General features: G+C 42.2%; 1 long non-coding RNA gene across 5 annotated transcripts; it reads right to left on the minus strand.

Annotated features, from left to right (window-relative positions):
• Positions 1-11,032: 11,032 nt before the first annotated feature.
• Positions 11,033-73,036, minus strand: LOC120401697. 5 transcript variants are annotated; one of them, XR_005596655.1, is made up of 7 exons: positions 73,006-73,036; positions 71,937-72,118; positions 70,975-71,114; positions 68,736-68,820; positions 33,244-33,334; positions 12,478-12,578; positions 11,033-12,130 (listed from the first exon to the last, which is right to left on the minus strand). It is a non-coding gene; the product is annotated as an uncharacterized LOC120401697 (long non-coding RNA). The 5 variants fall into 5 exon arrangements; XR_005596656.1 differs by lacking the exons at positions 11,033-12,130; positions 12,478-12,578; positions 33,244-33,334 and adding exons at positions 40,804-40,984; positions 42,012-42,188; positions 43,573-43,772; XR_005596658.1 differs by lacking the exons at positions 11,033-12,130; positions 12,478-12,578 and adding an exon at positions 26,541-26,770.
• Positions 73,037-144,179: the final 71,143 nt, after the last annotated feature.

A 144,179-nucleotide genomic window follows, 5' to 3' on the forward strand; every position in this document is an offset into this window, starting at 1 on the left:
TGGGCACAGCATGGTGCCAGGAGAGGCAGGGAGCCTGTCTTAATCCCACTGTGCCACTGACCAGGAGCTGCCCGAGATGAGCCTGCGCCCCAGCCCTGAGACCCCCAAAACACAGCGCCCCCTTCTGCACCCCAAACCTGTCATCCCCTGCCCCAGCCCAGAGCCCCCTCCCACATCCTGAACCCCTCATTTCTGGTCCCACCCCAAAGCCTGGGCCCCCAGTTAGAATCCTCACCCCCTCCTGTACCCCAGCCACCTGCCCCAGCCCAGTGAAAGTGAGTGAGGGTGGAGGAGGAGAGCGAGTCAACAGGGGTGGTGTGGGAATATAATGAGCAGGGGCAAGCTAGGGTGTTTGGTTTTGTGCAATTAGAAAGTTGGCAACTCTATCTCCATGTCCTGCTTTCAGCCAGCCAGTCCTCCAGTTGAACAAATCTATAACCTTCCCTAATTTAGAATCACACAGTGAGCATATCCCTAATCTAGTTCTCATGCTGTTTGAGCTTCAGGAGTTTAAAGTAGATGGATGAGGCTCAGGAACCATTCAGATAGTATACGTCTGACACCAGGTGAACACTGCAGTTTGTTCCTAGTTCCCTATTGTATACACCCAGTGGGTAGAAGGTAAAGTTCTGAACATTAACTCAGAACTGCTGGACTTTTTACATTTAAATCCATATTTAGACTCTGAAATAAAAGGGGCCTGACAATTTAAGAGACACTAAAGGTTGAAAATGTTGGTCTCAACCTTAAGGCTGCATTAACAGAGGGGTTTTGCATTTAACAATGAGCATAGTTTCTCTTCATATCAAATAATGTCATTAGAACAAATAACATGCTGCACAACATATTAGAATAGTTACAGTGAAGCAATACTACTTATGGAGAAGACATTTTAACTTCTGCTTTTCAAGCGTGCAAGAATACACCATATGCCAAATCTGTGGCCTGATCCTCAGTAGGAACTGAACATGCTCAGCCCTTCTCAGGATCAGGACTCAAAACTGCAGTAACTCGTGACAATGCACTGTCCTAAATATTTTAACCCCAGAGGAAGTTAAGCATGCTGTCAATCAGCAGTATCACTGGAAATAGGCTCCAAATGAGTGATATGCATTTGCTGTGCAGAAGACATGAATGTGGACATAATTTCCTTGGCTACAGATAAAGGCTGAGTTTTTCACACAGCTGAGAGTCTCATTTCTAGCGTTCTTTGGAACCAATCTATAATGTAGCATAGTGTTGGTTTCAGCTGATTCACCTAACTTCCACCTTCCTTTAAAGAAACTAGCCAAGAGAAGCAGTTTCTTCAGTTAAACACTCTCACACAAATATGCACCACTCTTCACACATTTGTGGGAATTATACTAATCAAAGTAATATTTTCTAGAGAGTTAATGTATAATAGTTAATTAAGATTGGAATTCTCTGAAAAAAACAACAACATACATTTTCTGTAGGAACAAACTACTACAGATTGTTTCCATTGTCAGAGAATACCAGTATGATAAATATCATAGGCATTTTCCTTATATGCTAGCCATGTTAAAGTTCTGAGCAAGCTTCAAATGTATTTCACAACAACTAATAACAGATAAAGAAAATAATTAAACTGCATAAAAAAATCTCTTTGTTGTAAAGTCATCTCAACTAAGATGACTACACAGTTTTTGTATACAACCTTTAAGCTATAAATGCCAAAAATACTGCTGTTTTTATAAAGCTAGTAGTGCATCATCAGCTTGAATTTTTGCAATGCAAAGAACAGTTGGCAAGAGATAACAGGTGTACACTGGTTTCACTTTTTTTTTAATTTATTAAAATCTCTGGGTACCAATTAACCTTGCTCAATATTTATTATTGTTTCATCTGCCAGTAAAGAGGAACTGCAAGCACTACAATAAATGAATTGAAAGATAGTTTTTTACAAAACCTACAGCAAAACCAGACTGTGATCCCACTTCATGCTGCTTCATAAATATTTTCCAGTTACTCAAATATTCTTCAATTAATCTTTGCAATGCTCCTACGGCAATGGTGCATTAAAGACATTATTTTTCTCTTTTGAGCAGGGGAACGAAACACCTGTTACAAAAGCTGTGCTTGGTCAAGGCAATGCCACTTTCTATAATAATGTCAGTGAACAGGTCCCAAACTTCAAATGCAGATCTTAAAAAGAGTGTTATTAAAAAACTCACACATTTTTATAGACAGTCTAGATCTACCACGACTGTGGCTCTGTATCCTCATTTCACTTTACTGGAACAAAGAAGTTTGCACTTTACCCTAAGCGTCTTAAACTTCATGCAAGTAACAATTTTTCACATTTAAAAACCTGCCAGTCCTAGACCTGCTTGCCATGCCTGGGTAGGCAGATCAGTACTAAAGAACAAGTTTTATTCTGATCCCAGATGAGTTCAGTAGCACAGCTGGCTGAAGACAGTTAATTGCTCTTCATGATGATTAGAATGTTGTTAAGGTTTTCTCAGAGGGAGAGAAAGAGAACAGGCATGTGGTTATGAAAGGTCATGGTAGAAACAAGATATAGCAGACACAACGTAGTGTTATATTGACAAATGTTTATCATAAGAAAACACACTGAATGTTAAAACCTGCCCACTGAGAAGTTTTCTAGCTGATTATACTGTAATACAATTTCATTAAGTAGATCTATATGCTGAGTCCTTTGTAACTAGTAAATTGATAGGGTTTTCTATTCACAGTAGTTCACATGTTTTAAAGAAGCAACATAAATATGTTTAGACGTGGCAGAATTCAATTTTATATAATTTCAACAGATAAGAGGTAGAAAAGAAAAAAACCCTTAATAATTTGCTTTGAAAGATGAATGAATTATTTTTCTAAACTATGTAGACTCCATAATAGGAAATCACAGGCTAGAAACATGGTTGTACGTTATTACTGTTTTATTCTACACTGCTCTTAGTTAATTTCACACACACAATTGAACAATAGATTCCTCTTTAATAACTTTATAAAACTGATATATTCTGAATTAGATATTTCCCCATTTTGCTGCCATATAGACAGGTAAAGGGATTTATAATTCTGTTTATATAGTTTCTCACATGTTCTACATAAATTTTCAAGGTCCAGATACAGTAAACAGTCCAATATAAACATTGCAAAATGACATTCCAATAGCCTGGCTGATGTATACAGAATAGCTGGAGTTCATTTACAAAATAGCTGGCATGCAAGGGCTTAATAGAAACATAAAAATTAAAGAAGGAAGAGGCCTATTTTAATGAATCATGTATTGTAGAGGGTCAAAGAGTTAAAGCAGGCACGCAAACGAAACTACTAGACTTATTTGCATAGTTTGGACATCCTATCCATCAAGCAGTGGCTCAGTGCTGACGAACCATAATTTATTTTCTTGATACTTGTGATCAGTCACACATATCTCTCTCTTTATCCAAGATCTTACGTGTACCCATCGCCATGGAATCTAATGCAATAATATATGTCAAGATGTTAATTGGTGTTAAAATGAAAGAAAAAGGGGAATATGGAAGGAGAGTGACTGTTAATGTTCAAATAAAAAACATAAGAACCATTAACTCATACACCTAAAATAATTAAAATCAAACATTTTTCTCCGTTTGAATGCTACAGTTAAATTCAAACTTACACAGGAAGGTTTTATTTTGGAACAAATATAGTCTCACTTAATCCTCCTAGTATAAACAAAAAGATAAGAACTTCTCAATAACAAAATGTTTCAACTCTCTTCTGCCAAGATTTTCCTGACTAAATGGAAAGAAATTTAAGATCAGCCTCTCAAGAAACTGTCCATTTCAGTCAGAACGTAAATATTCCCCTTTTAAGTGTTCTTAACACTGTTCTTTTTGTCTCAAGGTTTGTATATTTAGTGAACTTGTTTTATCAAAATTACACAGGGATCCTTCCCTTATCCTGATCAGGACCTTTTGATTCAGGGAGAGTAGTTTCCACCTTATATCATCTCTAGATTTCCCTTGATGGTCTTTGGTAATTTTTGGAAGGTTTGGGGCTCCTTTTGCATATTCCTGCAAGATAACTGGAGCAACTTGACCAACTTGGAGGCTAATCACAACATTTTCAAACTTGCTTGCCTCACATTATGTACCTAAAAAAAAAAAAAGGCCTGTTGATGGTGGGAGTTTGTGTCCTCAACTCCTCTGAAAAGCCAAGTCACTTATTTATTTTATTTAACTTGAGGCAGCCAAGTTTGAACATTTTGGCCTATGACCCTCAAGGCAGGCTAGACCAGAGAGGAGAATGTTCCAGAAAGGAGATAAAAGCCAGAAGTATAATCTTTCTAGATCTTGCTTAGAGGCCGAAGTGGTGTATTTATTGATTGATATCTAATCTATTTCTCTAATAAATGGTTATACCTCAGTTAAAGTGCATGTAACAAATTCAATCTCTAATTCTGCCAGATATTCTAGATACATAGTGCACTGGGATTTCGAAAGAGTTTCTTGACAACAAGAGTGTCTAGTGGTGGCTCTAGCTTGCTTTAGCTGTATATGTGCTCATTAATTAAAGACACTTTTGAAAGTGTCCCTCAGTTCTCTGCTGTGGCTGTTGGGCTGTTCAGTGAAATGGAATTGACATCACTAATACCCCTGGGTTGCTTATAACCCTCGCTGTAATATGCATTACATTGCCTAGGGAGCTGGAGTAGCTCTCCTGAATGGATCCATCATTTGGAAGAACTAGTCTGTTAAATTAACAGGTCTAAATGGCCCACAGACTTGAGAAGAAGGTAGAGTGGTTTAGCCTTATTTTGTTTTCTCTGCTGGACCTTAGTGACAGGACCAGAAATGAGAATGCTGTCACATGCTGGGGTGGAGGACCAACCACAAAACAACTATAATAATAAATAAATAAATAAATAAATAAATAATAATAATAATCATAACGTGTCCTGCAGATGCTGTAGCCAGGCATTGTCATTGTTTATAATTGGCACAGTTCAAGGAAATGCTAGATTTCATCAATACATAGTTTAAAAGTTAATATTAAGAGAAAAACAACAGTGATGCTACTATTGCCTACAAAACAATCATTTTTCTATTTTTCTAGCTGTTACCTTGAAAAGCCAATTGCATAGGTTCTAACAATTCTAACTAGGTCAGATTAATCACTGAGGTATCTATGGGCATGTTTACAGTATATTTGGGAGTGAGCCTACCAGCCTGCTAACAATATGCGTTAGCTCTGCTCAATTTAGAGCACTAAAAATAGCAGTGTGGACATTGCATCATGAGCCAAGCAGCTCAGGACAGATGCCCGAGCGTGGACCCAGGGAGATGGGCAGGGTTGTACTCCGGTGGCTAGCTGTTGTTCATGCCTCAATGTCCATACTGCTATTTTTAGCACGCTAGCTCGAGCAGAGCTAGCACATGTTGGTCCACCCAGGCTACGAGGCATGATCCCAATGTATTCATACTCGATGAGGTCAGTGCAGTTGCCCCAGAGATAAATTTGTCTTGGGGTCTCTCTCATATTTACCAAACATAGAATTAGTATGTGGAAATTCTCCATGAGAATTGTGTGAAACTTTCATTACAAAACAGAAAACCACAGGAAGTTCAGCTTTTGAGTTTTGTTATGGACTTGAAATGTGGCCCAGCTTCATTAAAACCTTGCAATGTTTTTGAGTAAGCCTCTTTGTGAAGTTTTGTAGGATTTTGACATTAAACCAGGCAATGGTTTATGGTTTCAGCTGAGCTATGAGTTGCATTTGAACCCCGAACTCAGAGTGAAATGCCAAGTGCTGTAAACACATCAAAAATAAAAACTCGTAGAATCACCAGTGAATCAGAACTATAAGAATCTCAACCATTTTAATCCTAGTAATACTGATCTCTTGCCAAATAACAAAATAAAGAGTCAGATTCCAGTTCTCTTGGTCACACTGAATACTACTCAAGAATTAGGATAGCAAATTAGAGTCTTTAAACAGAAGAACTTGGAATCAGAAGAACTTGGAATGCTCATTTTAAAAACTCTCTGTATTATGTCATAAACGTAAAAGAAGTCCTTAGGATATTGGATCCATTTTGTATTAGGCACTGTCCATGATAAGACTCTGTAATATGTCTAGTGGATTTTTAGACTTCTCACACAGACCATTCAACTCTGCTAGTCTGACTGAGTCATCTGACAGATTAACAAATCTTGTTTAAAAAAAAGGAGTTGCAAGTATGAATTTCCTGACCCACCAATAAGATCTATTGTGCTGCTGACAGAGGCTAACATCCTCAGTGTAGTATCAAGGGCAGTACATAGAGATGAAAGATATATATATTGTGTTATGCTAGTAATAGCTTGGGCCCATCCTGTATCTTTAGGAAGGTTCCTCATTTGAGTGTCAGCTTATTGCTCTCTAGGGATCTAGCATCTTACCCTTTCTTTTGTGCTGGTGACTGTATGTATATGCTTCTCCTTTGGAAAGGAATCAATATAAGGCTGGCAGACAGCATTTGTTACAGTGAAGAGCATCCTTTGGGAGTTTTTTGGTGTAGTCCTCATTCTTCTGTTTTAGCAAAATAGGTATGGAGTGGGTTTAAGTTGGCTGAATCCTCCTAGTGCATACGTACTCTATTGTGTTTATGTCTGCTGTGGACTTATCCTCCAGAGGCAGCAGCTAAGCTAAATGTGAGCCAAACACTGTGCCTGATGCATTTTCTCTTCTCTACCCTAGAGCCAACTAGATGACTCAGGAGACCTGTATAAGTAAACCTTACATGCTGTATATGCCCTTGGCAGGGATGTACAACTCTTAAGGGGACTAACTCAACCAAAACAGAATCCATCCACATATTTTCCTTTAAGAAAGTGTGTAGTCAACTGCAGCTGCAGTGTATTAGATCAGGGTTTAAATGTCACCCACTTAGAAATTCTGCTACTTAAGAAAAGGTATGTAATCAGTAAAGGAGTGGGCACACTGTGTTTTACTTATAGCAAGCCATCTCTGACATGCCAAACAGCATGCACAAAGAAAATATTTTGCAATTATCAAATTATCTCTGTTCAAGGACCATACGTGAATGCAAGGCTCAGTGGCATGGGAGGCCTGTGTCCTCAGCCCCGAGGTTCTTGCACAGAGCTCTGTCCACATGCCCAGCCATGAAAATCACAGGATGTTTTCAGACCATTGTGACAGCTCCTCCCACAGGCACCAAAAGGGCTAATAGGATCCTTGGATGCATAAACAGAGGAATCTCGGGTAGGAGTAGAGAGGTTATTTTACTTCTGTATTTGGCACTGATGTAACTGCTGCTAGAACACACTGTCCAGTTCAGGTGTCCACAATTCAAGAAGGAAGTTTATAAATCGGAGAGGTCTCAAAGAAGAGCCACAAGAATGGTTAAAGGATTAGAAAAAGTCTTATAGTGACAGACTCAAGAAGCTCAAGATATTTAGCTTAACAAAGAGAAGGTTAAGGGGTGACTTGATTACAGACTGGAAATCAGCTATAAACTTTTAACAGTCAGAGCAATTAACAATTTACTAAGGTTGTGGTGGATTCTCCATCACTGGAAAATTTTAAATCAAGATGGGATGGTTTTTCTAAAAGAATTGCTCTAGGAATTATTTTGGGAGAGTTCTATAGCCTGTGTTACACAGGAGGTCAGACTAGATGATCACAATTGGCACTGGAATCTATGAATGTATGTATAGATGTCAGGGAAACAATGGCCATCTTGCTGACTTCAGCCCCATTGACAGTAATAGGAGATGATGGCCATTTTGACTAAGGGAAGATTTGTAAGTTGTCAGCCTTTCAACCGATTTTCATGAAGACAGGTAAAAAAAACCCCACCCCCAAGTCACTAGAATCGCAATAAAATAATGAGAGTTGGCAATACTGGTAGCTTGCTGTAGGTACTCTGGATTTGTTGCAGAGTAACAGAACAAATACTACATATGTGCAACAAATGAGTTGCCATAATTTTGAATTTCCTGAGATTTCATTTAAAAATCTCAACCATAACATTAAATTAGCAAAGGTGTTTTAGCATCGATCTGTATTACTATTCAATTAGAGGGTCACACACTTGATTTCTATTGTAGGCTGAGTCCACGGCACAATACCAGGTATTTGTTGCATCCTGCCATTTCCTGCCAACCCTCAACACACACATACAAACTCTGTGTGCCACCTTCACATCCCTCTCTATTTCAGGGACTCCCTGTACCATCCTCCACCCCTTCCTTCATGTCAGGGATACTGTGTGTCCCCTTTTCCACCTACCCAACACCAGTCCTCTTCATTCTTCCCCCATTCCAGAGGCTCTGTGTGCCCCTTCATTTCCTCCTTGTCCCCATTTCCCCTCTACTACATGCCAGGGGCTCTGTATTACTCACATGCCCCCCTTCCCCATACCATTGTTCCCCTTTTTAGCCCGTGCCAGGGGATCTGTGTGCTCCCCCCATTTCTCCATTTCCATCCGTGCCTCTTCTCCCCATACCAGGGTACCACATTCTCCCACCATAGCAGGGGTTCTGTGTTCCCCCCATTTCTTCCTTCCTCGCCATGACAGGGGCCCTGTGTGTCCTTCATGCCCACCTTCCCCCCCCACACACACACACCAGGGTTCTCCATTCTTCCCCGTGCCAGAGATTCTGTGTGCCATCTCTTTCTCTTCATGCCAGGGTCCCCCATTTATCCCCCTTCCATGCCACAGGCTGTGTATGTGCCCTCATTGCCTCCTTCCTCTCATACCAGTGTACCTTGATCTCCTCCCCTCTCCTTCTCCTCCCCCCCAACCCACCATTTTAATTTATTTTCTTTCTACCTAGAAGAAAAGTCATTCAGTGTGTCAACACTTCTAAACTGTACTGGGAGGATCAGCAGAGCTGAGATGGGGATTATTATTACACTTTAAGGTGTTAATGACTGTCATCAGACAGTGCTGTGGAGCTGAGTGTAAGACTTCTCTTCACTTGGCCAACAATACATGAAAAATGAACATGTACGGCCTGACCCATCCAAAATTCCTGCTGAGGTCAATGAGACATTTGAGTACACAAGGAAGCAATATCAGTTCTATTCACTGCATGCTGCAAAGATATATATTCCAAACAGTCTAATAAATTGCTCAGATTCCAGAAATAATAAATACACATTTGTGCATTTATCTGGCACAGAAAACTGGAAAAACTCAGACCCAGTCCTGCACTCCTGACTCATGAAAATGGGATTTCCATGGGAGTCAAGAGTGCAAGACAGGCCTCAATTCTTACCCCAAGATGTAATGTTTTAAATATGTACTGACTAATAGACATGAAGTTTCTTGGTGTTCCTTTCCAACCTCACTTATTCATAGCAACCCATTAAATGTTTACCTACCATTCAGCCAGGGCCACTATCCAACACTGCATTTTAAACAGATTTTCAGCACCTCCAGTTTAAACCTCATTTTCAGTCTTTGAAAATAATTGTTTCCTTTCTATGTAGAACAAGTTGATTAACATTAAGCCATTCCTGAACTCAATAAAAATCAATGGCCCAATCAAGTGTGCAATCGTCAGAGCAACTCTCTAGAGATCTTCACCATCCGCTATGTACTGCTGTAAGTGCACGACAAAGAGTAAAAGATGCAGTATAAAGGAAACTCGCAAACTAAAATAACAAAGTCCCCCAAACACACATTCTACTACAAGATGTCCAGCTTGTTGCTAGCAACTGAACTAAATGTTTCCTGAAGTTGTCCAATTCTATGATTAATCTTGAGTGCCAATGAAATGCAGTTTTGAATTAAAATACCCATTGTTTATCAGATTAAAGAACCAGGATAAATAGTTAAGTAAATATGTTCCCCACCATCTGCCCCTTATTTGTCATACTGTGGGTGTAATTTGATAACCTCGGTAATGATGAACTTGTTGACGGATAACAAAAAGACTAGACTTGTGTGAATAATTACATCATCCTTGAATCAGGGAATACATTTCTGCTTTCCCCATAATTTATAGATCTCAGAAATGCACAAAGCTGGTCCAAAAACCTTTCATCAAACACATCTATGTGTAACCGCAAAACACACCTTTGACAAAGTACAAGTGCTGCAAATCCCTTCCAGAAAGTGTTTTTAATAGGAGCTGAAAGGGATGGCTGATGAGAGATGTAGTGAAAGACATCTAAGTTTTGGCAAGCATTCAAAAGACAAACAGAATGGAAGTGCAGTAGCCAGTCAATGACTTCATACTGAAAAGACAAAAGCCGGAGGTCACAAAGTCTTCCCAAAGTAGGATTTTTATCTTAAATTATTAAGGGCCTTAAGTCCTGAGAGCTGTTGCTAATTTTATTTGGACAACCAACATTGTAGTTTTGCTTCTGCCCAGTACAAATGGAAAAACAGCCTGAGCAATGAATAGAAGTGGGTGAAAAGGTTTGTTTCCCCACTCCTCAAGATTTCAATTTTTTCCCCATTCAGAACTGGGATAAAACTAAGAACTTTTGAATTTTTTAGTGAAAAAACTAGTGAGAGAGACCCATCCCAGAACAGTGTTCTGATTAGGGCAACAAGCTATTGGCAGGAGACCCAGCTTCAAGTTGCTGCTGGGGGATGTGTCTCACTCTCTCTCTTTCTTGTTTTGAACAGAGATGATATTTTTCTCTTTAATTTTGAGCAAAGATTTTATCCTGGATGTGGGAAACCTTCTCAACAAAAGTTTAGTGAAAACCGATATATTCCCATGAAAAGTTTGTTTTGACAAATTGGCATTTTCCGATGAAAAGCTGTTTTGTCAAAAAAAAATTCCTAACTAGCTCTAGTGATGAACCATTTGATTGGGCAGGTACCGAGTTGCACAAAATCACTGGGTAGCATGGCCACCAACACATAGGATAGCAGTTAAATATTACATCCAACATGTTAAAGACTGCTTGGAGTTTCATCAAGTTTGCATCATCTGTATTCAAAACTGCCATAGCATGAAAGAAAATAAACCAAAAAACATGAAAAAGGAGATCAAATGAAGACTAAAAAGCTTATTAACTGTGATGTGGACTTTCACATTCTGGGTCCAGACCAACCTTTGCCAAAACAATTGACATATTTATGCTCATACAAGTGTAGCACATACTCATCATATGCTAGGAAATAACATGGTAATACATAACCAGACTAGCCATAGTTACAATTTTTTTCTAATGTTCAATTAGTTTCCTTGAAGTACCACAAGTGTTAACAGGTGTTCAGACTACAGGCTATCATGCAGGTAATTCAGCATTAGTTTTTGTTAACTAACCATCCCTCCTTAGACATAACCCACTGTTTACTCATATCAAGAGAGAGTAGTAAGTAGTTCATCCTCATTGTTAAATTACTTAATCACACTCAAGAGGTGTATTTAAGTTAAAGTGGCAGCTCCAGTGGTCTGGATAATTTTCCAGATTCATCTCTTTAAAAAGACACAAAGGATTTTATATTTCCACTGGGAAAAGGTGTTTTTATTTAGGGAGCTTTAAATAAATAACTAAAGGCTAGATCCAGCTCATAACAAGGGGCAGTTGCATAGCTGCTGTCCAGGAGCAGGCAAATGAAGGAATTGTGACTTCCTCCCAGCTTGCTGTAGAGAGGAACTAATCTGCTACTGGTCTATAGGAGCAGGAAGTTACTTCCTCCACTATATTGGCTCAGCTGCAGTGGCCTATGCGATATATAAAAATAGAATTTTTGGTCTGTCTTTTGAATGTTGAACTCCCCTCACCCATCCCCAGTGTTTGTGTGACAATTAGTGTTGCCCATTCTCCCACAATTGCTGGGAAAGGTGATTGTGGCCCCCACTGCAGGAGCTCTCATCCCCACATCTACCTGATCCTGGCCCAGAAATTAATTCTGCCACAACCTCTAAATCAGTCCTGTTCCCATATCAGTTCTGCCCACCATCACTTCAGCCCTCCTCAGCCACTGTCAGTTCAGTCCCCCAGCCACACCTCTGATCCTCCTTCTTCACCCGCACTTCCAGGCTGAGGGGCAGCTCCAGGGGTCTTCACTCCCCCACTTCCCTGCTGCAGAGAGGGCAAGGGGAAGAGGGAGAAGAGAAACCTGAGCAGCTGGGGTATTTCTGCTGCTTCCTCCGCTCCTGTGAGAATGGCTTTGGGTTGCTGAAGGGAGGAAGAAAGGGAGAGAATTTCCCACACTGCAACTCTGATTGATGTCTCTGCTCAAAGAGGTGGGCAAGTAGCCAATCATAGAGGGCTTTCCCCATAGGCAGGGCTCATTTTCAGTAGAAGACTGGAGCTTCTCGTGTCACCTCAAGACTTGCCTCCAGCCTGGCCATAATTTCATCACTTGTGAAAAAAATCACAAGAGTTGGCAATATTGTCCTAACCAGCCACCTGCATGGGGGGGCTGCTCACCCCACAGAGCCTGCTGTTCCTCCATTGCTGTGTCCTGTAGTGTGAGTAGCTCACACAGAAGAGCCAGGGGACCGCTGATAACTATTACTCACCTGCACAGACAGGTAGGTTCTAAACCTGATTCCTAGTCCATCGAGTGTGTGTCTTCAGAATATGATAGTCCATTACACCGGAGGCAAGAATCCACCCCTGCCTGTAACACAGAAATTCAAGAAGTCACTTGACCCCAACAAAAGTGAAGTCAGGAGGAGGGATTCTAATTTCACAATTTGGTAGTAGCTTTGGAGGAGGTGAGAATATGTTATTATAGCAGTGCCTAAGGGACAGCCAAGAGTTGGGCCCCATTGTGCTGGGCATTGTACATGCATGGAAGAAAAGCTGTTTGGGGTGGGAACATCTAATCATTTAAATAGACAAGGCAGGCAGGTGGGGTGAGTGGGATGAAGGAGAGGTATAACACTAAAGCAGCATGATCGGTGTGATAGCAGCAAACATCATATTGTGCCATGACTTTTCTTCCTTTGTGTGTGTGTGCGGGGGGGTGGACAGTATGCTTAGCAAGGGATAAGTTAAATGGAAAGAAACACTAAGGGAAAGAGGGTGAGAAGGAAAGAGGAGGGGAGAAGAGGGGGAGTTGTGGAGTGAAGATAAGGTGAAGAGACTGTGAAGGAGGGGAAAGTTTGGCGCAAACAGCCAATCAACACAGGGCAGAGAAAGTCCAGTCAAAACTGTAGAAAGTTCTCTGAATGTCCTAAGGTCCCTGCTTTGGCTGCTTCTCGTATCAACTGGAGTGTAGGGATAACTCCTCTCATGGTAACGTGGAATTACCTGGGCCCTAGTGCCCTCATAGTTTGGGGGAGGATAGCTCTGGGTCCAAAGAGTTCTGGGGGGTGGCCCTGCCTTGGCCCCAATTTACCCTTACCCCCAGCATATTGACAAAGTTTTCCAGTATGTCAGGGAGACTTGTGTGTACAATTTAAAATCTCCCAATTTCCAATTTAATAGTGTTGTCTCCTGCATAAAAACAACAAAAAACATCCATTTATACCAAATAAAAAGATTCAACTACACTACCCAGAATCATCAGCACAGGCTGTGGAGGTGGGGGCTATGGCCTGACCACTTTTTGGCTAGGCCAAACCTGAGTGATGCTGTGACCCCAAGCATCGGGCTGCAACACCACTCACTCAGTTTGGAAGGAGGAGGGTGAAAGGGCCCATGGGTCTGAAGTGTGGACCTAAGAGGGGAAGAGGAGGATCGAGGGGGGTGGGGGCAGGGAAGAGGAATACAGATAGGTTTAAGTAGCAAAATTAAGTGCCACTACAAAGCTCACTGAAATTAATTTGAAAAGATTGGTCAGTATGTCCCCTAGTGCAGCAGTCCCACCTTTGGCTGCTTTTGCTCCTACTGTTAGTCAGGAAGTCAGGAGAGAGAGCTGGGGGAAAGAATAAGGAGTCTCTCCCAACAGTCCGTGAAAGGCCTGACTAGAATGGCAGCCCCTATGCTCATGGCTCTGTGTCCCACTAAGTACTGGACAGCAGAGCTGGCAGGTCATGCAATGGGGAGCATGCTGTGCCCTGTAAAGGACTGTAGCATTACTTACTTTGCCCTGTTGAACCACAGAGCTCTCTGAGGTGCAGTGCCACTAGGGCACTCCCTAAGAGTGTGAAGGATGCAATTCTGCACAGTCAGGTACAGTTAAGCTCCTTAAGACTAAAGCAAAAAGAGTCATTACCACTTTTTGACCTGAGTGGCAAGTCAAAGTTCAGAGCTGTGTGGATTGTTCCAGTCTGGACGAGAAATTGACAATGGACTCTGGTACCACTGATGCAATCTGGTTTATTTACAAAGAATGTACGAAGTCCTGTTTCTCTGAACAGAGGAGGAACCACTGATTAGGACATTGCTTCCTTACTCACAGCATCAAATGCTTTCAGCCAGCAGTCTGACCTCAAACTTCTCTCTCATCTTTTCAAAGGGGCACACACCATACCTCCAGGCTGGGTCTGCTTGGCTTTCTTTCTGCTTCTCTCTGTGCTTCAGTCTGTTTCTCTCCTTGTTCTGTGTCTCCAGCTTGTGCTATGTTTCTCTCTTATGCACACACACAGACCAAAATTATCCCACCAATCAAAACTCCCTCTCTCTTCTTCTCTTATGTCTTTCTATTCTATGCAAAACACAGGACCTACATCACTGCCTTCCACCTTTGCCAGTCTCCTGCTGCAGCTTAGCTACTTCCCATGTCATTTTGATAACTTGCAATGCTGCTTCTATCATGCATTTCCATTATCCTTGGTCAATCTCTTGCCCTTTGGGTTCCAGTCCAACACCTGTTTTGTTATGTTATTTGGATCTTTCCTCCATGTATGTCCTAATCATCTCTATTTTTGTTCCATAGTTTCCTGTCCTATCAGTTTTTGTTTCTTCCTCCTCCAGAGATCTTTGTCTGTGATTTTTTTATCTGTCCATCTGATACTGAGAGTTTGTCTGAGGCAGCTATTTAAAAAAACTTGGAGTTTAGATAGTAAAGTCTTAATAAGTCTCCAAGTTTCAGCACCTTAAAGTAAGAGTGACCTTACAAAGGTGTTAAATATTCAAACTTTGGTTTGGAGGGAGACATTTCTGTTTCTGCAGATCAGCTGTAGCGTTACAAAGGCAAGTCTGGCTTTGACTATTCTGTGTTTAGTGTCTTCATCTGTTCCACCTGTTGTATTTGCAATGCTGCCAAGATATGTGAAATATTGGACCTCTTCTACATCAGTCCCAGAAAGTGTTATTGGTGTTTCTTGTTTGTGGTGATTCTCATAGTTTTAGTTTTCTTGATGTTTATTTGCAGCCCCACTAATTGTGCATAAGCCTAGAGATCATTTGTTTTGGCTTGCATGTCTTTATGGGTATGGGAGAGCAAGCTGATGTCATCTGCTAAGTCCTGGTTCCATAACTTCTGTGAGAAAATCCATTGTATGCTGCTGAATTGTTCTGTGGTCCTTCTCATTACCAAATCTACTACCAGTAGAATGATCCTGGGTGACACAACACATCTTGAGGTTCATAGTAACCTCCAATGGTATAGTCAGTTCACTGTTATGTATTACTTGGTATGTCATTATCATAGAAGCTCTGAATGATGTTTGCACATTTCTGAACATGTGGAAAAAGGGGTCACATAGTGAAGCTGCCAAAGAAAGGTGACCTCAGTGTCAGTGTAAAAATTGGAGGGACGTTCAATTTGTTGCCTATTCCAAGTAAGGTATTTACCTATCTTTTACCCATCTTATTCTAGAGAGAATAAAGAAAGTGGTGGACTCACAGTTACAAGAAGAGCAAGCAGGGTTCAGACAGGAGAAATCATGTATAGATCAAATAGTAATCCTATATATTGTCATAGAACTGTTGATCAAATGGCACTCATCACATTATATGAATTTTATAGATTTCCAAAAAGCCTTTGATACACTGAATAAAACAGTTTTATGGAAGTTGCTATGCCAGTATGGAATTACTAAACCCTGCATTTTAAAGCCCTTGAGACACGTGACTCAGCTTCCCAGCTTGTGCCTCTTTTGGGGTGCTACTGTTACTGGTTCAGCTACCTAGTTACAATGGCTTCTTTACATTTATCTTGAATGTAAGGCAGTGACCATGCCTGACCCACAGCAGCAGGGTCTAACCTAACCCACAACAGGCTCCATTGCTACTCAGATCATCTTGCCTGCTAATGGAAGGTTTTTCCATTTTTTGGAGTGTGGGGGTGGGGAAGCTTCCTCTTGCCAAAGAACAGGATGTTACCGGCTTCATTCAGAATGAAATATGTTTGCTCCTGGCAGGGTTTAAAACTCAACAAGAGGCCAGCAGAGATGGTTTCTAAACCCATTAGAAACACCTGTCAGCTGGGAGGGGGTGGAGGAGAGGGTGTTAAGTATTGTGACAAAGTTTCTTCTCTGCCTTGGTGGGTCCTTCACTTACAGGCAGATTTGCTTGCCTCAAAGATTCACGGCAGCCCTCAGTTTGGCCACTTTTGCTAGTGGCTCAAACCTGCTGTTCACTCAGCTAACCTCATCACTGGCCAGCATGGGAGAAATGGAGAACAATCCCCGCAGTCTCTGTGTCCCACCTAGTGGGTCGGGGACAGTCCAGATCCCTTTCCAATTTAGACCTTCCCTTCTGGTGTTTCTCACAGACTAGGTCAACTCCTCCTGTGTCCAATCAGGGGATGGGGGGAACCCAGGCCCACCCTCTACACCGGATTCCAGCCCAGGGCCCTGTGGATAGCAGCTGTGTACAATGTTCTCTGTATCAACTTTGTGACAGCAACAACTCCCTGGACTACTTCCCCATGGCCTTCCCCAGCACCTTCTTTATCTTCACGGCAGGATCTTCCTCCTGAAGCCTGATCACGCTTGAACTCTTCACTCCTCCAGCCGCACCCCTTCTCACTCCCTGCTCCTTGCACACACACCCTTACTAACTGATGGGAGGTCCTTTTTAAACCAGGTGTCCTGATTAGCCTGCCTGCCATAATTGATTCTAGAAAGTTCTTAATTGGTTCCAGGTGTATTGATTAGCTTGCCTGTCTTAATTGGTTCTAGCAGGTTCCTGATTGCTCTAGGGCAGCCCCTGCACTGGTCACTCAGGGAACAGAAAATTGTTCATCCGGTGACTAGTATATTTGCCTTCGATCAGACTCCTGTACCCCACTGGCCTGGGTCTGTCACAGTTGGTAATGGACAAATAACTGCAAAATAACCCCTATTTTATAATGAGGCAATATGATTTTTCCAGTGACATTTTTGTATATTGTATTCACTAAATTTAGTCCATGAAGAAAGAAATGTATCTCAGTAGTCAATGTGTGCTGTTACCGTACTCACACAGCCCTTACTGAACAAGTACAGCCATATTTACAGTTAGCTTAAACTGTTCTTCCTAGAACTACACCATATATCTCTGCTAACCTACATTGAGAGATAGGATTATATATATAAAAACAAATTCCAAAAGCTTCACTTCTCCAATTTCTTCTTCTTGAGACCAGGACAGTTAATGACCCTCTTACTTTTCAGTTCCACTGAGACTATATTTTGCTTTCTTCAGTTTAAAGCATTGAAAAAGAGGGAAGCCAGATTTACCTACTCTGTGAATATGACATCTTCCTTTTCACTCTAATTACTGCTAGCCAGAAAATGTCTGTTACTTTTTTTTAATTTTTGCTACTCTTTCCTTAGCACTTAAAGATTTACATATTGCAGTAGCTTATATTGCTCAAAGAAGTGAATGTGCTATAGGGCATTAGGAAATGTATTCCCATATAGCTAAGAATTTATTTGTTTGTTTGGAATAAAAGCACTTCTACCACTAGACTTATGAAAGCACTTCTACAAACTAGAAAGCACACAGTAGCTTCCCTTAAGTAAGAGATATGCCTTTAACAGGGTGGCCTGATGGGATAGCTTTAGGCAATAAAAGCCCATCCAGCTTAAATCTCTGGAGTTCTTAGCTTAATAGGACAGCTGTGCTTTGGCATTGAAGTTTAGCATTCCATGCTTGTAACTGTTGGGACAGAGATGAACTAAACCACATTCGATATGAGATAGGTTTCTTTGATAAGTTATCTTTGTTAGAAAAACTTCAAATCTAATCTCAGGACTCCTTTCCTAGCCAAGGTACTCAACACTAGCTGTCTCAGATTAATAACTATTAAACTCTTCTAATAATTTCATTTTTCATAAAATTGAGAGGCTTGTGATTACTAATTTTCTATGATATATACCCCTCTGTAGGGATGAGTAACTACTGCTGTTTGTATAATTCTGCCAAGTTACACTACATACCAGAGGCCCCAATCTTCCATCAGACTCCACAAGCACCAATTTCTTAGTGCCAGAGGTCACGGTCAGGACTGGAGTCCCATTGTGCTCAGCACTATACAAACTTCAGTATATCATTTTAATATAAAAATGTGATTTTAAATGGACAGTATCTCTTGAAATTTGCAATATATTTAACTATACAAGGCTTTATCCAATACACAGGTTTCAAAGTAACAAATGAAAGCTACAGAAGTACTAATTTTGCCTTTTTTATTAGAAATTTGATTAATTGTTTAACCAGAGGCCAACAGTCTTTAAACATATAGGGCCCAATTCTCTGCTGACTTACAGCCTATGTAGTCATTTACACCTGTGCAAACTAAGACCCCCGAACCTGCAAACACTTATGAATGTGAGTAACTTTATACATGCAAGTAGTTCCACTGAGCTTAATAAAAGGTAATAGTGTTCCTTAAGCATTGTTTGGGCACTATGTGCACAATGGGTGCACAATATAAAATTCTGTGTTTTACACTCCGTGCATACTAATGTCACAACATTTTGGAGGTCACAGGCATAGAGGGTAATGGGAAGTCCACACTGCAGATGGAAATATTCAAGTTCAAGAGACAATACTGTTTGTGGAGGAAGCGATTCAGGGATCTGGTGAAAAAAAATCAAGTGGAACTAAGATGAATTCTAAAAATCTATGCATGTCAGGCACAATGGCCTTTATCCAGTAGTAAAACTCTTCATATCCTTCACATTCCATTTCTCAAATAATCCTAAATAATTATCTACATTAGTTTTGATTTCCACATTCTATTCTATTTCCTTCTGCCCAAAAAGATCCAACAGCAGGTTGAGGGTAGAAAATTGTATGTAATGGTAGTGACTAGAGGAAATAAAGTCTGGTCTCTTAGCAACATTCCTGTGTCACACCTTTCCTTCCCTTTATTATCAGGCATATAATGGAACAAAGTTTCCCTATATATTCATGTCTATTATAGCATGAGTATTTGGGAAAACCTGATTGAATTATACATCTGGCCTGGCCTGGTGACCTATTCTCTCCCTTAGCCTAACCTTGTACTTTATTAAAAATATAAAAATAAACAAAATTTTGAAAATTCAGCGGTAAACACAAAACTGAATCAGTTTAATGAAGTGGGAGTAATCTGTGTCTTCTAGTCACATGAAGAAAACAGGAAAAGTGCAGTCTGACCCATACTTTCCAGTGTGAAATGTCCACAATAGTGTTAATTTGTAATTGTCCAATTACAGTATTTATGACTGAATATTATCAGAGATTGCCATCATGGAATTTGCCAAATAGTCAATTTTAGTAAAAAATCTTTGATATGACTAGTTAGAAAACAACATGAACTATCCAACTGCATTATATGGTCAAACAAATGTCTGTCTAGTATCTATAGCAGCTGCTATCTGAAAAACTGAAAGGAATTTATAACCAATCTTACAATGCCTTTTAAGGGATATAAGTATTAATATCCCCATTATTGAGAAGGGAGAACTCAGAGAAAGAGAAAGTAAGTATACCTCTACCCCGATATAATGTGATCCTCGGGACAAAAAATCTCACCGCATTATAGGTGAGACCGCATTATATCGAACTTGCTTTGCCCCCCCCGTTCTTTGTTCCCAGACCGCCCCCTCCAGAGACCTCTGTCACTAATCACCCCCAGGACCCTACCCTCCCTTCTCCCTGTCCCCTGACTGCTCCAACCCCTATCCACTCACCTGCGGCAGGAAGTGTAGCGACACGGCCCCAGCCATGTCACTGGAGGGGAGGGGGAGGGGTTGGGGAAAGGTCCCACACTCACCTGCGGTGGGAAGCGGAGCGCTGCGGCTGGGAGCTGGCGGAGTGGAGCAGGCTGGGGCCGGGCTGCTCCGCTTCCCACTGCCAATGAGCGTGGGGAGGTTAGCGAAAGGATGCCCTCCGCACTCACCGGCGGCAGGAAGCGGAGCGATGCAGCCCCAGCCCACTCCGCTTTCCTTGCCCCAGCCCCAACCCCAGACGTCTCGCTGTGGGAGGGGTATTGGGGGGTTGGGGAAAGATCCTGCACTCACCTGTGGCGGGAAGCGGAGCACTGCAGCTGGGAGCTGGCGGAGTGGAGAGGGCTGGGGACAGGCTGCTCCGCTTCCGCCGCTGCCAGTGAGTGCGGGGCAGATCCTTTCCCTCAAGCCTCCTTCCCCAAGCGACACAGCTGGGGCCAGGGTGAGGGAAGCGGAGCGGGCTGCTCCCGGCCCCCTGCTAATCCCGCGGGCCACTCTGGAACTCTGGTGCCCCCAAAATTGCCCCCCACAGCTCCTGCCTCCTAGACCCTGGGTGGGGGGAGCCCCTGACTGCCCCTGAGAGCCTCTGCTCCTTATCCAACCCCTCGGCCCCGGATTGGCCCTGCATCCTTAACACACTGCTCAGAGCAGCATGTCAGAGCTTTACCGCATTATATGCGAACCCATGTTATATCGGGTCGCGTTATATCAGGGTAGAGGTATAACTTGCCCAAGATCATACTGAAAGGTTGTTAGAAGCAAGAGCACATAACTCCTGCCTTCAGTCTGTGCAATAATAAAACCACAAGGTCATCCTTCCCAGGCTCAGAATGGGTTTATACAGGGGTGCTGGAATGATTTGTATAGTGGGGGTACTGAGAGCCATTGAAGAATCAAACTGTAAACCCTGTATATAATGGAAACCACTTCCAGCCAGGAGGTGCAGCAGCACCCCCAGCACCTATAGGGTTTATGGGGGGAACAGGAAATTATCCAAAAACTTGGTTTTAAGTTGAATTTTGTGATCCATAAATGTCTTGCCTTTTGTGCTTTAGAACAATTTACTATCACTGCTAACCTGCCTTCATAGTAGTGATCGGCTATATACTGTGTTGCTCTTGTAGTGAGGTGGCGTGGCTCCCCTCCACCCCGGAGGAGGAAGAGCCCCGCCGGAGGCCAGAGTGGGCGGAGCTAGGGAGCTCTGAGCCTGCCCCTTAAAGGGTCAGGCGGCAACCCGGAACTATAAAGGCCGGCCCTCAGAGCTCAGTAGGAGGCTGGCCGCCGGAGAGAGCAGACGTCCCTAGGGGAGCTCGAGACTGGGAAGCTCCTGCGGCCCAAGGCAGCCGCCCAGACTGGCCAGAGCTACCCCGCGCCCGCTACTCGGAGGAGCTGCCGGGGCTACCCCACGCCCACTACTCAGAGTTGCTGCCGGAGCTACCCTGCACCAGCTACCCAGAGGAGTTGCCGGACCTGCCAACCAGCCCCGGCGACGAACCCATGCTCCTGGACCCTGCAGAGGCCGACGTCAGGACCCAGGTAGGGCCCGAGTACGGACGTAGCCCAGGGGCAGCCGACCCCAGTCTGGCTGCAGCATTACCGGAGCCTATGTCAGTGTGTTGCGGCCAGGATCCCCACTGACTAAGCAGCAGGTTGTCAGCCGCTGCTAGGGCCCGGGCTGGGACGCAGTGGAGTGGGAGGGCCTGCATCCCCCCCTTGCCACCCCATTCCTGGGTGGCAGACCCCCCCCCTCCCTGGCCTGAGGAGGCCGAAGCCTGTTACTGTTGCTCAGCCCTGCCTGAGGGCCTGAGCACTCTGTCTCAGTGTTTGCTGCCCTGCCCTGACCTAGCTGTTGTTACAGCTCAGCCCTGCCTGAGGGCCTGAGCCTCCTGACCCAGCAGTTGTTGCCTCGCCGGAGCAGGGGCCAGACGTAACCACAGTGCAGCCGACTACCGCAAGGGACACTGAGGGAGACCCCTGGCCGGACTATTTCTCTGGACCCATCGGTGTGTAGTGAGCCGGCGTGGCTCCCCTCCACCCCGGAGAGGGTTGAGCCCCGGTGAACTCGTGTACACTCTTTATTTTGGGAAAGCCACTTCTGGATCTGTGCATTTCAGCTACTTAACATATTTCAGGAGGCTCTCCTAAAACTTGCTGTCTTTCACATTTGGGACTGTGCAGATGTGTCTAGCCCTCACATGTACCAAGTAAGGCGGGCCAAGGGGAAGGCAGGTGATATGATGATTGAGGGAGAGAAGAGAGGGTATCCCTAGTTCTTTTCAGCAATGGTCTTACTTCCTCCATTCCAGTATGATGAAGGCAGGAGACTGCCCCCAAATCAATGTTCAGTGAAGGAGAGGCCTCTCTCAGCAAAACCTGACTTTATATACTAGGGTGACCAGGTGTCCAGTTTTTGACACCCAGTCGAAAAGGGACCCTGGCGTCTCTGGTCAGCACTGCCGACCAGGCCATTAAAAGTCCAGTCAGTTGTGCTGCAGCAGGCTAGTCCCTAGCTGTCCTGGCTGGCACTACACTGTGCCCCTGAAGTGGCCAGCAAGTCTGGCTCCTAGGTGTGGGGGGCCACAAGGCTCCGCACACTGCCCGGGCCCCAAGCACCGGCTCCACCCTCCCATTGGCCAGAAACCGGCCAATGAGAGCTGGGGGAAGTGGTGCCTGTGGGCGAGAGTGGTGTGTGGAGCCTGCCTTAGCCCCCCTGCTGTGCTAGTGACCCGGGAGCCACCAGAGGTAAGACCAGGTCCCAACCCTAAGCCCCAACCTCCTACCCCAGCCCCGAATCCCCCACCCCAAACCAGGAGCACCCTCCTGCACATCAAACCCCTCATCCCTGGCTCCACCTCCAACCACACACCCCCAGCCCAGAGTCCTCACCCCCCTGTACCTAACCCCCTGCTCCAGCCCACAGTCCCCACCCACATCCTGAACCCCTCATCTCTGACTCCACTCCAGTGACGTCACCTTGTCCTGCATCCCAATCCCCTGCCTCAAACCACAGCTGCCTCCTGCACTCCGAATCCCTCGACCCCAGCCTGGAGCCCCCCCAGTGCCCCAAACCCCTCATGCCAGGCCCCACCCCAGAGCCAGCACCACCAGCCCAGAATCCTCACCCCCTCCCACACCACAATCCCCTGCCTCAACCCGCAGCCCTGTCCCACACTCCAAATCTCTCAGCCCCACCCCCAGCCTGGAGCCCCCTTCTGCACCCCAAACGCCGCATCTCCAGCCTCATCCTAGAGCCCGCACCCCCATTTAGAGCTCTCATCCTTTCCCGCACCCCAACCTCCTGCTCCAGCCCAGTGAAAGTGAGTGAGGGTGGGGTAGAGAGAGCCATGGAGGGACAGGGAATGTAGTGAGCAGGGCCTTGGGGAAGGGGCGGGGTTATAGTGTTCGGTTCTGTGCGACTAGAAAGTTGGTAACCCTAACTCCAGGTAAGTATTTCTCCCCCCCAACAAGCAGAGCACCTGTTCTGTCTGTCTTCCTTCTTGGGAGTTACTTCAGCTCTAGAAATTCCTGCCATGGAGGTAAAACTCCATGGTATTTATTCTTTTAATTTGTACACAGTACCTTTCAATGCCTATCTGAACATGCATGCATGCACACAAACACTTTAATACACATTAAATTAGAGCTGGTCAGAATGATTTTGTTGAAAATGTTGGAAAATGTCATTTTGACAAAACTGAAATATTTTGCAAAATTGTATCAATCAGGGTAAAATTTAATTTTGCAAAAATATGTTCTGGCAATGTTGAAACTTCCCATTTTGACATTTTTCAGAATGAAAAGTTTTGCTGTTTCATTTTGAAAAGACTTTTTGTTTAGAAATTCACTGTATTTTACATAAAACTGTTATTTATTTTTTTTAAAAAAGTTAAAATAGAAACCCAAAACATTTTGATTGACAGGACATAAATTTTTTTTGAGGAATTTAATTTCAAAATGTTGGCTTTTTGGCCCTATTCAGGATGAATTTTTCTGTTAATATGAAAATTTTTCAAGATGGAAAGTCTCTTTTCCGGCCAACTCCGCATCCAATAATCAGATTACCAGAACCTGGCTTTCAAACCCTTACACACAGTATAAGGTAGTCTCCCACACACATTTAGTAGTATGAGTGCTCTCCAGCATGAATGCAGAGTCAGGCCTATAATATTAAAAAGATACTGAACGAACTTCCTACTGCTTACCAGGACTCTCAATCACACTTCAATTATGTCTGCACTACCAGTGCTTTACCAGTCTGACAATACTATACCAGCAAAGCATTCCTAGTGTGGATGCAGCTACATTGGCAAAGCTGTGTTTTGTACCAGTGTAATAAAACAATGGCCCATGAGCAAAAATGGTCTACCAGTAAAAGCGCAGCTTTGCAATTAGCTGCATCTACAGTAGGGACGTCTGCCAGCGCAGCAGTGTTGGTCACGGATCAGACCTCTTCACATCTCTGACTCATAGCTATGCTGGCAGAAGTCTGTACTGTAGATATGGCCTTCCTCTAGGCTGCCAGGCGATCCTATGGTTTCTGTTAATTTAAAAACATTTTAAAAGCATTATGTCTGCTGCATTCCATTTCCTTTCTTCTTCCCATTTAATTTGCTAGTTCAAAATAGGTTGCTATAAAATTATACTACTTGTATGTTTTGTAATGATCTCCTCTCAGGTAATGAAAAGTAGGGGTAAGCTCTGTCAAGTGAGTCATAAGATAATGCCAAGCAATTCTCTCCCTGAACACAATTGCTGAATCCAAGAGCAGGTACAGATGAACTATTAAGAGGATTATTTTTTTAATAGATGTGAAGAGAGAATCTTAGATTGTATTTCTACCCCTCCCAAGCTCCTACCTCTCATGCCATATTGGAAGAGGCTGTTAATCAGGACTCTTCTTAGGCTGAACTGGAGTGTTGCTTAAGCAATTTATCGTGTCCTTTGGGGAAAAGGATGCACTTTTCATGATTTATCATTTTTAAAAAGGGTCATTTAAGATTTGCAATAAATGTAACAATTATTTAGGGTGGTAATAATTCTCTTCAATCTGATGTTAATGCAATCAACCATTTATTGAATTGATAAATGTCTAGGCTGTTAACTGGTAAACAGGTAATTAAGTGTCTAACTATGTGGTCACAGAAACTAAAGGATATGGCACTTTTTTCCCCTGTAAAGTGCCTGTAGATTGGGATAATTCCACTTCTACATTCTTTACATTACAGGATAATATTCCTTTACCCTCCTCTAGTACCTTTAATCTGAGGACTTCAAAATCCTTTACAAACCATAATGCCTCAATCTTGCTGCAGTGGAAATCAATGGGAATTGTTAATTAATTAATTAAGAAAGCTGCATAGTCTGAAGCATACCTGCCATCCTCTAACCACGAAGCAGTAGATTGTAAAGGAGCACTCATTTCCATATAGTTGAACATATTCAGGCACAAGCCATTGGACACACTGATTTTTCCTAATTTAAGAATGGTATTGCAACAAAACCTCTTTAGAATTTTTCTTTCCTTACCTCAGAATCCTTTGTAACTATAGCCTGCTAAACTAAAGTAAATTAATTAATAATAAATAAAATAATAATAATAATAAGGACTAGTCCTTAAAAAGAAAGAGAGGATTTAAAAATGTGCCTTTATTCCTTTTTATTTCATCCTTTTCTGCAACCATTTCTCACAATGGGCATAACAAATTATTTTGTTTTCATGGATGAGATCTGCGTTGCACAATCATAGAATATCAGGATTGGAAGGGACCTTAGGAGGTCATCTAGTCCACTTAGTGATCTGGGGCAAAAATCAGTACTTGGTCCTGCTAGTGAAGGCAGGGGGCTGGACTCGATGACCTCTCAAGGTCCCTTCCAGTTCTAGGAGATAGGTATATCTCCAATTAAAAAACAAAACAAAACAAAAAAAAACCCACACCTCTGCTTAAAGCAGGACCAATCCCCATACAGAGTTTTGCCCCAAATGGCCCCCCTCAAGGGCTAAACTCACAACCCTGGGTTTAGCAGCCCAATGCTCAAACCACTAAGCTATCCCTCCCTCGATGATGGGAATAGGTCCACAGTTGTGACTTCATCATAAAGGTCCAACCTGCCAGTTAGAATGTGGGTGTGAATAATCAGTATCCCCAGTAATAACTATTATATAGCAGTGTAAACTGTGGTGCAAAGAGGTTTAGGCACAAATTTTCATATGTGGCCTTTATTTCTGAGTACTTCAATTCCTGGGCGCCCAACTTTAGACTCCCAGGGCTTGCTTATTGGAAGTTCAGAGCACCCAGAAGTCCATCTGATGTCAATGGGAGTTGTTGTCTGATGCTTAGCATCTCTGAAAGCCAATATCTTAGTGGTAAATATGAGCACCTAAAACCTGAGGTACCAAAATTACTTCCCAAAATTTGGACCTTGTGAGTGCACACTTTCCAATAAAATGTTGAGAGATATGCTCGAGTATTCCCTTAGCATGCCTCTCTGATTCCAAATTCTTAAATTAAAAAGTTCACAAAGAAATAGTTCAGTGTACTTCTGTCTTTTTTATTTGAGGGTCAAGTTTTAAACCTGAACCTCAATTTTACTGTTAACTTTTCAATTGATGCAGACACGGCAATAGGTGGGTTTCTTCTTGCTGTGTTGCCATTATTTGGTATCCCCTCATTCAGCACGTGTTTTCCATGTATTGTACTCCTGGCTCTTCCTTTATGGTAACCTCATCCATTTCAACAACTGGAAATAGCATTGACAAACACAACTGCTCATTATATCACTGTAGAAATGAAAGAAATATGCAATGTGTTATAAGTGTTATGTGAAAAGAAACCTACCTACATGAAGGAGTGTAATCCATTTCTAATTTGTGCTCCCAGAGGCCCAAGATATAAAAGACATGCATAATTTTCCTTTCACATGGTTTTTAAGACAGCCAGATTCTGCTATGCAACTATTTCATACATCGGCTGCCTCATTCAGGTAATGCACAGATTATTTCACATTATAGTGATAGGCTTGTGCTTATGTGCATTTAAGATAAGGCTCAGAACCTGCTCCAGCCTTCATTGAAGTCAATAGTAATCTTTGCATTGATTTTTATGAATATTGCATGAGGCCTATAGTTGGGCCAAATGCAGGACCCAATAAGTGGTAAGATCCTGTGTGACGAGTTCTTTCCTTACAGTGATTTGCTCACATAGCAGTATATTTTTACCATCACAAGGGAACTCTACCTTATTTGATATGCTGGCTTTGCTTCTGGAAGGTCCACACTAAAAGCATCAGCTGCAGGTGATACATCTAATATCACAGCCCTTCTTGGTATTCAAACCCAACATGGTCATTTTTAAATCCACACATTCACTATTGTTATTCTATGGGTCTTTACTTCTTCCACATATTTTAATTCTGGGCACCTTATTCTGGTTTTCAAGCAGAGAACATCCTTGTTAATTCCCTTGCTTGCAGAAACCTGGGTTAACTTACCAACTGTGAATAATATTATCTGCCAAATCATAAATGTTTGAATTCCACAGTACCAACTGATAATATTAAAGAACACTGCTCATCACAGAACCCTGGGCACGTTTTAGAATAAAATGTGCAAATCTGGAAATAGGGCAAATATCAAGCAGGTTTTATCCATAGTGCTCCATCAAGTAGTGTACTTTAACTGCTGGGGCTTTTGGAGTTTCAGCTGGATGTAAATAATATCACAGCTGAGCGCCAATAGATTTTTTTTAACAGCATAAAAAAATCTATTTTTTAAACTACAAGGAAACAGCAGTAATATATCCTCTTCCGCATTAATTTTTAACATGGGCAATGTGGGCCTGATTTTCATTTATACTAAAACCACTTTACACTGTTCTGGCATTGTAAAGGGTTCTTAAAGTGGGTGTAAGTGTAATTTGCCAGAGAAGTGTAAAGAAGCCCCAGACTACGTCTATACTTGTGGACCACAGGAGTTTGAATTGCGGAGCACACCAAAATGTTGTGATCTAACTTTCCTGAGTGGATGCTGCTGGCACAAACTGAAAAGCACCTAAGTTTGTGTTAATGTAGTCCTCTCAGCCAGGACTACATTAATGCAAACCATGTACCTTTAGTTCACACAGCTGCATCCACACAGTGCAGTTTAGAGCGCAACCCCGATAGTCTGCACTGCAACATAGGGAAGACAAGACCTTAGTGTAAGTGAGAATCAGGTCCTGTGTGTTTAAATGTCACATCCTAATTCCTGTCTCTTTGGACTCAAATATAGGCAAAGCCTTAGCTGTATGACACACATGACATGTATTTATGATGACATTTTCTAAAAGCAATTTCCATTCTGATGTCTTCTTTCACAGATTGTGTTATTAAAAAGTTAAGGGAAATGGAGAATCCAGACTCAAAATTAGATCTTTCACAGATGGAGCTATGAAGTTAATTGGGCCGTGTAATATGTTCAGAGATATAAAAATGTATATACCACTATTTTAACAGCAAGGAATTCCCCCATGCCAGAGGGATCCTAGTCTAACTGATTAGAGCAGCCGCAAGAGTAGTGCAAAGGGCCCATACTGAGGGCCAGAATCTGGGCCTCAGGGTGCAAGCCATGTCCCATTAAAGGGTTTGTCTACACAGCACCAGCAGTGCACATCAGGGGGTGTGATTTGTAGAGCACACTCATGTGTTTCTGTCTAACTTCCCCATGTTTAATCTGCTGGAATGCAGTAAAAGGTACCTAGTTTCCTAGTACCTAACATATTCCTCTTTGAAATGGGATTATGGTAGCATGACCTAGGCACCTTTTAGGGTATGTCTATGCTGCAAAAAACCAAAAACCTGCAGCAGCAAGTCTTTAGAGCCTGAGTCAGGCTCACAGGGCTCAAGCTACAGGGCTAAAAATAGCTATGTAGTTCCTGTGCCAGCTGAAGCTGGGGCTCTGAAACCCACCACCTTGCTGGATTTCAGAGCCTGAGCTCCAGCCCCAGCAGAAATGTCTACACTGCAATTTTTAGCCCTGTAGTGTCAGCCCTGCAAGTCCAAGTCAGTTGACCTGGGCTCTGAGACTTGCCACTGTGACTTTTTTTTATTGCAGTGTAGATGTATCCTTAGAGTATGCCAGCAGAGCTTCCACAGGGCAGTTATAGCAGAGCACATTAGAACATTAGTTTTGGGTCCGATTTTATTCAATCTATTTATTGCTGACCTGGGAACCAAGAGTAGGAGTGGGCTGATGAAGTTTGCGGATGACACCAAGTTGGGGGGTATTGTCAATTCGGAAGAGGATCGGGATATTCTCCAGGGAGATTTAGATGACCTTGTAAACTGGAGTATTAGTAACAGGATGAAATTCAATAGTGAGAAGTGTAAGGTTATGCATTTAGGGATGTCTAACAAGAACTTTAGTTATAAGCTGGGGACGCACCAGTTGGAAGTAACGGAGGAGGAGAAGGACCTAGGAGTCCTGGTTGATCGCAAGATGACTATGAGTAGGCAATGTGATGTGGCCGTTAAAAAAGCTAATGCGGTCTTGGGTTGCATTAGGCAAGGTATTTCTAGTAGGGATAAGGAGGTGCTAGTCCCGTTATATAAGGCGTTGGTGAGACCTCATTTGGAGTATTGTGTGCAGTTTTGGTCTCCCATGTTTAAGAAGGATGAATTCAAACTAGAACAGGTACAAAGAAGGGCCACTAGAATGATCCGACGAATGGAAGGCCTTTCGTATGAAAGGAGACTTGAGGAGCTCGGTTTGTTTTCCTTAACCAAAAGAAGGATAAGAGGAGATATGATTACACTCTTTAAATATATCAGAGGGATAAATACCAGGGAAGGAGAAGAATTATTTAAGCTCAGTGCTAATGTGTACACGAGGACGAACGGATATAAACGGTCAGTCAGGAAATTCAGGCTTGAAATTAGACGAAGGTTTCTAACCATCAGGGGAGTGCAATACTGGAACAGTCTACCGAGGGAAACAGTGGGGGCGAAGGACCTCCATGACTTTAAGATTAAGCTAGATAAGTTTATGGAGGGGATGGTATGATAGGATAAAGGGCTTAGTCAATAGGTCAATTATGTGCCTGGTATGATATAACCTTTTCCAGAGGGTTTGGCTGGAGAGTCTTGCCCGCATGCTCGGGGTTCAGCTGACCGCCATATTTGGGGTCGGGAAGGAATTTTCCTCCAGGGAAGATTGGCAATGGCCCTGGAGGTTTTTCGCCTTCCTCCGAAGCATGGGGCAGGGGTCACTTGCTAAGGAGTGGGTGGATCGGCTTATGTGGCCTGCATCTTGCAGGAGGTCAGACTAGATGATCATAATGGTCCCTTCTGATCTTGAATTCTATGATTCTATGATTCTATGAACACTCTACAACGCACACACCCCTGCTGAGCACTGCTGGCACCATATAGACAAGCCCAATGTCAACAGAAAGTTTTGCATTCAGTTCAGCAGCCACTGGATTGGGACTTGAGATGCTAAATACATCACTGTCCTTGAAGATATGACTCTGCTGAAAAATAGGTGCAATATTAGGAGCAAAGCATGCACTTAGATACCCTGGTGATGGGTAGCAGTATAAAATCCTATGACCGAAAAGTGCTTACATGTTTCCTGCTTATGGGTAAGAGAACCATAGACAAAGAGGTGACAAGGTTCAGCAAGTACTGTGTGAAGGGTTGCTTCACTTGGCTCCTGAAACCATGCGCTCGTCAATGCATTGGAACCACTAAGAGCTGATGTGATAGAAACTTTTGTTTCAACTCTGTGCTTCTGTTAGACTAGCTCTGTGCTTTGCTGTTTCTCTCCTGCTTTTGCTTTTGATAATTCTGTTCAAATGTACATCAGCAAGAACTACAGATAGGCAAATAAAAGTAAAATACGTAATTTATCAATCCCATGTCTGCTGTTTGTTCATTTTCTCTCCTAAATTCAACTTCTTCAATCAAATCTCCCCTGCTCGCCATCTCAGTACTATATTGAGTATTTCTGCATATTTATAATCTCAGCCATTTTTAGTCATAGCACATTCTTTTAGAGCTGCTCACACAACCATGTAGACTTGAACAGAGCTGCATTTCAGAGAATGACAAAATGCATCCTTTGTGAAACATACATGAGGAGCCAGATTTCAGGCCTTTATTCATGTCAATTATTTTTTAAAATCTGAGATAATCGTGTGAATTTGAGGGTAGCATTTGGTCTTCCCTGTTTTACTCCAGTTCCTCCTCTGATCCTCGCAACTGCTCCGTCTTGTTTGTGTCTGACTTACGCCTCCCAGGTCTCTGCCTCCATGTTATCTTCTGACAACCTAGTCACACTGAGTCATGCCCCCCAGCCTTGCATTGCATTCAAACCTGAGTCCAGGGCCAGCGGAAGTTTGAGGTGGGGGAAAGAGGATATTCATCATGCTTTTTGCAACCACAGTTAATCCCCTAAAAAGTTAATGCATCCAGAAGCAAGACAGGGCTTATTTTAACAATAGCATCAAGAGACTTGATATACTTGCAGGAAACAGGCAGTAAAGTGTTGGAGGCCATAGATCAATGATTTGTGCCCTGAAACTTTTAAAATAGCCATTAACGAGAGTCATCCCAGAAAGAAACCTGATGTGTATGCAATGGGCTAGGGAGGCAATGAGATAATAATATGCATAACTAAAGCCCCACTTAACTTGCGATATTGCAGAAATTGTGGATTGCACAATATTAGGCTTCCACTGCAATTTTCAGCCCTAGGCGGACGACAGTGGGAGTTCCCACTCTCAGCCCCACGTTCCTGCTCTCAGCCCCTGGGAGCCACCGCTCTGAGCCCCAACTGGCTGACACCGGGAGCCCCCACTCTCAGTCCCAGACAGCCGACAGTGTAAAATCGTGGAAAAGTAATAATGGACTTTATTACTACAAATAATTACTTTTCCACAGTTTTCCATGGATTGACCGCAGCTCAGCCACAATTTTTTGACAGTCACCCTACAATTCAAGTAGGGCCTTGTGCATAACTTTATTATGTTCCCCTTTCTCCTGCACCTCAGTTTACCTCTCTGCTGAAGCACAGGCCAAAGCTCTGTCTTCTCAGGACTGCTCAGAAAAAATATTAAACAGAGTTAAATCTCACAGCTATGACTGTGGGTGGTAATGAGTGCTGCCAGTCAGCCTCAGAGAGATGGTACCATACAATTTTCTTAGTGAACAAACATTTAACACACACACAAATATTTGAAACAGTATTTTGAATACTTTTGGGAACAATTTCTTAAATAATACTATTCAACAGTATTGATGTCCTTCATACAGACGCCCCCACTTTGTGGGATGCTTTGACAAAACAATCAAGCTTCTGTATTTCAGGGCACTGGGGCAAAGTGGTTCACCAGCAGGTGCACTGCCTTGTGGCTAAGAGTGGCATTGCAGGGTTTCATCCTCTAGTCCTGCTGACCAGTCAACTGGTGCTATCCTTTGGCCTTGTGACTTGGCCCTCTGGCTGGGTCTCCTTGGTCTCACCCTTTTCAGGATAAACAGGGTTTTCACCCAATAGCACCAGGCACAATAATATTTCTGGTCTCTTAAGTCTGGGTGTCTTCTGGTCAGTTCCTAGTGAGTCTGTAGGGGAACCCAGTTCCTCCATTTATCCCAGGTTCCAGCCCAGGGAGCCTTGTGGAAGTGGCTATCATCTGTTTGGGCAGACCTGTTACTTCTTCCCTGGGCTACTTTCTACAGTTTATCCACCTTTTCCACAGGGTACTCATATTCTTTGTAGAAATCTGCCCTGGCACCTTGTCCTTAGTCATAGTCCTCGAGTTTATGTAGGCACTCTCTACTAGAGGGGCCTCTGAACTCAACCGGGAGTGTTCCAGTAAGGAAGATCCTGAGTGCTGCAATCCAGCCTGGGAGAACAGAGAGGCTTCCACTTCCAGGGGACACAAGGAAAGCATGTGGTGGGCTCCATGTTGGTGGGGAGCTGTGATCCTGGTCTGGGGAGCTGAGGTTGCTTTGTGGCGCTCTGTCCAAGCCAGGAGCTGCTGCTAAACTGCTGCTAGAAAACCACAAGCTGCTGCGGAGAAACTGCTGGGGCTTTGACCAAGCAGGGAGCCACAGAGGCTATTGCTGGGCTTCATTGAGGCCAGGGCAGAAGCTGACTGAGGTTGGCATGCAGTGAAGGTGTGTGAGTAACCACCACATTTGTTGTTTGGTTATAACAACCCCCGTCTTCAGAGGGGATGTGAAGCTTGAAATTACCCCAAATTAGAATTTCTCTACCTCTTATTTCCTTGGCCGGACTGGACCAACAGAGTGCTGTTCCCAACCACAAGATCTTCAAGCACGCCCACACAAGCAAGTGTCTAGAAGTCTGAAATTCAGAGGCGTGCACATGCAGGGGTGAGATAAATGGTGCCAGTGTAAATATAAGTTGGTTAAGTTTCATTACTACTGTGAACTGTGTTTATTAATTGATTTAGTGAAGTACCCCCTGCTGATTTAAAGTGGTTACGACGTTTTAATTGATCTGAATGTTAGAGCATGTTTTTCTAAGTAGCTAAGTAAAGGTGTGTTAACTCTAATCTAAGAGTATTTTGGTTGTATATTGTTTATAATTGGTACTTTTGAGTTAAATCCCATGCATAGATTAGCTCTGATTTATTCCTGGAGTTCTCAAGGCATGCCAGTGAACGTGTACAGGGCCCAGCCAGGTGGAGGCACCACCAAGATTAATTTCTTTTGTAAGTAAAAGGACTGCAGCAGAGGGATGGATAGAGGATTCCCACCTATCCATTATCATCACTGGGCTAGTCAGGATCTCCTTTAATGTTGACAAGATCAGGTGCCTGGGCACACAGGTAAGCATTGACTGCTCCCAAGTAACCCAGGAAGGAAGGGAGGGGAGGGGTGGTGTTACAATAACAAAGGAACAGAAAGTAAAAAAAACATAAATAAGAAATAGCTCCAGCTTCCCTGCTATACCCAGATCCTCCAGCTACCTGTCCTATCACTCTTTGTCCACAGTCAACCTACAGTAGCTTGGTTCTTTGTGGTACTCCCTCCCTGGAAGCTCAGAGTGAGAGGTCTGTGTCTGTCCATCTCCCCAGGCTGGGTCCTTCTGAACTGGACTTCTCCTTTTGTAAGGCTCCTTCTCCAAGAATGGCTCTTCCCACAGAACAGAAATTCTTATTTGCTCTCAGCTCTGGTAAATAGTCAAATTTCTGCTCAGAACCTTCTTGCCCCAACATATGATCACACTGAACAAACTATCACTGCATTTATGTGAATTTTGGCACTAACATGGGTCATTTTCCCTAATTTAGCAAACATTTTTCTAATAGCAGGAGAACATGTGTACAATCAGTGATGTTATATACATATCAATAGTATCAGAGGGGTAGCCGTGTTAGTCTGGATCTGTAAAAGCAGCAAAGAATCCTGTGGCACCTTATAGACTAACAGACGTTTTGGAGCATGAGCTTTCATGGGTGAATACCCACTTCGTCGGATGCAAGTACCATATCAATAGTGCCCATGAATTGCTCAAGTTTTTTAAATTAATTTATATGCTCCATTTTACAATCATGCTCAAACTCCTGGTTTAGTATATTTCAAGGTGATATCATCAGTTCTTTAATGCATAAATTATTCAGCCCTTGGCTTGGATATTATCATGTTATCAGAAATATAGTATAACCAACCAGAAATGCACAGCCTAAAATATTTTAAAATTATTCATCTCTATCATGGAATAACCTGGAAAGGCTTTTCATAAAATGAGTTTCACCTAAATCAGCCTGTCAAGGGTATGGTTAGCAGAATCACAGAAAGGTTAGGTATGGCCACCCACTGTCCTGGAAATCTAGCAGATCATGGAGCTAACATGCAGAGGCCCAGCAATTCTGCATTACTCTGTCCATAATAATCAATAGGACCTTGAGGTCCAGTCTAGTGCATACAAATTTTGGGGGCACTGTTTTGTAGAGGTAGCTGGGGGAGTGAAGGAGCAGCAAAAACAATAGGAATTGTGCTGAGTGGAAGTCTGATGAGTGGATGGCCAAACTACATATATTTAGCAACACAGTATGTGTGGCTTCTGGCCATTATCAGGAGATGGCTGTGTCTAGAGAAGGAAAGGCATGCTATCTGGGTGGCAGCACAATGGTTGCAGAGCAAACCTTTGATCTGCGAGTTGTTCCTGATGTGTTGCATTAGTAGTGCATTAGCATTAAAGGGAAAAGAATACAGGGGATCACACATTTTAAGGCCTATGGGTAATTCTGAGGTAATGGTTTGTCCCTGTGTGAGAGGTGTGATGACCCAGACAAGAATCTGAAGGCAGATCTATGCTACAAATTTGCAGCTGTACCAATGCAGCTGCTCCACCGTAGCGCGTCTGGTGAAGATGCTCTAAGGCAGGGGTTCTCAAACTGGGGGTTGGGAGGTTATTACATGGGGGGTCGCGAGCTGTCAACCCCCACACCAGCCCCCACTTTGCATCCAGCATTTACAATGGTGTTAAATATATTAAAAGGTGTTTTTAATTTATAAGGGGGGGTCGCACTCAGAGGCTTGCTATGTGAAAGGGGTCATCAGTACAAAAGTTTGAGAATCACTGCTCTAAGCCAATGGGAGAGAGCTCTCCCGTAGGTTTAATAACTCCATCTCTACAAGAGGCAATGGGAGAAATTCTCCCACTTGACCACGCTGTCTGCACGGGGTGGGCGGGATAGGTTGATATAACTACATTGCTCGGGGTATGGATTTTTCACACTCCTGAACAAGTAAGTATGTAGTGTAGACCAAGCCTGAGAGAGCTAACACTGACTGGACTAATGTTAACTCAGGAATTTCCCTGCGGGTTAGTCAAGGCTTGATGCCATAGAGAGTAGGACTGGCCAGGAAACTGGAATTTCAATTCATGAAAAATTCACTGGTTTTGGAATTTGTTTTTGTTCTGCATCAGAATGGGGAAGAACAAAAAAGAGACACTCTCCCCCTGCCTTAAAATAGCCTTGTGGTTAAGTGGTGAGAGACCCACGTTCAAGTACCTGTTCCGCTTGAACCACGTGAGTGCTGTAAGCATAGGACTGTTGGCTATTTTGGAGTTTCTCTTGTTCTGACCAATAATTCCATTTTGGACTTTAGAAACTTTCCAGATGGAAGTTTAATCAAAACCAACTTTTCCCATGTAATGTGTCAGATTTGACAAATGTGGCACCAACAAAAATGAAAATGTTTTGTGGGAAAATTCCCAATCAGCTCTAACAGAAAGTACATGTCCCTGGGTTGCAAACATTTTCCCTGCCTACCCTCAGTTTCTTTACATCTGTCAAGTCCCCACTACTGCAGGGTTACTGAAGAGAAGCTTCCTGGTCCAGATGGGAGCAGGAAGGAAGCAAAGATACCGCTACTATTGTTCCCTTCTGTAACAGTTTATGCACCATTGGGCAGATGATGTCCCCCAATTACATAAAAAAATTACTGAAATGTAAGTTAAAATTGAGTCCTAGATACAATTGTTTAGACTGTTTACTGTGCAAGTAACAGTGACTTTGAGTGGTGCACACATTCCAGTTTGCCCAGGGCAGTAAAACCCCTCAAGACAGCCCTGTCAGGTATAATGCTGACATGCATTAATGGCCCAGTTACCAGTAGATAATATAATGCAATTAACAGATCTCATCACTTGAGGGAATGCAGAGCGTTACAAAATCTGGATACAAATGGCTTACTCTGTCATAATCAGTGCAAAATTCATACAGCTCACCACACATCAACTATTCTGAACTAACTGCACATACCAGCCTGCCTACTCTAGCCCTGTATTTCCTAAAATACTAACTGGAGTCAACAGAAGATTTACACCTGCAGTCTTAACACATGCAAAATGCTCATTGACTTCAACCTAATCTACACAAATATGTAAACCAGTGGCCAGAAGCTCCAGAGGAGAAAGAGCTCTCTACTTCCTCTATGGGTCAAAAGGGAAACGTGCTGCTGTAAAGATAAATTTACATACACTGCCTACCCACAAATCCTCTTGTGACACTTGGGGAGTCCCAATAACTGTACATGAACTTGGCTCCCAGAAAGACACAAAAAAGGGAAGTAGCCTTAGCTTGTGGTAAAGTGCTTATTTCAAAGCATCCAGGACTCTGCTTAAGCGTCATCTTGGCTCCCTTCCTATGAAGGTTGGGAAAAGCAATGCAGCCTGAAGACTGTGTGGTGAGAGGTTGATAGAGAGGGCAGCAGCAGAGTTGAATGGTCTCCGGTAAGGACCTGCTTACCCAGCACCTTCATAAAGTTGAATTAGTAATTGGGTTAAGTGGTGGTGTCTTTAGCCGGGGCCAGGCAAGCTGCTTCTTTGGGACTTGAGACAGAGCAGCAGAGAGACATTTGCACTACTACTGCTACTCACTGATTCAAATCGTGGGTGGGGGTTAGTACCTGGGTGAGGTGGTGTCGCCAAAGGACTATCACCTGTGGGACATTCTCACTGCTGGGGAGGGGGAAGGAAGTTAGACAAACTACTACCAAATTACTGTATGTGTGTGGGGGGGCAGGAGGGGTATTTTACTCTTTAGCTGCATATATATTATGTTGTTGTGATTTCCCCAACTTACAACTTTGTTCTCTTTTCCTCCCCTAAAAAAACATTTTCTTGTTTGTACACAGACTCAAAGTCCCTGCAAGTGAGAAAATTCTGTTGGGTAACAGCACCCAGGAAGAATGCATTTAGTTTCCCAGGCTTCTGGGTCATGGTGGTGGTGGGGGGCAGTTTAATTATTTTAGAAGAGGGACTGGAATCTGGTCTTTATTGCTGCCATTAACCACATGACAGAAGAGTTATACAAATAAAGGCAGAACGATTAGGCCCTAGCTTGGGGTTATCCAGGATTCCACCAGTTAACAACATATGAATAAAAACAAGACTTTCAGCACATCACTAATTAGCTGTCTTCATTAATTCAGCACACAAAAAGCTGGTTCCTCGGTAGGGTGAAGTCAAAAAAGGTTCTTCAAAATTAGCATTTTCTTCTCTGGGGATATTAGCAAAGAGCACCATAGTCTAAAATGAGACAGAGCTGATGTCTCCTGGCATTATTGTTACTTCTCGTGTGTCTTGTAATAGCATACACCTCTGAAATAATTGGTCAGTGTGCCTTCCTTTCACAATGGGAAGCACTAGATAGAGGTCCTGGGTAGGGATTATAAACATAAAGGCACAGATATGCTGGGGGATGTGGGCAACGTAAATATCAAAATAAGCAGATATGTCATTTACCAATATTTATGAAGTTCGGAGAGAATTCAAATCAGGGTGATATTAGACAGCATCTCTAAACAGATTGCTCTGGGTATCCAAAAGTTTCATAAAGCAATCCAGATGGCACTTGCCACAATCACCTCCACTGGTTGCAAATCTTGTCCCCACCACCATATTTCAAAGGCCCTGCAACAGATCAGAACCACTTTGGTTCAACAGTTCAGGGGAAGACAGATCCCAGGAGCATGCTCAGTGAGTATGCACCCACAATGCCCAGCTCTGAAGGCAGCCCCATGGCCAGGAGCAGGGTCGGATTAACTTTTTGTGGGCCCAGCGGCAAACATATTTGTGGGCCTCCACTGGGGAAATAGGGCATGTGATAGGGGGCGATCTGCAGAGTGAGGGGCTGGTTGGGGGCAACGAGATGCCGCGCAGCAGGAGTGGCCCCACTCAGCCCAGCACAAGGGCACTGTTTACAAACCCCAAACTGCTAGACGCACACTGGCCTGCCCAGCCCTGCTCTGTCAGCATGCCCCTTCCACACTGCCCCCCGCCCAGTGCCCTCCCCTTATGCCAGCACCCCCTCACCCAGAGTCTTCCCCCACAGACCCCTATGCCCAGCACCCCCTGCCTAGAGACCCCTCCCGCTGACCTCCCACCACAACTGCACAGCACCCTGCACACCATATCCCCTGCCCAGCTCCCCCACCCACAGATCCCCTACTGTCCAGCACCCCTTCACAGTCCCACTATCACAGCTGTACAGTGCCCCATATTCCTGAGGGAGTTCTGCACCAAATTCTGTGCATAATATTTTAAAATTCTGAATTTTTTTTATAATAAATAAATGTGGAAGCTCCACCATCGCAGTGGGGAACACAGGCCACTGGCTGCATGGAAGTGGGAAAATACCCTGCAGCCTCCCCCACCTCCCTGAGACAGGGACTTGGCAGTGAGGCTGAACCTGAACCTGAACCTGACCCTGACACAGAACAAGGGCAAGGCCTGCCCCAGAAACACCCCGGTGCCCTGCCCCTTTTGCGCCAGGCACACCAGATGTGGGCAGGGAGGCTCAGCCCGGTAGCAGGATCCAAGTGCAGAGGGACTTAGTGTGGGGGTATCCAGATGGGGGTAAGAGGATTCTGTGCAGGGCAGTCTGGGTGCAGGCAGCTCAGTGGAGGATCTGGATGCACAGGGAGGTGCCAGGTGCAGTGGCAATGGGAGTCTGCAGGGGGGACCAAGTGAGTGGTTAGAGCTCAGCGACAGGAGAGTCTGGGTGCAGGGGAGGTGGGGTTGTTGTACTTAAAGTACTGCACAGGATCTTTTCAGGGGGAGTAAGGCAAACGCCACATTTATTGGTAATACAGTCAAACCTCGCAATAACGCGCCCCGCCATAACACAAAATTGCATATAATGCGATGATAAGTTGGCTCCCCTTTAAGGCCTAATACCAGTGGTCCCCAATGCCATGGCGCCCACCGGGACATTGATGTGCCCCCACCTAGTGCCCAGCAGGGGAGAGAAGCTGCGGCCCCACGCCCACCAGGGACAGAGAACTTCAGGGATGTGGGCGCCGGTGCTCTCTGTCCCCGGCAGGCGCGGGGCCGCAGCTTCTCTCCGGCCTGCCAGGGACAGAGAGCACTGGTGCCTGCAGCCCCGGAGAAGCCAGAGAGAAGTTACCCTTTATTCCAGCTAAATGCATGTGAACTTTAAAACAATGTTAAAAACTAACATCAATCTACCAAATAAAGTTGTATTCTAAGATTGGACATCTACTGAAACATAGGTGTTACTTCTCTCTTCAAGGGAGTAATTCCAAACCACAGATACATGTTCTACCTGCACATGTCATAATAACAATAAGCAACTTTTCTAAGTGGTTAGAGAAAACCAGACACAGGATCACAAATAGCCTTTATACTGACAGATGAAATACAATAGATCCTCTTCTGATTCTGGTGGGTGCACAAATGCACGTGCGGTGATAGGAACCAAGAACAAACAACAGCAGAGTGCACTGTTGAAAAAGAATAGTCACCCAGCTTCATGATTTTTTTTAAAATCCCTAATACAACAATTATCATTAAGAGTGATTTTTCTACTACATAACTGACAAGTAAATTATCACGTCTGTACCCTCATGTTGAGTTACTGCTTTACCTTCACCAGTAAACAAAGACGGGGGGGAGGGGGAGATCCTACTTGCTGCTTTCAGCGACAAAGAAATTTCTTTCAAGGAACCAAGCTGTTTGTTCTTCCTTCTATACTATATTATTTTAAAAAAAAATCAGCTATAATTAGATAAAGTGGTAGCATAAAGCCGAAAGAGCTTTCTCTGGAAATCAGGGAAACCTTGTTTCATTTACTACTATGCCTTTGAATGTCATCTTCTGCCATTGCTTTCATTCCTACAGCCATCCTTAAAAATGTAAAAAGGCAAATTAATAATTAATAAAATAAAAGTGTTTATTCTGCTTTATTAAATGCTGAAGAGGTATAATGGGCAAACGGATAGAGTAGTGGGTCACAAATGTATAGATTCTGTAGATTCATTTAAATTCATCTCTACTTCCTTCCTTACTTCCTGGCATTTCACAGGAGAGAGAGAACCTAAATCTTTGATTTGTCCATCAGGGTTATTATATTATACAGTTGTCTGCAGAAATTAAATAAAAAATAGTGTGGGGTAAAGAAATAAAGACCTTATAGCTACTGCGGCTTTATCAGAGATGCATCACCAGCAAACATACCTGTGCAGAGAAGATAAGAGATAAAATGTTAAGTGCTTCTAACTTACATAGCAGTGTAAAGGCGATTTAAGGCCAAATTTTTAAAGGAGTTAGGCACCAAAATTTTGAAAATCCCACTAAACACAGTTCTGCATATTTACGTGCCTAAATAACTTTAAAAATCTGTCCCTTCGGTTCTTAAGTGCCATAGGGTATGTCTACACAGCAGCTGGACACCTGCGTCTGGCCCATGCCAACCAGCTTGGGTATGTGTTGCTTGGGCTGCCAGGTTATTTTATTGCTATGGAGAATCCCAAAGTGTGTGCTCCCACTGAAGCTTGGAAGTCTACACAGCAATGAAACAGCCCCATGAGCTCAAGTCAGCTGACACGGGCCAACTGCGGGATTTTATTTGTTTTGTAGACATACCTTAAGTCACCTTTGAAAATGGCAATTAGAAGCCACTTACGTGCTTTTGAATATTTTACCCTAGACCTATATGTGGAAAAGTTGCATAACCAGCAAAAGGGGTAGAAAATATCAAGTTCAATGGGATTTATTAAATGAAATAATGTTCACTTTTGTTTTCAATTCTGTATGCTTTCCCCATAAGAAACCATAAAGTTTTATTTTTTGCAGCAATTATGAATATTTGCACAATACAAATGCAAGAAATGTTATCAGGTTTAATTATGGAAATTTTTGATAGCCAAAACATTAAAAATGCTGGTGGAAATGCCATTGACAAAAAATCTGGGAATTCTAACAAAAATGTGTGGAATAGGGGACAGGTGTTGATGTTTGTAGCTGTAGCAGGGTAGAAGATGAATGAGACAGACCAAAATATGGGGAAATGTAAGATTTTTAAATGGAGATACTGGACATCACATTTATGATAGCGAAAGATAAGGGAAATATTTTGTTATGGAGAGATATGGCCTACCATCTGTTTATAAAATAAAAGAAGAAAGGGAAAGGATATTGCATGCTGGACCTGATTCTTCACTTGTTTACCCCAATGTAACCATTCTGACTGCATCGTAATTACCCCGATTTATGCCATTGCATGTGAGTGGAGAACTAGGCCAGTTGTGTCTCCCATATTTGTCCAGTGGGGTCTTCAGGATTTATCCATTCACAAGATTTCTCTGGTATTCCATGCATGCGTAGATGCTACCCCAGAGCTTCTCCAAGCTTTTGATCAACTGCTTTCTTCTGAGTAGTTCTAGAAACAACATAGGCTAAAGGTCAAGGTGAGCAAAGGTGAAAAATCATGCCAAATACAATTAAGCACAGGCATACAATCATTGCAGGGCATGGGTTGTGCCTAACACTGTGTGTAGCCTGAGTTGTTGTGCACACCCATATCTAATTACATCTGTTTAGACTTTTTAATTCCCATTCCCACAAATTCCCATTATTTAGATTCCAAATGAAAATTTAAATGACTCCCTGTTTTGCTCAGTGAAAGTGGTGAGCTTTGGGGATCGCTTTCAAAAATACCTAATTTGCATCAGTTCAGCTCATCTCTTCCTTGCTGGAGAAGATGAAAGCATGCTTCTATCTTATGTTTCCCTTTGCTCACACACACAACCAAGTACTCATACTTATCAAAAAAGAAAAAGAACTAGATCAGCAAACTTGTTCTCTCCTTTTCCCTGTGTTTCTTTGACTGCATAATTGAAACCCAGAAAAAAAATTGCACAAAAAAAAGAGGCACAGATGTTTTCATCACAGGTACCTCAAATAACTTTAAAGTGTCCTAATTGAGTATAGCCTGTGAATATATTTCATGCCTCACTCACTGAGAATTAGCATTGAAAGTCATCACAGGGAACATAGGGAACTGGATGAATTTCAATCTACTGCAGAAACCAGCCACTTATGTTGTTTGATGTCAGCTGCAGTCACATCACTGCAGACATCTTTTGCAAGACTAGCAAAAGAAGCATTGTCATTTTTGACATGGCTGCCTGTCCCTTTTCACTGCTCGAGTGACAGCATTCATAGTGTTCTTCCTGTTGCTCAGTGTATATAACAAACCCAGGTGCAGAGATGATTCTCCCAAGCTTCACTTTGAAGACTGTCAGATCAGCTCTGTTTCTTTTAAAACCATTCCCTTGGACCAGCTGACATTTGTGCAAGCCACACAGCACTGAAGAATCAAGATTTCAGGCAACTGATACCACTTTGGGGACACACAAGCACTAATCTAGATGAAAGTTATGAAACAAGAATTAACAATACATGCAACCTCACACCGCTGGGGTATGAAAACACATTACACCATTAAGACAGTTCAGGAAAAGCATCTCCACTGTGCAGGTAAAATAACTCATGTTCATGTTTTAACACTACCATTATTGGTCTTTTAACCTAATCCTGACCATCGGTACTGCATTAGAAAATTGTCTCATGCAAGCTGTCCAAACGGGCACAAAAGGGAAATTTTCAAGGGCAGCTGGGTGCCTCACTTCTATCTGTGCCTTTGAAAATCTCCTAAGTAGCAACATTCAAATACAAGTCCAAATATCTGCCTTCTGTGGTACGTTGCTAGCACTATAGGGGATTTAGTACTAACTTCTACAGGTGGTAGGTGAATTGTATACGTTTTGATGGTGTGGTTTGGTGCATACGAGCGGCCAAACCTTCAGGACAACTATCCAAAGCTCTTGAATCCACCAAACTGGGCTGGAAATCAGATGAAAGCAGACTTTCTTGTGTGGTCACTGACAATGCCTCTTCCAGCTCAAAATACCAAGAGAAGAACCTTCCCCGTGTATTGTGACACTTCTCAGACAACGCCTGGCTGGAAACAGAGGTGAGAAAACATAAATATGTCAGCACACTTTGGAGTCTCACAAAAGTCTGGGTACAGCCGTGGTATTTTATGTGAAGTCTCAGCAATTGGTTCCTTCAGGGAGGACTTTTTAAGAAAGAGAAAATATTTTCCTTTCTTAAAGACATAGATATACAATTTATGTTTGGGGACAAATTTCCCAGCTCCCCTTCCATTACATTCACAGAATGAAATTCATGCCCCCCTTCTTCCAAGGGCCAGGAAGAGGCATATACACCACATTAATCCCACTCAGACCCTATTTTGTTATTTTAAATGGGATTTACATAGGGCACAGTCTTGTGCTGACCTTCGGAACAGGGGTGAATTTCACCTACAAGAGAAATCAAGTTTTCAGCTTTCAGCCACCTCTTCATTTTCTTCATTTGACCCTTTGTTCTTCTCCAACTCAGCGGCTGTCTATACTGCATTACTCTTCAGATGGCAGGTGGCACATTAAGATTCAGAGGACTTTTTACACCCTACCAGAGTTTTTCATTACAGTTATTGATATTATGTGTTAAAAGATTAATGATTTGGAGCCCTTAATATCAGGAAATGATGTCTCTAACGATATAGCTTTGACCTCCAGTCTGAAGTCTGCACTGCAGTTTCCTCATCTGTGTAGATGTTTCTAAAAGCCTGGCTGAGTAGCTTATTGGCTAGAATAATGGCTTCTAGAGTTTTCACCTCTGCTACTCCACTCTATATACTGTTCTCCACAGAAAAGAACTGGGAAAAGACAAAGGTGGTTCACAGATACAAGTCAAGGTGCACACCAGGTGACCTTAGCACCTTAGTTTAGTATGCAAGTCTTCCATATCCAGCATTCACAGTCAGCAAACAAAATAGGGTGTTATCCAGGATTCCTTAGCTCCGCCAGATGTAGTGAATTTGCACGAAGCATGAAGGACTTAAGTATATGCTCTTCACATTTTAGATAAGGATACAGGAGTTCTGGAAGGTGGCGAAAGGCAAATAAAGGCAGGTTACTGAGTTAAAAGCTATAGCAGTTAGAGCATTCTACAACTCACAAAGGCCCCAATCCTGCAAAGAGATCCTCATGGCTGGAACTCATCATAAGATTGAGGCTCTGGGGACCACCAATACAGAACTTTGGTTCTAGTGCCGTCAGTCTTTTCATACCTTAGACACCGAGTATGAATATTCAGCTCTGCCTAAACTGTTCTGGTGTTTGAGACTAGATTCCCTGCATTTCCCTCCATGTTTTGGAAAAGATTAAAAAATGTGTACCAGCATTTGTATCTCCAGCATGCAAATGACAGCTTTCTCCTTCAGGGAAGCCATGAGAAAACATTTTTATGTAAATGTACATATCAAAAGAGAATGAAATATTAACCAGCCAGCTGAACATTTTATTTTTAACAGTGTTCCAGCAACAGACTTGCCATCTTCAGTGGCAAGTATGATACTCTGCAAGGATTTTTGTCACCAAATGCTTTTCTCTGTAAGCCATGTATTGCACTGGATTTCTCTGCACAAGACTATTGACCATATGTGAACACTGGGATATAAAATTTGCCTTAGGAAACTGAATTATGATTAATTTTCTTGTAATTTAAACTTTTTTATTTCAGATTTTCATATTCTACCAAACACAAATACATGCGGCCCAATCCTGAACATCTTAATTATGTAAAAACTCATCACATGAATAAGTGCCCACACATAACGAATAAGGTTCCAATCCTGCAAAGTCTTATGCACGTGCTTAATTTTTGCATACTTCAGGTGGTCCTGTTGATATCAATACATAAAGGGCTATTCACAGACCACAGTTCAGCAAGGCACATAGGCATGTGCTTAAGCCCATCCCTGTTCAGCAAAGCACTTATGCATATGCTTTCGGGGAAGGACTTAAGCATATGCTTAGAGTTAAGCACGTACTTAAGTGCTTTGCTGAATTGGGGCCATCAAGCATCAATTTAAGCACATGCATAAATCTATGCCAGACTGTGGCCCAACAGGCTGACTAAAAGAATTTTATCAGGTAAAAATTAAGCTGTATGGGAAGAAATTTGGCAGGATTTCCATACTAATAATAGATTCTAAACTGTTCTGTTTGATGTCTGAAGCCCTTTTCAATTCATATGTCATAAGAATAGAATGAAGTCAATGGTCAGAAGATATTTGCAAGGTGTATCTCCAATTATGCAATATAATTTTGGCATTTGTTATTATTGGATTGTCTATACATTCTCATGTATTAGTGACAAGTAGGGCTGCAGGTGTGTCATGGCATTTTTTTATTAGAAATCACAGCGCAGTCATGTTAAATTTAGTGAAAGTCATGGGTTTAAAAACTGCTCCCTGATTTATGATCAAAAATATCCTGACAAAGGAGGGGACACCAACCACCCACAGAAGCATCCTCCGCCCCAGCACTGTATCCTAATCCTGGCCCGGGGGCAGGGAGGGAAGGCAGGGATGGGCACTTGAGAGTGAACCCACCTTGCACTCATCTTGGGCAGTGGCTGCTCCTGTGTCCTGCAGGGCTGAGCCTTGGGATTGAGTGGGAGCCTGTCCCAAACTCATGCCAGGCTCACCTGCAGCGGCACTCCAGGTCCGCAGGGCTGGGCCCAGCACCCTACTCTGGGCATTGCAATTTGATGCACTGGGTTGCAGTGCCACTCAACTTTCGCTCATTCCTGTCTCATGATGATAGGGCAGCTGGGCCAAACCTGAGCAGCGCTGGCACACCTCGTGCCTGGTTGCACTGCCTGAAGTGTGGAGCCAAGCCCATCCCCGCAGGACAGGAGTCACTGCTGCAGGTGAGTCATGGACACACACAAAAAAGCCACAGACAAATAGGAAACTCATGCTGTCTATGACTTCTCTGCCACCATGACAAACTTGCAGCTGTAGTGATAACTTGTTCTTTTCATACAATTCATTATTTTATATATAGGGGGGCAAGATTCACAAAGAAACAGGAACAGTGACGCTCAGTATCACCAGGCCTAACTTTTAGGCACCTAGGAAATCACTGGTATTCACAAAGCCTGAGTTAGATGCCTGGCCTTTCCGTATAACAAGGGAGATAGGCACCTCAGAATGGGAGTCACAAAAGCCAGCACCTTAGACAGCTCTTCGCCTAGATTAGCCCTGTCCCTCTCTTGGGGATAGATGCCTTTGACCAGGCTGCAGGGAGGTGCTTCCCTCTGCCTGGGACTCTCAGATGCAAACCCTCTCTTGGCATTAGGTGCCTACACTATCTTAGGGAGGACAATGACAATGGTCTCCATAATTTTTAGCCCAGTGGTTAGTGTAGTCACTGGGCTGTGGGGCCCCTGGTTCAAGTCCCCTGTCCACCTGAAGAAGAGCAGGCATTTGAACAGAGATCTACTACCTCATTGGTGAGTGCCCTAACCACTAGGCTATGAGATATTCTAATGTGGGAGGGACCCCCTCAGTCTCTCCTGTTGAAGTTGTTCCACTATGGCTTGTTAAAAAAAAAGTCATTGGCACAGGGTGACTGGATCCTGGATGTTCCACCTCCCTGGTGAGTACTCTAACCACCAGTCTACAGAGTCATTCCCGTTTTTCTCTCTCGCGCGCTGGCTGAATGATTCTTTCATTATTTAGCTACCGTGGAACAGCTTCAGGGAATCTCACATGAGAATAGCCCCATAGCCCAGTGGTTAGGGCATTCACCTCAGCAGTGACTAAGCCCTGTTCAAACCACTTCTCCCCCGCAAGAAGGAGGAGGAGTTGAACCAGGGTCTCTTGCATCCCAGATGTGTGCCCTAACCACTGGGCTAAAAGTTATGAGGGAGATGGTCCTTCTTCTCTATTTTGTGACTGCTCACCTATTGGGGTCCAGTGCAGTAGGCTAGCTCTGAGTACACTTACCAGATTGGGCCCCACAGGCAAGTTAGGATCTGGGGTTTAGGTGTCTGGGCACCTGACATGGGGCTGCAGTGCACATGCCCACAAACAGAAACATACGTACCTAGGAAACCTTTACTGCAATAATTTTAGGCACTTAGGCACCTACAGTTTTGGCATGAGCTGAGCAGGAGTTTTATGAATCCCAACGAGCCCTGATCCTGAGATTTAGGCACCTAACGTGACAGTTGGGTGCCTAAATCCTTTGTGCCTCTTGTTCAAAGGCTTATTTAAAAATGATGGCCCTGTTTCTGCTCCCATTCAAGTCAATGGGAAAATTGTCATTGGCTTCAATGGGAATTGGAGCAGAACCTACGTTTTCAGTAAGGACGCTAATTTTTTTCTTAAAAGCATATCTCACAATAAAATATTTAACATATTCCCAAATATTCTGATATTTGCTTTATTGGTAGATTTCAATATACTTTTAAGAAGCAGGCAATGTTAGGTCTGCATTGTGCAGTGTCTATGCTTTCCACATGCAGTCATTTCCTGTTCCTGATGGGTAGGTGCATGCTCCAGGGTCTCTATATGCGGCCCTAGTAAAGCACCGGTTCATCCTGTATTCATTTAAGTAAGGACCCACATGGCGTAAGAAAGACTCTTATATATGGTGTCAGAAGATCGCAATCCTTGCTGGGAGACAGAACACTTTAAATTTTCTAAAAATACTCAGAAACCTTCCATTGTGTTTCTGTGCAATGTATGACACAAATAAAATAAAATATATCATGGTGTGGTCTGGAGGTTTTAATAATTTCGGGTAATCTGCATAATTTACTTATGATTTTTCTACTTGAGAGTTATACGGGGCATCCCAAGCTCGTGCCAAGAAACCTTTTTACTAAACCATCATGCATTCTTTATTTATTAATACTGTAGGCAGTTCTGGGCAGCTCAGCCAGAAAAGTATGCACAGAGTTGAAGGAATTCAGAAAAGAGCAACAAAGTTGATTAGGCACCTATAGGATTTGGCTGCCACTGAGCTGGGGTTTTGTGAATCCTAGTGGGGCCTGATTCTGATACATAAGGAAAGATGGAAAAAAACCAAACACCTATCATTTGGATAACTGTCTACAAGTATTTGAATGGCGAAGAAGCCAATAAGGATTGTTAAAGGTGCTACACTGGGTAATATGAAGATTAACTGAATGAATGGGGGAAGGGACAATGGTAGTTTAACTATCAAGAAACATTTCTTAATGGCAAGATTTATTAGACTATAGGGAAGTTTCCCCATGGCAAGTGGCAGAAGTCCTATCACTTGCACCATTTAAAACTGACCTAGAGAATATACTATAAGAGACCAATCCTCCACTGGCACAGGAATATACTGGGTGACCTAACAGGTGTTTCCCCATCATTAGTTTTTATTACTTTAATGAATCTCTACTTTCTTAATCTTCGCCCTCTTTGAAAATCCAGCCATGTAAATTCTCCAAACTAGCAAAGGCTCTACCCTGCTTCTCCCGTCTATGCTGATGTGCAGACAGATGTTTCACACGGTCTAGTTATTTTTGCGGGTGTTTTTTTTTCCTTCTAAAGCCCCACTTTTCCTTGCTGCACTGTGAATGGGAGCCAAGAGCGTACTTGTGAGAGAGCAGCTGGTTTGAAGTGGAATAGACACACTGCTGCCAGAGTAATACAAAGAGCAGTTAGAGAGCCACTGACAGTTCAAAGTGTCTTGCTTTCATTAAGCCACACCTGCCATCAGCTCTGTTGCATCTGTTAAATTCCCTTTAGAGGAATGTTGTTTTCATGAGAAAAATGAATAGCTCCCCTTTTACAAGATGAAAACCTGTGGCTGTACAAAGTTGTTGAGGCAATTATTAATATTAGCTCATATATATCATTTAATGGTAGCTTCTCTTGAAAGCTGTGCCTAAAATAGCAACATAATTTACTGTCATTGCAATAGGAGAACCCTGCAGATGACTAAAAGTGATTCTCTGTCTGTGTGTCTAGAGCCGCATGTAGCAAACTGTGGCAGCTCTCACAGGCTCAGTGACAACTGCAACCATGTTACTTGAGGCACACCAAGGGCTAGGAAGATTAAGAAGCAAAGGGATAATAGGAGATATACCTATCTCCTAGAACTGGAAGGGACCTTGCAAGGTCATTGAATCCAGCCCCCTGCCTTCACTAGCAGGACCAAGTACTGATTTTTTCCTCCAGATCCCTAAGTGGATCCCTCAAGGATTGAGCTCACAACACCCTGGGTTTAGCAAGCCAATGCTCAAACCACTGAGCTATCCTCCCTCTATTCTTTCATCCCTTTCCATTCCTTTAAGCAGGGTGAGAAAGAGAAAGCGATACTAGGCCAAGATCTCTGGTTATGGCCAAGATGCAGAGAATCTACACCTCTCCCTCTCACTTTTTGATCCTGGTGCTGCTCTGTGCACTGCTGCTTCTCTGAGCTGTGTTAGAGCAACTTTTGCTAGCCTGTAACAGCCACAAGAAACTGAAAATGTATCCCAGGACTTGGAAAGCACAGGGTCAGCCTGACCAGACCTTTTTTCCTACTACATCCCCTGCCCTGCTACACTGGCAGCTGGGAGACTGCATGACATCTCAGCATTCATGTGGGCTGCATCCTTGCTTGATCCTCTCTGTGCCAGTTAGACAGCCTTTGTGACCAAAGAACTAGCAGTAGGAGTGCAGCACAAAGGAGACACACTACACCTGTTGAACTGAGATGCCACAAAATGGCATGACAGACTGGCATTGCATTGTAATGTCTGCAGTCAGGTGATGTGTAAATACATCACCCGCTGATGAGATGTCATGACTCTTGACAAAAACAAGTCATTGCAATATCAGTCCATCCCATTGTGACTATTTTGTAGCTCATTATTACCCCATTCAACAACAAAGAAACTCTCTTAGCTCTTCAAGGCTATCGCTGCTTTCAGCTAACCACACATAAAAGCATGTCATTCTAAAAATTAGCAACAATCCCAAAGCTTCCTTCCTTTCTAACTGAGAAATCGTGAGCTTTAGACTGTGTTTGAAAACACAGATGCTCCTAAATGTTATTACCCACTGTACACTATACAGATCGTCAGTCCATCAAATAAATCAATACAGTAATAACTTTGTTGTGCCAAAGCAAATGGTAAATTTAAGCCAAAATTTGCAAAGTGAGGTGTCTAAAGGTAGGCACCTCTGGCCTAATTTTCAGAGGTGCAAAGTATCTGTGGCGCTCACTGAAATGTGCTAGCTGCTGAACGTTACACACCCAAATTTGAATTATTTTGCCATAGGTTGTATCTGCACTAGAAATGCTATAATGGCATAGCTGCAGTGCTGGCAATCTAAAGTGTACATACTTACTACGGCGATGGAAGAAGTGCTTCTGTCGCAGCACTAAATCCATCTCTCGGTGAGGTGGTAGCTAGGTCACTGGAAAAATTCTTCCTTCAACCTAGTGCTGTATTCACTGGGGCTTAGGTCAATTTAACTCCATCTCTCAGGGGTGGGAATTTTTTACATCTCTGAATGATGTAGCTAGGTCGACCTAACTTTCTAGTGCAGATCCAGTTTGAGATTATAATCTCTGTGGAGCAACAACCATGCTTGTTCAGAATTTACCACTTTATGGTAAGAAGCAAATGATTATTATTAATAATATATAAAATGATAAAATAAATACAATAATAGCCATACAATTACATAGAAAATCGCATTTAGTTCTGTCTTCTGCACCAAAATATACATTTCATGGTGATGACCTTGTTTAGCTACAAAGTAAAATTAGTCCCAAGCAATCTACAGAAATGCTTACTACATTGCTACACAAATTTCATCATGAAAAACCTAAACGACCTCCCTGTCATTGCAGGGGCTTCTGATGTTAGTGCAGCTCGGTTCCTCCTGTACTCTGCCTATGGCACACAATAGTTTAGGTCCCTAGGGGCTGTGATACTTTGGTCTAATTCTGCTTGTCAGGCATAGTGTGGGGATGGCTGGGTGGTGTTCAGTGGCGTCTGATACACAGGAGGTCAGACTAGATGAGCTGGTAGTTGGTCTCTTCTGGCTCTAAACTCCATGACTCCAGAATGGGCTCGTCACTTCTAATGTTCCAAAATAGGAGAGCCCACTTTAGTGGGAATGAAACAGGAGGTAATCCTGCTAAGTGAAAGCAGTCAGATTCCAACACACTTCAAGGAATGGACAATGATCTTTAAAGCCCTGAGAGGTATGGGACCCAGTTGTCTGAGATGATCTCTACTCTTCCCTTGTGGAGGCAGTTAAGATTCTCTAGGACAGGGATCGGCAGCCTTTGGTACGTGGCCTGTCAGGAAAATCTGCTGGCAGGCCGGGATGGTTTGTTTACCTGCAGCGTCTGCAGATTTGGCTGATTGCAGCTCCCACTGGCTGCAGTTTGCCATTCCAAGCCAATGGGGGCTGCAGAAAGTGGCGGCCAGCACATCCCTCAGCCCATGCCACTTCCTGCAGCCCCCATTGGCCTGGAATGGCAAACCATGGCCAGTGGGAACTGCGATCGGCAGAACCTGCGGACGCTGCAATTAAACAAACCACCCTGGCCCGCCAGTGGATTTCCCTGATGGGCCATGTGCCAAAGGTTGGCAATCCCCGCTTTAGGATAACCTTGTTGATACCTGGAGCTGAGCTCTGCAGGGTCAGAAGTAGAGATTTCTCAGATGAGGTGCATGCTCTGGCATGTGTTCCTTTTGATTGTCCACCAGAGCTTGAATCTAAGAAGCAGAGCATGATGCAATGTCTATCGATAGAGCTTTGCTTTTCCTGGACTTTGGTAATAGCGGTTATAGTTTAATACTACCCACTGAGAATGTGCATGGGTTTTTTAACTTTGCATGTAAGCATCTAGTTACTGCATTGAAAGGCTCCCTATAAGTCAACAAATCACAAAATAAGTGTTTTTTTTCCTGCGCCTACTATCTACAGTACTTGTTATTGCACAATTATCTCATCACCTTGCTATGGCATATCCCTGTTTACTCACTATCAAGTCTTGCTTCCATTTTTAAGAAAATTCAGTTTCAGTGGCCAAATGCACTGGAGTGTTTTCCAGACAAAGTCCTCTAGAGCCAATGACATGAAGAGCCATGCTGATGTTGGGGGAAAGACAGCCTGAAGCACCCGCTTAGAGATACTAACATATATGCAAATATTTGGAAAATCCTGATAGCTCAACTGTGGTCAGGAAGAGAATGTACCTACTTGAAAGGAGACTGAACACAGAACCTTAGAATTAAAAACTGCTTTTTATTACTATGGACATGTCACAGTAGTTATCTGCCCCATCACCCAAGTGCTCTGCATTCCTCAGTATAAGGCACAATAATAACAATGGCTTTATTCCATGGAGCAGAATGGTAGCATGATGAGATTCTGTGGGATTATATAGTTAATTCTCATAGACCACAGCTGGTAACTGTATAATTAATGTATGTCACTATAGCAGAGTTACTTATAAGTGAACAATAACTTCCACGATATTTAGTAGAATAAAGCAGTGTTTCTCAACTCGGGGGTTGAGGTCCCCTGGGGGGCCGTGAGCAGGTTTTAGGAGGTCAGCCAAAATCAACCAGAGAGCAGGGCCTGCATTAGAGTTGTTGGGGCCCAGGGCAGAAATCCCAAGCCCAGTGGGTTGGGGCTGAAGTTGAAGCCTAAGCAACTTAGGTTCGTGGGGCCCACTGTGGTGTGGGGCCCAGGGCAATTTCCCTGCTTGCTACCACCTAACACCAGCTCTGGCTTTTAACCTCCTGGATATGCAGAAAAACAGTTTTTGTGGCACAGGTGGGATGTAGCATTTTTATGCCATGCTGGAGGAGCCTCAGAAAGAAAAAGGTTGAGAACTTCTGGAATAAAGCATTACTATCATTCTGTAAAATAAAGCATTGCTGGCCCATTCATTACTGAACTCAAAAAAGCAGCTACTCATTAAATCCAAACACATTTTTAAATGGAAAATGCCATTAGGAGAAACTTGACAAGGAAGAAAGGAGTTTGCAATATTTTACATTCAGACCCTTGTTTATGAGCATATTAATTAATTAATTAATTAATTGAGCATATTCAGGTCTGGCCTACTTAGGAATAAAGCCACAACTCTTTAAATGAAGATCAAAGCTTGAAGGAAAAACTACTAAATAAATCAAAGCTGTCACATTAGAGAGGTGGAAGGACATTTATCTGAGAATGCAAGTTCTCTTCTCCCACTAGTATAATTGTAGGAAAAAACTGTGGAATGGACTATATTGACAGCATTGCAAAGTGGGGGCAGTTAGGGGGATTTTGTGACAGTAGAGGCTTACACAAATCTTCAGGTGGCAATACTTTGGCTAGGCTGTGGTGCACTTTGGGAGCTAGCAATGTACACTTAAATAGAAAAAATGCCACCCTACTAAGCCCCCACATCAAAAGAATTAATATTAATACGACTAAAATTGTTCTTCTCTTTGAACCCTCAGTGAAGACAGTAAAGACGGTGATTATTAAAGAATTCAGCTGGTTTCAGTATTGACCTGAACCCAGGAAAAGCTAGGCAGAAGCAGAGGGAAAACACATTAAAAATTCAATTCAGTGTTTCACGGCCTTGGTACCGTGGGATTGGGGTACTCGAGAACTACTGACAGCTTGCATTTCAAAGCTGATTTGTAAAGTTGCCAACAGGTCAGTAATCAGTAACTTTACAGAGCATGCAGCTGACATAGAAAGGCTAAAAAGAACAACAAAAGACATAATTGCATCTTAGGACCCCAAAGATGCCATGAATGCATTCATTTTTGGCACTATGTATGCTGCATGTTGCGACTAGATATGGGTTATAATGAAGATGATTTGCATATTTTTCATGAAGTTCAGACTCACTGAGTTATAAAAATAACCCCCACACATGAATCTGCTTCATTGGTACTTGGAAAACCTGATCTGAGACATTCACAGAGTCACAGAAGAAGTTAGAGGAGGAAAAAAGACCCACTCGGTCATCATGTGTATCTCTCTTCCAATGCAGAATTATTCCCTACAGTTTATTTACAACTCCTTTGTCCGGTCAAGATTTAAATGACTGCAGCAAATGTAACTTCCCCCATATCCCTAAGGAAACTATTCCACAGTCCACTGACAGCTGTGTTTGTTTATAAAACCAAAGAAAAGAAAAGCAGGCAAACACAACAGAAAATACCAGAGGAACTACAGGAAACTGAAAACTTCATAGTAGTTTAACGATAAACTCACAGGCCCAAAGGATGAAGTCTTTATTCAGTGTTACTACAGCCAAACTGCTATTGACTTCAACAGAATTATTATTTGAATAAGGACTAAGGGTGTCAGGGCTGGTTCCATAGGGTAAAATTGTTTTCCCTATCATCTGCCATTTTAGTCCCCCCATACACACAACTGCATCAAGCCCAAGGAAATGTGTTTTGTGCAGGTAGCTATGCCATGCTTGGCAATGATGGAACTCAACCTACGAGCTTTGTACAGGGCAGCTTCTCAGTCTTTCTGTGGCCATAGCTCTAGCCCAGGGGTAGGCAACCTATGGCACGGGTGCCGAAGGCAGCACGCGAGCTGATTTTCAGTGGCACTCACACTGCCCGGGTCCTGGCCACCAGTTTGGGGGGCCCTGCATTTTAATTTAATTTTAAATGAAGCTTCTTAAACATTTTAAAAGCCTTATTTACTTTACATACAACAATAGTTTAGTTATATACTATAGACTTATAGAGAGAGACCTTCTAAAAACGTTAAAATGTATTACCGGCACACAAAACCTTAAATTAGAGCGAATAAATGAAGATTCGGCACACCACTTCTGAAAGGTTGCCGACCCCTGCTCCAGCCCCTCGGAGTGGATCCCTGCATGCATCATGAAGAGGTTTGTGAGACCTGGTTGGGTGTAAATGTGAGCTTAATAGTCACCCTCAAGGCACATTTTCATGTAATAATACCCTTGGCTGTGTCATCTGTGGAGACTGAGCTGGGGATCTCTGGCTTGAAAAGCATGAGCCTCTTCTGCAAGGACCAACTTCATTACCTGGGAGGCAGTAGCCGACTAATACACCTCTGTATGTGGCACAGCCACTAGAAGGGGAAAAGGCCCCCAGAGGTTGAGTGTGGGTTACACTTCCTCCACTCTGCTCCCAATCCTCTGCAACAATGGCAGAGGCAGAACTGGCAGCATGCCCAGCTCCATCATGTACAGGGAATGCAAAACCATTCTGAGTGCCTCATTCTGCATAATGCAGAACACATCTGAGGCTCTCTATTGTCCTGGGTGAATTTCATCCATAGAGAATAGCGAGGAAGGTCACGTGACCATTTCCTGATGCTGTATCTGCTCTACTTTGGCAATCCCTATCTTCAAACAGGGCAGGATGGCAAAATCTGACAGGCATTACAGTCCATTCACCTTGTTGTCATCAGCATAGAATAGTTATAAGAGCCTAGATTCTCAGTTACATTGGTGCAAATCCATTACCATTGCTGTAAATGAGATCATGCTCCAGCCCACTATTCTTACAGACAACTATCAGTGGGTAAGGGACAGGAGTAATTTCTTGAAAAGGCAAAACATGGAGAAGAATTCACAGCACATCAGATATCCTCATGTGTCTCAGCCCAGGAACAAATAATATGTTGGATTTAGGACACCTTCCTGTTTACAAGAGAACAGAGTCATAAAAGTTTGTTGTTATTCAGCACTCTCAGGAATATGGCAAGTCTTTTGGTTCCTATCCTTAGAAAACCTTATTGCTCCTGTGCTTGTTTTTCTGCTTTTCTGTTTTTGAAGATTTTTTTAAAAAATGTTTCCATGAGGATATTATAGTTGTGTATTCACTTCAAAGAAAAAAATGTATAAATATTAACACAGGAATGCACATTACTCTGGTACTTTACTATTATTTTTGCTCTTCTCAATACACCAGTGGTAAATATGTGCCAGTTTTCAGGATTAAATAATTTATTTTTAGGGATTTTTTTTAACATCATGTTTCCTACAGGTTCCCTACAGGGATTAAACTATGAAAATACAGAACATGAATATATAATCAGGCTAAGGATTTGTGAGTCCTTGTTTTATCAGAATTGCAGACTCCTATACTGGGACTCCAAAGAAACTAATGGTCCAGACTAGGTTTTTTCTGCTGAAGAATTTTTACCATCAAGTTTGTGGGAGAAAGGTGTAAGCCAATTTGCTGTCATTAGAAAGAATCTATTGCTGACTTCATGAAGAGAAAAAGCATGATGTAAGAATATATATATATATATATTGCAAAATGCTATTTAAGTGCAATGAAAAATCTGGCATTGTGTCCATGGGAAAATATATTATTAAGTAACATTGTAAAATGGCATAAAGTCTCTTTTCAGATCTGCACATGCGATGTCACCTCTGATAATCTGATCTGTCTCTGTGTATGGATCTCCCATGATGGGAACAAGAGACTTGCACATGTAGGGAGAACAGAATATCTCCCTACATATGACTTGCAGATGTATGGAAAACAGAAATCTTCCATGCTGCTTTGAGAGTAGATTTTGTTCTAAATGTTCTTCTGTTATTTCCATGAGTCCAGGATATCTTAATAAAGAAAGCAGAGCCATACCAAAGCCACAATGGATGTTGCAAACTGAATGGGACAGTGCATTGATGTGGTTAAGATGCCAAAACCACTGAGTGTCCTGAAAGGACTGTGAATGGAACAGTTCTGTCACTTTAATGCCCAAACTCACTATACTGTCCCCACCAGCTGATTTTGAACACACATCTCCTTACTAAGCAATGGCTAAGGGTACATATGTTAAGTTTATGAATATTTGAAGGGTGCTAACATTAAGGAGGAAGATAAATTATTCAGCCTATTAAAGGGAACCATAAATAGGAATAGTGGGATAAAAAGAAGAAAAGGAAAATTTAAATTCAATATCAGGCAGACTTCCCTATCAGTGGAAAGATTGTCATCCCAGGATCCACACGCAGAGGACTGGGTCAGAATTTTCATTGCACTATCTTGGTTAAGGGGTGTAACCATGCTGCCTTTGGGGGGACACTACTGAGAGTATCAGTTCAGGACAAATTGCTTAGAGCAGGGCAGTCACAGCCCAAGGCTGGGGTCTTTTGCAAACAAAGGCAAACCAAACCAGCCAAACAGAGAGGACTTTGGTTTTATCCCACTGGCTAACCATAAGTCACACAAGCAATTCCCTTAGACACTCCAGTTTCCCAGAAGCAGGAGTGCTGTTCCAAGAAGAAGGAGTGCTAGGCAGAGATGGACTCCACCTAACGAAGAGAGGGAAGAGCATCTTCGCAAGCAGGCTGGCTAACCTAGGCTGGCTAAACTAGGTTCACCGGGGGAAGGATACCAAAGCCCTGAGGTAAGTGAAGAAATGGGATACCAGGAGGAAGCATGAGCAGGACAGCGCAAGAGGGGAGGACTCCTGTCTCATACTGAGAAAGCGGGACGATCAGCAAGTTACCTTAAGTGCCTATACACAAATGCGAGAAGCCTGGGAAACACACAGGGAGAACTGGAAGTCCTGGCACAGTCAAGGAACTATGATGTGATTGGAATAATAGAGATTTGTTGGGGTAACTCACATGACTGGAGTACTGTCATGGATGGATATAAATTGTTCAGGAGGGACAGACAGGGCGGAAAAGGTTGGGGAGTGGCATTGTATGTAAGAGAGCAGTATGACTGCTCAGAGCTCTGGTATGAAACTGCAGAAAAACCTGAGAGTCTCTGGATTAAGTTTAGAAGTGTGAGCAACAAAGGTGATGTCGTGGTGAGAGTCTGCTATAGACCACCAGACCAGGGAGATGAGGTGGACAAAGCTTTCTTCTGGCAACTAACAGAAATTACTAGATCACAGGCCCTGGTTCTCATGGGAGACTTCAATCACCCTGATATCTGCTGGGAGAGCAATACAGCGGTGCACAGACAATCCAGGACGTTTTTGGAAAGTGTAGGGAACAATTCCCTGGTGCAAGTGCTGGAGGAACCAACTAGGGGGAGAGCTCTTCTTGACCTGCTGCTTACAAACCGGGAAGGATTAGTAGGGGATGAAAAAGTGGATGGGAACCTGGGAGGCAGTGACCATGATATGGTCGAGTTCAGGATCCTGACACAAGGAAGAAAGAAGAGCAGCAGAATACGGACCCTGGACTTCAGAAAAGCAGACTTTGACTCCCTCAGGGAACTGATGGGCAGGATCCCCTGAGAGAATAACATGAGGGGGAAAGAAGTCCAGGAGATCTGGCTGTATTTTAAAGAATCCTTATTGAGGTTGCAGGAACAAACCATCCCGATGTGTAGGAAGAATAGTAAATATAGCAGGTGACCAGCTTGGCTTAACAGTGAAATCCTTGCTGATCTTAAACACAAAAAAGAAGCTTACAAGAAGTGGAAGATTGGACAAATGACCAGGGAGAAGTATAAAAATATTGCTCAGGCATGCAGGAGTGAAATCAGGAAGGCCAAATCACACTTGGAGTTGCAGCTAGCAAGGGATGTTAAGAGTAACAAGAAGGGTTTCTTCAGGTATGTTAGCAACAAGAAGAAAGTCAAGGAAAGTGTGGGCCCCTTACTGAATGAGGGAGGCAACCTAGTGACAGAGGATGTGGAAAAAGCTAAGGTACTCAATGCTTTTTTTGCCTCTGTCTTTACAAACAAGGTCAGCTCCCAGACTACTGCACTGGGCAGCACAGCATGGGAAGGAGGTGACCAGCCCTCTGTGGAGAAAGAAGTGGTTTGGGACTATTTAGAAAAGCTGGACGAGCACAAGTCCATGGGGAAGGATGCACTGGATCCGAAGGAGCTAAAGGAGATGGCGGATGTGATTGCAGAGCCATTGGCCATTCTCTTTGAAAACTCATGGCGATTGAGGGAGGTCCCGGACAACTGGAAAAAGGCTACTGTAGTGCCCATCTTTAAAAAAGGGAAGGAGGAGGATCCGAGGAACTACAGGCTGGTCAGCCTCACCTCAGTCCCTGGAAAAATCATGTAGCAGGTCCTCAAGGAATCAATTCTGAAGCACTTAGAGGAGAGGAAAATGATCAGGAACAGTCAGCGTGGATTCACCAAGGGCAAGTCATGCCTGACTAACCTAATTGCCTTCTATGATGAGATAACTGGCTCTGTGGATGAGAGGAAAGCAGTGGATGTGTTATTCCTTGACTTTAGCAAAGCTTTTGATACAGTCTTGCCAGCAAGTTAAAGAAGTATGGGCTGGATGAATGGACAATAAAGTGGATAGAAATCTGGCTAGATCGTCGGGCTCAATGTCTAGTTGGCAGCCGGTATCAAGCGGAGTGCCCCAAGCGTCGGTCCTGGGGCCGGTTTTGTTCAATATCTTCATTAATGATCTAGAGGATGGCGTTGACTGCACCCTCAGCAAATTTGCAGATGACACTAAGCTGGGAGGAGTGGTAGATATGCTGGAGGGTAGGGATAGCATACAGAGGGACCTAGACAAATTAGAGGATTGGGTCAAAAGAAATCTGATGAGGTTCAACAAGGACAAATGCAGAGTCCTGCACTTAGGAAGGAAGAATCTCATGCACTGCTACAGACTAGGGAGCAAATGGCTAGGCACCAGTTCTGCAGAAAAGGACCTAGGGGTTACAGTGGATGAGAAGCTGGATATGAGTCAAAAGTGTGCTCTTGTTGCCAACAAGGCTAACGGCATTTTGGGCTGTATAAGTAGGGGCATTGCCAGGAGATCGAGGGATGTGATCATTCCCCTCTATTCGACATTGGTGAGGCCTCATCTGGAGTACTGTGTCCAGTTTTGGGCCCCACACTACAAGAAGGATGTGGAGAAATTGGAAAGAGTCCTGCGGAGGGCAACAAACATGATTATGGGGCTGGAGCACATGACTTATGAAGAGAGGCTCAGGGAACTGGGATTGTTTAGTCTGCAGAAGAGAAGAATAAGGGGGGATTTGACAGCTGCTTTCAACTACCTGAAAGGGGGTTCCAAAGAGGATGGATCTAGACTGTTCACAGTGGTACCAGATGACAGAACAAGGAGTAATGGTCTCAAGTTGCGGTGGGGGAGGTTTAGGTTGGATATTAGGAAAAACTAGGAGGGTGGTGAAGCACTGGAATGGGTTACCTAGGGAGGTGGTAGAATCTCCTTCCTTAGAGGTTTTTAAGGTCAGGCTTGACAAAGCCCTGGCTGGGATGATTTAGTTGGGTATTGGTCCTGCTTTGAGCAGGGGGTTGGACTAGATGACCTCCTGACCCTTCCAACCCTGATATTCTATGATTCTATGAGCATCGCTTTTTATGGGGATGACTGGTTATGAAAACCAATACCTCAGTGAAAGGAAAAAGACGTTCTCCTGATCCCAAAGGACCAAGCCCCAGACCCAGGTCAATATACAAGTCAGATTTTACCCACAAATCACGCTGTTGCCAATTCTTTATAATCTAAAATCTAAAGGTTTATTCATAAAAGAAAGGAATATAGATGAGAGCTAAAACTGGTTAAATGGAATCAATTACATACATTCATTCATTCATTCATTCATTCATGCCCGTCACCCCAACTGGGGTATGGGCCGCCAACAACAGATCTCCATAGTCTTCTATCCTGGGCCATTCGCTCTAGCTGGTTCCAGGTATAGCCCATTTTTTTTCAACCTGACCTGAAGGGTCGCGGTATAGGTATTTTTCTTTTTTTCTTTCTTTTTTTCCTTGGGGGGGGTTGCACTGCTGCCTGTCTGTGGATGTTGGTTGGCTGTATGCTAGTGTATGTATGTCCATCCCCCCCTCCTTCTTCCTCTTCTCTCTTCTTCCTCTGCTGGTTGATGGGTCCTCCAAGAGGTGGATGTTACTGATGGTGTCTGGCTGGCGGATCTGAGAAATCTCTTAAGAGGCATAATGAAGGTCTGGATGGATCTTCTGGTGGTTGTTTTGGTTCCTCCAGTTTTTTTTCAGCTCCATACAGTCACTGATTTCGTTGGAGAGTTGAACAGTCAGATCTTTATTGCCAAAGCCAAGCCTTCTCCTCCTGGCTGTGTTCTGCTGCCTGTTGAAGGCTGCTCTTACTTACCAATTGCTTACTTTGATGTGCGTGCCTGTGCCACCCTGCTGGTAGGTAGGCTGGTGCCTAGGTAGGTGCACTTCTTCCTCTTCCAGGGGCTTGTGACTGCTGTGTTGCTGGATCCTGAGATCCTTGATCTGGTCCTGTTGTCTTGGTTTGTGGATGTGTGTGCCAACCTGTGTGTGCCAAACGTTGGTCTTCTCTTGGTCTTGCTTGCTGCTGCCTGCTGCTGCAGGCGTGCAGGTGCAAGTGGTCATCAAGGTCTGGGTCGTCAGTCACATTGGATTCCATTTTCACATTCCATTGATTTGTGTCTTAATAAATCATCTTGTCAATCAGAAAGAAGAAGAGAAAGAAGAAGGAAGGTGAAGTTCGACCCTTGTCTGACTCTGTTTCTTCGTGGGAAGCTGTTTGCTGCTGCCTGTCAGCCCTGCATGTGAATTCATATCATGTGAATGATGCCTTTGATTGATGCCCTGATCAGGTTGGCCAGATTGCCTAGATCTCCGGAGCAAGCTCCCAGTCTGTCGGGTCTCTCTCAAAGTTTTTGTACAAGTCACAGTCAGTTTGTACACGATGTCGACTTCCGAGCATGACTGCTCTTACTATGATGCGCGAGCGTCGCTATCTGGTGCGTGCTCTGTGTGTGTGCTCTGGCTGCTGTGGATCTGTGTCTCTCCTCTCTCATCCTCGACGGCATCCTTCCTTCTCGACCTTCTGGGCACCCTGCCTCTAGACCTTCCTTCTATAGTTGGTCTCTTTCTTGAGTTGCTTTGATGATTTCTCTTGCTGAGATATTTGAGATTTTTTTCTTCTTTCTTTCCCTTCTTTTCACATTTCTCTCATTTCCATTCCCATATTTTCAATTTGGAGGGGGGCATCTGCTGCTGGTCTGTCTGCAGGGCCTCTCTGGGGATCTCTTCAGTCATGGCTCATCCATTCTCTTCTCTTTGGTCTGGGGTTGGCTCTTCTCGTTTCTGTCTGTTGGTTGGGGGGTGATTGGGAGGGTTCTCGGGGGCTGGTGGATCTCTGGGTGTGGGTGGTGTGGTGGTGTTCCCATCTTGTTCATCTGTGTCCTCAAATCTGTTTCTCCTGCTTCTCTTCTCCTTTTATGCTTCTTCTGCTTTTTCTTTTTTTCTGAGATTTTTCAGACAGCTGACTTTCTGTGCTCGTGCAGCTTGTATAGCTGCTGCATGTTACTGTGCCATGCTGCCTGCTGCTGCTCTGCTGCTGCTGCTAGTCCATCCCTAATCTCTATCTTCCTTCCTCTTCTTCTCCTTCCTGCTCTGTGGGCTTCTTCTTTCTTCTTTTTTCTTTTTGCTCTTTGCTTCTTCTTCTTGTTGTCTTTGCTTTCTTCTTTTCTGTCTTCTTCTTCTTTCTGTCTTGTCAAGGACTCTGCTGTGATCCACTCTTTTCTTCTGTGTTTCTTAATTCTCCAACTTCCTGCATGCTGATTCTCTCACTTCTCTCTTCTCTCATCTGTCTTGGTACACTGTCTTCCTCTCCTTCTTCTCCAAATCCTTGTCTTCCTTCTTCTTTCTTATCATCCTTCAGTCTTCTTTTCCTTTTCTTATCTTCTTTCACGTTGCCTTGCTTTTTCTTCTTCTGCTTCTTCTTGTCTCTTCAGTTCTTCTCTTCTTCTTCTTCTGCTTTAATCTCCACACCAAGTGATGGTGGGACTTTCCTCTCTTCTCTGCTCTTCTTGCCTACTGCAGATGCCTGCTGGCTGCTCTTGCTCTTGCTTGTCCATGGACCTGGTTCTCTGTTGGATCTGCTGCTGCCTGCATCTGTACTCTTGTCTCTTGTGGATCCGACAGACAGAGCCTGCTTCTCCTCTCTCATTCATAGCTCACAGATCACAGATCTCTCTCTCTCTTCTCATTCTCACTCATCTCTCCCCATTCCCCATGACTTGTTCGTATGTTGTTATCCTGTGTTATTTGTTAATATCTTCTCCCATAAGTCTCAATGTTGGAGTCTTCTTCTGTTGTCTGTCTTTGTCTCTTTCTGTGTCTGTCTCTGTTGTGGTCTTCTCTGTCTGTCCTCATTTCATTAGTTCTGTCTGATGCACATCTGCATGTCATCTCATTCCTTTCCTGACCAAGGATGCTGTGTGATCCCTGTGATCCTCTCTGAATGTGCCTCCCAGTGCTGTGCCTCTCCTGTGTCCTGACATGTGGTCTCTGTGTGTGCTCCTGTGGTCATCTGTGTCAGCTCCTGCTGTCCTGTCAAGCTCTCCCTCTGTCAGCTGTCAATCTCTCTCTCTGTCAGCTCTGTCTCCAGCTTGCTCTTGTGCTCCCTAGTAGTGCTGCAGCCTGCCTCTCTCTCCTGCGCCTCATCTTTCTCTCCTTTCGCTGCCTCTGCATCTCCATGTGCGGGCCCCAATCCTCATGGCCCTTCTTCTGTTTCCTGGCTATGGATCACCCTTCGCTTTTCTTTTTCCTCTTCCTTTCATCTTTTGAGTGAGTTGCTTTCTCTTTCTGGTCTAAGTTTCTGCTTGTTCTTCTTTTGTTTTTCCTCTGTAAAAGCTCCTCTTTTACTTTGTTTTGCCCAGGCAGACTCCTCCCCCCTCTCTACCTGACTTGGGACAGACCCCGGGCAGGACCAATTACATACAGTAAAGGCAAAGTTCTTGGTTTAGACTTGTAGCAGTGATGGAATAAACTGCAGGCACAAATCAAGTCTCTGGCATACATCCATAGCTGAGATGAGTCATTCAGTCCTTTGTTCAGAGCTTCAGTTTGTAGCAAGATTCCTCCAGAAGTAAGAAGCAGGATTGAAGACAAAGTGGAAGGGTTTCCAGGGACTTTTATATTCTTTCTCTTGTGGGCGGAAAGCCCTTTGTTCTTCTGGGCAAAGTCACAGCAACAAGATGGAATTTGTAGTCACCTGGGCAAGTCACATGTTCATGCATGACTCAGTTTGCAGGTGGCAGCCATCGCTCACATGCTATCTTGAACATCCCAGGAATACTTCTCATATGTGGACTGGAGTTTCCCAAGGTCCATTGTCAGCTTGGGCTTGATTGGGCACTTAATCTGCATATTACTTTCTCAAGAAACTGACCAAATGCTTCACTAATGCTACTTAAAATCAAACCCATTGAGATAGAAGTACACAGCCAATATTCAGAACTTCAACTACAAAAATGATACACACATACAGCTATTAATTGGTGCATCCGACGAAGTGGGTATTCACCCACGAAAGCTCATGCTCCAAAACATCTGTTAGTCTATAAGGTGCCACAGGACTCTTTGCTGCTTTTACATACAACTAGTATAATCATAACCAGCAAATCATAACCTTTTTATAGACACATGACAACTTTTGTATAATATTTGCTGCAAATATATAACAGTGGTTGCAACAATGATATATTCAGTCACAGTTCATGTCAATAACGTCACAAGGGGTTAGGTAAATACCTAACTGGACATCCTTAAATCCATTTAACAACTGTAAAATGAATTGGCGTTAAAATCTTTGGGAAATTTTAGTACATTTCCCCAATGTAGACATGGTCTCACAGGTCAAAGGGTTGGACCACTGCAAAAGTGCACTAGCCCTCTGTCTACAGAAAGGTGACAGGAGGTCTGTTAAGCATTTGCTGGCTGCAGTGCCATTGGGTCTTACACTTAATTTGCTATGACTTTTTAGCACTTTCTACCAACATTTGGAACGAAGGCAGGCTGTGCTGTGCATGCATGCGTGGCTAACTTAGCTACCTACGGAATATGCATATCTTGTCAGATGAGCAATGAATGAGGCAGGACTCCACAGGAGCCATTATTAGCGTGGCTAGCACCATTCACTCCTTTAATGTAATAATCTGATGTCCTGTCTATCTCATTTTTTTAAATTTTTAATAACTGTCACTTACACACACAGAGAGACCCCCACACAAAATTATATAAAGCCCTGGAAAATCCTCCAAACAGTTTTTTGTTTAAAAAAACAGTCAACGTTGCTAGCACTCAAAATTGAAAATAAGGCCTCTGCAACTCACTACTGGACTGAGTCAACCTTCTTTTGCTTCATCATAGCAAATTGTCAAAAAATATAGGTTTTGCCATATCAGCTCCATAAAGATAAAAAATAGGTTTAAATATTTAATAGGCCTTTAAACAAAAGTGGCTTAATTCTTCTTTTTTAATATAAAATTGAATTTGACAGGCACCTATTCCATAACATAGTCTAATCATTTTTAGTATTTTGATACGAGTCTACTGCATATATACTCGTTCATTAGCCCGTTCATTTATAAGCCGACTCCCTCCCCAAAATTGATAGGTAAAAAGAGAAAAAACTGTATGACCCTTTCATAAGCCGACCCTATATTTCAGGGGTTGGAAAACTTTGGCTCCCAACCCGTCAGGGTAAGCAGCTGGCGGGTTGGGACGTTTTGTTTACCTGGAGCGTTCACAGGCACGGAGCCCTTCAGCTCCCACTGGCTGGGAACGGCGAACCGCAGCCACAGGAAGCTGAGGGGCTCCATGCCTGCAGATGCTCCAGATAAACAAAATGACAATGTATTAGATATTCAATTCAATGATTCCACAGAGTTTAAAATCACCAAATTTTGGTGTACACCCATTTATAAGCCAACCCCCGCTCTTTGATGAGTCACTTTTTTACCAAAAATATTTGGCTTATGAATGAGTATATATGGTAGATTACTGTATGTAGTTACTACTATCCATACAATATTTACAATGCACACTTTACAGCTAAGTTTATGTGATAGTTGTTATTGTGTAGTCAGTAAATACAAGAGCATGCATTTTTAAAATAGTAAATATTGATAGACTAGAATGGCCTTCGTCTTTGAAGGATATTTACTGTACACTGAAATTCACAACATCAAGCCATCAAGAAATTTCACAAAATCTATTCCAAACCAAGCTTCTGAAACAAACAATGCCATTCAGAATCACTGCAACAATGGTAATATTGTCTATAGTGTGACACTACTGTGGCGGGTATCACCAAAAAGAAGAGAGTGGAAGACACTAATCACTAAAATTAGGAATTGAAAGGTCTTTGCACCCACACTATCCAAAAACCAATTATACAGAAAGCCTTGTTAAATCATATTAAAATCATAGAAGTAGCAAAGAATCCTGTGGCACCTTATAGACTAACAGACGTTTTGCAGCATGAGCTTTCGTGGGTGAATACCCACTTCTTTGGATGCAAGCTTGCATCCGAAGAAGTGGGTATTCACCCACGAAAGCTCATGCTGCAAAACGTCTGTTAGTCTATAAGGTGCCACAGGATTCTTTGCTACTTCTACAGAACCAGACTAACACGGCTACCCCTCTGATATTAAAATCATAGATGTCAGAGATGGAAAACACCTCTTAGATAACCTAATACAGGCCCCTTTCACTACAAACACTGAAAAAGAGGGTTGGCAAAATGTTCTCCTGTGCACAGCAATTCTTTTCCTGCTCCAAAGATAGAAGCAGAGAAGAGGTGCACTGGAGTGTATCAGGGACTCTGCAAACCAGTACAGCATGAGCAGTAGCCACCACATAACTTAATGCTTTGAAAGTGACTTACTTCTAGGTATAAACAAGAGGCATGCCTGTGCATCCCTGCATAGTCCTAGACCCAGAGACATTACAGATAAAGAGAACATAAGAACAGCCATAATGAGTCAGACCAATGGGCCATCTAGCCCAGTATCCTGTCTTCCAGCAGTGTCCAGTGCTAGAAGCTTCAGAGAGAATGAACAGAATAAGTCATGTATCAAATGATAATGATACATGGTCTAATGAAGATAAAAAGAATGAGACTGTGTGAATTTTTAATCTAAATTTAAAGAATATTATATTAGATTCAATTATAACATGAAATATTTATTATTAAATTCTGTGCAAAATTTTATTTTCAATGTTTTAAAAACATATCTAACAATTTTGTGGTATTTTTCTGTAGAGTAACATCAGCTTTTATAACAAAAAGATCTTGGACTTAATGTCCAAATGCCTCTCTGCTGGGGACACCACTGAGGAATTTGTGCCAGTCTCCCAATTATCACATTGATCAACAGTCCTATGTATATCATAATGAATATTAATAGTTTGCACTTCTAGTGCACATTACATCTTAGGATCTTAAAGCACTTAAAAACATTAATGTGTCTTCACATTAGGTAAGTAATAATATCCCCCATTAGATGAATAGGTAAACTGAAAGATGGAAAGGTATGCTTTAGTCAAAGACAAGTTATTAGGCTCAGTACAGGAGTAACTGTAACTCCTCGCTTAATGTTGTAGTTATGTTCCTGAAAAATGAGACTTTAAGCAAAACGATGTTAAGCGAATCCAATTTCCCCATAAGAATTAATGTAAATAGGGGGAGTTAGGTTCTAGGGAATTTTTTTTCACCAGACAAAAAACTATATATTATATAGATATACACACAGTATACATTTTAAAACAAACATCCTGTTCACAGCTATGATGATTGTGAAGCTTGGTTGAGGTGGTGAGGTTAGAGGGTGGAAGAGGGAGGGATATTTCCCAGGGAGTGCCTTGCTGCTAAATGATGAACTAGCACTCTGCTGAGCCCTCAAGCATTAACACATTGTTGTTAATGTAGCCTCTCTCACAAGTCAGCATGAACACGAGGGAGGGGAGACAGCATAGCAGACAGACACAGACACACACTTTGTGTGTGGGAGAGAGAGAGATGCACACTGCCCCTTTAAGGAAGCTGACCCACTCTTAAGTGCATTGTCTTTTTAAGTGGATCAGGAAGTTGAGACAACAGCTGCTGCCCCAAGCTCTCTCTGTCTCTCTCTGTCCGTGTCCCCTCCCTGCTCTATATGGAGAAGGGGTAAGCAGGGTGCAGGAGCAGGGAGGAGGGGGACACCCTGACATTACCCCCCCCTTCCCTCCCCTGCACAGCAAGCAGGAGTCTCTGGGAGCAGCTCCAAGGCAGATAATATAGGTTAAAACTGTGATATTTCACCTGTGGCTCTTGAACTGTACATGACGCATGATTTCTCTCAAACCTTCTCACCATGTGGCATCTAGATGTTGAAGCAGCAGATGCCCTGTGAGAAAGAAAAGACAATTAAAAATGAAACACAGCAAGGGACAGAATCACACACCACACTACATGTGGGTGGCAGTGATTTTAAGAAAATCAGACAGATTTTGAATGCACCTTCTCCTGATAAGCTTCAATGACATTTCTCAGACTGAGTAGGTACACCAAAAAGGCATTGTTCCCATCTGGATAAGGTTTAGTTGCTGGTTTAAAATTGGAGTCAACAGCACCAAAATTTTGCTAGTTGTTCTCATGATATTTTGGCCCCAAGTGGTGAAAGCTGGGGAAGGAACAATGTCTTATTTGTCTGCAAACACTATGCACATCTTTGAGGCAACAGAAATAATCATTCAAATCTTGAATGGTAGATCTCTTACTAAGTCAGGGATTCTCATAAGATTTCAACTATCTTGAGTAGTAAGTTCAAGAGAAAAGTTTAGGAAAATTTCAGCCATTTTGGAAAATAGGCTCCTTCCAGATTTGGATGTGACTTGAAACCAAAACTATAAGGGTAGTTCAGATTCAGTGATTCAGATCTGAGCTCATGGAATCTTCCCCTTCCCGCCACCATCCCTCCCCAGTTTTCAGTGTTCCAGGTTTATTCTCTCTAATCCTAACCTCTGTGTAGCTGTTTTGTCATGAAGTATGTACTAGTAAGGCCCAAATCCTATGCTAAGCTCCACAGTCAGGGCCTCCAAAGAGGGAGGGGAGAGCAGCAAATGCAGAATGCAGGAAAGACACAGCTCCCTTGCCAGAAGCCATGACTGTGGAGCAACTCAGATTGGAATAGCTCTGTGGCCCCAACATGTCCACCTCTGGGTGGGAGGTGGAGGACACAAGTATCCACACAACAGCTACAGCTCAACCGTATTACTGTGTGTACAATGGCCTACATGGGGGCCCCAGTGAAGCTGAGCTCCACACCAGGATGAACATGAGCAGCCCCCTGAACCTTATCCTCAGCTTGTGCAGCTGAGTTTAACTGTTTTGCTTCAGAAGAGTCTTTAAACCATGCAGATATGAACAGAGTTTGCCGCTAAATGCAAAATAAAGAGAAAAAAAAGGCATCCTTGTTTGCTAGGGTTGCACTGATATGCGTTTCCAAAATAGGAAATTATTAAATGAATAGTCTGATGTGTAGCTTTAACTGCTTCCTTGCACAGGTGCATTATGATAAAGCCCTATGATGCTACCTAAATGTAGGATAGTATATCGTGAGTAAGGGTGTTTAGTGATTAACTATTTTCTAGAATCAGATGTTCTGAATCCTCACTGTCAATGTCCCAGCTGTCCAATAAGACAAGGGAGGCAAAGGAGGAGTTAGTCTGGGCACCACAGGTGAAAATAAATTTGAAAAAAATAACATTTACCACATGCATCCGACGAAGTGGGTATTCACCCACGAAAGCTCATGCTCCAATATGTCTGTTAGTCTGTAAGGTGCCACAGGGCTCTTTGCTGCTTTTACAGATCCAGACTAACACGGCTACCCCTATGATACTATTTACCACAAGATTGCAAATCACCTACTGCACTTGTGCTTTCAAATTTCTATGTAAGTATCTATTGTGTATAAATGTATTTTAGAATAAAATCTCATTGTAGAGCACGACTCTTCTCCCTGCTGCTTTGGAGAACTGTCGTGTACGTAAAAGTAGTTCTTAACATCCACTTGCATAAACAAGTCAGAACAATTCTAGCTGTACTATCTGCCTGCTGACAGCCTGATTTCACTTCCCCTTCTTTGGAATTCACTTTCAAAATTCATCTAGACATTTGCTTTAGATGACACTTCACAAATATTAGCTTGTGAAGAGGGAGCATGTGTCTCATTCCCAAACCTACCTTCAAAGAGACAATATCCTTTGGACAATATCCTTATGCAACCCACTCCTGTGTATGCTATGGCAGTTCTGCAAGTGCCAATACAACCTCTTGTTTTTGGCAGCCACATGAGGCTGTGATCTCACTGGTCTGTTCTCCACAGTTCAGGTATTCTATTGTGGCACTTTTATCAATTTTTTTAAAGCAGCTGGGCATCAATATTGAAAAAGAGCTTAATGTAGAGGAAATAGCACTTGAAGTAACATGCAGACAACATAGTCAAGCCCAGCTGTGTTTGAAACCTATGCCCTTCTGAGACTGACATACTGCATACCTTTTCAGAGGGCACAGATGTCATCCCAACAGTTGGAAATGAGCACGGGGAGCCAGAAGACCATATACTCTATTTGCGTGCTAAGTGACAGATTGCTATTCAGAATTGTCAAAACCACAGTCTGTCCCGAGATTCCAAACCTGTGAAGAAGGGATATGTTATTGTTATCCCCACTGAAAGGTAGATTAACTTCAGAGATAATAAAATATAGCTTCAGAAGTCATGGACAATGAGTTTTTAGGTCCAGTGAATCATGATTAGTTTTCTAGAACGGGTAGCAAGAGATATCATAATGCAATTGCCATCACTTTTGGCTTTCTACAGAAGGCTGTCATAGAAATGGCTAGGAAATGTTCCAAAGAATGGGTGAATTTCTGTTGAAAGGTAAAACCACTGAGGCAAGTGAGGTTCATTTAACATTTCTGCTAAATAAAGAATAGATACAGTTTTGAATGCATTTCAGTCACACAAAGTCATATGAAAACACAAAACCCAGCAAAATGCATAGTAACATTCCTAAAACCTCACTCTGATCTATAACAGATTATAACAGAGTTCAAAAAAGAACTAGATAAATTCATGGAGGGTAGGTCCATCAATGGCTATTAGCCAGGATGGACAGGGATGGTGTCACTAGCCTCTGTTTGCCAGAAGCTGGGAATGAATCACTTGATGATTAGCTGTTTGTTCATTTCCTCAGGGGCACCTGGCATTGACCATAGGAAGACAGGATACCGAGCTAGATGGCCCTTTGGTCTGACCCACTATGGCCGTACTTATGATCTCACACTGGTTTTATGACAGTGTAAAACCACTGACTTCAACAGAGTTACCCCTGTTGCCAACTCAGCAGTGTTGCCAACTCCAATATTTTGTCACAAGTCACGAAATATTTGTTTGTGGGTTTTTTTTTTATTATTTGCTTTTGTTTTTAATGGTTCTCATGAATTTCTGATATCTACCTTCAATCTTGTGAAGTTCTGTCCTTCTTCAAAACAGCTGCCATCTCCCATTACTGTCTACAAGATGACTCTCAACAAGATAACTGCCAGGTTCAGTTAAACTTTGCAGGTGAAAGTGAGGCTGCACCAGCAAAAACAGGATGCTGACAGGGAATATAGTGGCCCCTTAAGGTACGTCTACACTGCAAAAAAAGACAAAAAAAAACAAAAAAAAACACCACACCACCAAATCTCAGAGACTTGTCAATTGACTTGGGCTTGCAGGGCTTGGACTGCAAGGATAAAAACTGCAGTGTAGGGGTTTAGACTTGTGCTGGACCCTAAACTCTAAACCTGATGATGTGGTAGGTCTCAGAGCTTGGTCTCCCGCCTAAGCCTGAATGTCTACATTGTTATTTTTAGCCTGCCCCCAGCCTGAGCCCCATGAGCCCAAGTCAATTGACGCAGGCTCTGAGACTAGGTGCTGTAGATTTTTGGTTTCAGTGTAGTTTTACTCTTAGTTTATTATGTGAGCGCCAGTCAGCAGACAAGAGAACGTGGGAGTAACAGGGAGGGGATCTGTGTTAGGGAACTGGACAGGAAATGATAGGTGAGGGGTATATGAAAAACAGGAGGCAAGTAGAGGTGGTGCAGGGGAACATGAGGAGCTGGAGGCAGATTGAAGGGGGGCATGTTAGGGGTATGTAGCATGACAGAGAGGAAGAATGTGATGGGTAGTAGATTGTGAGGAGAAAGGGAGGGAAATATGGAGGGCAAGTGGATGTAGGGAACAGGGGTGGACATGAGACTGCAAGGACATATAAAAAGAATGTGAATGCCTATCCTATCTAACGAGGAAGGCAGACAGAGAGGCAGTAACTCACACCATGGAGGATATGAGATAGTAAAGGAAGTTTCCTCTGATCAATGAGCAGAGAGGCTGATTTTTTGTGCATGTATTTAAGAATGAATTTTGACCCTGAGATGATCACACACAAGTTGTGGATGGAATCTCCCTACAGGGAATGAATGAAAGAAGGCAAAATGTAATATGATTTTCTTTAAAAAAAAAACAAAAAAAAACCCTCACAATGTTTAAGCCAATCTGATTCTGATTCTGGGGGTCTGGCTCAAGAACTTTGAAGCTTTGAGATGGCAAAACTGCCTCAGTATAAGTGAGGTCAGAATCAGAACTTTCACAACATTCTTAAGATTATTGTAGCTATAGCTGTCTTTGTGTCACCAAGCCTGGGCAAGAATGAATTGTGAGCAGCCCCTACATAATAAAAGTAAAGATATGTAATACTATGAAACAACTGCCATTATTGCCTTTCTATCAAGGAATCTCTAAAGATTATATATGTATTAGGATAATTATACAGTAAATTAATACAAGACTACATGGAGTTTAAGGCTAGAAGTCATTCTTCCCTATTCTGTGACATGAAAAAGTACTGCTCCAATATCCTCTAGCAAAGTATCAGAGGTAAGACTTACAGATCCATTGGTGTCATAGCGTACTAATATTTTACAGACCAGTGGCTACCAAGATTTATCTTTTAAAGGCTTTCCGGTGTCATACTGTACTGCTATTTTACACTTCAGTAGCTTCCAGGGTTTATCTTTTTAGAAAGGCCCATGCAAAGGTTGAAGTGTCTTGGACAGTTTTGATAGGAAACATCCATAATCATTTAAAAGACTGAAAAGTAGTTGAAGCTTAGAAACATTAATAATCTTCACTGCATTCACAATAGGTGGCACTTTTTCCTTTGTAAGTGCAGCATGTCAGAGACCACCAAGAAAGGAAAATTTCCCAGTTTTTTCCTAGATTGATGGAGGTTGTTGAATAGGTTGTGGACAGATGGCTGGGAAGAGGCTTTATTGGTGCTTGGTAATTTTTCTTTTTAAGAATTTGTACATCCCCCAATGCACTGGCAAGCACAGCTGCACCAGCACACCTGGAGAAGTACTCTATGCCAAGTATATATCTGATATAGGGCACTTCGTCTAGAACAGAGAGAAACCAAAAATCAGATTGAAACACTGAGTCATACTCTGGTTCCCGATCTGCTCCTGGGCAGCAAAGCAATGTGCTGTCCCATACATGGGGATTGTGACTTGTAACAAAGCCTTTATTAATCAACAACAGCAAAAAATACCCCATAGTAAATATGATTTGGGAGTTTGCATGCTGGCATCTGAACCTATAATATGTATAATTCTAAACAAGGTAAGATTTCTCCTCATGACTGTTTTCTTTTTTTACGCTGACTTCATACTAACCAAACAATCGTCAAAGAGCCAAAATCATGTGTTCGACATCCCATCTTCCTGCATCTGTGTTTGTCATAGATGGAAAAGCTGCTCTAAGAGCCCATTTGGATAGCCTGTGCTTGGTACATGTGTGACATTTTTGTTTTGTTATGTGCCTCTCAGTAACTTGTGGTAAATCCATATGCAGTCATTTGTACAACAACAAACAGCTTCATTGTTGCAACATATGTATACTGTAGTTTTAGATTAGTGGTTGTCAACCAAGGGTCCGACACAGGCAGGTTTCAGGGGGGCCGCCAAGCAGGACCAGCATTAGACTCACTTGAGGCTCAGGGCAGAAAGCCGAAGCCCCACCGCATGCCTGAGGCCCTGAGCCCTGCCACCCGGAATGAAGCCAAAGCCTGAGCAATGTAGCTTTGTGGGGGGCCCTGTGGCATGGGACCCCGGGCAATTGCCCTGTTTGCTACCCCCTAATGCCGGCCCTGGCTTTTAAATGCAGAAAACCAGTTATTGGGGCACAGGTCGGCCGTGGAGTTTTTATACCATGTTGGGGTGGGGCTCAGAAAGAAAAAGGTTGAGAACCCTTGTTTTAGATGATGCTTTATTTATGCCCACTATATGTAAAACACTAACATAAAGTTGTACACTAGTGCTCTGTATTTGGAAGAGGATAAGATGTATCCATCATATCCTACTTTAAAGAGAACTTTTACTCTCCACAGTGTATACAGTCCTGATTCTCCACAATGTATACATCTATCAGTTCTTCCATTATTCCCACATGAATCCCATCTAGCTAACATCCTATTCTTTATGGTCTGATATCAACTCATTAAGTGCTGTAAAACTTTACATAACATATGAGTTTCTTGACATCAGTGTTCAGAAAATATACCTTGTTACCTGCAGCAAAAATGTTTGTCCAATTTAAGAAAATTCTTTGGTAACAGATACGTTATCCCCTAGCAATGCTGGCCAGACTGCCAGTCTTCTATTTAAATAAGCCTGCCTACCTTTTTTTCACACCTTACAAAAGCTCTAATCTGACCAACCATACCAGTGTAAGAGCTTAGTTGTGCTGAACCTTAGTGTCTGCTAATGGTAAATTTACTGAACACTTTTGATGGCTCTAACACAAAGGATGCAGACTTAATTGTCTACATGCAGTTCTTGAGAGGTATGTTATTGCCATTTTCCCCTACTTCTGGCAATACCTACAGTATGTTCGGGTCAACTTTTTTTCCTCCAAGATCTTTAGATCCTCCAATCCTTTCAACCAATTCTGCCATTTGTTCAAGAACTCTCTCCTTATATAACATTTTTTATTTGAAACCTGCAGGTAATGGGTCTGTGTTTGCTGCTATTTAAGAAGCTAGATTTTCTGAACCTTTCATCTTCCACTTTTGGGATAATTTTCTTACTTGTGCTAAAGTAGTTTCATTTCTATCAAAAGATTGCTGTTTGGAAATTTGTCACCAGGTGGATCTCTAAACTTTTTTAGCAGTTTATAACTGTACCTTTTATTTACTGGACAATTCTTCAGTGCTTTCAGTAGCTATTGCCTTAGTACAAGCAATCTCACAAGCAGTTTTAAAAGGATTTATTTTCTGAGTGCAATTTTTTGTGAATCGACTTGCTGTGCAGTCCATATTCAATTCTATGTCAGAAAACACCAAGAAACGTATCAAAGTTACAGTTTGCAGGAAACTGTTTCAAATAGTATTGCAATACAGTCAGGGCAAGCTCTCAACCTCTATACAAGTGCATGTGGTGCACAGCAAACCAACCAAGTGTCTGATTGTGCAGAGACATATCTGAGTAAAGATGCTCATATGCATAGGTGTTTGCAGGATAAGGCCCCAAGCTTGCCAATTGTATTCTTATTTGAGAATCTGCTTTATTTCCTTATTCCATGAGAATTTGCTTTATCTAGATTTTTATATTTTATTGTAGGTCAGGATAGCTCATTCAGAAAAATAGAAGATGTATATACAAACTTCTCTTTACTTAAAAAAAACAACCCTACCATTACTCAATGTAATGAGCTATCCTCTAAGTTGCATCACAAACAGAAATGCTTATACTCTGAAGCTTATTATTGGAGACATGCTATTATCTACCTGTAGTATTTTTATATAGAACTGGTCAAAAATAATTCAATGTTGAAAATTTTAAATGAAAAATAGGGACAACATTTTTGCAAAAGGTGTTCCTGAATTTTGGACTCTCTAAATTCCTCCAACATTGCCAGGGACTTAATCTGAGACACTACCCTCGCTATTCAGATATTTATTAAAGGGGATTATCCAGAATCTCCTACCCAAAAAGAATCAAAACCTTCCTTTTCATTCAAAAGAGAAATTACTCACAACTGAAGCAACTCACCACTGTATTTTACTTTATATATTTAAACTGACCCAAATACAAGCAAATAAACATGCCTGAAGCAAGATGGTCACTCAGGTTTTGTCTACACTACTCAGCTTTTAGTGACACGGCCATGTCGACACAGCCATGTTGCTAAAAGTCAGGAAGTGTAGCCGTTGTTTGCCAGCATTTTTCCCAACAAAATACTTTCACCCCCAACGAGCGGCATTCGCGTTGTCAACAGGAGAGTGCTCCTGCTTACAACGTGCTGTTTACACTGACACTTGCTGTGGCAAAACTTTTGTCTTTCAGTGGCGGAGGGGATTTAGCACCTCTGAATGACAAAAGTTTTGTCGCTTAATTGCCAGTGTAGACGTAGCCTCACTCACTGAACTACATTTCCCAGAATAACAAAAGGGCAGTTCACACCTCCTTCACAGTTGAAAAAGAGGCTTGACTTCTACTATGTCTCCATAATAAGGGGCTTCTAACTCCAAGGGAGAGCAAATAATGTTCCAACTCTCACTGGTTATATTATAAACATACTGTATATTCATTTGCAAATAAATTAGGTACTTTAAACAATCATTGGATAATTCATCAGCCCACCCCATTTTTCACAAATATAGTGTATAACAGGATTTTTAAGAACTTACTTTTCCACACAAAATAGCACCTTTTCTTTCCCTCCTCCTTAATATTTCCTTTTAAGGGATAGACTTTTTAACAATTCTCTTCAATCAAATTCCCTGTCTCAAAGTAAGAATTACATGCTTCAGTTCACACTAAAGAAAGTAAAAGTCGTTAACCAACTACAGTAGAAAGAAAACAGAATAAATCCATGCACAACACACCCATTCATACACATATTCTGCACACAAAGACTGTCATCCGGTTGTTTTCTTGTCCCAGGCATTTCTATCACCTGTCCAGGCAGTTAAAATATGCAAAATTTCTGTTGGAAAGGCTGGCAGAATTTTGGGGGGTGCAGTGACCTGTTTGACACCAGCCATGTCAGACATACAAAGGATCATGTAATACATAGGCTTATACATATGGACAACCAAACCTTCATTCTAAATGGAGTTTTACTGTAACAGGTGAGAACCTGTTTGGTAAAACGCTCCCTTCTTCTTGACCCTGAGAGTTGCAGCAGGTCCTCTTTTCCCTTTCCTGACTTTTTTCTTGCTGTGACAAATACCCAGCCTTAATATTAATACCTTTGATTTCCACCATGTAACATCTACCAGATTGGTGGCAATGGATGTGTTCCAAGGGGATTAGCTTAGTGGAACCTGATTACTGGACTCTGATTTCTTATAAACTGCATGAACCTTTACTATAAGTAAATTTTAGTGAAATACATTGAAACAATTCAAGATTTTCATTCCTAATAACTAGAAGTACAGTTTTGCTAAATCCAAGTTCACTGCAATATGGTCAATATAATTATATGAACATACTTCCCAACTAACAATAGAGTGCAAATCAAATAATTTCCAGTGTGAGTTAGTCATTATATTCTGTAGTTCTGGTGGTCTGCATAACTTTCAGCTTTGTCCTATTCTGCTGATAACCCCCCCCCCCATCTAATAATTACACTGTTCAGTTATTTTAAGTAAAACAGATTTGTCACAACTCTCTTTCTACTAACTGCTTTACTGTTGCATAACCTGCCAGGTATGCTAGACAGTGCCTCATATACCAGCTGTGACCATAGTATTGTCTATTAAACAAAAAGTGTAAGGGCTAGGTACTGCAGGTGTACCATCCTCTTCCTCTCATTCCTCAAAGTGCCTGATCTTCTACCTCCCCTAAATCAGTGACAATAATCCTTAAACCAATGTTTCCAAAGCTATGAGCCATGGCTCACTTAGGAAACCACGAAGGATTCCCAAGGGGGGGGGATATTAATTTATATGCAAATTTTATTTTTTTCCGGTTAAGAGGTTACTAAATTAGGCTTCATATATCACCTGTGTCTTATCTATGGGTCTGCATCTTATGCTGCTGCTGCTGGTGCTGGGAGCCTACCTTCTGCTCTGCTCCTATAGGGGTCTTCAGCAGAGAGATTCTTGTCCTTGCTGAAGGAAGCATTCAGCAGGACATCTCTTAACTCAAAGACCCCATGGAGCAGAGGACAAAGAAAGGCTCCTGTTAATGGCCATGGCAGCAGAAGCTGATAGGGGAAGTGGGCTTAGGAAGAGACAGGTGTAGCTTATCTTTATAATTGAACAGTTTTTACTAAGGGTACATCCACACTACCCGCGGGATCAGCGGGTAGCAATCGATCTATCGGGGATCGATTTATCATGTCTCATCTAGACGTGATAAATCAATCCCCGCTGCATTCCCCGTCGACTCCAGAACTCCACCAGGGCAAGAGGCGGAAGTGGAGTCGACGGCGGAGCTGTGGCCATTGATCCCACTCCTAGAGGACATGAGGTAAGTTGAAAAAAGATACGTCGACTTCAGCTACACTATTCTCGTAGCTGAAGTTGCATATCTTACATCGACCCCTCCCCCCCAATGTAGACCAGCCCTAGGTATTAAGCCTACAGGTAGCAAACATTTGGCTGAAGTAGATGATGATGATTTTAATAAAGTTAAACAGAAAAGGAAAAAAAGACACTAGAAGTAATTCTTCCACTCTACTCCACACTGATTAGGCCTCTACTGGAGTATTGTGTCCAGTTCTGGATGCCACATTTCAGGAAAGATGTGGACAAATAGGAGAAAGTCCAGAGAAGAGAAACAAAAATGATAAAAGGTCTAGAAAACATGACCTATGAGGAAAGACTGAAAAAACTGGGTTTGTTTAGTCTGGAGAAGAGAAGGCTCGGAGGGAGGCAGGGGACAACATAATGCTTTCAAGGATATAAACAGTTTTTACAAGGAGGAGGGAGAAAAAATGTTCTTCTTAACTTCTGAGGATAGGACAAGAAGCAATGGGCTTAAATTGCAGGAAAGGAGGTTTAGGTTGGACATTAGTAAAAACTTCCTAACTGTCAGGGTGCTTAAGCACTGGAATAAATTGCTTAGGGAGGTTGTGGAATTTCTATCATTGGACATTTTTAAGATCAGGTTAGGCAAACTCCTGTCAGAGATGGTCTAGATAATACTTAGTCTGCTATGAGTGCAGGAGACTGGACTAGATTACCTCTCGAGGTCCCTTCCAGTCCTATGATTCTGTGAGTCTATGATGTGATCACAATTCTAAGAGATTTTCTTGAGCTGAGATACCTGAGATTGGAACAGAGTCAACTGTTACAAAGAATGGGTTTTGAATCCAGTTGGTATTTGGAGATTCATGTTCGACTCAAAGAAAATATTCATGAAAATGGGAATACAATCTAGACGAATGAGTTAATATTTGGACTTTTATAGTATTTTGATAACTTTCACTCTGTTCTTTTTAAAAGTCTGATAACACAGGAAACATCTCAGTGACCCCTTTCTAAATGTGGCATCACCAAAACCAAATCTTCTTCATGGATCCCCGATATTCTCTTTCATATCTAGTATATTTTTATTCCTACCTTGAAGGGTTAGAATCTGTTCATTCAGTTTGCCAAATATATCCCCCAGGTAAGCTAACGAAGTCAACAATAAACATGTAATCTTCAGGGTCTGATTTCCAAAGGAGGAAAATTCTGATTTTGTCACATAATTCCAAGACATGTTGTAACACTATCCCATGTGACAAATCTAACTTCACTGTGTAACATAAGCTGAGTGTGATCAGTCCATATTGTCAATGTATAGCTTTAAAAATCCTGATTAGATCAGATTATATTACTAAACAAACTATATATAATTGAATAAAGTTGCTAAATTGTCCAAACTCTAGTGTGAATCTAGTTTCCTGAATTCTTGAATCTAATGTCTTGAGTCAGTAAAAAAAAATGTTATTTGTTTGTGGAGAGCCACCAATACTAAAATGTTTGGGAACTACAACCATATACTAAGCAGTGTCACCATATAATCATTAAAGAGGGGCAGCAGTAGCAAGAATGCTTAAAGCACCTTTCATAGCTTTCCTTTTAAAAATTCAGGAAATTCTGGTAAATAAGAATTAATAAGCAGATCTTCCTGAGAAACCAGTGCATCTTCATCAGGTTTCAGTTTGGCTTTTGCACAGGAGTTCAACAATTTGTTTTGCTTCATTATAATCTGACAATGTACATTTTGACATCTGGACCATAATCCGTGGGTTAGCCAGGGAGAAAACTATGATTTCGGCATTAATATTCACAACCTCCCCTTTTAGCAAACCAGATTAACACAATATGGTCTAGAGGGCAAGGTCAGGGAATACGTGAATTCTGTGTTCCAAGTGAACGAACTTTTTCTTCACTACAACATAGCATTGGCACAAGACCGTCTCTATAAACAGAAGACATCCAGAAGGAAAATTAAAGTAATCATCTCTCCTCATTCAGTCTACATTTACTAGCAACCTGAGACACAGTCAGAGCTTCCCTGTGATCATGGTAATATTTTTCTACAATTAAAGGCAACTGCAATGTAAATCTAGTATGTCAATGAGCCATGGGTACCAGGACCCACAGTCATTTCTGTAAAACAAGTATGTATAAGTGAACAGATTCATAAAGGTTACTCTTGGCTTGATTTATGATTAATTCTCTTTTAGTTGCTCAGATGGCCCCCATTATCATAATGTCTGAGTGTCTCACAATCTTTAATGTAGCTATCCTCACAGGATAGGAAAATGCTGTTGTTAAGAGATGGGTGAAAACTTGTTATGGGTCGGGTTTAACCCCACTGAGATTGATAAGCATGAATTCACCCTTCAGTTAATATAACTGTAAACCTGAGCCCCACCTAAGACAAAAGTTGTGTGTGAACCCACTAGGATCTTAGTATTGTTTTCGGTAGGGGAGTGTGTGATGTCACAGGGAAGTCAAGAACAAAGAAAGACAGAGGAAAAGAGGCAAGAAAAAGTCAAGTGGGAGCCTGTAAACACAGTGTGACTCTGGAAAGAGCAAGAGAGAGCTTTTGGGTCTGGTGTTGGCTAAAGAGGCTTGGGGACTGTAAGCAAAGAAACTGCTCCTTCTGTTCTTGATTCCTTCCGCATTCAGAGACACAGGACTTTGTACATTCCTTGTAAATAAACAAAACTGCATCAAAGAAATGCCTATTACCAATTTCTACTCCAAACTGGAACATCCCCACGGCCCCAAGTTTGACTAGCTGCTCTGTTCAAAAGGGACAGCTATTATCCAAATTTTACAGATGGGGAAGCAATATTAAATGGCTTGCACAAAATTACAAAGCAAGTTTACGGTGGAGCAAAAATTGAATGTGGGTGTCCCAATTCCCTCTTGACCTGCTGCTCACAAACAGGGAAGAATTGGTAGGGAAGTAGAAGTGGGTGGCAACCTAGGCAACAGTGACCATGAGATGGTCAACTTCATGTTCATGACAAAAGGAAGAAAGAAGAGCAGCAGAATACGAACCCTGGACTTCAGAAAAGCAGACATTGACTCCCTCAGGGAACTGATGGGCAGGATCCTCGGGAGGCTAATATGAGGGGGAAAGGAGTCCAGGAGAGCTGGCTGTATTTTAAAGAAGCCTTACTGAGGGCGCAGGAACAAACCATCCCAATGCAAAGAAAGAATAGCAAATATGGGAGTGACCAGCTTGGCTTAACAGAGAAATCTTTGGTGAGCTTAAACACAAAAAGGAAGCTTACAATAAGTGGAAACTTGGACAGATGACTAGGGAGGAGTATAAAAATATTGCTCAAGTATGCAGGGGTGTAATCAGGAAGGCCAAAACACAATTGGAGTTGCAGCTAGCAAGGGATGTCAAGGGTAACAAGAAGGGTTTCTACAGGTATGTTAGCAACAAGAAGGTGGTCAGGGAAAGTGTGCACCCCGTACTGAAAGGGGGAGGCAACCTAGTGACAGAGGATGTGGAAAAAGCCAATGTACTCAGTGCTTTTTTTGCCTCAGTCTTCACAGACAAGGTCAACTCCCAGACTACTGCACTGGGCAACACAGCATGGGGGAGAGGTGAGCAGCCCTCAGTGGTAAAAGAATAGGTTAAGGACTATTTAGAAAAGCTGGACATTCACAAGTCCATGGGGCTGGATGCGCTGCATCCAAGGGTGCTGAGGGAGTTGGCTGGTGTGACTGCAGAGCTATTGGCCATTGTCTTTGAAAACGTGTGGTGATCAGGGGAGGTCCCGGACAGTTGGAAAAAGGAAAATATAGTGCCCATCTTTTAAAAAGGGAAGAAGAAGAATCAGGTGAACTATAGGCTGGTCAGCCTCACCTCTATCCCTGAAAAAATCATGGAGCAGGTCCTCAAGGAATCCATTTTGAAGCACTTGGAGGTGAGGAAGGTGATCAGGAACAGTCAGCATGGATTCACCAAGGGTAAGTCATGGCTAACCAACCTGATTGCCTTCTATGATAAGATAACTGCCTCTGTGGATACGGGGAAAGGGGTGAACGTGATATACCTTGACTTTAGCAAAGCTTTTGATATGGTCTCCCACAGTATTCTTGCCAGCAAGTTAAAAAACTATGGATTGGATGAATGGATAGAAGTCTGGATAGATTATCAGGTTCAATGGGTAGTGATCAATGGCTCGATGTCTTGTTGGCAGCCGGTATCAAGCGGAGTGCCGGGCCAGTTTTGTTCAACATCTTCATTAATGATCTGGATAATGGGATGGATTACACTCTCAGGAAGCTTGTGGATGACACTAAACTGGGGGGAGAGGTAGATATGCTGGAGAGTAGGGATGGGGTCCAGAATGACCTAGACAATTGGAGGATTGGGCCAAAAGAAATCTGATGAGGTTCAACAAGGACAAGTGCAGAATGAAGAATCCCATGCACTGCTACAGGCTGGGGACTGGCTAAAATGCAATTCTGCAGAAAAGGACGTGGGGATTACAGTGGACAAGAAGCTGGATATGTGTGCCCTTGTTGCCAAGAAGGCTAATGGCATATTGGGCTGCATTAGTAGGAGCAAAAAGAGCAAACATTCTGGGATGTATTAGCAGGAGTGTTGGAAACAAGACATGAGAAGTAATTCTTCCACTCTACTCCACGCTGATTAGGCCTGAGCTGAAGTATTGTGTCCAGTTCTGGGCCCAACATTTCAGGAAAGATGTGGACAAATTGGAGAAAGTCCAGAGAAGAGCAACAAAAATGATTAAAGATCTAGAAAACATGACCTATGAAGGAAGATTGAAAACGTTGCATTTGTTTAGTTTGGGAAAGGGAAGACTGAGAGGGGACATGATAACAGCTTTCAAGTACATAAAAGGTTGTTACAAGGAGGAGGGAGAAAAATTGTTCTTCTTAACCTCTGAGGATAGGACATGAAGCAATGGGCTTAAATTGCAGCAAGGAAGGTTTAAGTTGGACATTAAGAAAAACTTCCTAACTGCCAGGGTGCTTAAGCACTGGAATAAATTGCCTAGGGAAGTTGTGGAATCTCCATCATTGGAGATCTTTAAAAGCAGGTTAGACAAACACCCGTCAGGGATGGTCTAGATAATACTTAGTCCTGCCATGAGTGCAAGGGACTGTACAAGATGACCTCTCGAGGTCTCTTCCAGTTTTATGAGTCAATGATTCTATGAAATGACAAAATAGATGAACTCAGCATCCCAGGGGATATTCACTCCAGCCATCCCCTCTCCTAGAAGCAACCCCAAGCCTGCAGATCCCCCAACCAGAGTTCAGTCTTTTGGTCCTGTCACAACTACCCCTGTCCCAGACCAGCTCTCAGCCTTTCAGTCCCAACTCCTAAACTGCCCAGCCTTCTTTCCTCAACCAGCTCCCAAGCTATATCAAGAGATTTAAACATTTTATTAAAGCTTATGTTAAAATTATCTAAAACACGGCTTAATTAAAAAATTTCTATTCATCTGGGTATAATGCTTGAATTATTCAAAAGAAGCAAGTTTGGTTTTAAAAGTCATAAAATGCATTAGTTGAGAATCTGCAATATCCCCAATTAGGGTTAGTAAATTTAACAGTACAGTTTAAATATCAGTATTCAAATACTCAGGTACATCACACATATAAAGTTATACTAAGAGTAGCTTGTCGAAAATAAACATAGTAATAAGTGTAAATTGTCCCTCAGTAATTGAGAATATAGGGTGGGTTGTCCCTGAATAGATACGGTCCATTAGAGAAGTAGTTCGGCTACTTTCCTGTCTTCACTTCTCATTGGCACTGTAGCTCATTTCTCCTAATGTCCAACAATATGTTCTAAATAAATGTCCCTTGAACACCTGATGATGTCTGACATCATGAGTCACTGCATCCACCAGGCATAGTGCTGACTGATTCCATATTCCCATAACATTCGCTCATTACTGGGATCCCTTGCACTCTGGTGATCAGCGTGTGTATTTGAACCTCACAACCCCTAGCTCTCAAGGCATCAGCTGTGGGGAGGGGTGTATTTCTCCACCTTTTGAGCTTTGGCATAGCGGAAGGTCGGGGTCCTATTCTCCAAAGGAATTGTGATGTCCACCATGAGGTTCCTCTTCTGTTCCTCATTATTAATGACGGTGTCTGGTCTCAGTTGACTGTCCGTTCAAGGAACAGTGGCGTCCACGACAACCTTCCCCACATGTGGAGGGATGACCATGATTAAGTGGTCTTGGATGGTGGTGTGGTACAGCTGCCAGGTTCTGAAATGGGTCTTGCATCTACACAAGACATGGGGTAGCATCTCATTAGCATAGCCACACTTTCTGCATCATTTGTTCCAATTCCCATGGCAGACAGCTCCGTTCAATGGGACTGTGATGGTGTGCGAGTCACCACTGCAGTGCCTCCTTCTGGCTGTCCTGGGAATTAGCTCTGCTTGCTAGTGTGCCTTCTTCTCGTGATGTCTCGCTGCCATCACTTCTGTTCCTGGACCCATGTCACTCGAAGGACAATGGCGTCCTCTTCAGGACACAGCCCTTCGGCTACCACACTTTGTGCTCCCCTCTTCCAGGGGAGTATACCGCAGTCCAGTAGTCCAGCCTATTCCTCAGTGGCAAGTGGGGTGAGGGGGCAACCTGGGCCCACCCACTACTCTGGGTCCTGGCCCAGGGACTCTGTAAATGGCAGCCATGTGCTGCATCCCCTCCAACCTCTCAGTCTACTTCCCTGGACCGCTTCCCTGTAGCCCCAGCACCTTCTCCTTCCTTATCTCAGGGCCTCAGCATGCCAGTCTTAGCAGTCAGCCAGGAGCTGCTGTTATTCCAAATGCCACCCAGGAAGGTACCACCACTGGAAGGAATAGCATCTCCTTGGAAATCCAACCCCCTCCATGGAGCCTCAACACCTCTCTGGATGCTGGCCAAGCCAAACCTCCTGATACTACTCCCCCAGATCATGGAGAACCATCTAGCAAAACAGTTCAAGTGACTGAACCCCGTCCAACACAGGAAGAAGAAAGGGAGAATGATTACATCTACTTGCAGTATCCCCTCCCTAAGGACGTGCTCCTCTGCCCTATCCGCTACCTGGTCCAAGGATTCCAACACCTTGGTGGTCTTAATAGACACATTAAGAGAATCCAAAGCAAGATCACCTTCTGATGTGCCCTCTGTGACAGGCCTTTTGCAACACAGAAGAAATGTAAGTCCCATCAAGACACTTGCAAACGGCATCTTGCACCAGAAGAGGCCAACTCTAGCAGACTCCATTGTTGCCATCCCACCCCTGCTCTGAATACAGAAACCCTGTATGCCCAGCTCCTGCTTCTAACTCCCCTCATAACCCTGCTAATTCATCCCAGCCACGACAGGAAAAGATGGTGCAATAACTTACTGCCATAAGAACTACTTCAGTTGCCAGGATCACTGAACAGGAAGTTGTCTTCAAAAGGACAAGTGCTACCTTGAAGATCTCTAAGCAGGACCCCAACAATAGGAGGATTCCCCCACCCCAGACTATGCAAGGTAAGTCCATCTCTAGAAGGCTCAGTACTCCCTCACAGAATGTCTAGCATGATCTCATCATTAGAAGGGTCAGCACCTCCCCGCAGATAACTTGGCAGGATTCTGCCACCAGAAGGGCTAGCATTACCTCGCAGGACACCAAATGGGACCCTGCCAATGGAAGGACCATCTCCTTTGCTAGGACCATACAGCAGGACCTCATCCTTAGATGCACCAGCACAGCCCCGAAGACCACCCAATGGGACCTCGTCCCCAAAAGAGCTCACATTACAACAGAGACCTCCCAGATAGACCTCTCTCACAGAAGTCAGAGCGGTGGATTATCTACACCAATGGAAGAATCCCTTCCATCTACATAGGTAGTCTCTACACTAAAGTGCTACAGAAGAGCTGCTGCAGTAGCGCAGCTGTGCCACTGTAGCTTTTAAAGCCCTTATATGTAACTATTAGCTTTTAATTGCATTCATAATTTGAAAGTTAGGAAGAATTCCCCTATTTACAATCTAACTTGTTGAGATTTTTCATTTCACATCTAACACAAAAATTCTATAGGTTTCAGGATCTAACCCTGCACCTCTAGAGTCTCCAGTTAAATATCCATTTGCTCAGATGAATTATGCAGCTGAATCTTTTTAAGTGAAAGAGTTAATGGAAAGATTTGTCACTGACCCATTTCTGAACAGAACCACAAAGTGTACACTAATATTTTCTTAGGCCATCTCTCTGTTCCACAAATGTATTTAATATGCAGTCCCCACATTGGGGACACATCAGATATTAAACTGATAAGAACAGAGTTAAAAATGTATTAAAGCTTATATTAACATTCTCTAAAACACAGATTACAGTAACTCCTCACTTAACGTCATCCCGGTTAACGGTGTTTCATAGTTATGTTGCTGATCAATTAGAGAACATGCTCATTTAAAGTTGTGCTTATAATGTTGTTTGGCAGCCGCCTGATTTGTCCACTGCTTGAAGAAAGAGCATCCCTTTGGAGCTAGCTGATGGGGCCATGGAACCAGGGTGTGTGATGTTGCACCCCATAATACTTTATAGCAATATGCTTATGAATGTAAATATGACATAACTAGAATACGTTTTATGCTAGATATGCCATGTAACATATCTTTGCAAAGGTTATGTTCTACTGAATGTATTCATCCTATTCATATGCATATATCATTTTTATATCTGAAGTTATGAGCATTGGCTCTATGCTTGTATTTAAAGTGTTTGCTGTAGAAAGCACCTAAGGCAGATTTGGTCAACATAGTGTGAAGGGGTTATTCAAGTAATTGGGGGTGCTTGGCCAACAATGGACCTTGATAGATGCCAATCCACATTTGAGCTTTCCTGGGAACATTCGGGCTAACATGCCATTGGCCTGTAAAGAGAGAGGGTTTTCCACCCACAAGAGGGAGATTATATAAGCCCAGGGGAAACCTCTCAATTTTGTCTTCAGCTGTCTCAAGAGGCCTTTCCACCCTAAAGGATGCCTAAAAGAAACTGGAACAAATGACAGTAACTACAGGGGTGTGAATGATTGCTTGACCCAGGCTAGAAGGAGGTTACTCTGTCAAAGAAGCTTATTGAAATATCTCTGAGAGTAAGATTTACCTGCATTTAGTTTCCTACTGTATTAGGCTTAGACTTGCGTGCTTTATTTTGTTTTGTTTGGTAATTTACTTTGTTCTGTCTGTTATTACTTGGAACCTCTTAAATCCTACTCTTTGTATTTAATAAAATCACTTTTTACTTATTTTTTAACCCAGGGTAAGTATTAATACCTGGAAGGGGGGAGGGGAGGGAAAACAGCTGTGCGTATCTCTCTATCAGTGTAATAGAGGGCGAACAATTTATGAGTTTACCCTGTATAAGCTTTATACAGGGTAAAACGGATTTATTTGGGGTTTGGACCCCATTGGGAGCTGGGTATCTGAGTGCTGGAAACAGAAGCACTTCTTAAGCTGTTTTCAGTTAAGCTTGCAGCTTGTGGGGGATGTGGTTCAGACTTGGATCTATGTTTGCAGCAGGCAAGAGTGTCTGGCTCAAACAAGACAGGGTACTCAAGTCCCAAGCTGACAGGGAAAATGGGCTCAGAGGTAGTCTAGGCACATCAGATGGCAGGCCCAAAGGGGGTTTCTGTGACCCAACCCATCACAGGGTGGACTGGCAGCCCCCGTATCAGCTCTCCTAAGTTCCCTGTGGTGGTAGAAGCCCAGCAGGCTAGCAATTGCCAGGCAGTTCAGCTGTCCCTTCCCCCACCGTCGTGTGATGCTCCTGCCCTCTGCCTTGGAGCTGCTCCTGAGAGCCTCCTGCTTGCTGTGCAGGGGCTAATGTCAGGGTCTCCTCCTCCCCCCACTCCTGCCCCCTGCTCCTGTACCCCATCTCCACAGAGCAGTGGGGGGAACATGACAGGGCTCAGGACGGAGGGAGCTTTCTGGCAGCAGCTGCTGTCTCAACTTGTTGATCTACTTAACAAGGCAGTGTACTTAGAGTGGGGTCAGTATACTTAAAGGGGCAATGCATGTCTCTCTCACACACACATGGTGTGTGTGTGTCTCTCTCTCTCACTCACTCACACACACACAATCTCTCTCTGCCATGCTATGTCTCCCCCCTTCATTCGTGCTGCCTTGTAGAGTGTGAGGCTACATTAACAACATGTTAACACTTGAAGGCTCAGCCGTGTGCTAGTTCATCGTTTAGCAGTAAGACATTCCCTGGGAAATATCCCACCATCTTCCACCCTCTGATTTCACTACCTCAACCAAGCTTCACAATCATCATTGCTGTATATATATATATATAGTGTCTTTTGTCTGGCTGGCGAAAAAAAATTCCCTGGAACCTAGCCCCCCCCCCTTTTACGGTAAAGCAGTGCTCCGGGGGGGCGGGGCTGTGCACTACGGTGGCTCAAAGCAAGTTCAATATAACATGGTTTCACCTATAACGCGGTAAGATTTTTTGGCTTCCAAGGACAGCGTTATATCGAGGTAGAGGTGTAACAGGTTTGTTTTAAACAGTCATAAGATAGTTTAAATATCAGTATTCAAATAATCAGGTACATTATTCATGGGAGGTTATACTATGAGTTGTGTGATGGGGCAAGGCCAGATGGCTACAGTAAAGTACTGAGTAACAGGTATGTTAGCCCCAGGCTAAACAAATCCCTAGTACCGTGGCAACCAAATGGCAGTTGCTCCAGGTTAATCAAGGCACCTGGGGCCAATTAAGATCTTTCTAGAAGGCAGTGAAGATAGCTACATTGATTAGAACACCTGCAGCCAATCAAGGCAGGCTAATCAGGGCACCTGGGTTAAAAAGGAGCTCACTCCAGTCAGGCGGGGAGGAGCCAGAGGAGAGGAAGTGCGTGTGAGGAGCTGGGAGCAAGAGGCGCAAGGAGCTGAGACTGAGAGGGTGTGCTACTGGAGGATTGAGGAATTATCAGACAATCAAGCATTATCAGGAAGGTCCTGTGGTGAGGATAAAGAAGGTGTTTGGAGGGGGCCATGGGGAAGTAGCCCAGGGAGTTGTAGCTGTCATGCAGCTGTTACAGGAGGCACTATAGACAGCTGCAATCCACAGGGCCCTGGGCTGGAACCTGGAGTAGAGGGCAGGCCCTGGTTCCCCCCAAACCTCCCCACTCCTGATCAGACACAGGAGGAGTTGACCCAGACTGTGGGTTCCACCAGAGAGGAAGATCACTGAAGTGAGCAAATCCGCCAATAAGCACAGGACCCACCAAGGTAGAGGAGGAACTTTGTCACAACTGGTGTCAGGGGTGGGATTTTTGGTGTGCACAGCGCGGCGGAAGAAGGAGGGTGATTTAAAAAAAAAAAAGAGGGTTAATTTTTTTTGTCACCACAATGGATGACGTAGTGCGGGCACTGATACAAGCCACGGTGGCCCAGCAGGAGGCTACCCATGTCCAGGCAGCCGCCCAGCAAGAAGCAGTGCGGCTGCAGCAAGAGACTAATCGCCTGCTGATGGACCAAGCTGCTCAAGATCGAGCTATGTTGCGGGAACTGGTAAACCAGGTAAAGACCCTTACAGAGCTGAACCGTGGCCATGATGGGACGCGGCTCATACGGGCTAGCCATTGGCTGCAGAAAATGATGCGGGAGGATGATGTAGAGGCATACCTTCTGGCCTTTGAGAGGACAGCCCTACGGGAGGCCTGGCCTCGAGATCAGTGGTCTGGCATCCTTGCCCCATTCCTGTGTGGGGAGGCCCAGAAGGCCTACCATGATCTGCCTGAAGAGGCTGCAGCAGACTACTCCCAGCTGAAGGCAGAGATTTACCTGTAAGTTACTTTCAGGTAAGTCTGCAGCTTTGGGGCATGTGGTTCAGATCCTGGGTCTGGGTTGGAGCAGATTGGTGTATCTAGCTCAACAAGACAGGGTGCTGGAGTCCTAAGCTGCCAGGGCAGGAAAGCAGGGGCAGAAGTAGTCTTGGCACATCAGTTGGCAGCTCCCAAGGGGGTTTCTGTGATCCAGCCCATCACAGGTGGACTCTCCAGTCACTGCTAGAGAGACGGCGGTGGGAGAGAGTGTGCCTGAGTCAAAAACCTGACAATTTTGATCAGAAAAATGGACATTTCCCATCAGAAAATGGACATTTCCAACACATTTCCATTTTGAAAACACATCCAGTGTGGAACAAAGGCAACATTTGAAACTTTGAGGTTGTTGCAAAATGGAATTTGTTATTCTCTGGCCAACTCTGTATATGATCAAGAAGATGAATGGAAGCACTTGGTCCTCTTGGCATGGGGCTGGATTTGCTCCAAATATCCAGAGGTTTACAAAGAGGTACTTCCAAGAGTTTACTAGTACATCTGAAGAGAAAGAACATATCTGCAAATAGTTAAGTAAATAGTCTCCGACTTTGATAGGTTCACTATACCAGTACTGATATAAAAATATTCTTTACAGTGACTATTTTGTCTCTAACTCAGGTATTTATAAGCACCTTGGTATCTAAGTACACAGAATAAATTAAACTAGTGTTTGCTCTCTCCCCATTCCCTGGGGAACTATACATGGTTTTTATTTCTTTGTGTTTTGGGGGTGGGGCCTGTACAGGGCATTTAGCATTTGCAGCATTTTGCATTTTTTATATATGTGGCATCAAATTTAGACCATGACCATTGTGAATCTCTTGATATACAGTATAGCAGTATTAAATTATTGTAAATGAGAACGGAATTGGGGAGTGCATATAAAATGGACTTAACTTGGTCCATAAGTCCAGCTATGTGAAACTCTTTTTCTTTTGTACTATATAAAACCTACTTCTGTGGCATCAATTGAAGTACTGGTACTGTACTCAAGCCTTCAGAGATTTGGGTTTATACTAAGAAATCTAAGATCTGGAACCCTCAGGGACTTGATCCTTAAAATGATAGATGACTTGATAAGAAAAGATTTATATTTTATTATGCCATTGCTCACATTTTTGGTCCAACATTGTAATCATTAATCCACTGGAGGATGGAGGAACAGCTGGAATATTTAAAAACCTCTAACCAATCAGAAGCATTCCATTATTTGAATATCAGAGCTTATTTGATGATAAAAAATTAACTAATAACTAAAGGAGGATCATGTATAGCTGATCTAAATTAATTTTTAAAATGTGCTTCCAAATGACTCAGAAAACAAGAGTTTCTTAGGAAGCCTGATCTAACAGAGGAAAATAAATAAAATCATTGCAAAAAATGTATCTTATTCCTCCTATAACCTTGACACCCACTCTAGATTATTTATGTCACTATCCTTGGTGCTGAGGACAGATTGCAGAGAAGGATCTTGAATTAAAAGTGCCATCTGCAAACTAGAATGTATTGATACTGTAGCTCTGACAAATGGGTACAGAATGAGTCAAATATTTTTGATATTCTGATTCTAGGAAATAATGCGGAAATGATTAGTCCAAAGGATTCTATCTAACATTTGTTGTAAATGTGATGCTTTACAATTGACAAAGGTATTTTCAGTTTGGTTTTGTGTCATTGTTTTGTCTCATTGAAGTGAAACAAACAATCTTTCCTTTAACCTCACTGCTAGGTTAGCTTTAAGTGGTAAAAGATTGTGAATATTGCAAAGCTGTCTTCTTCAGCAAGATTTTTTTTGGAAGTCAGATGATTACTATATTTTTAAGGATATTTCCTTTACAACCTCTACTGTATAGAGGTTGGAAAATAGGATGAATCCTTTCTGAAGGATTTCTGAATTCATTTGAAAGTTTTCAATTGCAACATAGAAGTTAATGTATGCTTTTGATAAAAAAGATAAAAGATGCTGCAAATTGTTGGTCCCCAATAAATTTCACCTGGGACACAATATTACAAGATAAAAAGCAGCATTACCTCCCATTGAAATAAATATATGTTGATACTATAGGTTTGTACAGTGCTAGCCCAATGGAGCTAGGAACTTGTTGAGGCCTGGAGGCACTATCATAATATAAATGTTAAATAATAAACTAAATCAAGGAACCTTGGATGTTCAAACCAGGATTAATAAGCAGCACTTGAACAGATGCTTACACATGCACTATTCTATATAATTGGTCATTAAGTAATTAAGTCATAAGCACATATTATAATAAGCCAGTAGACACAGGACAATATAGAGGAGACATATCTTTTCATTTATATGAAGACTGCTATAACCCTGGTACCTTTGCATCCTTGTTGAGTATTATTAACTATCAATTTTTCTCTCTCAGTATTGTCACAGTTACAAGGTTAGCTATACCTTTTATCTGCTTCAGTCTCTCTCAAGTGTATCCTTTCAAGTTACAATGCCTGCCCCATCACTCTTCTCAGGGTGGAATGCACAATACTCCCTCCCCTGTAGCCCAGGGGAGTGTTGTAGCTCCCCTGGGCTACAACACCTTTGTTTACCAATGTGTTTCCTCAGCAAGTCCAGCTGAGTTTGGCACCTGCAAGAGACTTCCCTTCAGGAGCTGTGACCAGTAGGTGATACAGCAACTCAGAGGGACTTCTTCAAAACTAAGGGCTAAAACAACAAGCAGCTTACACACATTTGTTTTCCAAAAAGTTGGGTAGGTATAACATGTCCCAGAGACTGAGAAAGGTGGGTTAGTCTGCTCCCCATAAGTCACTTCCTCCTTCTGTCTCTTTCTCAGCCCTGGTCTACACTATGAGTTTAGGTCGAATTTAGCAGCATTAGATCGATTTAACCCTGCACCCGTCCACACGACGAAGCCATTTTTGTCGATTTAAAGGGCTCTTAAAATTGATTTCTGTACTCCTCCCCAACGAGGGGATTAGTGCTGAAATCGACCCTGCTGGGTCGAATTTGGGGTAGTGTGGATGCGATTCGATGGTATTGGCCTCCGGGAGCTATCCCAGAGTGCTCCTTGTGACCGTTCTCGACAGCACTCTCAACTCAGATGCACTGGCCAGGCAGACAGAAAAAGCCACGCAAACTTTTAAATTTCATTTCCTGTTTGGCCAGCGTGGTGAGCTGATCAGCACAGGTGACCATGTAGTCCCAGAATTGCAAAAGAGCTCCAGCATGGACTGAACAGGAGGTACTGCATCTGATCGCAGTATGGGGAGATGAATCCATGCTATCTGAACTCCGTTCCAAAAGATGAAATGCTGGAATATTTGAAAAAATCTCCAAAGGCATGAAGGACAGAGGTTAAAACAGGGACCCGCAGCAGTGCCACGTGAAACTTAAGGAGCTCAGGCAAGCCTACCAAAGAACTAGAGAGACAAATGGCCGCTCCAAGTCAGAGCCCCAGACATGCCGCTTCTATGATGAGCTGCATGCCAACTACCCCATCCCTGTGCTTCCCTCCTCCCCCACCCTTCCTGGGCTACCTTGGCAGTTATCCCCCCATTTGTGTGATGAATTAATAAAGAATGCATGAATTTGAAACAACAATGACTTTATTGCCTCTACAAGCAGAGATCAAAGAGGGGAGGGGAGGGCGGTTGGCTTACAGAGGAGTAGAGTGAACAGAGAAGTAGAGTGAACTAGAGTTTTCATCAAGGAGAAACAAACAGAACTTTCACACCATAGCCTGGCCAGTCATGAAACTGGTTTTCAAATCTTCTCTGATGCACAGTGTGCCCTGCTGTGCTCTTCTAACCACCCTGGTGTCTGGCTGCGGTTAATAAGTGGCCAGGTGATTTGCCTCAATCTCCCACCCCATCATAAACATCTCCCCCTTACTCTCACAGATATTGTGGAACACACAACAAGCATTTATAATGATGGGAATATTGGTTTCACTGAGGTCTAACCGAATCAATTAACTGCGTCACTGAGCTTTTAAACATCCAAAGGCACATTCTACCACCATTATGCACTTGCTCAGCCTATAGTTGAACTGCTCCTTAATATTGTCGAGGCTTCATGAGCCATGGGAGCCTGGGGTAGGCTGGGATAGGTGCAACCTCGTGGTGCTGCCAACCGGGGGAGCAGCCTGAGGCAGAAGCCTCCAGCTGGCATGATATTCCAGGTAGGAATGAATCTCCATTAGACAAAACTTAAAGAAGAGAATGACCTGGAGTCATTCCCATTTTTGTCCAGGCGCCCCCAACCGACCTCACCGAGGCAGGCCAGGAGCACCCATGTCTGCCCAGGCGCCCCCGACCAACCTAACCGAGGTCAGCTAGGAGCACCCACAGGATGACAACGGTTAGCAGTTGTATTGCACCATCTGCCGTCTGCAAGGCAAGGCAAGGCAAGGGGATGCTGCTGTGTAGCACTACAGTACCACGTCTGCCAGCAGCACCCAGGAGACATACGGTGGCAGTGAGCTGAGCAGGCTCCATACTTGCCATGGTATGTCATCTGCACAGGTAACCCAGGAAAAAAGGCGAGAAATGATTTTTTGCCATTGCTTTCACAGAGGGAGGGAGGGAGGGAGGGAGGGAGGCCTGACGACATGTACACAGAACCACCCGTGACAATGTTTTTGCCCCATCAGGCATTGGGATCTCAACCCACAATTCCAATGGGCAGCGGAGACTGCGGGAACAGTGGGATAGCTACCACAGTGCAATGCTCCAAAAGTCAATGCTAGCCTTGGTACTGTGGACGCACACCGCTGACTTAATGCACTTAGTGGGGACACACACAATCGACTGTATCAAATCGATTTCTAAAAAATTGACTTCTATTAAATCGACCTAATTTTGTAGTGTAGACATACCCTCAGCTTCAGCACTGAAGCTCCAAAGTTCATTGTTTCATTCTCTCCATTTAGATTCTCCCTTCCAGAGTTACCAGCCAGCTTGTTGATCAGAGCACGGTAGGGGTAACATATCAAAGGAATCGGCCTCGGTATTGTTTGTTAAATATTAGTGACTGGGTTATCTGAAGCCACTGACTTTGGTTCCTGCCGATGTGAAAGCCACCTAAATCCACTTCCAAAGTAGATGAAGGTAAACTGTACAAAGACACTCTTAGAGCTTGTCTACACTTGAAATGCTATGGTGGCACAACTGCATCACTGCAGGTGGGCCACTCTAGCACTTCAGTGTGGACAATACCTACAAAAATGCAGAGGGTACTCCCATTGCTCTAGGTAATCCTCCTCCCCGAAAGGCGGTAGCTAGTTTGATGGAAGAATTCTTCCTTTAATCTAGTGCTGCCTACACTGTGAGTTAGATTGACTTAACTATGCCACTTATAAATGTGGATTTTTCTTACCCATAAGTGAAATAGTTATGCCGATTTGATTGCTAGTGTAAACCAGACGTTGATGCAGAATAAGAGTGTCTACATGAAAAGCTAATGTGGAATAGCTATTCTGATCTGTTTTCCCATGTAGCCAAGCCCTAAAACTGACTTAATCCCTATTTATTTTTTAGCAAGCAACACAATAACCACACCAACTAATAGCCATAAAAATATTGGAAATTTCTCTCACATTCTTCACAAATATTATATCATCTTGGAGCCTTATTGGCTCAGAGGCATGGATTCAGTTTCTCTACTGGGGCTGTAGTCATTCCTATGAAAAACTCGACTATTTACTCAGTGCTCTGATTCACCAAAAAGAAAACTACAAGAGAAAACTTACAAGAGACAGAAAGACACTAAAACTTAAATACACAAGGTTTAAAATGTAGTTGATGTTATTCTATGGGGCCTCCTTATACCCCTTGAATTCTGGAACTTGCTGGGGTTAAGATACTTTCAAAATACTTACAAAAGTTACAAATAAAAAAAGACTTACCAAGTTCTTTCATGTTACCCAATGAGGTGATCTCTTTATCCCGTGGAGAAACCAATAGGAGACAACTTCATCTGGATGTTATCTGATTGGCTACATGATGGAAGCAGACTGACTGATAGCCAATTGCAACATAAAAGAGATGTTCATGGAATAGGATAATAATGTGTTAAGACGGAGGAGTTAACACTGAGAAGAAAAGCAATTTTTGAGATCGGTGTCTTAGATTCAGAGTAGTTGTTTGGGACAAACACAGCTGTTCATCTATCTTTGAACAAGATAGGAACAGTAACATGAACTACAAGCATATTCTAAATAAAGTAGACCAGAAGAAATTATCTTGGGTTTGTGTGCACCCATCATAAGAACAGCCATACTAGCTCAGTATCTGTCTTCCAACAGTGGCCAATGCCAGGTGCTTCAGAGGGAATGAACAGAACAGGTAATCAAGTGATCCATCCCTTGTCATCCACTCCCAGCTTCTGACAAATGGAGACTAGGGACACTCACTGCATTGGGTTGCAGCCTGCCCATCACAATCATAGAGAGTGATTGAACTATCCTCCATGAATTTATCTAGTTATTTTTCACCCCTTTTATAGTTTTGGCCTTCACAACATCCCATGTCAATGAGCTTAATGGGTTGACTGTACGTTGTCTGAAGTAGTACTTCCTTTTGTTTGTTTTAAACCTGCTGCTTATTAACTTCTTTGGGTGACCCCTGGTTTTTGCATTATGTGCACTTCCTTATTCACTTTCTGCACACCAGTCAAGATTTCATAGACCTCTATTATATTCCCCTTAGTCATCTCTTTTCCAAGCTAAAAGGTCCCAGTCTTTTTAATATCTCCTCATATCTCCTCATATGGAAGTTTTTCCATAACCCTAATCATTTTTGTTGCCGTTCTCTGTACCTTTTCCAATTCCAATATATCTTTTTTGAGATGGGGCAACCAGATTTTCACGCAGTATTCCAGATGTGGGCATACCATGGATTTATTTAGAGGCATTATGATATTTCAGGTCCTCTCAGAGGTCTGGAGGCCACTAGCCATAATACAAATAAAAAATGATGACACATGAAAACAAAATAAGGCACCAGAAAAAGAGTGAGACATAGTTTGAATATTTTTTTTATTTAACACATGCTTTTCTAGCCTTTTTCTGTGCAAATGCACTAATTATTGAGGAAAAACCTAGCTTCCGTGCAATGTCACAGTTGATAGTAAGCATGGTGAGCCCATTCAAATGCTCTTATCCTATAGTTGAACGGTAATAGTTCTTTACCTGTTTCAACATGTTGAAGCTGCATTCATCTGGAGCCACTGATGCAGGCAAATTGAGAAAAATACGCAACATGTACCCAACCATATTTGAAATGTTCTGCTATAAATAAGTAGCATATGCACAGTTTAAAATGTTCTCGTGTTAATAAGTAGCCTTTACAACTTGAAATGTTCTGCTGTAAATAAGTAGCTTATCCACATTGAAATGCTCTACTGTAAATAAGTAGCCTATTTACACCTGAAATGTTGGAAAGAAAATATGTAGCCTATCCACACTTGAAATATTCTGCTGTAAATAAGTAGCTTATCTACACTTGAAATCATCTACTGTAAACATGTACACAAATGCTGAATGGTACACAAATGCTGAAAAGACTTAAAATGAAGGAGTACTAATTAAGAACATAAAATGAAACAGTCAGACAGGTTATTATCCTTATCACTAAATCAAAACTCAAGTACGCAAGGTATAATATAACAGGCTGAGCTGAAGACAAAGGGAAGACATATATATAGTAAACACAGACACGGATACAGACAGAAGGATAATGTCCAAAAATATTTAAATGTGTGTTCTCACGAAACTGTACAAGATTGTCCTCACAAATTTTCACCTTGAATCTGGGCCTATAGGCTACAAAAGCCTGATGATGGCCAAGCTACCATGCTAGGGCTCAACCAACCAATCAGTCACCTCTTAGCTCCCATATGAAGATAATAATGAGGAATTCTCACACATAAATAATTCCTTAGTCAACTAGACATAAAACGATACAGACACTAAAATGTAACAATTCTCTACCTTTCAACACGCACTTGATCCAGCACCAACAACTAATAGTCATTTGTTTATAGAATCAGCTGATCTGAAAGGACACGTTCATCACGATTTAATCTTGTGCCATCAGAACTGATATATTTTTATTAATATTTATGAACATTTTTAACTCTTTAATGTGACAAAATCTGTATCAGTTAACAAAAAAATTATGTCTTTTACCAAATCACATTTCTTATTTGCTTAAATTTGCAGCTCTAAGCTGAGCGAGGGTGTCACATTTTGGTCTGATAGGGATGCTCATAAAAACAAGTTGCAAAACTTATCAAATGTTAAAAAAATTAACAAGTGTCTACATTTGAAGTCCCCTTTGAGTTTGAGGCTCTGCCTCCCCCCCCCCCCCCAATGGCCCTGTGAGTTTTGATTGCCACTGCACATTGAGCGGATGTTTTCTGAGAACTACTAACAATGACTCTCAGATCTCTTTCTTGAGTGGTAACAGCTAATTTAGACCCCATCATTTTGTAAGCATAGTTAGGATTATATTTGCCAATGTGCATTGTGATCTTGCCTAATGAAGAATTAAGACATACAAGAAGTCTAAAATTCTTTATCCTGCTCAGCCAAGGGTAAACCACAAATGTTTGTGTCCTGGGACAACTGTTTGAGAAGTGTCTGGGGGCTTGGCTACACTTACGGTTTGCAGCGCTGGTAGTTTGCAGCGCTGGTCATCCAGCTGTGTAGGAGCAGCGCTGGTGTGTGGCCACACTCACAGCTACCAGCGCTGGTGTGTGGCCACATTTGCAACATTTGCAGCGCTGTTGGGAGTGCTGCATTATGGGCAGCTATCCCAGCATTCAAGTGGCAACAACGTGCTTTTCAAAAGAGGGGGGTGGAGGGTGGTGTACTGTGACAGGGAGCGGGGAAGAGAGAGAGAGTGGATTGTTGGAGCCAACACTGTGTGTTAGTTTCCTGGATTGAAAAATCACAAAATGTTCACGAGCCCTTAGTCTTAACTCTTAATTGCAAACAGCCTGCCTCCAACACGGACTCCCCGCTGTTTCACTCACTCCCTGTGGTGTACTGTGACAGGGAGCGGGGAAGAGACAGAGAGTGGATTTTTGGAGCCAACAGTTTAGCTTCCTGGATTGAAAAATCACAAAATGTTCACGAACCCTTGGTCTTAATTGCAAACAGCCTGCCTCCAACGCTGTTTCTCTGTCAAGCAAACATTCACTCCCTGCCTCTCATTTGATCTGTCACAGCCAGGTACAGATAGCTCCTGTTTGCTGTGATCAGTGTTTGTTTTTTAGATAAGCAGTTCAACGGAGCTCCGATCGGAGTTCACAACAAAACAAAGAGAGGCTGCATAACAAAACAAAGAGAGTAATTTAGTTAAAAGCTTTCTGGGATATCTCCTTATTCCCTGGAGGCCAATAAAAGCGCTGGTGTGTGTCCACACTTGATGAGCAGCGCTGGATCACCAGCGCTGCAATCGCTACACCCCAACCTGGCCAGGTGTACAGCCAGCGCTGCAGCCAGAGAGTTGCAGTGCTGGATGTGCCTTGTAGGTGTGGACGGTTACTAATTGCAGCGCTGGAAAGCCTCTACCAGCGCTGCAACTTGCAAGTGTAGCCAAGCCTTGGGTGTTAACAAACTCAAGGTAACTGGCAATCATTTAACTAAAGCTAAAACAGGATCAAATATCTCTACCCTACCCATACTCTGAAACACAGAAAACAAAGAATAGGAACAAATGACTAATTTTCACCAGGGCAAAAGGTTAACAATAGAGTTGCCTAAAAGCACTGTACTGGAGCCCAGAGAGCTAGTTTAGCCTTTTATTATACTTAGCAGTAACACAAGGAACCTACAGGCCTGTATCCTGCAAGACCTTAGCTTAAGCAAGTTAATATAAGTATAGCTGAGCAGAGTAGGCCTGAGATCCTTGGCATAGATAAATGTCCTGATAGTTACCCTTAGACTTTGGGAAACTAAGAGTAGCTTGCTCAATAGCAGGAATGGGAACATAACGGTACCAGGCAATCGCAGGAATGCTGAAGTGATACTGGGCTTGTATATTTTAGGACAGAATCATTGGCAGATGTCTAACCACACATTTGCTTGAGCAATAGATGACATATAAGGTAATGAGTTAAATGGTCAGAATATGTTAATCCATAGGATAAGTGTGCCCCAATATTATGAGGGTGAGGAGGTTAGATTTGGACATGGAAGGCTTGGCATCAAAATGTATATTCACAATAGGACCTGAGCACTATACTAGGCCAAACCACCATATGGAGGGGGGTAGTTTTCCATCATTTGACCCTTCAGCTCTATTGTTATCTACCACCAATCTCTGGGCATTGGAGAACTTAGACCATCAGACTCATTCAATGTGCCAGACTGATTCTTTGTCTCTCACCACCAGATCCTCAAGGCAGTGTGTGAGTATACAAGTCACGAAGCATATGCAAGAATGATACCACAGATATACCCAATACTACATTATTCCTATGTGTTTATGTGGTTTGGAGCTTTCGTCTCTTTGTTACTTGCTCTAATAAAAATTACCAAGGTTTTGCTTTGCTCTCAGTGTGTGTCCTTGCCATAAACCCCAAGGTTCCCGACAAGATATTGAACTTGTCAGTTTTAGTTGTGTGGAGCCTGATTCTGGGACAAGAACCCTATTACCGCCCGCTCATTAATCAGTGTCACTCGGCAATCAATATAATTATTATTAACCATTAAAAAGGATCAAGTAACAGTAGTAAGACAACTCACACAGAAAGGCAAACAATTTAAAATAGTTTAAAATAAATACTTTTTACACAATGTTTTTTCACCCGTGGAACTCATTCCCACAGGCTATCATTTTGTTCGAGAGCTCTTTAGTAACATTCAGAATACAATTACTCTTCTTATTTGACATTTATCAAATAAGATCTCTCAGTCTCCAGAGTCTTAGAAAAAATAAGTGATTGTCTTTAAAAAAAAACCTTCAGAAAGTGACCTGAGTGTAAAGGGTGCAGATATTTCTGCCAGAGTGTGCAGACAGCCTGAAACACTAGCTCTGAGAAGTAACTACCACATTTATTTCACTAAATTGTAACAGATATTAGTGAAGACAGTTAAGAATGTTGACATTTAAAGCATCTTCACTGCTCAAAGCATGGAAGAAAGGAAAGTTACTACTGTATTATAAAGATCTACATAGAGTAGGTTTGAAGGGGGGCACAATTTGTAAACCCCCTCCTTCATTTTCCTGAAAGGTGGCTCCACTTTCAAAACTGGGAAATGCTACCTTAAGTGCAGGTTATTCCATACTTGTATCTTGCACCTTCCTCTGAAACATCTGTACTGGCTTCTATCAGATACATAGCACAGGACTGGATAGACCTTGTCTCTGACCCAGCATGGCAATGCCTAACAACACTTTTATCATTGGAACATGTAGACTGATGGTATCACTGAAAGCAGAAGAGTGAGTATTTATTTAGAGGCATATGCAAGCAAAGTTCAGTGTGATCCTACAGAGTTCACAGCTGGCTGAGTTTGCTACTACTGCTATTGTTCCTTTACAGAGGATCCTGATGCTGATTGTAAGATATCCAGTCATTTTTCATGTTCATGCCTTTAGCTGTAACTCTTGTGCTATTTCAAATAAAAACTGCAGCACTCTGACCCCCAGAAAAAAAATGTCATTCGCAATGAGAGACTCTGACATCATATTATTATAAAGTCACAATTTTAAAGAGTTAAAATAGATATGCAACTTTGCCTACAGTAACATCAGGACAATGCAGTGAATAGAGACAAATATTTCTGTATTTGGGGATGGCATTTTGTCCTTAAATATGGGGCTCAAATTGGAAGAGTGATGTGGGGGAAAGTGTAAATGACCTTGTTAAATTGAATGTGTTAGTCAAAATCAATTAACGTGTCTGTTTAAAAGATATAGGCCTCCCATTCAGGAAAGTATTTGTACAAGTACTTAAGTGTACCCCTATTCAGCAAAGCCCTTAGCATGTGCCTAATTTTCAGCATGTGCTTAAACCCATTGAACTGAATGGGATTCACAAGTGTTTTGCTGAACAGGGGATGCTTTACTGAAGTGGAGACAAGGAGAGGAAAGAGAGGGAAATAATTTCTTCTGTTAAAAGGAAGGAAACAGCTGGAATATGCCACCAATTTTTGTGGCAGCTGAGCTATTTTAGCTTATTGCTGATCATGATCAGTTTCCCTTGCAGGGAAAGGTTTTGTAACTGGCGGCAAGAACTGGATGACCAAATCTTGAATTTAGACCATCAACTGGGTGTCTAGATACACAAAAACCTGTGTTATGCACTTAAATGCCCATTTGGGAAGCCAGTCACTCTCTCCTTCTGTCTTAGACACTCTTTCGTTCCATATATAGGCGATCATCCACTTTTGAAAATTTGCCTCTGTGTCTTAGTGAAGTTGACAGTGCTTTGTGGAGTTCAAATTTGCTCTACCATATAACTCTGCCTTTAAGTCAGGACTGGGTGTCTTTCTAAAAGATATGCTATAGCTCAAACAGAAGTTATGCATCAGATGCAGAAATTAATTTAGTGACATCCCATGACCAGAGTAATGCAGGAAGACGGAGTAGATGATCCATGGACCCTTTTGGCCTTAAAAATCTAGGAATCAACATAAGGTTACTTGGTACACAGAATGGTACAGATTTTTTTAAATAAACCCCATTTCAAAATAATAGTAATAATAGAGTTGAACGAAGCCATATCACAAATGTGTACCTGAAAGTGTCACTGTAGTCTATGAGAGACTTCAAAGAAAGCATTAAAGAAATTATCATCCTAAAAGTTCTTTTTTATTTCACTTAATGTCAACATTTTCAATAAATGCCATTTGTCTGAGTGCTTTTGTGGAATGTGATTAACATAATTTCCTTCATTTTCTCTAAACTGTGTGTTTACAGGGCTATTTTTGGTAAAATACAATATAATCTCGTTAGGATAAAATGGTATAACTTCTGCATTTTCTATAGTCACTCAATCTTACAAATTTTAAAGACTCTGGCCAAATTATTGATGTAGAAGAAACCTCAACTTTTGGAATATTAGAATTTAATTTTGCAACCTTAAAGCTGCATTAGTGTTATGTATTGTATATTTGCATTTGATATCTGAAGAGTTTTAAGAATGAGGTGAGGAAATCTGGTGGTTGGAGTCATGAAAAGATTTTCAGGCCTCAGAGGCAGCATGACAGAAGGCATCGCCTTGGCATTTGAACTAATGTAGTCACAGCAGAGTGACAAATAGGACAAACACAGGCCTAGCTTGAGACTATTGTATTTAATTCATTAGTCTGGATTGTACGTTGGTATGTCACATGCAGTTATGCCAAAACTTTGACAAGGAGTATTAGGGTTTAGGATACATATGTCAGTAGGTCTGACATACCATCTAGTAGAGGTCACTGGCACCCATAGACATTAGTTATTACATCACCACTTCACACTCATTCTCAGAAAGAACCAAGACCTCCATCTTTGAACAGAAGTGCCACAAATAGAGCAAGCTGAAATAAACTCAATTTCTGTCTTGCAGGAAATTCTTAGATTTTGAAATTTGATTTCATCCTAAATCAGGATGAAAAGTAGAAATCTCAGAATTTTTACAAAAACAGATATTCAATAATGGTTTGTTTGTTTTTGGATAAATTTGAAATGTTTTGCTTGCCTTTATGCTTTTGACTTTTATATTATGCCATAAATTACAATCAAAATCAAAATGATAATGTCAAAATGAAATGAATAAAGTCCAAACAAAATGTTTCAACCTTAATAAAACATTTCAATAATTTCCCACAAAATTTCCAGCTAAATAAATATATGCCCACAAAACAAGTTGAATCAGCATTTTCTGATGGAATACTGTTCCATAGAAAAATTTCGACCAACTCTAGTCAAAACTTTAATTTACCTTAATAGACAGCTTGTGATCTCTTGGATGGAATGGCAGAAGTATTCCCTAGACATTTAGATGGATCAGCACCTGAGTGATAGTCAGGGGCGGCTCTAGGTATTTTGCCGCCCCAAGCACGGCAGGCAGGCTGCCTTTGGCGGCTTGCCTGTGGGAGGTCCCTGGTCCCGCGGATTCGGCGGCATGCCTGCGGGAGGTCCGCCGAAGCCGCGGGACCAGCAGAACCTCCGCAGGCATGCCGCCAAAGGCAACCTGCCTGCCGCCCTCGCAGCGACTGGCAGAGCGCCCCCGTGGCTTGGCGCCCCAGGCACGCGCTTGGCGTGCTGGTGCCTGGAGCCGCCCCTGGTGATAGTTGTGGTAAAGGCAGTGTATCTGTCTCTGACTTCTTCTATGTCTGACAAATAACTAACAGCCTAAACAGTTATTTCCTGAAATTTTTACATCAATAGCTAGTGCCAAACTAAGCACTGGAATCTCCTTGCTCTTGAAATTCTCCCTGAAAAAAATCATAAAGGAACAAAAGCCACCTTTTTCTTTTATACCAATAGGAAGGGATGGCTCCCATTATGTAGATCTGGCTACAGATGTTTAAACATTCCAAGAGATAAATATTGCAGGGGATTGTATTTGTATGCCGTACTTTCACCAGGGACGTCATTCACAGAAGGTTTAAATTCAATTTTCTTCAGTCTCCCAGCTGTGGAAAGCTGTTGCAAAGAGAATTTCTGTCTTCCATTGTTGAGTTACCCTTTTTAAGTACAAAAAAAAAATCACCTACTACATCATTTCATCTTTACTATGCAGCACTGTATAAATTGCCTCACTGTGATAGCCAGCTTCTGAAAGCAATGTATGAGATGAGATGAGATGCTGAAGTACCCTTTGCAAATCCATAGCAAGGCATTGCTAATTCTGTCAGTGATTTTGGAATGCTTACACACGTGGCCTTAGCCCACAATCACAAGGTCTAGAATTCAGGTCTCTCTTTATGAAGACACAAGATTCAGTTTAGCACAGACAAATGTAGCATGCGTATTTTTGTGATCTCATGCTATATTCACACATTTGTAAGGATCTGACAGTAGCAGCACAGAAGGCCTATCAGGTATCTGGTTTCTCCACAGTCTATCAAAAAACTATAGCTGACACTGGCTGGGGCAGTACAGAAGTAGGAATTAAAAACTTTGTCTTGTTAAATCTTCCCCTTGCCACATCTGTAGAAGTAGAGAATGATTCAGCAGAAGTTGAGAGGGAATCTGGTAGAGCAGTGGTTACAAACTGATTATTTGCTCCATTATCTTTCGGGGTTCTGAAGTTAAGATGACTAATCTATTATTTCCTCAGTTATCCTTATTCCTCTTTTTATAGATAGATATTATATTTACTCTCTTTCAGTCCTCTTGGATCTCACCTGTCCTCCATGAGTTCTCCGAGATAATAGCTCATGGCTCAGAGATCTCTTAAACAAATTCCTTAAGTATTCTAGGATGTATTTCATCAGGCCCTGCCAACTTGAAGACATCTAACTTGTCTAAGGCAGGTCTGCACTATACAATTACCTTGGTATAACTATGTCACTCAGAGGTGTGAAAAATCCACACTTAAGCAACATAGTTATACTGACCTATGCACCAGTGTAGACAGAGAGCTTCTTCCACCAACATAGCTACCATCCCTCACAGAGGTGGACTAACTATGCTGATAGGAGAGCTCTCTCTCATCAGCATAGAGCAGTGGTGGGCAATTTGCAGCCTGCGGGCTGCATGTGGTCCATCAGGGTAATCCGCTGGCAGACCGTGAGACAGTTTGTTTACATTGACCATCTGCAGGCACGGCCACCCACAGCTCCCAGTGGCCATGGTTCGCCGTTCCCGGCCAACGGGAGCTGATGGAAGCACCCCCCGGGAATGTGCTGGCCACCGTGCCTGCAGATGGTCAATGTAAACAAATTGTCTCATGGCCCGCCAGTGGATTACCCTGACGGGCTGTGTGCAGCCACATGTTGCCAACCACTGGCATAGAACATCTCCATTACAGTTCTACAGCAGCACAGCTGCATCCGTACACCTGTGCCAATGCAATGTTTTAAGTGTAGACCTGCCATAAGTAATTCTTAACTTTTTCCTTTCTTATTTTAACCTCAGACCCTACCCTATTTACATTGTTATTCGCTACATAAGTCATCCAATCACTGCTAACTTTTTTGGTAAAAACTGAAACAAAAACGCATTTAACATTTACTGTCTTTTCCTCCTCATTGAATAATGGGCCAGCCCTGTCCTTGATCTCTTGCTTCTTATGTATTTGTAAAATGTTTTCTTGTTATCCTTTATGTCCCTAGCTATTTTAATCTCATTTTTTGGCTTGGCCTTTCTAATTTTGTCCCTACATGCTTGTTTTGTTTTATTTATAGTCATCCTTCATAATCTGACCTAGTTTCCACTTTTTGTATGACTCCTTTTTGAGTTTTAGGTCACTGAAGATCTACTGGTTAAGTCAGTGTGGTCTCTTACCATATTACCTGTGTTTCCTAGACATTGGGATAGTTTCCTCTTGCATCCTTAATAAGTCTCTTTTAAAAACTGCCGACTGCCCTGAACTTTTTTTCCTTAGATTTGCTTCCCATGGGATCTTACTTACCAATTCTCTGAGTTTCCTAAAGTCTGCCTTCTTAAAGTCCATTGTCTTTATTCTGCCGTTTTCCCTCCCACCATTCCTTAGAATCATAAACTGTATCATTTCATGATCACTTTCACTCAAGCTGCCTTCCACCTTCACGTTCAAAACCAGTTCCTTCCTGTTTGTTAGAATCAAATCTAGACTAGCCTCTCCCCTATTTGCTTTCTCTGCCTTCTGTAATAAAAAGCAGTCTCCAATGCATTCCAAGAACTTGTTGGATAATCTGTGCCCTGCTGTGTTATTTTTTCCCCCAACAGATGTCTGAGTAATTGAAGTCCCTCATCACCACCAAATCCTGTGTTTTGGAGAATTGTGTTAGTCATTTTAAAAAAGCCGCATGCACCTCTTCTTCCTGGTTAGGTGGTCTATAGTAGAGCCTTACCATGACATCATCCTTGGTTTTAGCCCATTTATCTTTACCCAGAGACTTTCAACAGGTCTGCCTTCCTCTTCTATCTCAATCTCACTACAAGTGTACTGATATACAAGACAACACCTCATCTCTTTTTCCCCTGCTTGTTGTTCCTGAACAAGCTGTATGCTTCAATATCAATATTCCAGTCATGTAAATTATCCCATCAAGATTCTGTGATGCCACTTACATTATAATTGTGATTATCCAATGGTATTTCTATTTCTTCCTGTTTAGTCCCCATATTTCTCGCATTAGTATACAGAAATCTAAGATGTTCATTAGATTTCCCATCTACATTCCCTCTTGTCTCTCCTTGTCTCTGCTGCAATTGCCCATGTTTTGCCCAGATTCCAGCCTTTCACCCAGGTTCCATGTTTTGGACTTATCTGTGGGCTTTTGTCTCCTGCCCCCATTGAACCTAGTTTAAAAGTCCACATCAGTAGGTTAGCCAGTCTGTATCCAAAGATGCTCTTCCCTTTCCTTGATAGGTAGACTCCATCTCTGCTCAGAAGTCCTTCTCAGAACAGCATCCATGGATGAAGAAGCCGAAGCCCTCTGGTGACACCATCTGCGCAGCCAAGCACACCTCTCTCTGCCTGGGCCGCTACCCTTGACTGGAAGGATCGATGAGAACACCATCTGCACCCCCCAACTCCTTCACCCTCACTTCCAGGGGCCTATAGTCTCTTCTCATCTGCTCCAGGTCATACCTTGTGGTATCACTAGTGTCTGCATGGATGAGCAGCATTGGATATATTTTTTTATTTAAAAAAAATATTTTCAGGCCACTTCTAAACATCAAAGAACCAAAAGATTTTAAGGACACCTCTTTTTGGTGTTATTGTTTCAGTCTGTCTGTCTGCAGACTTGACAACAAATATGCATCAGTTTATATTGGCAAGAACCTTTGCAACTGGAAAAAACAATAATTTCAATTCTACAGAGGTTTGTCAACACACAAAAGATACACTAGTTTAAATAACAACTGTTTATTAAATCAATTTAAGCCATGTCTACAACAGGGAAAGGGTTTATGCGTTAAAATCCTTCTGTAGACAAGGCAACTGTAGTTTTAATATGTGTTAGCTAGTTGGGGTAATTGCTAACGGGGAGTCCAGGGTCTACCTCAACCAGTTAACTGGCTAAAACTGCAACTTGCTTTGTCTCCACAAGAATTTTAATACATGTTAAAACCATACCTTTTCCCCTTGAAGACAAGCCTAAGTTAAACTAGTGCAAACACCAGAGTGGACACACTTAAACTGGTTTACAACAGGCTTAAATGGATTTAGCTTACTTAAATTATATACAGAGAGAAAGAGAGAGTAGGGCTCTTTAATATACCTGTAGTGGGGTGGTCACCCGCTCCTGGCCTGAAAGGGGTTAAAAGCCAGCCCTTGGAGAGGGCTGGGAGCCTTAGGCTGGGCTGATTGCGGAGGCAGCCTCAGCTGTGGGCATGCCCCAAACAGACCCAACTGGCCCTATAAAGGCCAGGGAAGCCAGGAGCAGACACAGTCTCCTCTAGCTGTAGAGGGAGATGGGCCTGGCTGCTGGGGAAGCTAGAGAAGGTACCTGGAGTGGAGCAGGGCTGGGGGAAGGCCAAGGGAGCTGTAGAGCTCTGGCCTGGAAACCCCCCAGGCTGTGGCCTAGTATAAGGCCAAACAGGTACTGGGGTTGCAGGGGACAGCCCACGGCTAGGCAGAAGCAGCAAGTCCAAACCCAGCCTTGCCTGTGATGAGTGGCTTATACTGCAGTCTGCCCCAGGGAGCAGGGGCTAGTTGGTGACTGGCAGTAGCCTACGACTGAGGTGGGGATAGGGGGTGGGGGTTCCCTGGGGAGGGGAGACCCTGAGAGAAAGGGGCTACATGTCCAGATAATGGGGCATAGGGTGTGGGAGGGACATGGGGAGGCCAAGTGGCAGTGGGACACTGGCCTGCAGAGGGCACTCCAAGGCTGGAAATAAGCTAATTCCCAAGACACCAGCAGGAGGCGCTGCAGGGGTGAGTTCACATTGCTACAATACCAAACAGCATAATAAGATCCAATGGCTGGAAGCTGAATGTAGACAAAATCAGAATGGAAATACCTTCAATTATATAACCATGAAAGTAACTGATGATTATTACAAGTTGTCTAGTGTGCTCTAGTTACACCGGAAGTTGTAGACTTGATGTAAGAATTACTGGATGAAATTCTGTTGCCTGCATTATGCACTAGATGATCTAATGGTTCCTTCTGGTCTTAAAAATCTATTAATCAATAGATAATTGCATTTAAAAAATATAAGCAATTTATAAACAGATTTAAGTATGTCTGTGCAGCAGTTTACACCAGTTCAACTAACATTATATACACACAAGCATGCACACATATGTACTGGTGATATGCTTGTGAAAAACTGCTATATGATAAATTCCATTTATTATGCCCTTTTGATTACCTCAGATGCACTGTATTCATTAAGCCATCAGCACCAGGACTATTTGTACCATTACAAATCTATCTACTCTATAGACTACATGATGACACGGTGTGGTTTTTCACATTAGGCATAAAGGTTTGGATGGCATGAATTGCAGATAGTTGCATTATTAACAGGTGGCAAAGCCACAAGTCAGTTATTCATAGATTCCAAGGCCAGAAGAGACCATTAGGATCATCTAGTCTGAACTCCTGGATAACAAAAGCCAGAAACGTCCCCAAAATATACAGTTATGCCGATTATCCCCAGTGAGTGCTGATAAAACCTTCATACCACATCATGCCATCGTATATTCTGTATATACAGCACAGGATCCTCACAATGAGCCACAAGCTTGAGGACACTTGGCCCTGGAAGCCCCTTCCCCTCCCAGATCTGTGTGTGGGCTGGAATTTCCAAAGAAGAATGGCTATGTAGGAATTCTTGGGAATCCTTCAGAAAGGAGAATGCCAGGAACAGCAGCTGCCTGTACCACCAGGGGTTGGAAGAGGGTCTAACTTAGCTTTTGCCCCATCCTCTTCCACAGTCAGGACTTTGGTGACGCATTGTCCCTTCAGCCACTTCTCCTTCTGGAAGTACCAGTGGGGTGACACCTTCACAGTTTCAGAACCATAGTAACATCAGCAGTTTTGGACTCTGAATGCAAGTCAGGAGTGCTGACTCCCTGCACTGAACACACTAGCCAAACTCTGCTTGACAGAAGGGCAAGACAGAGGCTGTAGGGCACACATGCTTTTGTTATTGAACTCTGACCATCAGCAGCTCATTTGCTTTTGCAGTTCTCTGATCCCAAAATACCTGTGTTGTTTTTCCTTCCCCAGACTCATTTACCTTGACCTATCCAAGTGATCATGCATGCAATTAAGCCAGGTTAAAAACTTATAACTGGCAGTGCCTTTTCTGTGAATATGTAGCTTCCTGGGACAGAAAGCTGCATTCTTATAAGGCAACTAACATGATTTTGTTCAAGTTTTGTGCAGCACTTCACCCCCAGACTCTGAAAGCCCCACATGCTTGCTGTAATTCAGACAAAATCTTTATAACTGGAACTTAATTCCCTGATTGCAAATGATGGCCTTTAAAGGCTATCTAGCCCTAACTAGGGAAAAACAAATGACTGACATAATGGAAGCAAACAGAGGAAAAAAAACCCCATACTTCCTTGAAAGATGCTCCCCTTCACTGTTTCCTACATGACAGAGTATTTAGTCTACTTTCCTATATCAGTAACCCTCCATATGTTTGCAAACATGATCTTTATTGTGAATCATTTTCAATATTTTCAGTTTCAATTTTGATGGAAGTTTGTGTAAAAAATTTCAAGGGGAAAATATTCAAGGCAATCCCCTAGACACTACTGTAAACCTGCTGATAACTGCTCTGCCATGTCTCATAAGCCTTCAGTAAAAAAGAGGAAGAATGTGCTATGTAAGCCCCTACTACCTGTTTTAAAATTCTATTTGAAATCTACAATTTATGGTGGAAAAAAACCTAGTGACGATTCACTATACAATTGTTATTATTCTTCAGTTCCTCCAAGACCTTCTGCCCCCACATTACTTTTTTGGGAAAGCAGAGATTACTTGAGCTTGTCTTGTTTTCGCATCATTTTCACACTGTGTCATGGCATCAACAAACCTTCCATTCTGTGAGAGTGTAATTCCTCTATGTAAGAGTCACTGGTATCACAGGCTTTGTCTGTGCTGGTCTCAGATCACTCTCCCATTAGGGAAAGGCAAAAATAGCTCTAACCCCAATCCAGGTATCAAACTAATGAAAACACAAAAATGTTACATTAAGGAAATTCAGTTAAAGAGAAACTAATTCCTCCCAGAACTATAGATACCTAATTTGACTTGAAAAACAGCTGATCATCACGATGATAAATAAAAATACTTTAATGTCATGTTTCTGTGTAAAATTATACTTTAAAAATGAGTGTTATGTTTTTCATCTCATTCTACAAGCATGGTCCAAAGCAGATTTAAAATAAGCAAATGTGAACAATTATATAATATATATAGACACACATGCACGCACAAAATCTTTCTGTCTTGCACACACATGCTTCAGTTAAAAACAAAATAAAAACACCCATCCCAGAACAGTAAATAACTTTGAAGACAATTATTTTTTCTGATATCACCATCTGAATATTTTATTTTTCCTCCTGTGCCATTGTCCCTTGTCAGTGCTGGCATGAAACTGGAAGAGCTAAAGAAAGCAGAACTAAGACAGATAAAAGGGTCAGTTTGCTGAGACAAAAGATGATATCACGTCGAGACAAATTACAGAGGTGCAGTGTCTAAATGTGTTGAAGCAATAACTGCTATACAACAGCCATATCAGCAGGGCTGTTCTGTGCCTCTTGCTTACGCGCACTGCATGTAAAGCATAAGGTCTACAGATGAAGAGCTGTTATTCAGGTCACACAAGCAGCATTCCAGCAGTTTCAAAGACTGCTAGCTACTAGGCCCCCTGCAGGCCATTCTGCTCATACACAGAAAGTATCTAAAAAAGAAGTCATTAGAAGTGACAAGTAATCATAAACTTGAGGGCAGAGTTCCATCCTGCCAACTTGCACAGCATTTTCACCAGTCTATCGATAGTCACCCACTTATCCTGCAGGGATTGTGGACCATGCACAAACATTCAGGCAGGCTCCTTAAAATGCAAACTGCAGAACAGAGTAGCTTAAAAAAAATCCCTTAAAAATCACATCAGTCCCCAAATTTCCCTACGTCTTCTGCACTATTGTAGCTATTACACAAACTTATTATTCTATTATGATTACAGAAAGCAAAATATATATAGAGAGATTAATATCACAGCAAATTATCATCATCATCCATCCTCTTGTTATTACTGGGATTACCCTTTCTTTAAAAATCTCATTACATCTGTGAAGTGTCTCATAGCTAGTTGTGAACTGCTGGAGAGGGGGTAATTGTAGGTTCCCTAAAACCACTACTGCTAAATTAGCTCTTTAATCCATCTGCCTTTGATATGAAGTTGCAAGAGATAGCTACAAACTTTGCAAGGGAAACACCAAGTGCTATTAGAATATTGGTCACATCACCCAGTTGCTACCAACAGGGCAAGTTAAATCCAAAATTCACACTCAGAACTGTTTTACTATTCCAGTACTCTATACTCCAAGGAAACATCATCACCACTTTTTTTCTGACATACAGTGCTACTGGTGTAACTAATGACAGGATAATTATATGTAGTGTTGTTGTACCTGTGTTGATCCCAGGATACTAGAGAGACAAGGTGAGTGAGCTAATATCTTTTATTGGACCAACTTCTGTTGGTGAGAGAGACAAGCTTTCACAGACCCAAAGAAGATCCTCACTCACCTTGTCTCTCAGGATTATTACATGTAGCCATATGACATACATTGCTATTATATACCTAGCATTATTGATCTTGTAAGGAGTTTGACATATTTAATTACACTGAGGACCAGCAATTGCTATAATGATTTGGGTTTGCAATGAGCATCAGTGCTAGTGTCTGAGCTGTGAGAATAAACTGGAAGCTTGGGAACATGCTTCTGTAGAAACCAAAAGTTCTCTCTTGCATGGTTTGCAGTCAAAGTTGTGGAGGAATTTCATTCTTAAATTCAATGAACCCAATCCAGTGAGAAATAGCTAAGCTTTCTGAGTCACGCATGTTATGGAACTCCAAAGCACATTGGCTCAACAGCTGGCCAGTTTATCCCCAGGTCCACCACAAAAGGCTTATAAAAAACTAATGCTATGGACAAGAAAGTTGAGGAGGAGTTTGGGGTAATGAGCACAGGTAAACTATTTCTGTGATTCCTATCAGCTGCGACTGCCTCTTGGCTTGTCCCCAGGGAAAGATTGGCTGGTTCCCACATGGGTAAGAGCAGGGAATATTAAAAGAAAAATAAACATCTGGGGGAAAGAGGTAGGGTAAAATTCTTCTGGTTGTGGGATACTTCAGCCTCCCAAATGTGTTGTGTGGGGGTTTCTCCTGGTTACCAAAGTACTTCTTAGTTGATATTGTTTTGGGAGATTTGTTGGTGAGTGCATATCCTTTACCCAATTCCTTGTTACTGACTGAGCACCAGTCTATGACTGAGAACAAAGCTGACATTCAGCAACATTCGCAACATCTTTAATATACTATCCTAGCTAACTAAATTACAGTCTGTTAGGGAGATATCTCCACTCACAGCTTCTGTTTGGGATTCCAGGGGGCTAAACTGCTCATTGTCCTAATATTCTCTCGTTCTCAGGGAGATTAGGGCTGATTCCAAGGTAGTTAGTGAAGACAAACCACAAAGTAGGGTGCCAGTCCCCAGAAGTTTAGAGAACTCCTGAAAACTTGTAGGTGTTAAGGCTATTTTGGGTCCATGGTTTGCAACACACAAAGAAAAGTCTGTTTTACACTCTTGTTTGCATTGCATAATACATTGTCTTCTCTGGGACTCCTAAATTCTATACCCTCATGAGCTTAGTCTAGAAAAATAATTTAGAAGCATTAAAATTATTGGTGATGTCTGCGTTGGTCAGAATGTTTGAAACCAAAGTTCTGGAGCCGAACCTTACATAAATGCCAAGTTTTGTAATTATATGTCTGTTTGTCCACATTCCTTTGTCTATATGATTATTCCGTTGGTCTTAGAGATTTGTTAATCAGCACCTCTGCTACTGATTTTTGTTTTCTGTATTAAGGAAAGGATTTCCAATTATTTTAAAAGTGTAGTTATGCCAAAGGGGAATCCTCTGGCACTGAATTGGCAATGTTGATAGTGCATTTCTGTACCAAGTGCTACTGAAAAAATCAAACTCTATTTAAGAAAACAAAAACAAGATAATAATTTCAAGGAACAAAAGAGAATACTAAATCTCATTCCAGTTCTCTCCATCTTAGGGTGGAGCTATGAAATCCCTGGGGGGCTGTTAAACCATCTGGCTAAATGAGCAAAGTGAAATACTATAGATATAAATATAGTATATAGATTTGGTGGAGCCTCCACATCATAATTGTTTCTATCTTATATTAAGTAATATTTTACTGTTATATAACCAACTTTAATTCCAAGGGATCCCAAAGTGCGGTGCATATTATATGTTGTACACTGTAATGCGGTTATCTCTGGAGCAGAGAGCAACAACAGACCAGCATACACAGTAGTGGGAAGGGGAAATTTTGGCCAAGGACCAAAATCCTTGCTTGCACAGCGTAGTCCTGAGGTCCTTAATGTTCCCAGAAAGCAAACAGGGTCCTCTAAATTTAAATAAATGATAGAGAAAGAGAAATGTAATGTTGCCCTGTCATTTAAACTATGCAAAATGATGTTCTTATAGCATAATATGCACCATCATTCGATTCCTGTTGCATTAATGAAATATCAGTCAAAAGGGGAGAGATTAAGGACAAGGGAGTATAATGTCTCCATGCTGTACATAACTTGCTCTAACTTCAAACCAATTTTACCTTCCTTTTCAGGTGTGTTAACAAAACCATGCATATATACACAAACATCAGGTATAATAGCAGCCCTGGTGGTTGTTACCCTTTCAGGAACAAGGTGATGTTTATACTTAATCTTAAGGATAAAACAAGGACTATGATTATTAGAGCAATTCACTACAACAGTGAAAACCCAGGTTTTTCCTATGGTTTGATTTCTCCCCAACACCTTTTTTTATGTCACTTGCAGTAAATGGCTGCAATGCAGGAAAAGATCAGATACTCCAGTGTCTGATCCAATAATTATCTTCCATATAATAATCAACTTATAAACAAGACAATAATGAACAGAGAATTCAAGTGCTTTGGGACACCAAAAGATTTCCCCAAATTATGTTTTATTCTTTTCTTAAATTGTTTCCCAATTCCCACTTTAGGCAAAATCTTCTCTTCTACATACTGTCATAACCAATCACACATTTTTTCCAAGATGCTACCAATTTTCTCCTCAGAAATCTTTTAGCGAATATTGCCAGTAAATAAACACAAACCAAATGAATTTAACCTCAAGGATGTCACCTCATCTGTTTGTTGGAAAAGTTCTATTAAGTACCCATTTCTTCATTTACTCTACTTCTACTGAGGGCTTATCTGAAATAAGAGTCCTCTGTGCACATGTCTGAGTAATGACTAGTAAGGAGTTATCATGGTGGCTTCACTGTAAATAAGTATGTTGCACCCACTATATTTACAGAAGAAATAAAAAAGTTGTTAAAAATTCATTGTAAAATCATGCACAGAGTTTTGTGAATACTGCCTAACACAGGGCCAAGCTATGATACTTTTATCTCAAATAGGACCTTATACCACAAACAATCCCTTTCAATGAGGCTATGTATTGACTAACTTAATAACAGAACTAGTTGAAATTGTGTCATCAGAACAATTTTCGTTTTGCTTGTTGTAGAATTTTTTTTTGGAACATTTTAATTTTGGCTAAAATTGCTATTTTCCGGGGGGTTATATTACATTTTTTCCACTTAGGTTCAGTTTTTGGTAAAATATTTTGAACTTTGCTTTTCAAAAACTGAATATTTTTTTTACCAAAACCAAACTTTTTACTAAGAATAGTTTTTGAAAATTAACCCTAATCCTAATCTCCAATTTTGTTTTTTTCAAAATGTGGATACTTCCCTTCTGAAGTCAGTGGCAGCAACAATAGGGTTTGATTAAATCATGTGAGACAAACCAAGATCATCCCTTTCAGCCTGGAAAGTCAGCAAAGTATGTTAAGAGTTTTGGACAACCAGAGTCCGTAAATTTGGGAAGACAATATCAGCTTCTCTTGCTCATGAGCTCTATCAACCATCCTAAAAAAAATCCCAACCAAAACCCCACAATAAATAAATAAATAAATACCACACAAAAATAGCAAAAAGTAGGAAATGAAATCATAGAAAACAATCTCTCACTCACTTAGTCATGTACACAAAGGAAAGGCCCTTATTTTAAGACTAAGCAGTTATTTTACAGTCTTGAAGATAGATCAGTTTTGTAGATAGGAATGACAAAGTTGGTCACACTGGAAGGAGAGTGGAACTATCTGTGAAAGAAATTATGGAGATAAATACAGTAAAAATCTTAAATATACCAAACAGTTCTGTATGGATAGAAATTCCATGCTTCAATAATAGAAGCATGGCAGCAGGAATATACTACCGGCCACCGGACCAGGATGGTGATGGTGATTGTGAAATGCTCAGGGAGATTATGGAGACTACTAAAAAAGAAAACACAATAATAATAATAAGGGATTTTAACTATCCCCATATTGATTGGGAACATCACCTCAAAATGAGAGGCAGAGAAAACTGCTAGACACCATTAATGACTGCTCCTTGGAGCAGCTAGTCCAGGAACCCAGCAACTCATTGTGAGGTGAAGTCATGAAGGACAAAACTATCCCTGGATTCAAAAAAGAATTAGCTAAATTCATAGAGGATATGTCCATCAGTGGTTATTAGCCAAGATGGTCATGAATGCAACCCCATGAGCTCAGAGTCCCTAAACTTCCTACTGCCAGAAGTTGAGACTGAACAACAGGGGATGGATCTCTCAATAATTGCCCTGTTCTGTTCATTCCCTCTGAAGCATTTGGCACTGGCCACTGTTAGAAGACAGGACACTGGTCTAGATGGACCATTTGGCTTATTGGGTCAGACCATTCATATGTTCAACTTTTCTTTTGGTACTCAGTAGCTATTGGTAGTTCAATTTTAAATGCCACTTTTGACACAAAATCTGGGTGAAAGGTTACATTAAAGCACTTTCAAAGTAAAATGTTTTTACTCTTGAAAACTATAGTTTTGGGTTCAATTTTCAGGTACAGAGCTCTATCTGCCTCACAAGCTAATGCAGTCTTTGACAGTAGACAGTTCCTGATGCTTCAGAAGAATTTTCAAAAAAAGGCATCATGCACAATTATGTAATAACCTGCCCCATGGGATGATTTTTCTTAATCCCCATCTGTCAGTGGTTCAGTCAGAAGTTATGTCCTGAAGCATCAGGGTTTATATCCCTTCGAATAGACTTTTTTTTGTGTGTTTTTTAATGTCATGGTGTCTAATGTAACTGAATTTTCCCTTTAGCCATACAAATGTCACTTCCCTTTTTAAATCCTACTAAGCTTTTGGCCTCAATGGTATCAAGTGGCAATGAGTTCCACGGTTTAGTAGGGATATAATACCAACCACCTAACCAGGATGTTGATAGTGACTGTGAAATGCTCAGGGAGATTAGAGAGGCTATAAAATAAAAAAAACTCAGTAATAATGGGGGATTTCAACTATCCCCATATTGACTGGGCATGTGTCACCTCAGGACGGGAAGCAAAGATAAAGTTTCTCAACACCTTAAATGACTGCTCCTTGGAGCAGCTAGTCCTGGAACCCACAAGAAGAGAGGAAATTCTTGATTTAGTCCTAAGTAGAGCACAGGATCTGGTTCAAGAGGTGAATATAGATGGACCACTTGGTAATACAGACCATAATATAATTAAATTTAACATCTTTGTGGCAGGAAAAACACCACAGCAACCCAACCCAGTAGCATGTAATTTTAGAAAGGGGGACTACACAAAAATGAGGAAGTCATTTAAAAAGAAATTAAAGGTACAGTGCCAAAAGTGAAATCCCTGCAAGCTGCATGGAAACTTTTCAAACACACAATAATAGAGGCTCAACTTAAATGTATACCCCAAATTAAAAAAAACATAGTAAGAGAACCAAAAAAGTGCCACCGTAGCTAAACAACAAAGTAAAGGAAGCAGTGAGAGACAAAAAGGCATCCTTTAAAAAGTGGAAGTTAAATCCTAGTGAAGAAAATAGAAAGGAGCATAAACTCTGGCAAGTCAAGTATACAAATATAATTAGAAAGGCCAAAAAAGAATTTGAAGAACAACTAGCCAAAAACTCCATAAGTAATAGCAAAAAAAAATGTAAATACCTCAGAAGCAGGAAGCCTGCTAAACAACCAGTGGGGGCCAGTGGATGATCGAGATACTAAAGGAGCACTCAAGGACAATAAAGCCATTGCGGGAGAATCTAAATGAATTCTTTGCATCAGTCTTCACGGTTGAGGATGTGAGGGAGTTTCCCAAACTTGAGCCATTCTTTTTAAATTTCAAATCTGAGGAACTGTCCCAGATTGAGATAAGTCATTAAAGTAAGTTTTGGAACAAGTTGATAAATTAAACCGTAATAAGTCACCAGGACTATATGGTATTCACCCAAGAGTTCTGAATATCTTGAATATCTTGAATACTGCATGTGGATGTGCTCATCCCATCTCAAAAAAGATATATTGGAATTGGAAAAGATTCAGAAAAGGGCAACAAAAATGATTAGGGGTATAGAAGAGGGATATGATAGAGGTCTATAAAATCATGACTGGTGTGGAGAAAGTAAATAAAGAAGTGTTATTTCTCCTTCTCATAACACAAGAACTAAGGGTCACCAAATGAAATTAATAGGCAGCAGGTTTAAAACAAACAAAGAGAAGTATTTCTTCACATAATGCATAGTCAACCTGCAGAATTCTTTGCCAGAAGATGTTGTGAAGGCCAAGATTATCACAGGGTTCAAAAAACAACTAGATAAATTCATGGAGCATAAATCCATCAATAGCTATTAGCCAGGATGGGCAGGCATGCTGTCCCTAGCCTCTGTCTGCTGTAAGCTGGGAAAGAATGACAGAGGATGGATCACTTGATGATTACCTGTTCTGTTCATTCCTTCCGGGGCACCTGGCACTGGCCACTGTTGGAAAACAGGATACTGGGCTAGATGGACCTTTGGGTTGATCCAGCAGGGCCATTCTTATGTAATTATGCATTGTGTAAAAATATTTCCCATTAGTTTTCAGTTTTCTGCCTATTGATTTAATTGAACATCCTCTTGTTAGAATCATAGAATCATAGAATATCAGGGTTGGAAGGGACCTCAAGAGGTCATCTAGTCCAACCCCCTGCTCAAAGCAGGACCAATCCCCAACTAAATCATCCCAGCCAGGGCTTTGTCAAGCCTGACCTTAAAAACCTCTCAGGAAAGCGATGCCATCATCTCCCTAGGTAACCCATTCCAGTGCTTCACCACCCTCCTAGTGAAAAAGTTTTTCCTAATATCCAACCTAAACCTCCCCCACTGCAACTTGAGACCATTACTCCTTGTTCTGTCATCTGGTACCACTGACAACAGTCTAGATCCATCCTCTTTGGAACCCCCTTTCAGGTAGTTGAAAGCAGCTATCAAATCCCCCCTCATTCTTCTCTTCTGCAGACTAAACAATCCCAGTTCCCTCATCCTCTCCTCATAAGTCATGTGCTCCAGCCCCATAATCATGTTTGTTGCCTCCGCTGGACTCTTTCCAATTTTTCCACATCCTTCTTGTAGTGTGGGGCCCAAAACTGGACACAGTACTCTAGATGAGGTCTCACCAATGTCGAATAGAGGGGAATTATCATGTCCCTCGATCTGCTGGCAATGCCCCTACTTATACAGCCCAAAATGCCATTAGGCTTCTTGGCAACAAGGGCACACTCTTGATTCATATCCAGCTTCTCATCCACTGTAACCCCTAGGTCCTTTTCTGCAGAACTGCTGCCTAGCCATTCGGTCCCTAGTCTGTAGCAGTGCATGGGATTCTTCCGTCCTAAGCGCAGGACTCTGTACTTATCCTTGTTGAGCCTTGTCATAGGTTTATTCCCCACTTTGAACTTTAGCGTCCAAAAGGTGGGGACCTGCATGTATCCTTCTAAACTTAAATCCTCGCTTAGATCTGATAGCGCTGCCACCAACCAAAAATATAGTGTTTTGGTACACTTTCCATTCCTCCCAAACCTTCCCTGGGAAATCCAAGACCCAAACCTCTTGGGTCTTAACACAAAGGGAAATAAACCATTCCCCCACCTTCCCCCCTCCCTTAGTCATCGGGAGAGATTACCTTGATTCAAACTCCTTGAATCTAAACAAAGAGGGATTCAGCTTCCCCCCTCCTCTCTTCCCCCCACCTGTCCCTGGTGAGTTAGACTAATACCCTGGGGTCTCAAACAAGGGAAAAAATCAATCAGGTTCTTAAAAAGAAAAACTTTTAATTAAAGAAAGAAAAAGTAAAAACTATCTCTGTAAAATCAGGATGGAAATGCTTACAGGGTATACAGCTTATAAAACTAAAGAAACTCCCTCCCCCCTATCTTAAGTACAAGTTACAGCAACAGAGATAAAATATCCTTCCAGCAAAAATACACATTTGCAAATACAGAAAACAAATAAAAGACTAATCCGCCTTTTTAATTAATACTCACTATATTGAATAGAAGAGACTATTTTAGGAAGCTTGGAGAGCCTGGATGTACGTCTGGCCCCTCTTAGATCCAAAGAGAGAACAACCTCCAAAACAAAGAACACAAAACGAAGACTTCCCTCCACCGAGATTTGAAAGTATCTTGTCCCCTTATTGGTCCTCTGGTCAGGTGTCAGCCAGGTCTACTGAGCTTGTTAACCCTTTACAGGTAAAAGAGACCTTAACCCTTAACCATCTGTTTATGACAAGCCTCATCAAGTTTCTTTTGGCCCAATCCTCTAATTTGTCTAGGTCCCTTTGTATCCTATCCCTACCCTTCAGTGTATCTACCACTTCTCCCAGTTTAGTGTCATCTGCAAACTTCCTGAGAGTGCAGTCCACGCCATCCTCCAGATCATTAATGAAGATATTGAACAAAATTAGCCCCAGAACTGACCCTTGGGACACTCTACTTGAAAACTATAAGTTGTTATATAGTATATAGTTATATAGTATATAGTATAGTATATAGTTGTTAAACTATAAGACAGGGTAAATAGCAATTCCCAATTTACCTTCTCTATATCAGAATTAATGTCTCATTGAGATTAACAGGGGCAAATCACATCTTTTTAGAGGTTTTTTTATCTCAGTAGCTTGGGTTTCAGTCAGGCAACACAGCATTCTGTTCACCTTTGTGACCGTAAAAATTTGAAATGATTTTAAGTGTTAACTATAATTCTACTTAATTTCATAGAGGCCTTGTCTTTCTCTTCCTAATGCATATGGAATATTTGTTACACAAACAACATGATGGAATCCTGCGTAGCTGCTGATAGGCAATCACATTTTAACAGAGACCCCCAATATTATTATTGGTCATTATCAAGGCTGCACTCCAGGACTTGATATAATGCTGCATTTCAAATCCCTTGTAACTCAACTATAGAAGAGGATTAAATTATGATGACCATAATCCATATTGAGTTGTATCTGAGTTGTTGGCATTGCTACATCAGTCAGGAGTGTGTGTGTGGGGGAGGGGGGAGAATCACATCCCCTACCTGACAGAGCCATTTCTTCAAAACCCCAGTGAAGATGCAGATATGATAACAGAAGAGTGCTTCTGACGGCATAGCTAATGTTGTTCAGGGTTATGGCGTCACTGCAGAGTCTTCTAATATAGACATCGTTTATGCCGACAGAAGGAGTCTTTCTGTCAGTAAGGCATTTGTAGTGTAGACAAGGCCTTACTCCAGGATTAGCTCCTTGTACTTAGTGGAATGGCTTGTGGAGAAAGGTGACTAAAAGTGGCAAAGTCTGGCCCTTAGGATACATAAGAACATTGATTTTAGTGGGGCAACACTTGCCTTCACCAGCTAAGGATCTGATCCTTTGGTTTTTATCATGTACAAAGCAACTCGTATTTAATCAAATGGCACAGATTCCTACAGTTATTTAGGCACCTAACTCCCACTGCTTTCAATGGGACTTAGGCACCCAAACACCTTTAAGTATCTGGACCAACCACCTTAACTCTGTCCCAATTAAATAGTATTCTTTTATGAATCACCTCAAAATAGAAATACAAGCAACATAAAAATGATACATGTGCATGTAGTGGTCCCTCGCTCTCTAGTTTGGCGGGAGGCCATTCAGCCTCACTATAGGCAGAAATTAAAAACAGTCCATAGGGCAGAGGTCCCCAAACTGTGGTGGAGCACCACCAGCTCTACTCCTGCCCCTGCCCCCTGGCTATTTGCCCTGCTCCTTGCCCCCAGCTGGGGCTCCACTCCCAGCCCCACCCTGTCACCAGCCCCAGCCTCAGGCCTCTTACTCCTGTCTGTGTTCCCCCCAGTCCTGGAGCTGTGTCCCTACTCTAGGCCCCGGGGAAGCATGGACAGGGGCAACGGGGGGCATGACCATGAAAAGTTTGGGGACCACTGCTATAGGGGGAAGCTCACTGGGGCTTCGTCAAGTGGGGGCTCAGTCTCATCACCTCGCAGTCAGGCAGCAGCCATTGCAATCTCTCCTCGGAGTCTTCTGTCTTCTCTAACCACAAGACCTCGGTCCATTCGGGGGCGGGGGTGGAATCCTGCAAAGAACTCTGCTCCCTCCCATGGCCTACCACCAACTGAGCTCCAGGCTCTCTTTTTATACTCCCTGTCCCTCACTGGTACTTCTGGCCGAGGGGGTGGGGCACATTTGGCTCCACCCACCAGGGAGAGTATATTGGTCCCTCGCTCTCCAGTTTGGAGGGACGCCACACCGCCATGCTAAATTGCACATTTGTGATCAGTCTCAGATGTAAGTCCTCCTATATACATACTTTACCATAAATCAACAATATTATCCTTATCTTAATAAATCTAATATACAAAATTATTCTCAAAGAACATCAATACTTTACAAAAAAGTGTGTAGTCAATTGATAAATATTTAACTGATATTTCCTACTTATGTGCCACTTAAAAGAAAATATTCAGATGCTACAATTAATAAAAATAAATTTAAAACCGCACAACTCACACGTCAGTGTTATTGTGTTGCGATGAAAGATAAATGTCTTTGACCTTGACAGGAATAATGAGTGTGTTTATTATGTGGAAAGTGTACTTAGCAACTCATTTCCTTGCTGTTCAGGGCTTACCTCTTGTAAATGATGAAGCAGTAGTACGGTGTTGCTTGGCTACTTTGTGTTTCTTCAAGTGAAGTTTTATTGGTCGTTTTAATAATTTACATCAACATTTCAAAAGTACAACTATAAAAATAAGCAGAAATTAAAAGCAAGTGTTATCTTTTAACAGGCAACAGAGTAATATTGAAAATATAGGGTGAAATTCCCTTTCACTTCAATGCAGCTATGATTTTTCATAGATTCTAAGGCCAGAAGGGACAATTGTGATCATCTAGCCTGATCTCCTGTATAACACAGGCCATAATTACTAGAGCAAATCTTTTAGGAGAACATCCAATTTTGATTAAAACATTGTAGTGATGGAGAATCCACCACAACTTTGGTAAATTTTTTTCAACAGTTAATTACTCTCACCAATGAAAATGTTTGCCTTATTCCCAGTCTGAATTTGTCTAGCTTCCACTTCCAGCCATTAGATCATGTTATATCTTTCTCTGCCAGAGTGAAGAGCCCATCATTAACTATTTGTTCCCCATGTAGGTACTTCAAGACTGTAATCAAGTCACCCCATCACCTTCTCTTTGTTAAGCTGAATAGATGGAGCTCCTTGAGTCTATCACTTTAAGGCATGTTTTCTAATCCTTTCATCTTTCTCATGACTCTTCTCTGAACCCTCTCCAATTTATCACCATCCTTCTTGAATTATGGGCAGCAGAACTGCACACAGTATTCTAGCAGCAATCACACCACTGCCAAATACAGAGATAAAATAACGTCTCTACTCCACTCAAGATTCCCCTGCTTATGCATCTCAGGATCACATTAGTTCTTTTGCCCACAGCATCACACTGGGAGCTCATGTTCAGCTGACTAACCACCACAACTCCAAAATCTTTTTCAGGATCACTGCTTCCCAAGATAGAGTCCCCCATCCTGTAAGTATGGCCTACCTGCTTTGTTCCTAGATGTGTATATTTACATTTAACTATATTAAAATGCATATTGGTAAACTGTGCAAAAGTAAACAAGTGATCTAGATCACTCTGAATCCGTGACCTGTTTTCTTCATTATTCCCCAATCCCCCAATTTTTGTGTCATCTGCAAACTTTATCACTGATGATTTTATGTTTTCTTCCAGGTCATTGATAAGGATGTTAAATAGCATAGGGCCAAGAATCAATTCCTACAGGATTCAACTGGAAACAGATCCACTCTATGACAATTCACCATTTTCAGTTACATTTTAGACCTACCAGTTAGCCAGTTTATAATCCACGTATTGTATGCCATATTAACTTTATATCATTTTAGTTTAACTAAAATGTAGTTCAGTACCTAGTCAAATATCTTACAGAAGTAAAAATATATTACATCAACACTATTACCTTTATCAATCAAACTTGTAATCTCATGAAAAAAGTTTAACAAGATCTATTTTCCATAAACCCATGTTGATTTGCATTGATGATATTATCCTCCTTTAATTCTTTATAAATCAAGTCCGATATCAGCTGCTCCATTATCATGCCCAGGAAAAATGTCAAACCAACAGATTTATAATCACCCGGGTCATCCCTTTTACCTTTTTCAAAAAAGGCACATTAGCTTTCAACTAGTCTTCTGGAACTTCCCCAGTGCTCCAAAACTTACCGAAAATTAAAATTAATGGTCTAGCAAGCACCTCAGCCAGCTCTTTTGAAACTTCTAGATGCAAGTTATATGGACCTGCGGATTTAAAAATGCCTAACTTTAGTAGCTTCTGTTTAACATCCTCCAGATATTAGTGGAATAGAAAAAGTGTTGTCACCATATGATGAGACTGAAACATTTGTTTTTCCCCAGATATAGAACAGAAATATTTATTGAACTTTTTTGCCTTTTCTGCATTGCTATTGATACTTCTGCCATTTTCATTTAGTAATGGACTAATATTGACAAGATTGACCTTAAATCTGCTGGCCATAGATTTCTCCTTGAGTCCCTTGGCTTCCCTTATCAATTTTCTACAGTTCCTACATTTTTTATATTCATTACTGTCAACTTCCCCTTTCTTCCATATATATTTTACAATTGCCTTCACTTCCCCTCTAAACCAAGTTCATTTTTTTTAACCAAAACAGCCTTCTTCTGTTGTGACTTTTGGGAAATCTAGTAAAGTGTTCTTAAGTGACTCCCCATTATCAGTCACTTTTTAAATTAAATTCTTCCTCCCAGCTAATTTGGCTCATAATTGTTTCCAGCTTTGTGAAATTGCCCCTATTAAAGCACCAAGTATATTCTGCTTGTACATTATAAAGCTGATCAAGTCATGATCACTTGTAAGTAAGCTACCGTTACCAGTTCCTCTTTATCTGCTAGAACAAGGTCTAATACAGAATTCTCCCATGTTGACTGTAATACTCTTTGAGTTAGGAAGGTGTCATCAATAATATTTAGAAATTCCAAGAATGTTTTAGTACTGACAGGATGAGACTTTCAGCATATGTCACACACACATGTCCCCTATTAGCACAGTTTTTCCCTACACATTATCGATAGGTGTGTAAGGAGGCAGTCATCCTGTTCCCAAGTTTGCTTTTGTGGTCTGTAGTAGGCATCCCAAATAATAGCCCATCTTGTATGTTATCTGTTAGGAAATTTATTCATAAGCACTCAAGATCATTTTCTCCCGAGTTATCTGTGACTCAGAAACAGGTAATACCATTTTTGACTAAGTGTCACTCCCACTACCCTTTTGTCCACTCGATCCTTCCTAAATAGGTTATAACCATTGATTTTAACATTCTAATTGTGTAAATCATCCCACCAGGTTTCAGTAATACCAACTAGATCAAATATATCCTCATAAATGAGCAATTCCAATCCTTCTTGTTTGATTCTCAGACTCCTAGCATTAGTGCATAGGCAAATCAAGAATTTATTTTTGTGCCCTGATTATTTTTTTCCTCAACATCTTGATTTTGTGTTAACTAAGTGTTTAAACCTTCCCTCTTTTTACCCTCCCCTTTTGTTAATAGTGTAACCCCTCCTGACTACTCTAGCCAGCCTGTCTCCAAGAACATTGATTCCCTCTTCTACTAAGATGGAGGCTATCCAACCAATGTTCCATAAAACCAAAGCCCTACTCTCTACACCACTTATCTAGTCAGAAATTCCAGAATCTTCTGCCTTCTTTTTTCTTTTTTGATGATGAATCTCAGAGAAGATGAGAATTGTTGGACATTCTCTTCTTTGAACACACTTCCAAAGTTCAGACTACTACTACTAAGGCCTGCAACAGTGTTGTGTTGTGTTATGTTAGTATGACCCCACAACCATCATGCCTATGTGCCTTTGTTTTGTCTCCAGGAAGGTGGCACACTGTGGTGTCATGTCCTGTTGTTAGAATGTTCTTTTGATTCTTCTCTTTCTTGACTCTCAACAATTGATTGTCTGTCTCTTTTGACTGTTTGGGGTGGACTTTTTTGGGTAAGATTTTTTTTAAGATTTGGTCTGAGCTGCAAGATGAGTCCATCACATCATGAGTCTCATCATCATTTTCATCCCTTTCCATATATTTGATATCTTTTCACACTTTATTTATAGGATTAGGTTTTGATTTGAAATTTCTAGTTTCTCCCTCTTGCTTCTCTTCTGTCTGGTTCTGCCCTGTCTTTATATCTATTCTTTGCTGTCTGCATGCTGCTCCTGCCCTGGCCTGGGGTGTGGTGGTTTCTGCCTGCCTCTCTTCTTCTTCTTCCTCTCACCCTCTCCTTTCCTTTGTGGCCAGCTCTTCCTTCTTGGTTGAACCTTGCTGTTGAATGCTGCGAATCTGGTTGTCTAGGAATTCTGATTCTCAGTAGCATCTCAAGTTGCCCCTCCAGTCCAAGAATCTTTTCCTTCAGCACAGCCACCAACTTGCACTTCATGCACAGGAAATCCCTTTCATCTTCAGGAAGGAAAGAGAATATGGAACATCTTCTGCAAGTCACTACCACTGTTCAATCACTGGCCATCATGGTCCCACACTAAGTGCTGAACCTGAAAGGAAAACCACTCACACTCCCTCTCTGATCTCTCTCTGAAACTCTCCTGTTAGCTGCTTCTGTTCATGGCTCTTGAGTTCACCTAGCAAGTGACTTTTTATACCAAGTCTTCCCTGCTTAGCTCAACTCAGCTCCACCCAAAGACTTCAAACAGCTGGACTGATCAAAGCTGTAAGGGCTAGAGCTTCGCAACCTTTCGCAAGGCAATACCTTTAGCAAAGCAAAGCTCCAAGGGCTTACACAGCGTGTACACAGAAACTGAACAAACAAACAACCCACAGATGAACCAAACATGCCACTCACCAAGTCCCACTACCTCGAAGCACAGTGTCTGTAGCTACTCCCTCAAAAACTCATCTGTCAGCTGCCTCCTGTTTCACCCATAGTGTCTTGGAACAGTGTGCTGTGATCCTGTTGCTGTCATGTACACAGACACGCACACCAGTAGTTTTTCTACTTGCACAATTCTTATGTCACTGTAATTCTCTCCAATAATGATCAGACTACAAGATTTCTTGAGGCTTGTTAGTTCTTTCCTAACTAGAAGGAAAGCAATGTGTATGTAATGTAAAATAATTTTAGCCTTATTAACAAGCCTAGGGTGTGACACAGTTAATCAACTTCTCAAGCAGTCTGGTGAGCTACATAGAAATCATCTGGTTGGCCTGCTTTACTGGCACAATCATTTTCAGTGTTAAAACTCTCAAGTGTTATTAAGAACGTAAGAGCTGCCATACTGTGTCAGACCAATGGTCCATCTAGTACCCTGTCTTCCAGCAGTGGCCAGTACCAGAGTTTCTGGGAGAGTATACAGAACAATTTTGGAGTGATCTACCTCAGCCTTCCACTCCTGGCTTCTGGTAGTCAGCAGTTTAGGGACACCCAGAGGATGGGGTTGCATCCCTGACCATCATGGCTAATAGCCATCATCTAGTTCTTTTTTGAATCCAGTTATACTTTTAGCCATCACAACATCCCATGACAATGAGTTCCACAGGTTAATTGTGCATTGTGTGAAAAAGTACATCTTGTTTGCATTAAATCTGCTGCTTATTAATTTCATCCTATTAATAGGCATTCAGGTGCTTCTGCTCTGCTGTAGAGTCAAAACAAGGGATAGCGGGCATAACATGCTGCTGTTAAATTCCTGCATGTACAGTTACTCCTTTCAGCACTCCAGTACTTGTGCTATTTTTTTCCTCTGGTGCACTGTCTTTACTTTTCCCTATGCTGCTGACGCTTAACAGGAAAAAACCTACTATTTGTAAGAATGCATGATAATTCTCCCATCTTTCCTTCCAAGTACTTAGATTTTGAGTTCTTGGGGGCAACTTTGTTTACATGCCTGTTAAAACGTCTACCTCACTGTCAATCTTATAAAATAAATAATAATTGGATTGAATTAGTCCTATGATGAGCATCTTTCAGCTGTTGTTTTCCATTACTTGTTTCAACTGAATTGTCTCCCTGAAATATGAAATGTCAAAATGCCCCAAAGTTTCTCTCTTTTGGCCTCATCTAAACAAAGAAAATACTGCTAAAATTGCTTTGGCAAAATAGAACAGTGGACACAGAAGCCAGAGTATAAACAAATTTATTAATAGTTAATTGTATTTTTTCCAAATTTTTCCTCTTGATACCCAACCATCTTCCTTATGTATTTTGCAAACTCTGCACAGCAAGTTGCAAGTTGGTGAGAATGTAGCTGGTGCAATGTGCCACTTCCCCTTCAGCTCCCCCTCTCCTTTAGAGTCAAATTTGTAACTGTGCATCACATGAGAAGTCATCTACCCACTTCTTAGCAAAGCTAAAGAATGGACAAACCAATTGATGAAAAGATTCACTCTGAAGAGATAGATCCTCATTGTACAGAAATTACAAAAATGGTTTCTAACTTTTTTTTGTTTAACTTTGAAATTGGGGCTCAGACAGTTTTCATTCACTGACTGAAATCAAATTTATTCCCATATCTAAAATGGGCACTTAAAAAAACCACAAATACAGAGTGAAGTTATGTTCACCACAGTAGGAGCACTAAAAAGTTTGTGGAGCCAATTCTCATATTCTCCTCACCGGACTCTCTCCTAATTCAATACTTCTCATTTTTCATTCATTGTAATGTTAGTTGTTTATTTTCATCATCTGTATGCATGCCACTGTACCAAACAAGACAGTATGATATCTATCCCAAGGAGTTTAACAACTAAGTCAACATTTCTCAGCTGATAGATCGCAACCTCATGCGGGCAATCGGGGTGTTGCAAGGCTTTGAAAATTTTATTATACTCTAATTATACTCTTGCTGTCCCACTCCCTGCATGCGCTTATCCTTCAAGGTTGATATTCTCTATCAACCTCTCAAAACACACACACAAATAAATTAGATAGGCTTATAATTGTGATGATTACTATACCTTTTACTCTGATTTTGATGGTCAAGATGGGGGGGGAATGCAAATGTTAACTTTGAAAAACAGGTTGCCAAACTGAATAAGTTGAGAAACGCTGGTCTACGACACTGATCTCTCAACTGTTTGTGCTCGGGTGTGACACTGAAACTACACAAAGCCCCATTTACTTAAATGCAGGTCATTGCAAAAACAATGGAAGGATCAGGGCCTTAGTAGGTCAGTTCAGTTTAGACACTTGAACCATATTAGTGGAAGTGGAAGGGCCACAGTATTTAAGTGGGACCGATATCTGACTTTAATTTGAAACCGATGACTGAAATGCTTTATGAAATGTGTTTACAGACAGCTCAACCAGAAAAAGTAGAGAACATTCCAAGACATTAAAATGTTATTTTATCCATAAAACAGATTATCAAACTTGTAATCTGTATGTATATATTAATATCTATAAAGTGACTAGTCAAACAAGTACTAACCCATGTGATATGATCATCACTTGTCTGGGAGCCAATGAGATTGCTTGATTTATCTAACCATTTTGTAAAGTGAGATAAAATTCCAAACTCTTTTAAGGCATTTGGCTTGTACTTAATTATAATAATCAACCATTTATTTTCTTATCGGGACAAGCACCCAAACTCTGATCTAATTTTCAAATATTGAGTTACAATAGCAAATATAGATTAGCTGTGTGTGTTTTCCTACTGGCAGAACTTTACATTAATATGATAGAAAATATTAAGCAAACAAATGGCCTGATTCTGCCACCCTTACTCATGTCATACCTTATTCATTGAAACCAGTGGGACTCCTTGTGGAATAAAGTAATGTTCCAACTTAGTCAGTGTGACAGAATCAGGCCTGAAATGAGTGAGGAAACCACAAATTGTAGAATGATAACTCATATTTCCTTCTTGGGAGGAGCTGGGGGAATTCACCATCAGAAGAGCCATATAACAAGGAAAAATATGCTAAGAGGTAAACCTCTGGGTTTAGCTGTAGTGCCTTGGTTAGCAAATCATGAAACGATACACATGGGCTTTAAAACAAATAGATGAATGGACCTCACACACTGAAAAGTTGCATACATGTGTTTAAAATTTAGAATGTGCATGTACTTAAAGCCAACAAATATTAAAGCACATGGAAGATGTCCTTGTAATTGAATAGCATACTGAGTGCTACAATTGTCATTAATTATACAAAATGTTATCACAAATACTAATCAAAATTCAGCTCATAATGTTTTGACACCATGAAATGTTTGTCCTCTTGGATGAATATAACCTGTAAATAGTCACTCTGCCCCTAAAAAAAGGATTCTGCAAGAGATTCGTCTGGAACTGACTTTATTGGTAATATACTCAGCAACTAAAGAGAAATGCACCACAAATGACTATAAGCATTGTCTCAAGATCTAACACCATGAGCTACCTGCGTCCAGCTGTTCTATTCCCACAGGACTCTACTATATTGCTCCTTATTCCCTTAAAATCTGCACCTCCTGCATGTCCCTCAAATCATCCACTACTATCAGCTCTTCCCTCCTGATCCCTGTCTATACTGCTTCAGCCAGGACCTGCCAGCTTTTATCACTGACTGTTACATCCCCATAGAACCTGATTCTACAGTTCCAGCTCAATCCTTCAAGCTTTTCTCTAATGCTTCCATCCTGGTATGGGTGCTATACACCAGTTCCCACTGCCACCATGTTGTCCTGCCACTGCTCTACCTATTCTGCTATCCCATCCACTAAGCAATCTGGTGGGAGTAATGCAATGAAATGAGAGGACAGATTGGGGACCATAGAAGGACAGTGGAAAAATTATGACCCTTGGTGTGTCCCAGTTTCCAGGGATGAATGCCCCTCTTCTAATGGATTTGATAAGTAGGGTATTGGCTCTTTATAATCTGCTCAATCAGTCTCTTTCCCGGAGAGCCTCTTGTGCAGCACTGAGGGACCTAAATATGCTCATCTATTGAAGTGGATACTGCCATGTATAGTTGAGATCTGTTGTATTAATGTAGATGGAATGCATAGGCCAAAGGTGTTAAACCCAGTCACTGTCCTACATCACACAGTTTAAAACAAGGTATGGGGTTTGGTACACAGAGACCTCAGCCAGCTTAGCACCATGACAAATATGCCATTAACAACCCTTTTAACCTTTTACTAAAGATACAGAAAAGAAGGAAAAATAGTTAAAACATTTGTAAAGTGAACTATTAGGTAAGGCTTTCATTTTAACTTCATCCTTTGTTCCCTTTCCCTTTAGCAGGACAGAGTTTTTAGAAGGAAAAAAAACACCTCATCTGACAGCATTTTAGATGGTATCAAAGATGGTAATCACTGTTCTTTTTGGGGAAAAGAGAAGTTAGCTGAGATGGGCTGGAGCTGTTGTTATTTCTGTTGTCTTTAAAGTCTGGTCCTGTTTCCTAAGAAGACAAAAACAGACACATACAAAAGTGGAGAGAAAAGAAAAGCAAGAATAGAAAATGCAGCTTCTGTCTTTGATGCTGACTTTCACTGATAGCCTCATTGCTGAAAAACTCAGGCTCAGCAAATGGTCTTATCAGCCACTCCAAAACCTGGCAAACTTGTACCAGCATTGGGCTGCTTAGGGCATTGCTTTTATCTGCTTCTTTCTGGTAACAGGCTTATAGCAATGTTGTAAATATGCAGCCATGGCCAGCTAACCAAACTCTTTGTAGACAGAAGGAAAAATAGATGTCTAGGAAAGAAAAGAAATAACATTGGGAAAGAAAAGAACACACAAAGGTGTGTAGGGCAAAAAGGTGGTACTCAGGATTTAGCTGAAGCTGATGGAGGTGGCAATGTCATCAGGTTCCATCTCTCTGGCTTGGTCTGGCCAGGACTTCTTTCAGAATTAGGCTGAAGAAGGTCCAGGATCCCAGGCGATGGTGGGGGTGGCAACCATGATGATGAAGCTCACTTCTTACCCTTTTCTCATCTTTCAGTCAGCCAACATTGCAGTTGCCAGCTTTCCTCCACAAAGTCTCTTTTTTGAGGACCCCAAAAGGGAGTGATGAATGGAATAGTCTATCCCCTCATTATTTTGTCCACCAATTAGGACTAGTTTTGGACACACCAATTTTGGTTCATTAATTTCAGATCCCACATTTTCTTGTTTACCAGGCATGATCTTAACACAGTCCTGGAATTACATCCGGAGGCCTTTTCATTTGGACTAATTCAGTCTGTCTTGCTTTTGCACCTTTTCCTATCAATAGTTATTACTATAAGTTATTGTGACACTTCACAAACTTCCACTCACTTTTTACAAGTGAGCTTACAATTAAGGCAAATCTGTAGGCTCGAGTATTACAACAGACCCAAGAGTACTATTAGGTATTTATTTAACCATTGCCCTGTAATGCTGTAAAAAACAAAGAGTGGACAGTATCGCTCATGCATTTAAAACTGATTACACAGGCCAGCCTGGCTCCAACTTCCAAGTTGAATAACACAAACCTTAGTGGGTTCTGAATATTCTCAGTGTTAGTAACCCAGGGTGTTATTAGTAGCCCAAATATGGACTGTGAACTTTAGACCACCTGTACCTCTCACTCCATGTTAGTCTCTCAGCACCTCCCTTCATGAGTTACCCACTCTCACAACCAGGCCCACCAACAGCAATTCTGGGCCCCAGGGCCATCCCTAGCAGGATGCAGGGCCTGGGACAGAAGTGACGAATCAGTCACTTCCAGGACTGACCGCACTGGCCACACTCACCAGCCTGCAGAGTCCCCCAAAGTGCAGGGTCTGGAACGGTCACCACCCCACGCGAATCCAGGAGCCCTGCGGCCCGCCTGAGCTATTTAAATTTAAATCGCCCAAGCCCCTGGGCAATTATCCCCTTTGTTTCCATTCTGATGCGGAATGAAAATTAGACTTTGAATTTTTTCATGAAAAAATGAGAGACAAAGAGAGTGATCCACCCCAGAAGAACCTATAGCCCAGTGGTTACCAGACTCAACTGGATGTGGGGATGTCTTAACCACAGGGATATACAGTCAGTCTTGCACAATTTCTTCTCTTGGAACCATTCCTTTTTGTACAAATAATGAACTATATTTGGGCTAAAGGGAGGGAGACTGAGGGATGGTCTGCACTAGAAAGTTAGTTTGACCTAGCTACATTGTTCAGAGGTGTGAAATATTCACACACACCCAGAGACATAGTTAAGCCGACCTAAGCCCCAGTCTTCCAGCTATCAAGCTATTGCCTCTTGAACAGGTGGATTGACTACAGTGATGGAAGAACCCATTCTAGGCCATAGTATGTGTACTACAGTGGCACAACTGCAGCTTTGCAGCTATTCCACTATAGCATTTCTAGCGTAGACCTACCCTGATTCTATAGACCAGTGCTTAGAGCATTCACTTGGGATGTGGAAGACCCAGGTTCAAGTTCCAGCTCTGAATCAGACTGACCCAGCTATGTTGCTCTTCTAGCATTTAATAGGCAGCAGGTTTAAAACAAATAAAAGTAAGTTCTTCTTCATGCAGCGCACAGTCAACTTGTGGAATGCCTTACCTGAGGAGGTTGTGAAGGCTAGGACTATAACAGCGTTTAAAAGAGAACTGGATAAATTCATGATGATTAAGTCCATAAATGGCTATTAGCCAGGATGGGTAAGGAATGGTGTCCCTATCCTCTGTTTGTCAGAGGATGGAGACGGATGGCAGGAGAGAGATCACTTGATCATTGCCTGTTAGGTTCACTCCTTCTGGGGCACCTGGCATTGGTCACTGTCGGTAGACAGATACTGGGCTAGATGGACCTTTGGTCTGACCCGGTACGGCCGTTCTTATGCTCAGGAGTGAGAAAAATCCACATCCCTGAGTGACATAGTTAAGTCAACCTAACGGCCAGTATAGACAGGGCTAGGTCAATAGAAGAATTCTTCCATTGACCTAGCTACCACCTGCTGAGGAGGTGGATTAACTACAGCAATGTGACCACCCCTCCCATTGCTGTACTGAGTGTCTACGTTGAAGCACTGCAGTGTTTCTAGTGAAGACAGAGCCTCGATCTACCACTGAGAGCTGTAGCTGTGCTGACCTAACCCCCAATGTAGACGGCACTCAGTCGATGGAAGAATTCTTCTATCAACCTAGCTACCACCTCTCAAGAAAGTGAATTACCTCTCCTGTTGTCGCATGAAGTGTCTACACCAAAGCGCTACTGTGTGCAACTGCAGCATAGCAGCTGTGCCACTGTAGTGGTTTAAGTGTAGATGTACCCAATGTCCCTTAAGTAGAACAAGCTTCCTGCTACTCCAGGTCGTAATTTAACATATTTCCTCCCACACTTTCTTTGCCTCAGGAGAGATCCTGCTAGCTCATCTCACCACCTCAATGGCAGTTTGTCTAAATTTGAGCAGTTCTGGACCAAGCCATCAAAGAGCAAGTCTACACTTAAAACGCTGCATTGGAAAGAGAGCTCTCCCATCAGCTCAGTTAATCCACCTCCCTGAGATGCAGTAACAATGTCGGTGGGAGATCGTGTTGTTTATGTGTGGGGGTTAGGTCGGTATAACTACATCACTCAAGGGTATGGATTTTTCACACCCTTGAGCCACGAAGTTATACCAGTATAGATCTGTAGTGTAGACCAGACCAAAGTGAATGGCCCTGGAGACAGCTGGGACTATTGCCTGCATAACTGAACCATTGTGTCTTAATAGTTGTATTCATTTACCTGGATGAGTTCATTCTGTGGCCTTGGTAGGTCTGTCCTCCCACAGTGAAGTTTGTTTGTTGGAGAACATATCCATCCTCCCCCTGTTGTTTGGTATGCCATAAGACAACAATTTCTAGCATTAAGGCTAGAAGTGTGCATTCATCCAACTTCAAAAATATAATTTATAAGTGATCACATATTGTCACATTTTGACATTTAAAATAAATATGAGTGCTATCTTAACATTGTCTCTAATAGTTAAATGGTGGCAAATTGTGATTATTATGCTAGCTACTATTGATTATCTTGTTACGCATATGAATTTTGTACCCAGCTAGTCTATGCCAATACATCCTATCATTATTAATTATTATTATTATCCTCCATCCCCCGTAACTGTGTGTTTGTCTCACTTTCCTGTTTTCTTCTTCTTTATAGATGAAAAGATTTTGGAGCCAGGCACTGTCATTGACTATATGTTTGTACATAGGAGGCCTGTTCTGATAGAGACCTTGAGACATTATCCCAATATAAATAATAATAAATAATAATATGGGGGAGATTTTCAAAGATGCAACTGGCAGTTAAGCACCCAACTCCCATAGACTTTCAATAGAGTTAGACATCCAACTAACATTTATGCCTAGGAAAATCTCTGCCTTAAACTTTACTTGGGATTCTTTACGGACCAGGTTTGTAAGGTGACATAGGAGCCCAGTAAAAAGGGAGTGGAGTTAGTATAAATACTGCTGGAATGAGACAGAGCAACACACTGTAGGGCAAAAACAAGAGGTATAGCACACTGACATATAACCTCTGTATTTAAAAGCCTATTATTCTACATGAAAAAAGTAACCAGAGGCTTCCCCACGGAACTACAGAAATAACCTTATTTTTGCAGTCTAAATATATATCTATATATGTATTTCCCTGGGTCTCTGAACAGCTTGACTAATTGCAACACAAGTTTTCAACCAAGCAACAGAACAGCAAGATTTCCCAATCATGTTTCTCCACAGTAGATCATTTTAATTTGAAAATTATTGAAAATAAATTAGTGTAATTATCCACTGAGTCTAATATTCCTTATCAGCGAGAGAGGTTTTAGGCTAATTGAAAAGGGTTTGGTATTAAAAAATTTAAAAAACTCTGCAAAGGTAAAATACAAATGAATTACACCAACAATCAGTGCCTATGCAGTCTATCTGCATAGAGCCCTCCATTTCCAGGGACACAGCACTGCATGCAGACTCTGGGCTACCATTTAGTCACCATTGATCTCTTGTTTCCCAAAGCACAATCTCTGATTATCTGTCTGGGCATCCAATCTATCCAGAGGCAGCAGTCTACGGCCCAGATTAAATTCCCAACTTGCACTAGTGTTCTTCTCTGCTTCATAAGCTTCACTTCACCTGTGCTTCCTGGCTTTCAAACCAGCTGGCCAGTTTGTAAACACCAGCAGCATTTATGCAACACCTGGGATTGACAATTGCAAGCAAAAAGGCTGCTGGTGTGGAAAAGCCAGCACGCCAGGAGCTCCTGAAGCAAAAGATGATGTCATGATAGTAGCCCACACCTTAGAACAAGTTGATGCGTTGTTTCCCAGTGGTGGAAAATTCCAGACCACCTGATTTAATGTGAAGAGTTCAGAGCAGACAAGTCAGAGTCCAGCTGCTGCATCTCCACTGCTACTTTTGTCCCATCCCCATTTTCCCCTTTACTTCGTCACAATCAGGGTGGAAGTTTTATTCATTTTATTTTTTCTAAATAAATACTTTGCTGTTTAGCCCTTGTCTCTACCCCTTCTCTCTGCCAAGGTGGTCAGTCTTCTCTGATCCTTTTTGTGTTCTCTCCCAGCCTGCAAAGCACCACAGAAAATGGTGCAGGCAGGGGTCATGGGAAGACAGGGAATGTTTTGAATGTCCTATGCTGCGGGGGAGAGGTGGGCTGGTCACAGGTGAAGAAGGAGATGGATGAAGAGCTGCGGGTCTGGCTTTGAAAGGCAGTGTGACAAATCACAGGGTCAGCCTTGCCTCTCCCTGGAGCACCTCAGGCTATGATCTCATCAGATCTCACAACCTAGATGGGTTGAGTCACTGTGTATGGACTGAAGACTTACAATGAAATACCAGGATGGTGCAGGACACAAGTATCCCAATAGGTGGCACTCTTCTCTCTTAGTCAGTGCTGACCAAATGCAATCCTTCTGAAAATGCAGCTTTTTGGGTGAGATAACAAAACTGAGATCCTGAACATTAAAGACCCCCTGGTACTTTTTTTAGTAGCAAGAATGTTAGTTCTATTGTCCTGGCCAAATTCCAATTGGGTATTTACATTCTGCAAACTTAAATTCTCCTTGCAGTTCAATTGGATGTGGCGTCCCTTTTAACTTTCTATCCAAAACATATATTACATTGCTGTGTATCACTAAGTTACTGCTGTGTTTCAGGCTACAGATGACTGCTGCTCTGCACTGGGTTAAGTGATTCCTGTTTATTATTTGTAGAGTCCTTTTATAGGTTCATAGATTCCAAGGCCAGAAGGAACCACTGTGATCATCTAGTCTGACCTTCTGTATAGCATAGGCCATAGAACTTCCCCAAAATAATTCCTAGAGAAGATCTTTAGAAAAACATCCAATCTTGATTTAAAAATGGTCAGTGATGGAGAATCCACCACGACCTTTGGTAAATTGTTCCAACAGTTAATTACTCTCATCAATAAAAGGATTATGCCTATTTCCAGTCTGAATTTGTCTAGCTTCACCTTCAAGACATTGGATAATGTTCTATATTTCTCTGTTAGATTGAAGAGCCAATTATTAAAAATGTGTTCCTCATGTAGATACATATAGAGTGTAATCAAATCACTCCTTAACCTTCTCTTTGTTAAGGTAAAGAGATTGAGCTCATTGAGGCATGTTTTCTAATCCTTTAATCATTCTCGAGCCTCTTCTCTGAACTCTCTCCAATTTATCAGCATCCTTTTTGAATTGTGGAGTCCAGAACTGGACACAGTATTCCAGCAGCGGTCGCACCAGTTCCAAATATAGGCCCCCTTCAGGGTGAAGGAGGCCATGTTATGTTAAGATTTTATTATATTATTAATGTTCCTAAGAAATATATATGAAAATGAGAATTTGTAATAATTGTGATTTTGGGAACTTTACGGGGAAACTTGAAGGCCATGGCTTCATCCCTCAGAACAGTGTGCGCCTAGGAAAGTTGTGGAATCTCATGTCATCTGCATGTGTTATTATTTGTTATGGTAATACCTAGTGACCAAGCAAGAATGGGGGCCCATTGTACTTGGTGCTGTACAAACACAGAGCTGTAGATGGTCCCTGACTCAATGAGTTTACAGTCTAAATAGACAAGACAGACACAGGGTTGAGGAGGAGGTCGAATACACAAACACTGTGATGGCAGCAAATGTTGTGTTCGTTCCATGATTTTGTGGGGGGTAGGTTTGGTTAGAAGGGGATCATTTAAACTAAAAGAAAAGTAAAGGGAGAGGGAACCCTGAAAGGAAGAGGAGAGGAGATGGGGCAGAAGAGGGTAGGTGATGCTATGAAATGAAGCTGAGGTGAAGAGACTGTAACAGAGGGGGAAGGCAAAGGCTGGCACAAGCAACCAATCAGCACAGGGCACAAAAAGTCCAACAAAAACTGTAGAAGGCTCTCTGAATGTCTATATTAGTATAGATGTACCAGTAAAGCCACCTAGTGGAGATGCAATGTATATCTGCAAAAGGACTCCTGCCAACAAAAGCTGAGTCTACACAGGAGGGTTTGTGGGCATAGCTGTGTCAGTAGAAGTGTAATTTTTTCACACTCATAATCAACATAGCTATGCCAGCAAAACTTTGTAGCATAGACCTGGCCTAGGTTGGAAGTTCTCCACTACTTGCAAAAGATATACCCATGAAAGCCGATTCTGCACCTCCTGCATGATGCTTTTTGGATCTTCAGGCAAGGACACAATGTCAGCCATAAACCAGTCTGTTTGTCCAATATAGCTGTGATGAGACTGGTGGTGAACTAAGTTCCCTGTAAGCTGTGCGGCCTATTTAGCACCGCGCAGGCTCTCAGGGAATCTGCCCAGGCGGGAACCTGCTGTGGCCAGTGACCTACCAGGGAAGGGAGCCCCTCCCCACAGGCCCAACCTAGCGTGGCTCCCAACCTGCAGAGGCTGGGGCAGTGCAGACCTGCCACAGTCAGGGTGCCCCTCTGCCAGCCTGGACCTCCTGTTGCCAGGGCAATGCAGACCCAGGCGTGGCTGGAGTGGCACAGCCCAGCCTGGGCCCAGGCACAGCCGACCCAGCCCGGACCCAGGTGCGGCCAGAGCGCCCCTCCCCCAGCCTGAACCCAGACCTGCTGGGGCTGGGGAAGGGGCATGTACTTTGCAGCCCCAGTCCCGGAGCCGCCATAGAGGGGAGAGGCACCACTCCTCCTCAGCCTAGGTGCCACTGTGGGGAGAGAGAGCTGGGGGGGAGTCCTCTCTCCCCACCATAGCCCCCTCCTGCAACCCAAGCCCATCATTCCCGGCCCCACCCCAGAGCCACCACCCCCAGCTGGAGCCCTCACACCCCTGCACCCCAACCCCCTGCCCCAGCCCTGAGTCCCCTCCCACACACTGAACCCTTTGGCGCCACCCCCACCACATGAATTTTGTTATGTGCACCAATATGAAGGTGATGTGTCACACATAACAAAATTCATTCCGCACATGGGTGGGAAAAATTGGAACACTAGAAGGAACAACCTTTGCAGTCTCCACACTGGGATGCATTCTGCTCTAACACCGGCATAATTTAAGAGTTACTACTCTGACGTCAATGGAATTACAAGTGTGTTAAAATGGGGTCTCCAGTAAGGAAACTGGAACTTACAAATAAAGAATACTGCCAGCTGCCGGGTTTGCACTGAACATCTCTCTCAGGCACTCAACTGGGAAAGCTATCAATTTACCATAAATGTGGAGTGCCTGAGCTACTTCGGATTCACAGACAATGTTGTCCTGTGAAGGATAACAAGCACAAGTTATTGTAGTTGAAAAAGGACTTAAACGAAGGAAGCCAAAAAATGAAGATGAGCCAAATGAAGGTTATGCTTAAAAGGTAACAAAGGAAAACTAGGTGAGCGCACTGTAAATGAGAGCACTGTTGAATCTAATGTTGTATATCTGGCTTTCACAGCTGCTCAGGACAGAAAAAAATCAGGTGGGAGAACTACCGAGAATATTATTTTCTCAAAGAACATGAAAAAATGGGTGTTGCCCTACCAATTCTAATGAGACTAATCAATTAAGGTGGGCTATTAGCAGCAGGAGAAAATAAACTTTTGTAGTGATAATCAGGATAGCCCATTTCAAACAGTTGACAAGAAGGTGTGAGTAACAGTAGGGGGAAATTAGCATAGGGAAATAGTTTTTACTTTGTGTAATGACCCATCCACTCCCAGTCCTTATTGAAGCCTAATTTAATGGTGTCCAGTTTGCAAATTAATTCCAGTTCTGCAGTTTCTTGTTGGAGTCTGTTTTTGAAGGTTTTTTGTTGAAGAATTGTGACTTTTAGGTCTGTAATTGAGTGACCAGGGAGGTTGAAGTGTTCTCCGACTGGTTTTTGAATGTTATAATTATTGATGTCTGATTTGTGTCTGTTTATTCTTTTGCGTAGAGACTGTGCAGTTTGGCCAATGTACATGGCAGAGGGGCATTGCTAGCACATGATGGCATATATCACATTGGTAGACGTGCAGCTGATGGTGTGGCTGATGTAATTAGGTCCTTGATGAGGAGGAGGATGATTGACACTTGATGTGCTGGAGAGGTTTTAGTTGGGGGCTATAGGTGACGGCTAGTGGCGTTCTGTTACTTTCTTTGTTGGGCCTGGCCTATAGTAGGTGACTTCTGGGTATTCTTCTGGCTCTGTCAATCTGTTTCTTCACTTCAATAGGTGGGTACTGTAGTTTTAAGAATGTTTTATAGAGAACTTGTAGGTGTTTGTCTCTGTCTGAGGGATTGGAGCTGTCATAGATTTCACCCCCACTCTGAACTTTAGGGTACAGATGTGGGGACCTTTAGGGTACAGATGTGAGAACCCCTAAGCTTAATTACCAGCTTAGATTAGTATGCTGCCACTACCAAATCATTTTTTAGTCATTTGGAAACTCTGTCTTCCCCCCAAAATATCTCCCTCCCAAGTACTATAACCCTTCCCTGGGTAGCCTTGAGAGACTTCTCCAACAGGTTCCTAGTGAACACAGATCCAAACCCTTGGATCCTAAAACAAGGAGAAATTAACCATCCCCTCTCTTTTCCCCCACCAATTCCTGGTGAGTCCAGATCCAACCCCCTTGGATCTTAAAACAAGGAAAAATCAATCAGGTTCTTAAAAAGAAGGCTTTTAATTAAAGAAAGGTGAAAGGAAAACCTCTGGGAGAGAGCATACAAGCTTCTCTCACAGGCAACAGATTCAAAACACAGAGGATGTTCCCCGGGGCAAAACTTGAGTTACACAAAAGAAATCCCAATTTGATTATCCCTCTAATGCACAAGACAAGTCACAAAAGAAAATAAACATAAACCTATTTATTTCTTCCCTAATACTCACTACTCTGATAGGAGGCTGATTCCTGGATCTTTTCTCTCCGGCACAAAACTTAATGAACTGAACAAAGGAAGAACTTCCCTCCTTCCTCTTGAAACATCTTGTCCATCCATTGGTTCTTCTGGTCAGGTCTCAGCTAGGCTAGGTGAACTTCTTAACCCTTTCCTGTCTGTTTATGACAGGAGCAAATGTGGTTCTATCTTAGAGCTTGGCTGTAGACAATGGATCGTGTGATGTGGTCTAGATGAAAGCTGGAGGCCTGTAGGTAAGTATAGCAGTCAGTAAGTATAGGGTGGTGTTTATGTGACTGTCGCTTATTAGCACTGTAGTGTCCAGGAAGTGGATCTCTTGTGTGGAGTGGTCCAGGCTAGGTTGATGGTGGGATGGAAATTGTTGCAATCATGGTGGAATTCCTCAAGCGCTTCTTTTCCATGGGTCCAGATGATGAAAATGTCATTAATGTAGCGCAAGTAGAATAGGGGCGTTAGAGGACGAGAGCTGAGGAAGATGTTGTTCTAAGTCAGCCATAAAAATGTTGGCATACTGTGGGGCCATGCGGATACCCATAGCAGTGCTGCTGACTTGAAGGTATACATTGTCCCCAAATGTGAAATAGTTGTGGGTGAGGACAAAGTCACAAAGTTCAGCCACCAGGTTTGCTGTGACATTATCAGGGATAATGTTCCTGATGGCTTGTAGTCCAACTTTGTGTGGAATGTTGGTGTAGAGGGCTTCTACATTCCTAGTGGCCAGGATGGTGTTTTCTGGGAGATCACCAATGGATTGTAGTTTCCTCAGGAAGTCAGTGGTGTCTCGAAGATAGCTGGGAGTGCTGGTAATGTAGGACCTGAGGAGAGAGTCTACATAGCGAGACGATCCTGCTGTCAGGGTGCCAATGCCTGAGATGATGGGTCCAGGATTTCCCGGTTTATGGATCTTGGGTAGCAGATAGAATACCCCTGGTCGGGTTTCTAGGGGTGTGTCTGTGCAGATTTGCTCCTGTGCTTTTTCAGGGAGTATCTTGAGCAAATGGTGTATTTTCTTTTGGTAACCCTCAGTGGGATCAGAGGGTAATGGCCTGTAGAATGTGGTGTTAGAGAGACTCCAATGAGAAACTGCAGAACTGGAATTAATTTGCAAACTGGACACCTT

This window comes from Mauremys reevesii, linkage group 3 (genome assembly GCF_016161935.1).
Source record: "Mauremys reevesii isolate NIE-2019 linkage group 3, ASM1616193v1, whole genome shotgun sequence".
Lineage (NCBI taxonomy): Eukaryota > Metazoa > Chordata > Testudines > Geoemydidae > Mauremys > Mauremys reevesii.